Raw genomic sequence first — 144,179 nt, 5'->3', positions numbered from 1 at the left:
GCGTACTGCAGAAGTTGGATGGTGTATCAGTTAGTTTTTGCTGTGTAACAAACCACTTCAAAAACTAAGTGGCAAAACAACAGCTCTTTACTTAACTCACCGTTCTGTGGGTCAGCAATTTGGCCCGGGCTGTGCTGGGCAACTTTCTCGTGGCTGGGCTCCCTTGTACCTGTGCAGTCAGCTGCCAGGTTGAGTGGGACCTGGCATCAGTTGGCACAATCATCGCCGTTCCACGTGGTCTCTCCTCCTCCAGTGGTCAGCCCGATTGTTCACATGGTGACTGGGCGGAATTCCACGGAAGTGAGTGGAATTGAGCAAGGCCTCTTAAGACCTAGGCTCAGGACTCATGTACCATCACTTTTGCCACATTCTGTGACCCAAAGCAAGTGACAGGCCAACCCTGGTGGTTAATTTTAGATTAATTACCTAATTTTAGGTAATGCTGTCTCGATCTAGATCAACTTACCGATAGATTGATAGGGATTAGTTGATCTAGATCTAAGAACCCTAATACACCAGCCCAAATTCAAGGGATGAAGAAGAGATTCCTGATGGGAGAAGCTGCAAAGCCACATTGCAAAGGGTGAGGGCAGAAGGAGGGCAAGGGTACAGCCATCTTTGATAATCACTGGTCACAGGCTAGGTTTAGGAATAGAATGGGATTTCTTGGGGGTTCTGCTGGGCCACTTAGGTGGAGCTTCCAGTCACCCCTACCCCCTGCTGGGTATCAAAGACTTCAGGAACAAAACTATTTCTAAGCCTCCCTGAGCAAGGAATGACTCCACATCATGATTGGGAAGTTTGACTCCAGCTCAGACTAAGGGCTCCCTGAGGGCTGGGCTGTCTTCACCATCCAACTCAGGACTGGAGAATTCAGGTGAAAGAAAGCTCATCTACCCCCCTACAGGGTACAACAGGTTCTGAGCACAGCCAATAGCCATATTCCTCCATGTTTCCCCCCAGGGGCTGGCACGACTGGGATATACTGAGCCCCCATCAGTGATCCTTGAATGAACAGATGACCAAGTGGGTGACTCATGCTCAATTCTGAACACACACGGCCTTCAGTGCTGAGGCCTGGGATGTCTGCTGCCTGCTATGCAAAGGGTCGCAGGTCCCAAGTAACCAGGACAAGGCGTAGGAGGCTCAGACCTGCCCAACCCACCTCATAGTCCCCTTGAGAGCCCGCCACACTGACTCCATCCCATTCTGTCTCTGCCTCTGCTCAGCACACCCTGCCCCCACAGCTTGACCAGTTGGCCACCTCCCAGCTCCCCGCCCCACCCTGTCTTCTGCCTACCCTCCTCCTAGGCTCTGGAAGCGCTATATACAGGCACTTGGTAAGGAAGCCAATCTTGCCACATGTACATGTCCTACAACTCCCCCTTTCCCCTGATATGGCTCTGGGCTCTGGGTAGACTAAGGAAGTGGGGACTATTCAGGGGAGAGAATGTAGCAGGGCAGGTGGGGCAAATGGAGTCAGCCTATAAGACACTAAGGGCAGAGCCTTTCATGCCCAGAAGACCCACGATGGCAGGGCCCGGACCCACACGCTCTGAGCTCTGGTCCCCCAACCGTCGCAAAGCTGTGGGCTGTCACTCCGCTTCTCAGTTTCCCCATCTGTCAAAAACAGGATAATTATCGATAGTGTATTTCTATAGGCATCCTACTCACCTCCTTGGGGCCTTACCACTTCAGAAAGCTCAGCTATCTTCCTTCCGCATGTCTACACCGAGAGCTTTCTTTCCCGAGCTGCAGAAAGCCAGGTAGCAGACTGCAAGTGCCAGGGAATTGGCATGCCTTGGACGCTCTCCATCTGTCACTCACAGGAATTGACGGATAAATAGCCCAGCTGCCTCGCCCCTCAGGCAGGATAATTCTGGGGCACATATTCTACTCTGAGTCCAGAATTCTCCAGAAGGACTCAGTTCCAGCTGCCCACAGTGGAACTGCCTCCCTAATGTGCCCTGTATGGCCTGCTTCCCCCCTGTCTCTCTTCCCCACTCCCCCACGGTGCCGGTGCATTGAACCACTTGCACTCGAACCTTCATCTCTCCCTTCTGGGGACCCCAAACTAAGACATCATTCCAGCCCTGTCTGCGCCACAATTATCCTGTGAACAAGATCAGGACAGGGGCTACCAGCAGGTGTCTGGACCCACAGCTGGGCATTGGGCTTCCCAGCTCTACTCTGGACCCAAAGGCCACAGAGAGGTGTCGCCCATGGTCATCCTGGAATGGCCACCAAGCCCTGAAACTGAGGACTGCAGATGCTCGGGACCAATATCCTAGAATGAGCAGTCAGTGAGTCACCATCAGCTGGACAGCCCTGACTCCCGGCTTGCTAAGAGGCAGCACGACTCGCTCCTCCACCACCACCCTAAACAGAGGACGGGGAGGAGTTGGGGGGTGGGGTAGGGAAGCACACTGCCAGGATGACAGGTGTTCCTCCAGCTCCCTGAAGCTAGGGAGCCAGGAGTTCCAAGCTAAGCAATGTGTCGGTTTGCAAACCCCTCTAGGCCTGGCCCAGACCTTCATTCTATGTCCTGTCCATTCCGAAACTCTGCCTCGTCCCTTCTCACCACCATAATAGCCCCCAGTTGGGCTGCTACCGTCTCCTGCCTGGCATCTTCGGCCACCTCCTTCCCCACCTCTCTGTCTGCTCTCAGCCTCCTACCCACCCCCATCCATCCTTGGGAAGTAGATTTTTCTAAAACAGGCTAGCAAAACACCATGGGCCAAAAGCTGTCTGTGTCCTGTTTTGGTGTGGCCTGTGAGCTAAGAATGGTTTTTACGTTTTTACATTTTGTTTTTAAACAAAACAAAGAAAACTATGTGACAACGATGTTTGCCAAACCCTGTTCTAAATCATAAATCTCAGCCTGCTTGAGGGAGTGGCCTCCCTGCTGACCTGCTCCCACACACCCACCCCTACACGCCCTAGGCCTGCTCCCTGCGCCTGAAATACCCATCTTTCCTCCCTCCTGTACCTGGTCAACTACCTACATTTCAAGTCTCATTCTAAGTGTCCCTACCACCGGCCATTGGCCTGTTGGCCTCAGGCCATGCCTTGGCTTCCTCTGCTCAGCTCTGTATGATGGGGGCTGGCCCATGCGGGCTCCTGTATAGGTTGGATCACAGCTAGGTTTGGCCAATAGAGGGCAAGAAAAAGGAAGAAGCCAGAATATTCCAAGGTCTCCAACCACAGCTGGACCTCGTCTATGGTTCCTGCTCCCAGTGGGTATACCCATCATGGTTCCCACTGCCACTGGGTGATTCCAGCTCAGTAACACCACCGCCTCCCTCCTCCTCTTCCCCAGGGTGGTAGCAACTTCCTGCTGTTGCTAATCTCTGGGCTGCCCGTGGATGACTTCTCAGCTCTTCCATTACCTATGTAACCAATTCCCTGCATTTAATTACCTCTATTAAACCCTGGTTTCTGTTTTCCTGGTAGGACTGTGACTAATACGCCATTCCTCCAGGCACCGCTGACCCCTAGACAAGCTCAGCCCCTGCTACCACTCACATAGCACCCTTTACTCATCACTGCAACAAACAGGCCTTGGGTGCCTCTGATGTTCTAGGGCAAGGGGCAGCGAACCCTGGCCTGCTGGCCAAACCCGGCCCACTGCCTATTTTGTAAATAAATTTTTACTGGGACACAGCCACACCCACTCATTTACGGATTGTCCAAGGCTGCTTTCAAAGGCAAAGTTGAAGAACAGCAACAGACACCATGTGGCCCATGAGGCAGAGAAGATTGACTACCTTGTCCTTTACAGAAGTTGGCCAACTTTGTTTCAGGTAGGTCCTTGCTACTAAAACGCCACCTGGGGACCAATCACCCAGCTTCGCCTAGGAGATTGTTAGAACTCCAGAATCCTGGCAGCTTCACCCCAGACCCACCAAACGAGAATTTGCCTTTTAATAAAATCCTCAGGTTGATGCAACAACCACTGTTGAAGTTTGAGAAGCGCTGTCTGGGGAATTCACCCCCTTCTCACAGCACTCTCTGTGCTCCTCAGGAATTATTGACCGCCTATTTGTTTGTTTTCCTCCACCAGAGGAGAGCACGGGGATTAGTCTGGAGTTTTCTGCTGGGTCCCCAGCACCCGATTAGGTGGCTGGCCCAGAGACGATCAGTGCAGTGACTCACTGATAAATAAACAGTCGAAGAGAGCTGTGGAAGCTAAAGGAGTTTCTTTCTTTCTCGTTTTTTTTTTTTTAAGATTTTATTTATTTATTTATTTGACAGAGAGAGACAGCCAGCAAGAGAGGGAACACAAGCAGGGGGAGTGGGAGAGGAAGAAGCAGGCTCATAGCAGAGGAGCCTGATGTGGGGCTCGATCCCAGAACGCTGGGATCACACCCTGAGCCGAAGGCAGACGCTTAACGACTGCGCCACCTAGGCGCCCCTCTTTCTTTCTTTTTTTTTAATATTTTATTTTTTTAAGTTCTCTCTAAACCCAGCGTGGGGCTCCAATGCACAACCCTGGGATCAAGAGTCTAACGCTCCACCGACTGAACCAGCCAGGCGACCCCAGGAGGAGAGAGTTTCGAAAAGAACGGTTACCATGTTTTCCATCTCAAGTTGCCAAAGAGGAGGAATTGGTTCACACCCGGCGTTGGGAGAATAAGGGCAACAGGCCCTCTCTCACCTTGTTAGCACAGCCTCTGTGGGGAGGTCAGTTTGACAATATTCATCAAAATTACGAGAGCATGTAGACTTTGACCCTGCATTTCCACCTGCAGGCCTCTGTCTTCCTGAGAGACTCGCACCTGCAGGAAGTGACAGGATTCCAAGCGATCGACTGCACTGCTGTCCGCAAGGGCAGACGGCTGGAGCCTGCCGAGCGTCCACTGACAAGAGATTTGCTCAGCAAATATGGTACCTAACCAAAGTGTGCGACTTCAAAAGAGAAAGAAAGAACTGGAACCACCTCCAAGGCATGCGGTTAAGTGAGAAAAGCAAAATACAAAACAGCGCCATATCAGATAACACCCAGGACAGGGCAGGGAGAGAGAAGAGAATACACAGAGTTATTTGTATATTCGTAAAATATCTTGGAAGGGATGTATACAAAAGCCAACAGCACTGGTTGGCCACGGGAAGGGAGGCAGGGGGGCAGGGGTAGGAGATTTTTCACTGTCTTTGGTACTTTTTTTTTTTAAGATTTTATTTATTTATTTATTTATTTATTTATTTATTTATTTATTTATTTGACAGAGAGAGAGACAGCGAGAGAGGGAACACAAGCAGGGGGAGTGGGAGAGGAAGAAGCAGGCTCCCAGTGGAGAAGCCTGATGTGGGGCTCGATCCCAGAACGCTGGGATCACGTCCTGAGCCGAAGGCAGATGCTTAATGACTGAGCCACCCAGGCGCCCCTGTCTTTGGTACTTTTTTAATAAAAGGAAAGAAAGAAAGAAAGAAAGAAAGAAAGAAAGAAAGAAAGAAAGAAAGAAAGAAAGAAAGAAAGAAAGAAAGAAAGAAAAGAAAAGAAGGAGAGAAAGAAAGAAAAAAAGGAAATTGGGGAAAGCTTGCAGGGAAAAAAAAGAGAAGTGTCAAAAAGCATTGATATGTTTTAAACGTCCGGTCCAGTGCCTTGCTACTCAAAATGTGGCCCACAGACCAGCAAGCCTCAGAATCACCTGAGAGCGAGTTAGCAATTAGAGATCCCAGGCCCCATCCCAGATGCACTGAGTCAGAATCTGGATTTGAACTCGAGCCCTGGGGAATTCGCGGACTGCTCGCTTGGATACACGCGGGTCCGGGCAACGAGAGAACTCGCTCCCAGCCGCACCACCTGGTCTGCATGGCCTGCCACTAATAAAACAGCTGCCTTTCTCCCCTAACTGGGGCTCCGTCCCAGAGAGACACAAGGGGCCAGGCTGTTCCTATTAAGGGGGAGGTTTTCAGCAGCTTCTCTCAGGCCTTGGCTGGCCGGGAGCCCAGGGCCCTGGCAGGTCCCCAGACAAGGAGACAGCTCACTTCCTCCTCCTGGAGCCACTGGGACTGCTCAGAACGGAAATATCTGAGAGTTCTCCACTCCCCCAGCTCTAAGCTCTTTCCAGCATGAATAAAGATGCATCTGTCTGGCTCAGGTTTACTCGTCCCTGGTATTTATTTACCCATCCACCCGTGCCTCGAGGTCCCTGGTACCCTGACCCAGCGGCGAAAGGGAGGCAGGGGAGGCAGTGCACTGGGCAGGCCTCATTCTTTAGAGGAGGAGGGAGAAGGAAAAGCCAGGAGCTTGGTGGCTGCCTCGGCATCCCTGATCCGCCTGACCTGCTCCAAGCCACATCTGGAGGCCACATCTGGAAGCAGTGACGCCACTGGACTTTTCTGAACAGCAGGGAGGAGGACGGAGAGAGGAGTGGGGAGCTGTGTTGACGTAGGTCCAGACCACCCAGGAGTCTGCCATTGGAAGGCTAGGCAGGGAGACTAACCTCTCCCACCCCACTCCCCCCCACATGCCCCCCCCACCCCCGGACTCCAACTCTCTGAGCCCAACATCTGAGGGAGCACAGAGCTGCCGGGAGTGAATGCCAGGCACTGCGGCTGTCCTGAGCCTTCCCCTCCCCAAGCTGGGGGGGACTCTAGAAGGTCAAGCCTTCTCTCCTTCTGGATCCTTCTACTCCTCGCACCTCCTAGGCAGCCCTTCCCTTCAAACAGAACCCCAAGTCCTCATATTCTCCCTTCATGCGCCTTCCTAGGCCCTTTCTAGGTCCCTCATGACAGCCATCCCCAAGTGGCTCATGTCTCTCAAATGAAAAACAAAAGCAAGCCATAAAACCACTCAGAAGTGAGCAGCCCCGAAGAGTTTACAAAATGCTTCCACATACCGCACCTCCGGGTGTGTGGCACCAAGCCCAGGAAATGTCAGAGGCCTCGACAAGGTCTCCCAGCCTGGAGGGAGCAGGGACCATGGGGCTTGAGTGTGCACGCACGCCGCCCGCCATCTCCCACGGCCTCCAGGGCCTTCCCCTGCGGGGCTCCCAGCCACACAGGTCCTTCTCGGGAGGCGGCCACCTGCTGACACCCCAGCTCTGCGAAGGGCCATGCCGAATCTGGTGCTGAATTAGCAATGTCGGCCGTGGCTGGAAACAGAGCCCTGGGCCTGCAGTGGCACTCTCTCATCTTTCTCCTGCGTTCCTTTTTGAGGAACTAAGCAGGGAGGCCCCTCTTTGAGGAGGCTCAAGTGTGAGGAGGCTAGTGTGTGCACCCCCCCCACACACACACACATATGCCCCTTGGAGCTCCAACACACATTTCACGTCTTGGGTTTGGTCTCCTCTGGCTGAGGCCCAGGCTCTGTTTCACCCTGGGAGACATTCCCCAGGCAGAGACGGGGGCCCCTCCTTCCTTGAAAGCTGCTCCTGCCTCGTGTTCAGTCTAGATTATAAGGGTGGGTGAGGTCAGGCCCCTAAGTCCAGCGAGACTGGTAGGCCACAGTCCGCACTTACAGAGCTGAAACTAGACTCCCTGGCTGGGCCGGCTTGCCCTGCAGCTGCCCTCAGGAGCCCTCCCCACCCTTGCAGGGGGCTCTCCCTGCCCTCTGGCTTTCCCTCGTGAATTGGGCTGGTCATGGGATAAGCTCCCTCTGGCTGTCTGATCACCAGTGTGGCAGGACCTGATGAACGAGAGTGACTTCGGACACTATCCAGGTCTCTCTGACTCAGCTCTGGACTCTTTCCACACGGCATTTACCAGGCAGGGCGCTTGGTCTCAAACCACAAAAATGGCTCTGAGTGGCCTAAGCAGAAGAGAGATTTATTAGAAGATTACAGGGTGACTTATGGGATTGATCAGAAGGACTGACCACTGGAGGAATGTGGCCGGGTGCTGCCGCTGCTGGCACCTCTGACTGTGGCCGTGTTCTCGGCGCTCTCTGCTTTCTGTGGCCTCATCTCAGACTCGGTACTCTGGGAAGCCTTCCAGAGAGGCCGAGCTTGGTTCTGGACCTGCACCCCCGTCGCTGGAGAAAGCAAGCCCACAGTGTTGGCTGCCCCAAGTGTAAGGGGGGTGGGGGTTCCAATATTGCACAACCAAAGGAAGGTGATCAGTACCCCCACACCACTCCATCCTTTTAGGATCCATTATAAGGAGCTGGGTATTCCAAATAGACCCCAACTTCAAAGGTCATTTGCTTTTCATTGTGCCATTTTTTTAATTGAAGTTTAATTTACACATAGTAAAATGCATCCATCATAAGGATTCCACTCAATAAATTTTAAAAGGCTGTTTATATATTGTGAAACCACAACCCAGCTCAAAATACAGAGTATTTCCATCACCCCAGAGAGGTCCCGTGTGCCCCTCCTGGTCAATCCCACATCCTCCCCAGAGGGAACGACTGTTCTGATTTTAGCTTAGTGTAGCCTGTTCTTGAACTTCATATAAGAAGAATCATACAGGGGGCGCCTGGGTGGCACAGCGGTTAAGCGTCTGCCTTCGGCTCAGGGCGTGATCCCAGTGTTGTGGGATCAAGCCCCACATCAGGCTCCTCCGCTAGGAGCCTGCTTCTTCCTCTCCCGCTCCCCCTGCTTGTGTTCCCTCTCTCGCTGGCTGTCTCTATCTCTGTCGAATAAATAAATAAAAAATCTTAAAAAAAAAAAAGAAGAAGAATCATACAGGGGCGCCTGGGTGGTTCAGTCGGTTAAGCATCTGACTCTTGATTTTGGCTCAGGTCATGATCTCAGGGTCCTGGCATCGAGTCCCGAGTCACGCTCCCTGCTCAGCGGGGAGTCGGCTTGAGAATTCTCTCTCTCTTCCTCTGCCCCTCCTCCCACTCACGTGTGTTTCCAATCTCTCTCTCACTCTGTCAAATAAATAAATAAATAAATCTTAAAAAAAGAATCATACATCCTTCAACCAAGCCATCAGCTATCCCATCACACGTGCCTTTGAAACACCTGACTACTTCTCTCCTCCATGGCTACCAGTCGGGCTGGACCACCATCAGCAGTCACCTGGCTCTCTGCAGAAACCCTCTGCTCTGCTTCCTCCTTGTTTCTCTCTCCCACCCAGACCCCCCACCCCTGGGAGAGTCTCACCGCAGAGTAACCCTGCAGAGGCTAAGCAAGACCATGTTCTGCCTTCACTTGAAACCCTCCCATGGCTCCCACTCCACTCTAAACAAAAGCCACGGTCCTCATAATGTTTGCAAAGCCCTCCATGATCTCCCCTTGCTACTTCTCTCCTGTCATTCCCCCTTCCCTTTCTCTTCTTAGGTCACACCGTTCATCGTCCTTTAATACGCTAAGGATGCTCCTGCCTCTGGACTTTTGCACTGGCTGCTCCCCTGACTGCAAAGCTCTTCCTCTAGTGTCCACACGACTCCCTCCTTTACTTCCCTTGAGCCCTATCAACTTTACCAGCTCTGTTTTTCTCTAGAACACTTACCATCGTCTGACACAGCCTATTTACTGATTGACGTGTTTGTTGTCTGTCTGTCTGTCATCAGCATGTCAGCCCCACGAGGGTAGAGCTTTGTTAGTTTGCACATATCCCCAGTGCCCCACGGCATCGGCCTTGTCTTAGGCACCAAATAGGAGACACGGAAGGGCCTAGGGTGAGACGAGCACAGGGTGCGCTAAAGTGAGAATCGAGTCTGGCATCTTCTCCCTTGAGCTCATTATTTGGGTCTTGGATTCTGGAGGAGATTCCTAAGAGCATTGTCTGGGCTCCCTCTCCTCCCCACCCCAGAGATCTAGCTCACTGTGGCCCAAGCCCCCAGTCTCACAGCCCGTGCAAGCCCACTGAAGGCTCAGGGATGGACGAGGCTTTGGGAAATGAGGTGGCGCGCAGTCTGGGTGGGTAGGAGGAGTTTGGGCAGGCAGAGAGGACAGCATGGACTGTCATGGGGTAGTGCCATCTAAGTGAGATATAACTAGGGGGTTAGGATTTCAACAGATGAATTTTGGAGGAACACAACCATTCAGTCACAGGGTTGTCATGAAAATTGAATGACATCATTCTTAAAAAGCAATTACCAGAGCACCTGGTCTATAGTAAACACAAAATAAATATTTACTATTTTAATCATTAGGGTTCTGGTCATTCAGTCCAGGGACAATGCATTCTATGCCCCTAGGAGTGGAGAAGAATGGGGCAGGGTGAGGCTGACATTTTAAAGAGAACTACATGCTGGAAAAGGTTAGGCTGATCTGATTTTCAATGAACAAACTCGCTCGAGCTCCTCAGGACCTGGGGACCACGTTAATAGCAGATAACTGCTTTTGACTCTTACCACTTCTGGCTGCCAGTACCTATGTTTGGTTTGGTTTGGTTTTTTGGTTTTTTTTAAGATTTATTTATTTATTTATTTGACAGAGATAGAGACAGCCAGTGAAAGAGGGAACACAAGCAGGGGGAGTGGGAGAGGAAGAAGCAGGCTCATAGCGGAGGAGCCTGATGTGGGGCTCGATCCCATAACGCCGGGATCCCGCCCTGAGCCGAAGGCAGACGCCCAACCGCTGTGCCACCCAGGCGCCCCTGGTTTGGTTTTTTGCCTGAGAGCTTTCTGTGATTGCTTGACCCCATCTGTAACCAGGGAATTAATATCCTACCCCAGTGGCCCTCAACTAATGACTGGTGGGAGTTGGCAGATATCAATACCCCAGCTCCCTCACCCCTCGGATGCCATAACACAGATGTGTGCTCTGCACTGTCTCCTAGCCTTTCCTCAGCAGGATTAAGCTCTAGTCACCTACAATGACAACCTGCTTCAAAATCCACCTTGCACTGGCTTCCTTCTCCCCCTGTCGCACTTCCCGAACCTCCTGTGGGTGGTCCTGGGATCATTTTGCAAATAAGCTGCTTTCATTCTTGTACTATTTGCACAATCCTTGTCTCAGGGTCTACTACTGATGGTGGTGCAGCCTTAAAGTCCATCTTTGATGAGACCAGTCCTGCCAAGCTGGAAGGTCCACACCAAGCCTGACCTCTGCCTCGTAACTCAAGCTGCCTGAAAATAATAGACCTTTTGGGCTACTCGATCAGAACCATCTCCATCCCCAGGCATTCCAGCTAGAAGATAGCTTAAAGACAAATTTTCTCTCCTTTAAATTCCTTCTTCCATACTCATGGAGGGACTCCTACGTGATGGCTATCAAGCTATCTTGACTCTAGGGCGAGGATGACACATAGGTTCTATCTCAAGTGCCATCTCTGATCAAACAAGAGAAGCTACCTAGAGGCTCTTTCCAGGGTTACAGGTCACAGATATACTTAGTGATGTCTGCCTTGAGCATTGGAATGGGTGAGTGTTGGTCTTGTGTCTACCACCCTGGCTCTGGAAACAACTGATTCCTTCACAGTAAGGTTGGATGAATTTTTCCCTCCCATTCTTAGTCCACTGAGGCTATCTCTGCCTCTTGATGGTCTGCTTCCATTCTCTGACTTTCCCCATCCCAGAGAGCAAACCTGTCTGCTGATCATGGCCGCCCACTTACTGGATGAGGAAACTGAGGCTCTGAAACATTGAGTGACCCTCCCAGCATCACAGAATTCATAAGGATAGAACAGAGCTTTTAATTCGGGTCTACCTGACACCAAAGCCCCCACACTATAGTCTTTCATAGAGAAGGCAGTAATAAAGCTCTTTAACCAAAGAGAACAGCCCAACATGTCTCTTTTCATTAAGAGAAGCCTTCTGCCAGGGACGTCTGGGTGGCTCAGTCAGTTAAGCCGCGAAGGGTCCGACTCTTGATTTCGGCTCAGGTCATGATCTCAGGGTGGTGAGATCAAGCACTGCGTCGGGCTCTGCGATCAGTGAGGAGTCTGCTTGGGATTTTCTCTCTCCCTCTCTCTCTGCCCCTCCCCCACTCTCCATGGGCACACACACACTCTCTCTAAAAAAAAAAGAGAGAGAGAGAGAGAGAAGCCTTCAGACAATGGGTGCCCCATCCTTTGTAGTCTTCCCCAGCCAGGTGGAGTAGAAGGCTCTTTGGGGGCCAGCAAGGAGCCCTTCCCCCACCGTACAGCCCCCCTCAATCATTTCTGTGCCAGGCTCTGGCTCTATCTTCTCAGGTCCAGACTCTCCCATCTGCACCTGGGATAGCTTGTTCTCACCTATTTGCTATCCTTGAGCAGCTGACTCTCAGAGAAGGAAGAAGCCTCCTGGGAAATCTGAAGGCAACAGTCTGACTAGAGCAGGCATGACTGGAGCACTTCCAAACCTCTAAGTTATGGAAAAATCCAGCCGAGACCTTCCCAGGGTGGTGACTCAGCACTCCCACAGGCAGGGGGCTGCGAACGGGGCCTCGGACCACAGCCTAGACCCCGAGCCTGCTGACCAGGCAGCCTGCCCGCCCGGGTCTGGCTCACACCCTCTCCCAAGTTGCAGCTCAGGACTTCCAGAACGTTCCTGTTACTGCACATCTGGCCTCCTGCTATCAAAAGCTGTGACTCCCTGCTCCGAGAAGCCTTAGGCATGAGACTCAGGGACCATGGTCTCTCCACTTACAAGCCTAGCCTTCAGCTTGCCCCTCCCCCCGTTGTGAAGGTACCTAACTGGGCAGCTTGCTGCTCTTGCGGTACTTCGTGGAATGAGACAACAGCAAGGAACAAGAAAGCAAGGAAGGGAATGTAACACAGTCACCGAGACCTTCCTAAAGGCTAGGACTCTTCTCTTCTTATCAGCTGAGACCAGGGTCCCTCAAGGATGCATTTACACCTGCCAGTTTACCGCTCCCAGCTGTGGACAATGCAGGGCTTCAGTGGGCCAACTGTGAAGTCAACGACATCTGGCTTTAAATTCCTCATTAACAGGTGTCTTAGATCCCACTCTCAAGAATCAACACCTGAGATGGGGGGGGGGGAGATTCATGGTCACGTGATTTACTGAGGCCATAATCTCAAGAGAAAGGGAGGGAGGGAAGCAGGACAAGGTAGGAGAAGGAGAAGATACTCAGCAAGAATGGGGTCTCAGCTGGTGTCTAACCTCTGCCTGACCCCACAGGGAGCTCTAGGGAGTAAATGGTCCAGCACTGTCTCCCCTTGAGGAAAGCAGGCCACGCTTTTGTACCCCTGTGTCAATCAGTCATTGTCCATCCCTGGAGGATGGGGGCCGTAGCAATGGGATAGGAGGGTGGAAATTCCCAGAAAGTTCTGGAAAAAAGCAATCCCATCAGCCACAGGCCATCCTCCAGAGAGGGTCTCAGATGTAAGCTTTTAGCCACCTCCCTGGCAGCAGCTGGGGGGAAGGGTCATTGGTGGGAAAAAGAGATCCAAGTGGGTCATCAACATTGGCTCTAACACTGGGCAAGATTCAGTTGACAGTAAGTCTTGGGAAGTAAGCACCAGGCCCCCAGTACAAGGTAAGTCTTCAGTGACTAAAAGCTACCATTCCTATTTCTTGGTGAAGTCATTTTAGTAAGGAGGTTAATTTTATGTGTTAACTTGGCTTACCATGGGGCATCCAGATATTTGGCCAAACATTATTCTGGATATTTCTGGGCGAGTGCTTTTAGATGACATGAACATTCAAATCAGTGGGCTTTGAGTAAAATAGATTGCCTTCCATAATGTGGGTGGGCCTCATCCAATCAGTTGAAGGCCTGAATAGAGAAAATGTCTGACCTTCCCTGAACAAGAGGAAATTCTGCCAGCAGATGGCCTTTGTACTGGTACTGTAACATCATCTCTTCCCTGGGTCTCCAGCCTGGTGGCCCACCCTTCAGATTTTGGCCTTATCAGCCTCCATATTCACATAAACCAATCCCTGCCCCTCCCCCTGTTCCATTCCTTCTCTCTATGCATATTGGATTGGTCCATTTCTCTGGAGAACTTGGACTACTACATATAGAAAGGAGAGCAGGAAGTGGGCAGCTCAGGGCTCACCAGCATTGTCCAAGGGCATGGCCCTATATACCACCTAACCATGCTTGTAGGTAGCTTATGACCACTCCAAATCCCCACTTGTTCTGAGGCTTAACTCTTGGGAATCAAGACAGAGCCCCACTCTCCCAACCTGCCTAGCATCCACTGAGCCAGGGCCCCAAGCAGCCCCTTCAGGTAGGCACTGTGATCCTGAGGCACCTCCCATCGGTCCCCACCAGCCCTGCCTCCAGCTTCTCTGCACCCCATCCCTCCCTAGCTTAAGGTGGGAGAGACATGAGCAGAGGGGTGAATCCCCAGAACAGGGAGAAAGAGATCCAGAAGGGGTAGCACTTGCTGGAGGACACTGCCTCCACTCACTCCTGATGTTCTCACCAAGATGTTGAGGACTCAGTCCATCTCAAGCGGACAAGAGGGAATGTGAGGATGCCCAAATATCCTCCCCGATTAACTTAGGCTCTATAGTGTTCCTTCCTTTCTTCCTGCGGTGAGGGCTCCCATCCCTTCCATATATCATCAGGACTGGCAAACGCATCATGGTGCCTTGCCCCTGGCCTCCACAGAAAAGTTAGCACTTTGGACAAGGGAGCCATGGTGACCCCCACCCCCAATAGGAGGACATCCTGGAGCCTTGGAGCATGAACTTGCTGACATCTTGATTTTGGACTTCAACCTTCCAGAACTGTGAGAGAATAAATTTCTGTTGTTCCAAGCCACCCGGTTTATGGCACTTGGTTATGGCGGCCTGGGAACCTGATACAGTGAGTCCAGTTGTCAAAGGGCCAAGCTCTGAATTTCGGAGGGAAGTCTGAGGATTAGATTCCAGAAATTGGTGGCCACACCCAGGTACTGCAGTCCTTAGGGATCTATCAGAGCAGCCAACGGTGCTTGCTCAGCCTAATTTTCTACCTCAAAACCATCATCGCCCTGATGTAGAAATGAAGGCTCAGGGAGGGTTAGTTACTCGCCCAAGGTCACACAGCTGTCAAGAAGTGAGGCTAAGGCTTGAATTCAGACGGATTCTAAAGCCCAGGTTTCTGTGACATGAGCCCCAGAGATTATCCCCACCTGACACCATCCAGGCAGGCTCACCCTCAGAGCTCCATCCCTGCTGGCTCATCTCACACATGTTTCCTGCCATGAGTCAGAGCAGCTGGAGACTTTATGAGCCCTCTAATGGGCTAACTACCTGATAACTTGATTATGCAAAAAGCCACATGTGAAACTCCCGCCCTCATAACCACATCATTTATAAGGAAATGAGTCTACCTTCTCCTGAGGCCTTTGGCTGTCTGCCCTTTCTGATGGCTCCGTGGAGCTTTCCAGGCTAAAAGGAGCAACAAAGAGGGGCTCCATTCCACCTTCTGCTCTGCTCCCAGTCCCAGAGAGCCTCAACTGCCCCAGGCCTCCTTCCAGTCTGGGCCTATTTGCCGTGGGGACCAGAGGGGGGCAGGAGGCTGAAGAGGAGACATGCTGGGGGTGGTTGAGGGAAGCTAAAGGGAACAGGGAGAGAAGGGGGTGGCAGAGTAAAGAGATGGACTGACAGACAGAAGGAAATGGGGCCTTTCAGCTCCCGCTGCTCAGAAGCTGGGGCTGAGACAAAGCCTACTGTCCTCTCTGTCCAGGAACACGACACCCAGACAGCAAGGCCAGGTCCGGAGCGGGAAAGTGGCCAATGTGAGCTGCCCATCCCCCTCAACCATCTCCTCCTCCAGAGAGTTCAGGGACAGGGCTCCTCATTTTTCTCTGACTCTCTCTGACTTCTGCCTCCTTCACGGCTTCTTCCACCCCTCCCCATGCACCCTGGGAGTGTTTAGCATGGCCAGGCACGATGCCGGGACACTGAGGTGAGCAAGACCGCACAGCCCCTGCCTCTCGGAGTCCATAACTGAGTCTCCCGTCCTCCTCTTCTTCCTCCTTTTGTCCAGACCCCAGTGCTCCCTGAGGCAGCTCTCCCCCACCCACCCCCTTTCTCTCACTACAACTTCATCCCCTCCCTAGATGTCACATGCCCATCAGTGGGAATGTCTGCCCCTAACCAACACTGCCCTCTGGGACTGGCCCATACCCACCCAGCTCAAAAGCCATCTCCCGAAAACAAATATTTTTCCTTGTTCTCTTTTTGTTTATGATCTCAAAAAAAAAAAAAAAAGGAAAGGAAATTCAAGAGAGTTAAAGCCCCCTCTTCTCCCAGAGTTCATCATTCTCCTGATCATTAAGAATATACCACCTGCTACAAAAGTATAGTTAATAACTGATTTAGAAATATTGATAAAAATAGAAACACTAATAACTAGGACCCAATCTGTACCCTCTAAAATTTGTAGCACCAAAGAGCTCTCTCCCCTGTTGGCTATGTAAACAAGAACTAAAGATCCAAGGGTGCCTGGGTGGCTCAGTCAGTTGAGTGGGGAAAAAAAAAAAGAAAGAATATAGCACCTGCTATAAGCCAGGCCCTGCCCTAAGCCCCATACGTACATTAACTTGTTTAATCTTCCAAATAACCCCCAGGAAGTCATCACTATTGTGCTATTATTTGCTCATAGTTACTTCTCGCCCTGTCCTTGCTCCGGTTCTCTGAGTGGGACACGCTTCCTCTACTCCACTAATTTCATCCTGGTGACTTGCTTTGGCCAATGGAATGTGGATGGAAGCAGCATGCTGTTCTGAGCCAAAGATTTAGGAAGGCATCATGTGTTTCCGCTTCCCTCTCTTACCCTTGCGACCTTTGCCGTGAAAAGAACACACCCGGGATAGTTGCTGATACAGACACATGGAACAGACCTTAACCCAACCCACAGTCTGGAGCCAAGCCCCGCAGAACCACAGACAACTCATAGACACGAATGAAAAACAGATGCTTCTGGATGTAAGCCCCTGAGCTTCAGGGTTGTTTGTTACACAGTGTTAGTGCAGCAATTGCGGGCTAATATAATTGTCGTTTCCCATCTTACGTATAAGGAAAGTAAAGCCTGCAGAGGTTAACTAACCTTTCCGAGCTACATGACTAGTAAGAGATGGATCTATAGGGGCGCCTGGGTGGCACAGCGGTTAAGCGTCTGCCTTCGGCTCAGGGCATGATCCCGGCGTTATGGGATCGAGCCCCACATCAGGCTCCTCCGCTATGAGCCTGCTTCTTCCTCTCCCACTCCCCCTGCTTGTGTTCCCTCTCTCGCTGGCTATCTCTATCTCTGTCAAATAAATAAATTTAAAAATCTTAAAAAAAAAAAAAGAGATGGAACTAGAATGCAAATCCAAGCAATCAGGCTGCAAGTCCTACTACTCTGTATTGACTCTCACATGGAGCATTAGGGTTCCTGAGCACATTTACACAGATACACACACACACACACACACTACATTATATTATTCTGCATGTTTTTAAACTGTATAAATTGCAACATTATGCAAATTGTTACATAACATGCTTTTTTCACTCTGATGATACTTGTAACTCTTGTTCATTTTACCTGCTGGATTCCATTGTGTGAATGTATCCAATTTCATATGAGATGAACATTTTAGTTATTCCCAATTCTTGCTATTTCAGACTATGCAGCAACAAACATTCTTGCATTCATTTTCTCCTACATATGCAAACATTTCTCTAGGATATATGGCTAAGAGTGGAAATGCTGGGCCATAGGGCACGTGAGTCTTCTACTCTACGTTACCAAATGGCTCTCCAAAGTCCCATACCAATTTGCACTCCCTTGAGCACTCTGTGAGATCATCTGCTACTCCGCATCCTCATTTTCATGGATGCTGTTGGTGCCTCACACAGATCCGCTTTGCTGGCTGGTACACCGCTGGCCCAGCTGCTGTGCATGTTTCTGCTAATGGCTCCCAGATGCCTCCTTGCTGGAGACTTGCCCTTGGCCATGGGAGTCTCCCATCTTGTATATTCCATCTTGTATTTTTGTTTTTTGAATTGGGTCCAAAGAGTAGGAATTAAAAATGGAAGCAAGAGAAGGAAGCCACGGTCACTGTCCCTCCCAAGCTCTAGGACAAAGGAAGACACAGAGAGAGGAAGAGGAGGAAGAAAAGAGAGAAAGCTTTCAAGCAAGAAGAGAGTGGGGAACATATGCTTCAAAGCTGCCTCCCATTGTCAGGAGGGATGGTGGGTGGGAGCTGGACAAGCCTCCCTCCACAGGTGACAAGGATCCTGAAAACCACACCTCATCCCCTATTTGGCCTCTGTCACCCGCTCCCCACTCCCTCCTCCACACCCTTGTCTTTTTCTTTCACCCTGATTCCCTGGATCCATTCACCCCATTTGCTCACTGTATCCCCAGTGTAGCGAACATTGCCAGGTGCCTGGCTGTGGTTCCGTGTTTATTACATGAATTCACAGATGAATCTCATTTCATAGGCACAGAGGACTTTTAATAGGGGACAAAATGCTTTATACAAGTTGCAAATGTATCATTCTTCCCCAACCAGTCACCAAATTCTACCCTTAACACTCATCACACACAGGCGCTTCCGAATACGAAACCACAGTCCTATTTCCCATAACAAGCCTAGTTTCTCTTTCTTTTTCCCCTCCCTGGTCCGAGAGCCCTGCCTCCTCCCTCTCTGCAACGAGAAGGTTCCACCCACCCTCTGCTCAGCCTGGTGCTCCAGACCACACTCCCTTCCTCTGTTTTTACTCATGTGCACATTCTTGGCAGCCTTTAAAACTTCCTCTGTAAACTCCATGGGCTCCACCCTCCCCCTGTCTCTCTGCAGCCCCACCTAAGACAGAGCCACTTCCTCAGAAAGAGATCCACCCTACCTGTCTCGTCCTTAGTGTTCCTCCTGTTCCTTCCAGGCCCCTGTCACTGTTATGTTCATCTGGCTTCCTCCAGTTGCCTCCCGCCCCATCATATGTCCACATGCATGTGTATAAATATATATATATATTTATAAATATATACTGTCTATAAAGCCATTGAAATGTCTTCTTCGTATCTCTCCATTTTATGTAATAGCCTCTTTTGCTATCTTCCCCTCCCTCACAGGACTGACTTCCTCCGGGGAGGTATTGCCAACTCACGGCCCCTTTATTCTAGACCGTTGACCATGGGCACTGCGGTAGGTGAATAATGACCCTCCAAGATGTTCCTGTCCTAATCCTCAGAACCTGTGGATGGCAGGTTACCTTCTATGACATAAGGGTCTTTGTGGTGTAATTAAATTAAGGATGTTGAGATGGGGAGATTGTCCTGGATTATCCAGGTTGGTCCAATGTAAGCACAAGGGTCCTTATAAAGGAAAGAGGGAGACTGGAAAGCCAGAGATGTGATGATAGGAAGAGAGGAGAGGGGCACCTGGGTGGCTCAGTCGGCTGAGCATCCAACTCTTGGTTTCAGCTCAGGTAGTGATCTCAGAGTCATGAGATCGAGCCCGCATCAGGCTCCACGCTCAGTACAGAGTCTGCTTGAGATTCTCTCCCTTTCTCTCCCTCTCCATCCCCACCCCCATGCTCTCCCTCTCTCTCAAAATAAATAATCTTTAAAAAAGAAAAAAGAGAGGAGAGAAAGAGAAAGAAAGCTTAAGCTATACAGAGCTGACTTTGAAGACGGAGGAGGAGGGCCACCAGTCAAGGAATGCAGGAAGCCTCGAGAAGTTGAAAAAGGCAAGGAAACAGATCCATTCCTAGATAGAATCTCCAGAGGGAACACGGAGCTGCCCAAATCTCGATTGGGGTGCAGTGAAACCCATTTGGGACTTCAGACCTCCAGAACCGCAAGATAAACAAATGTGTGTCATTTTAAGCTACTTTGTTACACAGCGATAGGAAACTAACAGGCACCGATTTGTACAACTCTGGGTAGTTGTATAGTGCACTGCCCGAGCAGCTGTTCACAGTAGCCTTGTTCAGTGCTGCCCCTGCATGATGCCTTTGCTGGCTGCAGTCTCTATGTGACTGAGGGATAATGACACCCCTCAGCAGAGGCCTTCATGTAGGTTCCTCCAAAAGTGGATTCTCAGACAAGGAATTGGATGCAAGTAGTTTGAGAGGTGGTGCTAGGAAACATTGGTAGGGGAGTGGGGAAGTGAGACAGGAAGGCGAAGGCAGCCAGTAAAGGAACCTTATCAACAAGTTACCAGTCCAGACAACTAGAGTTCAATCCCATGGAGGAATTCTGGGAGCCAGTGGAGAACATGCCCCAGTGTTACCTCCCCGCCAACCCCAGAAGGAAAAGGGAGCTGGAGTGTTTGTGCACCCGCTCCCATCAGTCGCTGGTCCAGAGCTATGCAGGGATGGTGGGGAGTGTTTTAATCTCGGGGTGGCACACATGGAGCCACTTTCATGCTTTGAAGAAAGTGGTGCAGCAAAGAGATGTGGATTTTAGCCACAGAACACACTCAACTATTGAGTTCCTAGCTGTGAGGTGGGTAACCATCCAGCCAGCAGGGCATCCTCCCTCAGAAAGGAGACACCCCCATATCCTTGGCTTCCACATCTCTCTTGACTAAAATGGAATGAGTAGGAGCTCTGGTTTCTAATCCAGGGACCTCTGTGGGATTCTGTAGACTGTCTTTCACTTTGGGTTTGTCACGATTAGATTGAGGCAAGAAGCAATATTGTGCCCTTCCTAGCTCATCACGTCAAGGGTATGTAATGTCAATACGGCTATTACTAGTGAACCTAACCTTGATCCCTTGGTTATACTGGTGTCTGCAGGGTTTCTCCACTTCAATATGTTCCCTCTTAATTAATAGGTATGCTGAGGAGATACTTCAAGATTTTGTTTCTTATCAAATTTTCACCTACTAATTTTTGCAACCGTCACTGGATCTTGCCTGCAACTGTTATTACTGTAGGGTTTGCATTGAGTAGATTTTTTATTTCTGGCGTTTTTAGACCTAGTTTTAAATTCTTCTGTACATCAGTTTCCTCATCTGTAAATAGGGATTACACTTTTTCCTGCTAGAGACAAGGAGCAACATTGCATAAAATTAAAAAGATCCATCCACTAGGAAAGCACAAGGGTCCTAAATGTGTACATGCCAAAAAGAGCCTCAAATATACAATGCAAAAACTGATAGATGTGTAGGAAGAAATAGACAAATCCACAATGCCAAGCAGAGACTTCAACCCCATTCACAGCAAGTGATTAAAACTATTAGAAAATCACTAAAGATAGAGAAAAACTCAACATGACCCACGAGCAGGGTATCATTGGCATCTTAGGAATCCTGCACTCAGCAATAACAGAACGCACATTCTTTTCAAGAATTCGTAGGATATTCACCAAGATAAACCATATCCGGGACCATAAAACAAACCTCAACTAATTTAAAATAATTGAAAACATACATATAAAGTAGGATCTCTGACCATAACGGGATCGAAGGGGAAAAAAAATCAATAATGGAACGACAACATGAAAAGCTCCAAAATTTAGATGCTAAATACACATCTAAATAATCCCTGGGTCAAAGAGGTCTCAAGGGACATTGTTTTAAAAGCGGAACGAAATTGAAATGAAAATACAACGTATCAAAATTTGTGGGATGCAATTAAAGCAGTGCTGGATGGGACATTTAAAGCACTAAAGGCTTATATTAGAAAAGAGAAAAAGCTTCAAATCAATAACTTAAGCTGCTACCTTGAGAAATTAGAAAAGAGGACAGCAAAATAAACCCAAATCAGGCTGAATACATGAAATAATAAAGAGGAAAAATCATGAAACTGAAAACAAGAAAGCAATAGAGAAAATTACTGAAACAAGAAACAAGTTCTTTGAAAAATTCAATAAAATTTTAAACTTTAAGCAAAACTGATGAAGATAAAAAGAGAGAAGACAAGTATGACCAATATTAGGAAAAAAACAGGATATCACTTCATTTCTGAATCCATTAAGGGGATAATGAGGGGAATGCTGGTAAAAGATTTATGCTCACAAATTCAACAATTTAAAAGAAATAGACCAATTTCAACCTACCTAACTACCAAATTTCAACCAACATGAGGTAGAGAATCTGAGTAATCCCATAACCATTAAATAAATTGAATCTATCATCTAAAAACTCCTGCAAAAGAAATCTCCAGGTCTATACGGGAATTCCAACAAACATTTATTTTTTAAGATTTTATTTATTTATTCGACAGAGATAGAGACAGCCAGCGAGAGAGGGAACACAAGCAGGGGGAGTGGGAGAGGAAGAAGCAGGCTCACAGCGGAGGAGCCTGATGTGGGGCTCGATCCCATAACGCCGGGATCACGCCCTGAGCCGAAGGCAGATGCTTAACCGCTGTGCCACCCAGGCGCCCCGGGAATTCCAACAAACATTTAAACAAGAACTCACAGCAATTTATACAATCTCCTCCAGAAAACAGAAGTGGGAACATTTTCCAACTTGTTTCATGAGGCCAATGTTATTCTGATACCAAAACCAGACAAAGACTGGAAAGAGAAAAAGGAGAGGGCGAGGAGGAGAAGGAGGAGAAAAGGAGAGTTACTGGATGAATACGTTCTGGGGACCTGATGTACAGCACGGTGACTATAGTTAACAACACTCTATTGTATATTCAGAAATTCCTAAGACAGTGGATTTTGAAAGTTCTTACCACACATACAAAATATTATAGGGACACCTGAGTGGCTCAGTCGGTTAAGCTCCCAACTGTTGATTTCTGCTCAGGTCATGATATCAGGGTTGTGAGATTGAGCCCCATCTCAGGCTTGCAATCAGCGTGGAATCTGCTCAAGATTCTATCTCCCGGGGCGCCTGGGTGGCGCAGTTGTTAGGCATCTGCTCAGGGCGTGATCCCGGCGTTCTGGGATCGAGCCCCACATGAGGCTTCTCTGCTAGGAGCCTGCTTCTTCCTCTCCCACTCCCCCTGCTTGTGTTCCCTCTCTCGCTGGCTGTCTCTCTGTGTTAAATAAATAAAATCTTAAAAAAAAAAAAAAGATTCTATCTCCCTCTCCCTTTCCCTGCCAACCCTCCCCCCCACCGCCCCGCCCCTGCATGCACTCTCTCTCGCTCTCTAAAATAAATTTTAAAAATCTTTACAAAAAGTGTTACAACTATGTGAGGTTATGGGTGTGTTAACTAATCTTCCTGTGGTAATCATTTTGCAATATATACATATGTGAAATCACTATGTTTACACCTTAAACTTACACAGCGTTATATGTCCATTATATCTCAATGAACCTAGGCAAAATAAAATAAAATAAAATAAAATTTATATGGAAAGGCATAGGCCATAGAATAGATAAAACTAGTGCATAAAAGAAGAAAAATAAAGAGGAATCAGTCTACCCAATTTAGAGAGTTATTATATAGCTACAGTAATCAAGACTATTGGTATAGGGATAGACATATAGATCAATGGAACAGAATAGAGAACGCAGAAATAAATCCACACAAATACACCGCACTGATTTTTTTACAAAGGTACAAAAACAATTCAACAGAGGAAGGACAGCCTTTTCAACAAATGGTGCTGGAACAACTCGACATCCAAAGGCAAACAATAACAACAACAACAAAACCCCTCAATGTAAATATCGCACTTTATTCAAAAGTTAACTCCAAAGGAATCAAGGACTTAAATGTAAAATTTTAGAAAAACTTAGGAGAAAATCTTTAAGATTTTTTTTTAAGATTTTCAGGTAAAGAGTTGGGGTGCCTGGGTGGCTCAGTTGGATAAGCGTCGGCCTTCAGCTCGGGTCATGATCCCAGCGTCCTGGAATCCAGTCCTGCATCTGGCTGCCTGCTCTGCGGGGAGTCAGCTTCTCCCTCTGCCCCTTCTCCGCCATCCACCCCCAGCCCCGCCCTGCTCATGCGCTCTTTCTCTTTCTCTCTCTCTCTCAAAGAAATAAAATCTTTTTTAAAAATTAAAAAAAAAAATGTTTTTAAAGAGTTCATACCTTGACATGAGGAGCACAATCCATAAAAGGAATATTTGGTAAACTGGGCTTCATCAGAATTAAAAACTTTTGCTCTCTGAAGGACCTTTAAGAGGATGAAAATAAAAGCCACAGGCTGGGAGAAAATACTTTTAAATCACATATCCAATAAAACACTAGTGCCTAGAATATATAAAGAATTCTGAAAAGTCAACAGTAAAAAACCAAAATCAAACAAAAACCCCACAAATAATCCAGTTAGAAAATGAGCAAAAGATTGACCGAGCATTTTACCAAAGGGGTTCTACAGATGGTTAATAAGCGCATGGGAAAAAAAAAAAAAAGATGTTCAGCATCATTAGCCACTGGGGACATGAAAAAAAACAAAGTTCAACATCTCATTAGCCGCAATGAACTATCACTACATCTACCAGAATCGCTAGAATAAAGAGTCGTGACACCCGAAAGACTGGCGAGAAGGCAGAATTTGGATTACTTCTACATTGCCGGCGGCAATATCAAATGGTACAGCCACTCTAGAAACGATTTGGTAGTTTCTTATAAAATTAAACACAGTTCCATATGACTCAACAATAGCACTCCTGGGCACTTATCCCAGAGAAATTACGTTCATACAAACATCTGTACGTGAATGTTCATCACTATTGTATTGTCTTGACTGTCTGTAATAGTCCAAATTAGAAACAATCGAGACATCTTTCAATGGGTGAATGGTTAAATAAACTGTGGAATACTGCTCAGCAGTAAAAAAGAACGAGCTACTGATACACACAACAATTTGGATGAATCTTCAGGGAATTATGATGTGTAAATAAAACCAATCCCCAAAGGCTACGCAGTATATAATTTCATTTATGTAATATTCTTGAGATAACAAAATTATACAGACGGGGAATCTATTAGTAGTTGCCAGGATTTAGGAACAGCATGGGGTGGAGTGGGGTGGCAAGAATATGGGTATGACTTAAAAGGGATTCTTGTGGTGGTTAAACTGTTCGGTATCTCAACTACGGTGGTGATACATGAATCTACATTTGTGATAAATTTCTTAAAATGAAATACACACACACACACACACACACACACACACACACACACACACACACACACCTGTCTGTAGAACTTGAGAAAACTGAGTAAGATTGGTATATTGTATCAATGTCAATTTCCTGGCTCTGCTATTGTGCTATAGTGATACAAGATGTTACCATTGGAGGAAACTGAATGAGGGGTACAAGGATCTTTCTGTATTATCACTCACAATTTCATGTGAATCTACAATTATCTGCAAATAAAAAGTTAATTTAAAAGAGAGCCCACTAGAAACCTAGAGGAATGTATATGCAAACCGTATAACATGTTTGAGAAAACACATTTGATTTGAAAGAAAGTACATACCCCCACCCATATTAGAATAAATCCCAAACTGGGTGGTAAGGAGAATTACATGACAGTAGATACCTGAGAAAGGAAGCTCTACATCTTGCCTTTTTTTCCTCAATAAAACCCATATCAGTTTGGAAAATCCAAGTGCAGAGAGAACACTGGGTAGAGCTCAGGGTGGCAGTAAGGCCTCCCCAAAGACAGGACCGCGTGCATGCATTACATCAGGTAGAGCCAGAACTGTCAGGGCTCCCAAGAGTCAGGAAAATTAGAAATAACAGAATGAGTTGCGTACGTCTGTGAATAGCCCAGAAAATCTGGAGAGTCCTGGATAATCTACCAAGTCCCCTTGGCCCATCACGGAACTTTAGAATACCCCATGAATCAAGAAAGACCCAGGAATTGGCTGAGAGACAGCCAACCTTCAGGAATCAAGCAGTCAGGGGTGAGGGTGGAGCCAGCAAGGACTTGTGTGAACTGACCACCGAAGACAACATCGAAAGAGCACATCTCGTGTGATGCTGGTGTGGACCGTGATGGTGGAGACCAGATACCACCTGCCGATGCTTTGGATTTCTGAAAGCCTCCTGGAAATGGGCAACGACTGACTGAGATTAATGACACCAACACAGAATGAGGCTCACAATGGAAACGGAGTTCAGGGCACCTGGGTGGCTCAGTCTGTGAAGCATCTGCCTTCGGCTCAGGTCATGATCTCAGCATCCTGGGATCGAGCCCCGCATCGGGCTCCTTGCTCAGCGGGGAGCCTGCTTCTCCCTCTGCCTGCTGCTCCCCCTGCTTGTGCTCTCTCTCTCTCTCTCTGACAAATAAATAAAAATCTTAAAAGAATGAAAGAAATTGAGCCCAGTTTAGGTTGTGAAAATTGAAAGGTGTTCCTGACACATCTGCATTTTTCTGCTGAGAGGCACATCCATTAAATCAATAACTTGGTAAGAGAGCCAAGGGTTTTAAGTAAGTTATACAAGCCTGTTTTACCAACTGTGTAGAGGAAAAGCTCTCCTGTTTACATCAGGGGCTTGATTCTAACGGAGGAGGGGGAAGGTGCAAGGGTGGGATTCAGCACTGGGGGCGTAGACTTGTTTTGGGGTGGTCCTCAGGTAGGATAGTCTTACCTTTCAGAGATCCCCTCCTACTCTCAAAGTAAAATGTGCCCATCCTTAGAATTCTCCCACTGGGACCCTGGCTTCATTGTCCTGGCTGTCGTCTCAGGCCCTAACCACAGAAGCCCTCGAGGCTCCTCTCTGCAGCTGTTTGGTGGTATAGGAGGGTTTCGTCCTCTCACTTGGAGGGGCAGGGTGTAGCCGGTGCTGTCAATGCCTCACACGTCTCTCTTGGCATTCACCACTTGCACACCAAAAGCTGCTTACTTTGAACACCTGTAACTTTCTGCCTGAGGGCTTTTTTTTTTTTTTCCTGGTGGCAGGAACATGTTTGGTCCACATACCAGGCAAGCCAGAAGTGCTAGAGAGTTAAGTCCCCCAGAGGCAACCCTCAGCCAATAGTGAACGGGAAGTTGGTGGATAAATATCCCAGCTTCTTCACCCATTAGGCTGGACAGCTCTGAGGTGGGAGTTTTGCAGGGGATCCCAGAGTCCCCAGAGGGTGGAAATTTTTGCCCACAGTGATATCCTACTTGAAAAAAAACACACCCTATATTGGCTTCCTTCCCATCCCTGTCTCACTTCTTCATTCCCTTAACTAGCACTTCCTGGGATCACCTCCCACATCAACTACTTGCATTTGAATTCTTGCCTCAGAATCTGCTTTGGGGGAGAGCTGAAAACAAGATTAGTGGTAATTGATGGCTAGTGTATCAAAGAAATGCATTGTGTTCAATGAAAGAAGCCAGACTCAAAAGGCTTTATAATGTATGACTCCATGTATGTATTATAGCAAAGGTAAGGATGGAGAACAGATTGGTTGTTTCCAGGAGTTAAGGGGAGGAGAGACGGATTGACTACAAAGGAGTAGCATGAGAGCATTTTTTTTTTTTTTTAGGGTGATGGAACCGTTCTGTAGCGTGACTGCGGAGGTGGTTACATAACTATGCATTTTTCAAAACTCATAGAGCTGTAAATCATGAAGAATAAATTTCACAGAGGCACAGATAGCCTTAAAGACACATGGAATTCTTGTCCATTCAAGACACATGCCCATTCTTGACATTGATGGAGGACGATCTAGAAGTCCAGGAAGGGAAAGAGACTTTCCCAGCACAGCTACTTCAAAACAAAGCCAGGACTGAATAGCAAATCTCAACAGTATTAGGCAAGAGCTCTTTCCAACAATAAGTGGGGTCTCTGTCATTTAGCCAATTTACCTCTAAAGTCTGTACCTCGAAGAAAAACTGGTTATAAAGTGGTACAATGGCAGTGGTCATCTTGGTAATGACGATCCTTAACATATCTGTGTCTTGAGGCTCTCGGCTCCAATCCTCCTAGGTTCACGCTATATCAGCCTCACAGGGGTTCCCATACCTTCCCACTGTGTTGGCTCTCCTTCTTCCTGTATTCTGTGTCATTCTTTTTGGTTTGCTCCCTCATTTTGGTAAAGCACATCCTTCAGTTACTTCCAAGTAAAGGACACATGAGATTGTACATATCTGAAAGTCTTCATTCTACCTAGTTCTTGATTGATGGGTTGGCTGGGTATAGAATTCTAGATTGGAAACACATTTCCTTGCGAATTATAAGGATATTACTCCAGTATTCTATCTTTCAGTGTTTCTGGAACAGTTCCAGGGAAGAGAAGTCTGAGGCCATTCTGATTCTTGAGACTTGGTATATGACTCTTTTTTCTTTATGCAAGCTTGTGGAATCTTCTTTGTCCCCAGGGTTCTGAAATTTCACAAGTGTGTGGACTGGTTGGGCCATTTATACCCATTGACCTAGGCACATGATGAGCCCTTTCAACCTGGAAATTGGTTTTTTCAGTTTGGGAAATTTTTCTTCAATTATCTCATTAATGATTTCCTCCCCCTCTCTTTCTGGAATGACAGTTATTCAGATGTTAAACCTTCTGGACTATTCCTCCTGCATTCCTCTTTTCTTCCCTATTTTTCATTGTTTTGTCTTTTGGATCTATTTCTGGGAAATATTGAGTTTTTCATTTCTTCTAGCATGTCTGTTTGTTTTCAAAGCTTATTTTTGTTTCTTGTCTTCTAAAATAGCATCTTATTCTTCTTTCATGGGTGCGATATCATCTCTTATCCTTGAGAATAAGTCCTGGCTTCTCCCAAGTGGCTTTATTAAATGTTTATTTTGGTTATTAGTTTGCTTATTGGTTTTTATTATTATTTCTCCCTTCTCTTGCTGTTAGCAGTTTTCCTCAGATATCTGGTAACCTGTAGCAGATGTTATTGGTGTCCTACCCATACCTCAGCTGCTGTGAGTGTTGGTTATTCATGGATCAGAGCTGCCCCTTTCTCTAGAGAATTGACCGCAGTCAGGAGCTGCCTTGCCTGGGAGATGATGGCCTCCTCTCTGGCAGCCCACAATCAATGATTGATGAATGTGTGGGCACAAAACAGCCCCCTTGCTTCCAGGTGAAATCAATCCTGTGGTGCAATTCACACTCCAGGGCTCCCTGTGGGATGGGACTGAGACTAGACTCCAGCCAAGCTCCTTCCCCAGCTACTCCTAGAGGAGGTGAGACATGAGGCATGGGGAAGGCTTCCCCCGAGAGCCCACCCTCAATCAATCATGTGCACCTGAATCTTCATTTCAGCGCCTGTTTTTAGGGAACCTAAGACATGACATGATCTTTGGCTGTCTGCTCTTGATTAAGACTAAAAGCCTGAAACGCTTGTTGAAAGTGTGGGAGTCAGACTTGTCATCTCAGAGACTCACCGTAGGGAGACATGGGTTGTCATTAATTGGAAATTCTAATGTTAGTATCCTTAGTTCTTTCCTTTGGGGCTGGTCAGAATTCTAGAGACGAGGGGGTGGAGTGTGGCTGTCAGGGACCTGGTAAGGGAGCAGAAAAGAAAGCTAAGGATCTATGTGCAGTGAGTAAATATTCACTTGCTGCCCCTCTTCTTCACGTGAAACCTTTGTTCACAGCCGTCGCTGTTGCACTCAATTGAGAGACCTTCTGTCTTAGCCTCTTCTAGAAGCTACATCTCCAGCCATCTGCCTGTTGGGAGATGGGGCTGTGCAGCAAGGAGGGTGGTAGAACAGAGACTCTAACTGCTTCCCAGTCACCTTTCACCCAGTTCTCCTGATCGTGGCTTGCTCAGTTACAGAGGTTATCTGGGACTGCCAATCCCGTTTGTTTGTTTATTTGTTTGTTTTTTGGAAGTTTTGTTTTGTTTTGTTTTTAGGGTTTTGCCATGAAGAAAGGGCTGTTCTTAGCTTTTCCTCAGGTTTTCACTTTCTTGAGTCTGCTAAGTCCATCATCATTCATCCATCTGTTTCCCAGCTTACAAAATTCTTTCTGCCATTGTCTCCCTTTCTAGTCTCTCTGTCCTTGTGAGTTTGTCTTTTTTAAAAAACAATCCCTTTAGAATAGTTTTAATGAGTTTCAGGAAGGAGCCAAAGTAGATGTGTGGGTTCATTTCACCATTTTAACCTGGGGGGGGGGCGGGAGGGGAAGGAAACCTCTGATGGTATTAGAAACACATTGCCTCCCAGCGTTGCTCTCCTGGTGTGCTCCTTTGGATGACAGACAGGCAAGTGAGAACTCCGGGTAAGGGGGCCAGAGGCCTGTGACCCAAGTTCTGTCTCATGGTGGAGGGCACACTGCACTACGGAGTTCAAGGTTCTTCCCCCAGTCACGGTCTTTGCCTGGCTCAGAGCCTTCAGAGGGCACGAAGGACTGAGTCCCAAGTACAATCATGTGGGTTAGAAAGGCGGGAAGCCAACATAAACCAGGGAAGCCTGCTTAGAGGAGATGCTACAATAGCAGGAGAATCAAAAGATACTGAGCTCATCTTTCTAGAGAGTTCATTCCTTCCAGCTCTGCTTCTATGACTCTGTGATGCCTGAAGTCATTCCAGAAAGCTTGCCTGTTTTCTGGATCTCTCTCTCTCTCTCTCCTGTGCTTTCCTTTGGGACGAGGTGATGATGGTGGAGAGCTATTTCGGTAGATAGGATAGGTTCAAATGGGGGAGGAACCATTATAGTTCCTTTTTCTTAGAACGGTTTGTGGGCAAAGATATCACCCCCCTTCACTTCCTCTTACAAGCTCAGACATTAGAACAAAGAGAAAAGGTAGTGACACAATTGGGCGAGAGAACTCAAGAGGGACAGGAATTGTGGTGTGGTGGGGTTCTAATGGCGGCGGTAATGGTAGGGGGAGGAAGAGCTGAGCTAGGTAGCTCGCCTTGCCACATCATCATAACTTGAAAGTTCCCTGATGGTCATCTAGAAGCAACAGGGAGATGGAAGTCAGTAGGTAAATACCCCAGCCTCCTCATCATTTGGGAGGACAGTGTAGAGACTGTTCCATCAGGTTTCTCTGATCTGCTCATGGCAGTAACTGGCTCATCAACAGCCCCTTAGGATTGGCTTTTCTTCCTTCTCTATCCTGCTTTCCCACATCTTCACTCCCGTTTCCTGCAAATACCTCCTAAGTAAATTACCTGCATTCCAACCCTTGTCTTGGACCTCTTTTTGGGAGAATCCACACTAAGACAGGTGCACTCCAATGCAATAGTTAGTCTGAGCAGGCTCCCCACCCCTGGGAAATTGTGCCTCCACTCCTTCCATCTGCAGCTGGTCTCAGCTAACTCTCACGTGGGATCCTGAGCACATGTATATTTTCAGGCCTCTGAGTTCTGTTTGGGTGATTGGGCTTAGGGGTGCCAGAAAGGCAGCATGGATTGCCGGTGGCTGAGGATAGAATCCCTGACTTCCATTTCTGAGGGTGGACACAGTCTTACCCAAAGCTACCACGCAATAGAAGACTTCACTTCCTCCCACACTTGTACTGTTTCACAGTTGAGTACACACATCCTGCATCAAGGAGCAACTCAGGCCCCTATGCACAGGGTCATACCCCATCTAGAGGTCCACATGGGGTACTGGGGAGGGTTCTTGGAGGAGGAGGCCCAGCAGGAGACTGGAATTCTCAAATGAAGGGGTTCAGGGAACACAGGAGCACACTTCAAGCTCTCACAGAAATGGTGAAACTCCTCTGCTGACCCAGTCCAAAGGGTCAAAGCATTAGACTGGTAGACCCTTGAAAGGGTCATTCAGAGGGCTAGATAACTCAGCAGCCAAATCATTGACCAATAGGAGGAATGTTTAGCTGGGATAGTGCCCACCACTCAACAGATGGATAGTCCTCACCAGGGGAAGAGGATGGGCAGAGGGGTTTGATTTCTAGCTTCTCCTTGAAATGCTGATTTTTGCCTTTATTGGTCATACAGTCATTCAACAAACTTGTATTGAGCACCAGATCCCAGATGACTAAAAGCAGCCCTTGCTTCCACTACAGTTACCGTCCAGAAAGTTGTTGTTCTAAAATTGGTCACTAGCATTTGATTTAAAATTAGATGCCATCTATTTTCCAGAAGGTAGAAGGGTCTTGAAAGACTTCTGACCATGCAGGTAAGGGTTGGAGTGAGGAAAATGCTTTAAAAGAAGTATAATGTAGGAAGAGGATGAGAGAGGGCTGAGGGTAGAGGAAATAGAGAGAGGGACATCCTCTGAAGCCCAAAACAGTGAAGCTTTTCCCACTCCTCCATCACAAGGAACAAGAGCCCACATTAGCTGAGAGAGCCACTACTTCAAGTCTTGGATGCCTGCTGTTTGGGGGTACCCACCTAAACTGCCCAGATCTCTCTGAATGTACCCACACTCCACCCCCACATGCATTTTGCCTAGGTGGGGGTGGCTGGGTATAGTGAGAGGGAAGAAGAACCTCCGTATCATTAGACAGCTAGGATCATGGATCAGCTTGTGAACTCCAGCTGGAGACACCAGGAGACCAAAAAATCTGACTTCTCTCCCAAGAGGAACAAGGAACAATCTTCTCTCTCTCTCTCTCTCTCTCTCTCTCTCTCTCCTGAGTTTCACAAGGACAACGGATGTGAAGCTAAAGCCACTCCACCCTCAACCCTACAACCAGCTTGGACTAGAGAATTTCTAGCCAAGCTTTTTAAACAAACAAATAAAACAGGTTTCCTAACATACGGAGTGTAAAGGAAACCACAAGAAGGGAGGAGAAATAAAAGAGAGTTCTGTTTTTCTCACCCCTGTGGAACCTTCCTGGCCCACCAGGGAATAACACCTCTCCCAACAGCCATGGCTTCCTAATTGTTTTGCCAACCACTTGCTAGGTCTTGAGGAGACATTGTTCCCATTGTTGAAGGGCTCACATGCTGGTGGGGGAGGAAAAGAGGGGCTGAGAGGGACTTGGGTACAGGACCCTGGAAGATTCCAAAAGAAAGTCCGTCAACCAAGGTGGGGAAAGAAAGGAAGACTTCATTAAAAACGTGACTCTTGAGTGTTCCTAGATGAGTTTTGCTTTCCTAGTAGAGAGAACATCAAGAACATAGGAACTGAGGGTAAAACATTGTGGTGCTGCTCTGGAAATGACTGGAAAATAAGGGTCAAAGTACCAAGTGGGGCACTTTAGAAAAAGACAGTGACATGGGCAGATCTGCATATCCTGAGAATTTATTTGCCTAGGAATCAATAGGCCAGGAGAGGTATGAGGAGGCCTGGTTTAGACACAGTGACAGGTATCAGCAAACCAGAGTTGGGAAGGCCCTTCTGGTAACAACTCCCATTGAGAGCTAGAAGGGAAGAGAGGGAAGGAAAGGGCCCCTGAGGTTCTTGGCTTGAAGGGCAGGGGGAGGTGATGATAGGCAGCTTTAGAGGAAGAAATGGTCTCCCCCATCCTTCCTTTTGTCACACTCTACAGAGCACATGCCTCCAACCATCTCTCACCTTGGGGGACTGTAACTACAGGGTAACTTCTTGAGATGTTCACTGAAGTTTCTGCCTTTATTTCCCCCTTGCCTTGGAAGCTTATGGTTTGCAAAGCAGAAGGAATTTGTCTATAGGCACTTTCCATGATGACTTTTGCTTCTCAAAGTTAAGCCACTGAGTTGTTTGTGGTTTATGTGAGGGAAGCCTGGAAGATAGGAAAAAGAAGGAGAACCTCAGAAGGGAGCATGGCAGGGCGCCTCAGTGGCTCAGTGGTTAAATGTCTGCCTTTGGCTCAGGGTGTGATCCCAGAGTCCTGGGATCGAGTCCTGTGATCAAGCCCCGCATCGGGCTCCTCCACTTCTTCATCTCCCACTCCCCCTGTTTGTGTTCCCTCTCGCGCTGGCTGTCTCTCTCTGTCAAATAAATAAATTAAATCTTTAAAAAAAAAAAAACGAAGAAGAAGAAGAGAACATGGGGACTGAGCCGTACCCTCGCACTCAGCTGAGGAACCTCAGAGGGGAAAGCTGTGAGGCCTCCTGCAGGCTCCCAGCATCCCCAAAGATTTCTGTGGCATAGGAGTAGCAGAGCCAAGGGGCTAAGAACAGGAGGGTGTCTCCACAGATACACTGCCTACTAAGACGAGAGGCCTCCACAGATCCTTGGAGCTACAACACCCTACGCCTTGAATTTACAGAAAGGTCTGTGCCCTCTTCAAAGCCATGGTCAATTTCTTGCCTGCCCTGTGGAATGAGAGCTGGGGGCGGAGGGGGACAGGTCAATACAAATAAACAATGTAATGCACTCTTTCTTGCACACACTTCTCTCCACTATCTGGACAGATTCTGGGTCTCATCTACCACTGTGGTCCCAGCTATTCAGGGGAGAGGACCTGCGGCAGGAGAGACAAAGGGAAGAAGGAGGCGGGGTGTACTGTCTTTCCATCAAACTAATGGACATTCCTGTGCCCTCGGAGATTGGGAGGCTGGATGCTAGGAAGATGGTGGCGTCCCAAGCTTTCACCTTAAAAAATGTTTATAGAACACGCAAAAATACTAAACAGATGAGGGAGTCGGTCTACCTGCCGCAGTTCGCCCTTAGAACTGTCTCCCCCCGCCCACGGGGGCGGGGCGGAACCCGGCCACGCCAAGGAGCGCCGCGCCTGCGCACGGCAGACTCTGAAACCAAGACGCCCTCAGCGAGGTGGGCGGGAGCTGCCCGGGCATCCGGGTCCCTCACCCCGCCCCTGCTGCATGAATGAGAGGCGCGGCGCCCGCCCCTCCCCCGCCGGGCCCGCCCCTCGTCGGGGGCCGCCGCGCGCAGTCGGCCGCCGCCACCTCAGCCGCGCTCGGTCCCGACGGACGCTCGCAGCCCGCAGCCTGCCTCCTGCCGCCCGGCGCTGACGGTCCCGCACACTCGCTGCCGCAGCCGGCGCGCCCGAGTAAGTGAGGGAGTGAGGGAGTGACGGCAGGGCGCCGGGGGCCTTTGCCCCCTGGCTGGGGCTTAGGAGACCGGGCGGCTCCGGGCTTGGGATGCTGAAGAGTCCGCGGGCCGGCGCCAGCCTCCCCCATTCACACTCCCGGGCGTTTCGGCGGGGACGGAGAAGGGTGGGACAGCGGCCCAGGCCGGGAGGGACGCGGAGAGGGGAGTCCACCGGGGCGGGAGGCTGAGTCCCGCACAAAGGGCGGCGCGAGGCTGGCTGTCATCCGGAGGTCACAGAAGGAAGGTTCGCGGCGCCCCGCACGCCCCGCTAGCCCGTGCCCGGCGTCGGTTCCCTGGCTGGGGAGGCGGCTTGGATGAGCGGGGTGGCGAGGACGAGGATGGCGAGGACGGCTGCCTCCGCGCTGGCGATGGGAACGCGCCTTGGGGGGCGCGGCGTGGCAGTGTTTTCCTGGTCCCCACCTGCCCCTCCCCTTTCTTTGTGGCGTTTGTCTCGTGCCCGTTTGTCACTGTGTGCATGGCTGTGGGCTGGGGTGAGACCTCTCGCCTCAGCTTACTCATTAATTAAAGTCAGGTGGTGACCCCTATCAGTGGGTGGGGGCGTGTGTGCTTCCACAGGCCGGAGAATTAAGGACCCTCCTTTGTTTCCGGAGTGTGTGTGTGTGTGTGTGTGTGTGTGTGTGTGTGTGTGACCGTGTCCTCCGTGTCCCCTATGAAATGAGAGAATCAGATGAAAAAGGGTAAGAAGAAAAAGAGATATTACTTCAACAAACCTTCACCCAATTCTGTCTGCTAGTCTTTCAAACAATATTTTATGTTTCTTACTATAAAACCAGTGCGTTTTGCTAATTGAAAATGAATGTTTTTATAGGTTCATTGAAAATTAATATTCTCATGTATCTGTATACCTAGAACGCTTTGCTTTTTGGGTTTAGGTAATGGTAATATGCTCATATATATGTGTACGGGAATGCTCCAGAACATAGGAAACTGACTTCTGGGTTTAGTTCATTGGTAATATGTCTATTTACTCATATACACGTCTACAGAAATACTCCAATATATCTAGGACACTGTCTTCTTGGCTCCTCAGTAGAAGCAGATTTTGTTTCTCCCTGTCTCCCTGTATTAAGAAGGTGGTCCAGCAGGTTCTCTCCACCTCCTTGCTTTTTTCTTCTGAGTGCTTTGGCAACGGGTTTTATTGCATATTACCCTGGCATGCGTCCTTGCTTTGATCTGAATTTTCCTGTGCTCTGTTGTCTGGTTGTGTGGCCCAGCTCAATGGCTCCTCTTACAGGACTCCTGGAAAACAGAACACCTTTTATCCTTGTCCTCATCCCCAGAGAGAGAAGGAAGCTCTGCAGGTTCCCGCGGACTTTGGTTCCATGGGTTGGACTGCCTGACTTTGCTGTCTTGGTAAAGTTATGAAGAGTTACAGTTGGTGCAGACCAATTAAAATGAAGCATTTGTAATAGTACGAGTTATTCTTTGGTCTTTCATTTGGACCTTTTTCTCTTTTTATACCAGATTTTATAAGTTTTAGAATATTGTTGGTTGCATTTTCACTTTCTTTTTTACCCTTCTAATTTTGCAGAGTGATAGGAAATTAGCTAAACTTGTATATAAGAAACACATTTCCAAAATAGATTTTTATTATGATCTTTTGATTGAAAGTAGTGGTGGTAAAAAAATTAAGAGGATCTTATTGGGTGATAAGAATAATTGAGTTGGTTCAGCTTTAAGATTTCTTTAAGATTCTTTTTTAATCATGTGTATTTTAATTCCTGGTAGTTTTTAGTGCAAAATGAAATACAAACTAAGCAGTCTTCCACAGCATCTGTTTATGAATATTCCCTGTATTAAAAACATTTGATTTTAATTTGAAGGGGAAATTTTCCATTGGTTGGATAGGGATATATTATTCTTGGTGAAAGTCTTAACGTTAGCATTGTCAAATTCTTTTTTTGTAAAAGTTAAAATTAGTAAAGGTTGATTTCCAATTTGGAGAACTTTTGGTTTTATGATGCAGAATTTAAATAAAATTTTGATATCAATGAACTTAACTCAAAATAAGTTAACTTAAAAACAAGGGCTTCATTAACTTCATAAGCTAGTGTCACTAATATTGAAGCAAGCCCAATAATTTATAACTGCTTGCATGAGATCTTTTTTAGGAATTCCCTTAAAACAAACCATAAGGGGAAGTCTTAGATAAACAGAGTAGTATAACCGGAATTATCACTGAAACAGGCTTGCATCGTACCATAGTATTGTGGAACTTTATTTTGCAAGAGTGACTTAGCTATTGTTTGTATCAAGAAAGGAACTTAAAAACATCCTGGCCTTTTTATTCAGCATTCTGTTAATCAAAATCTTTACCAGCCCATAGTTTAGCATTTCTGTAGTATGATGTTTGAAGAAAAATTCTGAAGTAATTTCTCTATCATGAAAATAGATTAAATTATGCTAAATGCCATTTTAGTAGTAAATATATTCTTTATATTAGCAGCACTAATACTGTTATGTCAGTCATGGTGATAGCATGTATGGTAACACTTTGTTACCCCAAACTGTGATATATTATTCCCCCAACAATGTCAGATAACAAAAAGTAGAGCTTTTTTTTCTATTGAGCATTTTCTATCAGTAATTGTTTTCTGTCTCAAATGACAGCTTACTCTAAAATCAGTAGTAGGGCACCTGGGTGGCTCAGTCAGTTGAGCATCTGCCTTTGGCTCAGGTCATGATCCCAGGCCCCTGGGATGAGTCTGGTACTGGGCTCCCTGCTCAGCGGGGAGTCTGCTTCTTCCTCTGCCCCCTCCCCTGCTCCTGCTGACACACGCAGAAGCGCGCGCGCGCTCTCTCTTTCACGCGCGCACGCTCTCTTTCACGCGCGCAAAAATAAATAAATCTTTTAAAAAAATAAAACCAGTAATAAAGTAATGTTATGATGTATTAACTTATATGAAATTGCCATTTTTTAGATTGGTGAGTAGTAAAAAATCAGTTTCAGAATGTTGAACTACTTTCAACTCTTAGCAGTTCCTTCTGATATTTACCTTTATATTTACTTCGTTCTTAATGTTTAAACTTATTTCTTGATTTTCCATCTTTGGACATCATCTATGGACTTCTATTTTGGAAGTTGAGGACTTGGTTGTCTTACATAACTACAGTTCCCAGTTAAGTCAGTATTCAGTATTTATATAACTGTGACAATGTACCTGTTATTCACAGATGAGCCATGTAGCGTACTAGTATTACATTTTCTATCTTGTACTTTTGTTTCTCTAAACTAAATAATTGCCTCTTGTTTGTTTTTCATTTGCTTTGTTTTCTTTGTACCAGTCACTGACTCATCCTCAAATTCTGACAGAACTGATAATCTTTCAGCATTTTCAGGTAAAGTTTCATTTCTTTTTCCTACCTGTCATCTAGGACTTCCCTTTGTCATCATCTTGGGAATTCTTTTTGCCTTCCTCCTGTATTGGATCCTCTACTTCCTGAATCCTATGTCTTCCATTTTCTGTTGTATCTTCCGGAAACTGGGCACATACAAAGTGAAATTCTTCCTGATTTCAGAGGTTGCATATCTGGAAATGTCTTCACTTAACCCTCACACTTGAATAGTGGTTTAGCTGAATATTGAATTCTAGATTGAAAATTAGTGTCTCTCTTTTGAAGGCATTTTTCCATTAGCTTCTGGTGTTGCTATTAAGAGGTCCAATCCAAGTCTAATCCCCATTCCTATTTTTCTCCCACTCTGGAAGATTTTCAGATCTTCTGTTTTAGGATCTCAGTTACCACAGAGAAAGTTTCTTCAAGCAATGAAAGGCAATCACCTCTGAAATGTACAAGAAGATTATCAGGTGCATTTTTAAAAATCTGCCTTAGGAAGTAGCAGAAGCATTCATGACCAAAAAGAAATAATCTTTAAGCTTCATGATTAAATGTCATGACTAAATATGACAAATATATTATTTACAAGAATTTCTGTTGTGAGAAGGTGGAGACAAATGGAACTATGTAGACCACAGCTTGATTGGATATTGTTAGTGACTGTGACATGGATATATATGCTCTTGGATACATATTTTTTATTTTATTTTTTAGCCAGGAATTTTTTTTCTATTTATAGCTGTTTTATCTCTCATCTGGTTTTTCCATGAGTGCACATAAGTGGTTGAATATTAGAGAACCTTATTCATGACCAGAAATCTGCAGTGGACTCTCAGCACTGCCCAGGAAAGCGATCAGATTCCTAATATTTTTGCCTATGACTGTTTAATAATTTCTTCCCACTCTTTAAACTCATGAGCTGCCCACCCTTCCCCATGCAGATAAGCAGGCTTCATATTTCATTGAGGTTTAGAAGCTATAAGACAAATAGCACTCAACTTCTACTCACCAAATCTAGAAATCCACCTTCCTTAGGGCCCATGTTTTATGTTTTCTTCCTGAGAGGCCAGCTTCCCTCCCTTCCATATTCCCCCTCATACCTACTTAAGGACTTACTCCTGATTTTATGTCTCTCTTTTGAATCATCAGCAATTCCCCAAGGCACCATCTATGTCAGCATACACACATGCTCTGATATTGCCCATTTTTAAAAATAATTTTAAAATTATAACAAAATTAAAAACAACTTCCCCCTGCCTTCCTATCCATCTCTCTCATTTACCTTCATAGTTAAATGTCACAAAAGAGAAATATACATTTCCTTCCTACCTCCTCTGTAAAATGTATCACTTTGAAATTATGTTGTTAACTGATTTTTTTGTCTCTTAACCCTCACTAGGTCAGCTCCAGGAAGGCAAGGACTTCCATCTGTCCTGTTTACCACTCTGTCCTTTAGAGTAGCAACTGGAACAAGCACCTACTCAATACATGGGCAAAAAAAGGAAAAACAGACATCTTTAACCTAGTAGAATTTTCTCTTTAAAAATTTCTGACAAGAAAATTGGTATTTGTTAAATTTTTTTAATTGCCACTTTTTAGAAAAGATTTCTTTATTTTAGAGAGCATGAGCAAGCAAGAATGGGGGAGGGGCAGTGGGAAAGAAACTCAAGCGGACTCCCTGCTGAGCATGAAAACCCAGGCACTCAATCTCAGGACCCTGAGCTCATGACTTGGGCCGAAATCAAGAGTTGGGCACTTAACTGACTGAGCCACCCAAGTGCCCCTAATTACCACCTTTTGCTACACTTAGAGTTGAAAAAATTACGAAGACTATATTTATGATTGAATTTTTCCCTACATTTCATTCTTTCATAAGTATAACTTAACCCTGGCAGTTGTGCACCCAGATTCTTGGAGCAAGACTGCTTGGAGTTGAATTCCAGCTCGTGCAGTTTAGCCATGTGACTTTGGACAGGTTTCCTGATGACTCTATTTCTTCATCTGCAAGATGGAAATAATAGTACCTGCCTCATATGTTTGTTGTGTATATCAAACGAAATAGTATGTAAAATGCTAAAGTCAGTACTTGGCATGGGGTAAACACAATGAAAACTATAATTACAGTTATTATTTGTATAATCTTCTCCAGTTTCTAATATTTGATGTAATATTTTACTCAGAGTACTTCTATCTTACAAGGTATATTGGCTATAAATGCATCTCATCTGTTTTGGGGTTTTTTTTCTGATTGCTTGCCTCTCTATTCCCATATTAGTATAGATTAGTGATAGAATAGTAAAATGATCTACAATTGACAGATTAGTGATAGATGAGTTGAATGATCTATAATTGACAGATGAGTTCCCTTTTTTTTTTTTTTTTTTTTTTTTTTTTAAGAGAGGGAGGGAGGAGGGGCAGAGAGAGAGGAAGAAAGAGAATCCTAAGCAGGCTCCACGCCCAACTCAGGGCTCTATCTCACAACCCTGAGGTCACCTGAGCCAAAATCAAGAGTCCAGCGTTTGACCACCTGAGCTACCCAGGAGTCCTGACAGATGAGCACCCTATAGCACTTCCCAACAGTTTGGTCACTTGATAAGTCATTTCGACCACTTAATAAAATATTTTTATGTCAAACTAAGTCCTGTTCTTTGTTTGGCTTGCCTGGAGGAGAGGTCCTTCATTTTATTCCAGATTAAGTTTTCTTATTTCTAGAAATGGAACTTGTAAAACACCAATACATTATTAACAGTCTTTTTTTTTTAATTAGCGGTAAGAAAAAAAAAAAGCAGCTGGAAGACACTGTTGTTTTCACTTACTAGTTGGCTGGGAAGATAAGTATATGTAGCAATACAAAGTCTACATTGAGGGCCACATGAAGGATACAGAAAGGCTCTGGAGAAGTTCAGAGTAGTGAGTGTCATGTCCTACAAGCCTTACAACTTTCCTAATGTTAAATTGTCTGTTTAGCCTGTTTATTTTGAAAGTTTGCTTAATCATGGGAATGGTTTAGATTTTAAGGTACATAATACACAAGATAAAATTGAGAGCAACTTTTAACTTTAGAAATTATTTCTTGAAGTAATTGACTTAGCAGTTTTTCTGCCTCTTTCTTTTCTTATCTAGGTAGGCAGTGGGGATTCCTCCAATTATCTGAGCATTTCAGACATCAGAGTGTAGTGCTGGGTAAATTGAGGGTTCAAAAAGAATGCCAGATGGTTTGAAAGGAATTGTGATCACTCCAACTAGTGCAGCCCATCGAAAGCCAGCTGGCTGAGTTTCCTCTGCTCTGGAGGTAGGAACCAGACACTTTGTTCCATGCCAGCTGGCCCAGGAGTAGCTGGCCAGTGGCCTTACTTTGGGTTGGCCATTCCTGGGAAAACCAGCCTGGGCCCTCCATCTGCCCTGAGAACAGTCTGACACCAGAGAGTTGCTCTGTGCCTCCATGGTACTCCAGAGAGTTGGAGCAAGCCGGAGTGGCAAGGAAAGAAAGCCACTTTTTAGATACCATTACAAATGCACCTCACCTTAAGTTGTAAATTTGCTCTGAAAAAGTGAAATGCAATTTGAATTTTTATGCATTCAGTGCTGTCAGGTATACTAGAGTTGCTTACTACCAAAGTAACTGTAGTGAATGTTTTTATATTATAAATAACTTCCAGTTTACCAGCTTTCCAAGTTCCTTTTTTTGTTGACTTTTCTTAAAGTGAGGTTTGCCTGTTCTTTTCATTGTCATCTTCTAAAGTTTTGGTCATTCAGATTAGTGAATTTTCATCTTGTCATAAAATTTGCTTCTATATAAACTGTAGGCTTCTGTGGAAGGTTAATTATGTGTGTTGCCTTAAAAATCTGTGTCTCATTTTGTCTGTTACTTGTTTTCCCAACTAGGCAGATGTTTGTATCAGATACAGTTCTTCCATTAGCAAACTTAATGTGAGAATAATTTAACTGAGAACAAAAGAAGTACAAATATGGCGCTGCAAGTGTGAGCATTCAATTCATTTGATGACTGTGCTTATTTAAGAATTCTAAAAATTAATAATTTTGCCACAGTCTGTCAGTATGCTTTGTTACCTTCAAAATTTTTTTTCATTTGGAGATTGAAAGGTGCATTATCTGTTTGTTAAGTTCATCTCAGCAAACCAAAAAATTATGAACTTCTTATATCTCTTTATTGTTCTCTCCCAACTCTGAGCATGAGAAATTATGCTCAGTGATATAAACTTCAAATAGAATCTAGGTGTCCTATCCAAGTAGGCTCTTCATCTTGAACTGAAAGAAAAAATTTGGCAGATAATAAAACACCAAACTATGAGCTAATGTAGTTTATAGGAAGTGGGTGGGAAGGGAAATCAAAGGTGTAGGCTTTCATTCTTTTCCTTTAGCGCAAAAGAAATTGCAGAACTTCTTCGGAAACACGCTAGAAATCTCCTGCTTGACTATACTTAAAGTTTTTACTTAAACTTATTCTTCTTGAAAACAGGCCAGAATGAATTTTTGTGGGAGTGAGAATGATTTTTTTAAATCAAAGAACAGTATATCAAAAGCCAGGGACAATATTACACGCAGAAAATCATCCTTCACATTAGCTAACCTTTACTACATACCTTTTATGCCAGTAGCTTTACATGCATTGCTTATTTACTTCTTATAGCAACCCTCCACGAATTGTTCACGGGTAATAAAAGTTCAGAGAAGTAACCTGTTCAGGTTCACAAGGTCAGGAGCCACGTTTAGAACCCAGGCTTTCATCCTCCAACTCACCACATGTCACAGTTGGTGATGTCAGCTTTCACAGGAATATAGCTCTTTCCTATTCAAATGCTATCCTGCACTGGCACTTTCAGAAGACTATGGATAAAGGAAATTCAGAGACTGTTGCAGAAAATAGCAAGAGAATAAGGAGAGATTTGGGGAACCTTTACATTTTTTTTAAATGTCTTCTGATGCTCTTGATATAATTAACCATTGCAGAACTGCAATAAACAAAAAATACTCTGAAGTAAGTAAAAATGACTAGAAGGGGCTATATAGTTTCCTAGTGTCATCATGACAAATTATAGCAAAATTGTTGGCCTACAACAATAGAAATTTGTTCTCTCACAATTCTAGAGGCCAGAAGTCTGAAATCAAAGTGTCAGCAAGGCTGCTGCATTCCCTCTAAAGACTCTAGGAGAGAATCCTTCCTTGCTTCTTCCAGCTTTTGGTGGTACCACATAGTCTTTGGTTTGTGGTTACGTAATTCTAATCTCTGCTTCTCTCTTCACATGGCTTTCTCTTCTTTCTCTTGTAAAAACACTGTCATTGGAGTTGGGCACCTGGATAATCCAAAATGATCTCATCTCCAGATTCTTGATTACATCCGCAAAGACCCCCTTTTCCAAATACGGTCATGTTCACGGGTTCCTCAGGTTAAGATGTGGACATATCTTTTGGGGGGCCACCATTCAGCCCACTATAGGGAGTAAGAACTTCTTTGGTAATAATTTTCATTTCCACTGCTATATCATGCAGCATCCCAGATTAGACAAGTATTTGGTATAGACCATGATACAAAATGGGGAAAGGTGTTGGAAGTATAGGATAGAAGACAAGTTCAGAGGAAGGTTTAGGGAATCAAGGAAGATTTCATGGGGTTGTATTGCTTATGACAGATCACGAAGAATAGATGGTTGGGATAGCCTGGAATGTGCAGATAGTGGAAATACCCAGAACAAAGTTAGCGAGGCATATTCAGAGAACCATAACTAATGCATTTGAATAAAGTGTGGTGCTTAGAGAAATAGTGGCAAATGGGGTTGAAAAGTCTGAGCTAATCCATGGGAGGCCTTTAGTGTTGAGTTGATGAATTTGTACTTTGTTTAGAGTTGCTTATCCATGAGAACACTGTATTACAAAGGTTTCTAACGGGCCTTCTGAGCTATGATAAAACCTTTCAGAAAAAATCTACATTTTTCTTTCTATAAGAAGATTTTCAGAGGGATTCATAACCCTAAAAAAAGGTTAAGAATCACTGCTCTAGTAGAAATGAAATGTTTTATGCTTTGAAGATGTTTCTGGAAGATTATTGATTTTCCATTTGGTTTACTTTGAACTACTTTTTTTTTTTTTTAAAGATTTTATTTATTTATTCAACAGAGAGAGAGACAGCCAGCGAGAGAGGGAACACAAGCAGGGGGAGTGGGAGAGGAAAAAGCAGGCTCATGGCAGAGGAGCCCGATGTGGGGCTCGATCCCATAACGCCGGGATCACGCCCTGAGCCGAAGGCAGACGCCCAACCGCTGTGCCACCCAGGCGCCCCTACTTTGAACTACTTTGAAGATAAGAAAATGGAGCTCCAAAGAGCCTTCCTTAGTCAGCACTCTTCTGTGGAATACGTTATGAATGTTGCATACTTAAAGTTAAAATAGTATTTCAGGAGGGTTGTAAAGTAGGTCCAAGGTTCTTAGGAAAGTGATCAAATGATTACACAAAAAGAAAAATTCATAATATTCAGTTCAAAATGCAGCTGTGACTTCTGTTTTCTGTGTCTCAATTTTTTCTATTTCAATTCACTACCATTTAGAACTCCAAAATGATATAAAAGCATGACACAGTTCTGAGGAGAGGAAACCGACAGCTGCGTTCTTAAAAGATTTTTTTTTTTAATGTATTCTGTAAAACTGCTTGTTCTCTGCTGTGGGTTTTCAGTGGAATAAACTACTTCAGGAATAAAACAGTATATCACATAGCTGTTTGAATGTCTTTGTCCATTCAGTCTGCTATAACAAAATACCCTAGCCTGAGTGTCTTATAAACAACAGAAATTTCTCACAGTCTTGAATGCTGGAAAGTTCAAGATAAGGCACCAGCAGATTCAGTGTCCAGTGAGAACCCACTTCCTACTGCATAAATTGTACTTTTCATTGTGTCTTTTTGCTATGTCATCACGTGGTGGATAAGGGCAAGGGAGCTATCGGGGCTTCTTTTATAGGGGCACTAATCCCATTCATGAGGCCTTCATCCTCATAATCATCTCCAGATACCATCATTTTGGGGATTAGGTTTCAGTACATAAATTGGGGGTTGGGAGATACAAACGTTCAGTCTATAGCACTGACCATATGATATAAGGAGAAAATCAGTGCTTTTCCATATAACTCAATTTCTAAATAATCAACTGTCATTGATTTTTTTTTTTATTGGTCCATTTATTTTCTCCCTGAGATTAGTATTACTTAATAGGTTTACCTGTACTGTTGTTCAGGCTTCTCTGCTAGTGAGATTCTTCTTTTTCATTTTTTTTTATTATACAAAATTGTAAATACTCTCAAAAGTAGACAAATAGTACAATATACCTCCATATGCCCATCACTTAGCTATTCAGCTATTATCAAGGTTTTGCCTCATCTGTTTCATTTATCCTTTTTTTCTTTCACTTTCATTTGCTGAGGTATTTTAAAGCACATCTCCAGCATTTCAGTATATGTATCCTGACACATTTCTAAATGCATATCTTAAAAAAGTAAAGATGTTGTATTATAGAACCAAAATGCCATTCTCACACATAAAATTAACATTTACTCCCTGGTGTCGTCTAATAGACCGAATTCAGCTTTGCCTGATTGTCTCAAGAATATCTTTTTAGCGATGTCTTGTTCACACCAGTATTCAAAGTCCCAGGACCATAGTTGATCATTTTGTCTCTCGTGTCTAATTTGATCTAGGGCAGTTCCTCTGCCCACCCTCTCTCCCCACCTTTTTTGGTGTGTCATGGACCAGTTGTAGGAACTGGGTCATTTGTCCTGTGGAATTTTTTCACATTTGGGATTTGTCTGTTTCATCATGGGTCAATTTGTTGATCCTGTATGTCCTACAAATGGAAGTGACCTCTAGAGGCTTGACTAAAATCAGACCTCAGTGTTTTGGCAAGATTGTTTAGGAGGTTGCTAATATTACATCACATCCAGAGGCCTGCTATGTCTGGCAACCCCACTTGTAGTAATGCTGAAAGACCCCACTGATGGTCATGTCAGTATTAGATATTTCATCCATTGTGGTAGAATGGTGATTTTCTTATTTTGTTATCTCTTCCACATTTATTAACAGGAATTCTGTAAAGAAGACTACCTCATCAAGTAGGGCTGTTTGGGGTTACCCTGAAATATGCTTTGTATGAGAGACTGTCAGGTAGTTTTATAATATCGTGTTTTTGATAAAAATAATGAGTTTGAATCAGAATAAAAATAATTGAGTTAATCTTTTGTTTTAAGGAATTTTACAGTGAGATTCTGAGTACTATAGCAAAATGTGAATGAGTGCTTTTCTTTTACAATTGAGAATGTGGACTCCATTTGCTCTGAAAGTTAAAGGTTGTGTATGTGAAAGCCTGTTATAGACTAGAATCAAGCAGTGGAGAGGAAAGAGTATTAGATTAGGATTAAAAAATCAAGGGATTTCCAGAGTCAATTTGGCCCAGCCCCTGAATGTCTGATCCATTCATTCTTCTTAGGCTGAGCATTTTGTGTATGTGTCCCTAAAATATTGTCAGTGTTTTCATGAAATTGGCTGTAGACTAAAGAAATCAAAGTTGTATGTTATAGAATTAATGCTTAAATATCTTTAAAGACAGATAATTCTTCCTTGAATATCATTCTTTTTATTTAATTGTACTTTATGGGAGTCATTTGGTCACCATTTCTCATAATTCCTCATGTCTTCATGTTCTTATACAGTAAAACTACTGAATAAAGTCACGCTGAAAAAAGCCTTACTTATTTGTCCTGCTCCATTTTACCTTTAGTCAGATTATTTTCATTCAGCTTCTGAATTAGTTTGTTGTGGGGAAAGTAACATGGTATTAAATAAAAATTAAAGGGATGCCTGGATGTCTCAGTTGGTTAAGCATCTGACTTCGGCTCAGGTGATGATCTCAGGGTCCTGGGATCCAGCCGGGTGTCCAGCCCCACGTGAAGCCCTGCCTGGGGCTCCAGAGTCAGCGGGGAGTCTGCTTTTCCCTCCCTCTCTGCACTGCCTCTTTCCCCCACCCCTCCCTGAGTTCATGCGCTCTCACTCTCTCTCAAATAAATAAATAAATACAGAAAAAAAAAAAAAAAGACCAACGTTCTTAGCTTAGTGACCATATCTAGAGAGCCTCTAATGTTACTTGAGAAGGCCATTTAAAGTATGTGCTAGTATGATTTCTCACAGGCAAACTCTTGTATTATTATGCTGTTTATTTTTAAATAATAATACTGTGGGTCTTTTCAAAAAGACAGAGAATGCTATTATAAAGGGATACCTCAAAAGACCATAGATAAGATCAGTATACTTATTTTTAGTCAGTTGAGCTAAGCATCAAAGCTAAATTACTCCTCATCAGGTCTCTAAAATGGTTTTAGTATTGAAAATTACATTTTCCCTAGGTTTCAGCCCCAAGGGAAAAAAAAAAAAAATCCATTACATTTTCCTACCCATAGAACAGATGCTTGTGGGACACCTACTCTCTTTAAGTCATTGCACTTATTGAGTAGTACGGTTGATTTCACCATTTGGATGAAGATAGTACTTTTTTTTTTTTTAAGAGCCCTCTAGGAAATTGTGTTTCAGTGGTTGCCTCCTCACCCTCATGTAATGCAACCAGAAGCCCCTGGGCCTGGAACCCACCATGCAGCCTTTGTCCTATTCCCTTGTTTGTTAAGTGCTATGTGGGCTGGAAAGTGGTGGAGCGCTGGGATTAGTGGAATTGAAACTCTGTTCTTTGGAGGCCACAAAGCTTATACATTCTCCTTTCTATCCTCTGCCAGACACAAGGGTGGCTTTTGTCTTTTTAGGAATATTTCAATTATTTCAACCAGTATGCTGCTTGGATTTACCATCTTTATTCAGGTCAATAAATGCTTATTGAGTATCTTTTAAGTACCAGGTATTGTTCAGTCTGAATTTATAGAAATCTCACATCTTGTGGTAAGAAACTCTTGTTGAATAACTCCAGCACATTTAGTGAAGTTAAGGTATAGTTCAATTCTGAATTTATTTGATCTGAGGTTGTAATTCTAATATTCTTTTTCTGACATTTTAAATATGATCTGACTTAAAAGTTCCTATAAAGTGAATGAAAACTGGCTCCTTATAAGGAATTTCAGTACTTTCTACAGGCTAAGATAACTAAGCACAAATGCAGTGAAATCAGTGAAACCTGCATTTAGATTTTATTCAGACTAACTTTCCAACTTCGTACAGTTACAAGTTTATTTTCATAAAGGCAAAAAAGCCATGTGGTATTTAAGTTCTGGCCCTACTATTTGTTAACCGTGTGGCTTTGGTGAATTACTACCTCTCTTAGCCTCAGATGGAGGTAATTATAATGGAATGCTTCAGACTTATTGAATTTATAATTGAATTACTTCAGAGATATTGTGAGTATAGTCTATCTCCTTTGATAAAATGCCCTCCTCATGATTTTTGTCGTTAGGCAAGGGATGGGACATGGAAAGAGTGAACACAAGAACAAACAATCTTTGCTACATCTCAGTTCTCTCCTTTTCATATGGATGGAACCAGTTATGCTGCATTTTAGCCTGGCTACTGAGCTGTGGCTGGTTAGAAGTTCCATTCCAGTGGTGGTCAGATGATATTAAAAAAAATTGTTACTACTTAACTGCTCTACATACTTTCTTAACTTTTTAGGAGATTCTGGATGCATCATTTCTGGTGGTTGTCTTAAGTCTGCTTTCAACCTCCCCTTTATTTAAACAGCTTTTTTGAGACGTCATTTATAGCCCATATATTGAAAGTGTGTAATGCAGTGGCTTTTGGTATATTCAGAGTTAGGCATCCATTACTACAATCACTTTTAGAATATTTTCATTATCATTATCCCAGAAAGAAACCCTGGATCCTAGCCATCACTCCTCACTGCCCACCCCCACCCCCACTCTCCACCCTAGGCAATCACTAATCTATTCTTTCTGTCTCTCTAGGTTTGCCTATTCTGAGCTTTCATATGAAAAGAATCAGACAATATGCGGTCCTTTGTGATTGGCTTTGTTTTACCTAGCATGACATTTTCAAGGTCTATGTTCTCTTTTATAACAAAAAGGTATATTAAGGTTCCTAGAGACACACTGACCTATCCTGCGGGAAGAAAAAATGAAAGATTTTTTTTAAATAAAGTTAACTGGTATCCCAGGACTGCTTGTCAGTCACAAATGATGAGAAAAGCCCTATAAATAGTTACTGTAGCTGCAAACCAAAGAATGGTATTCTAACATTGAATGTGGAAAAGATTCATGTCTCAGCATTCTTTTTAGCTCCATTCGTTTATATGAATAATGTCATAATTATTGGTACATCATTCAGTATGGATAATAAGATATAACTCTATGGGACTAATGTAACTAAAACTGTTGCACCACTGTCGTTTTTCTTTGCTGTTTTCCTTTTGTAACTAATTTTCCTGCTGAATACTCTGCATAACTCAGACATATGATATAATGTCTGTGGTTACATGCTACATGTTACATGCTAATGTTTGTGGTTGCATATGGCATTTTTTATTTTTATGTGAGCCTGATGAGCTAAAGCTTAGGTATTTTATTTGAGGATAACCAATGATTATATATATTAGAATAAATGTTGGAAACAGGATGCACAGAAATAAAATCTTCAGAGCATAATCCCCCCAAATTTGTGGATGTAGTTAAAAAAGCTGGGGGGGAAGGGAAGCAGTCTTTTGACTTTGAAAAACCCAACTTCTCTGTGCCTCAGGTTCTTCCTCTATAAAGTGGAGCAATTGGACTATGATGATTAATGCTGATGGTCTTTAACTCTGTGGTTCTGTGAAGGTAATTGGTAAATATTACTGATGGTTCTAGATTACTTCCTACATTACATCAAGAAGTTAGCATTGTAATGTCAGATTTCCTGTGTTCTAATTACTTAACTAATGTGGTGTCATGACAGAAGGCTAATGATATGTCTTAGCAAAAATCATATTTTTCTGTACGAGAATTAGAAGCCATGGTCTGTTATTCCAAATGGTCTGTTAATACAAAATAATTTAAAATAATACTTACCTAGAACACCTACTTATTAAATAAATGGGTTCAGCTATGAGTGGAAAAAAACCCAAAACAACAAGTGGCTTAAAACAACATTAAATTTTATTTCTCACTCATGTCCAAGTTGACATAAGTCTGGTTTGGAAGTTCATGGCATCAGGGACCTCTTACCAATTGTCCCTTTTTCCTTTTGATACTCTACCCTTCCTCTTGGGTGTAAACCATATTCTTATTGAGCAAAATGGTGGCATCCACATTACTGGAAGCAGGATGGAGAAAGGGATGAAGCGGAAAATAGAAGTTACCTTCAGTGCCGTGTTAAGCATTTCCACGTGAATCCATGAGACATGTGGCCATGCGTAGCTGCAAGAGTAGCTGGGAAATATAGCCATGTGCCCCATTAAAAATTCTACCTATAGTGGAAGAAAGGAAGAAAAGATATTAGGAGGTGGGCAGTCTACTACAATCTGGTTAATGGTAAACAAAAGGGAAAACTAAAGAGCATTTGTCATTGTATCTCTTCCACCAAAGAAAGGAGCATTTTATATTTCTCTAGGTGATACTGGTTCTCAAAATGGAAATGTCATTTTACAGGTGAAGAGCTGACAATGTAATGGGAACATCTCAAGAATACGTGATTCACTTTTCTGTAACTGGGTTAATGCACAGGATCTTCCAAGAGAGAACTGCTAGATATATTTCCTGGTTTGAATTCATGAGTTGATATTATGTTTTATGAGCTAGCCTCTTGTGAGTTTAGTTAGTATGAATTTTTCCCACTGAGCCCAGTAGCCCCTAAGAAAACTGATCAAACAGACAACAGACCCAACCCTAGATGTACAGTGACGTTACTGGGAACATATGCCCTATAAGGCTTCATCTGACCTGAGACACCCATCTCTTATTCCTGATCTTGAAGGGAGAAAAAATTATACACTTGTAGATAGTCTTTACTATATCCATCTACAAAATCAAAATAATAGTGTTTCACATGATGAAGATTTGTAGTGGTCTTATAAAATGTTTTTATATAGGAAAGAGCTTCCAGGGCTAATGATATTGCAAGTCTTGACTCTTAAAAATCCGTTTAGAGAGAATGATTTACTGTTCTGGAATGATAGTGACCTTTTCAGAATTTATGAAAATACGAAATCAGCAGAAACAGACTCACCCCCAGAATATTGAAATAACATGTTCCATCTGTGCTATTATCTCAGCTGTTCCATAGTCTGCCTAAAATCATCTTAAGGATGAAGTCTTCCCTTATCTTTCTTAAAAGAACAAAGTGATCCCAGTAGACAAAGGAGAGACTTTGAGGCCGTGCATAGGACTATAATATCTAGAAACTTAAGGTAATTATCACCAGTGTCAAAGTACCAAGCAGCCTGAATGCTTTGCTGGTTTCATAACTATTTGAGGTTTGCTGAGTTAGTTGTGAGCATCTTAGAATTCTCCTACAAAATTAAGATCTAAAAACTGATAGGCTTTTGATTTACACAATTTAACCATCTAGAAACTGTTGTTGAAGAAATGTAGCTAACTAATCCCTGTTTCCCAGAATTCCGTACTCCAAGTCACTTCCAAAGGCAGTCCACTGATAGCCCAGGCTCGAAGATTTGGATTGGAACAGGGTGGCCCAGGAAAATATGGCCTAGGTTCAAATTATCCCTGACTCAAAATTCAGACACCCAACTCAATGCTAACCTCACACCAAAGAACCAGAAAAGACCTTGATAATGTTGATGAACACTCAACTATATACCAGGTACACTCTCCAGAGACAGATGTAACTTACCACATGAGGAAATTGAGACTTGCCTGCAGTCCTAGTGAGGGGAGTGGCTAAGGTTGAGTCTGCACTTAATGCCTCTGCTGTGGCATCTTCCATAGAGCTCAATTATTGTGGTGGAGCCCTCTGATTTACCCTCATTTCCTGGCTGATGAATTTCTAAACAACAGATATATTGTTTTCTCTCATTTTTAAGGCTGTACAATAACAGAATCTTGCAATCAACAGAATCTTTTTCATTTGTTAGCTTGTTCTTGCTTTACCACTCTAGAAGTACTTGCGGCTTATTTAACTCTCTTGTTTAGGTTTTAGTACATATAATTTATGCCTCGTAATCTTTCTTCTTCAGGGATTCTTAGCTCATGTAAGAATTCTGAAAAACCATTACCTTTTCTGGTAATTAAGAATTCACCAATAAAGTTCTGGAATTAATGTGCTCAACCCAGAACTCTCAAGAATAGGAGGTAACCTATAAAGGTTTATAGAGGACCTTCTAGCCACTTCTCCCAAAGTAACTTGGATAGGGTCTAGAGACTGTGTACTTTCCCTGTGGTTCAGGATTTGAATTAGAGTCACCCACAGCTCAGCTACTTTTATGCTACAATTTACAAAAGGGGGTCCATATGTAAAGGAAATGTAGTGCCTTCTAATAACCTTTTGTGTACTTGAATGTAATTATTAACTTACCTTGCCTATAGACTGAACAAACTCAAGTCCTTTAATTTAAAAACGAATTAATCTTTCCTGACTGCTTCACTAAACAGAGTTGTATTGATTTCTGTCTGATACTGTTTTTCCAGGGAGTTATAACTGGATTGTTGATATATTTTCTGTGAACAGATGTCTTAAATACAATTGACTTCTCCAGATTGTCACAGCCAATATTCCCCTTTACTTAAAGAATGGCTCTTTTTCTGTCTTTAGGGCCACTCTGGCTCTTTATTTCAGGGTGTTTTCTTGGTTATTGCATACACGCAGCAATGCCCAAGACAGGTTTTCAATATTCAGTGCTGTTTCCAGAAATGCCGTGACATTTTCAGAATAAAATAAACTTTGATTAATTTTAATTTAAAAGACACAGTTCTTTGTCACAGATTGGAGAAGACTAAAGAGACACAACTAAATGTGATGTGAGATCTTGGATTGGATCCTAGAAAAGCAAAAGAACAACAGTAGAAAAACTAGTGAAATTTGAATGAAGTCTGCAGTTTAGTTACTAGTATTCTACCAGTGTTGATTTCTTGTCCTTATACCATGGTTGTGTAAGATTTTAACATTAGGGGAAGCTAAGTGAAGGTTTTGTGGTAACTTGTGCAACTTTTCTGTAAATCTAAAATAGTTTCAAAATTTAAAGTTTATATATTTAATATATATATATTTATATATTTAATACACATATTAAATTATATATATTTATATATATTATATATATTATATATTTAATATTATATATTTAATAAATATATTATATTTATTATATATTATAAATATATATTATATATATATATATAATTTTTTTTCACAGTTCCAAATTGTTTGGTATTATGGTGTTCACCTTTCTTGAGTCTGTCTCTAAGGCATTGACAACAACCCAGGATCCATCAGTATACTCACTACCCACAGGAACTAGTTATAGAAATCATTTGATTTGTGTATCCATTCAGACACTAACAGTCTTAGTAAGGTCCATGGAAGACAGCAGGATCTCATGGGAAGAGTAAAAGGTTTGGATTCAGATGTGGGTTTCAGTCCCTCTTCCGCCACTCAGTGGTTTCAGTTGGGCAGCTAACTGGACCTTTCTCTCTCTATTCCATCATCTGAATACAGAGTGTAATACCCACCCCACAGTGATTTTAAGGATTAAATGAAATGTATGTATGTGAATGCTAGTCATAAACTCTTAAACACTATGCAAAATGTTCATTTCTGTTCATATCCTAAAGAATTGTTTGAAGAAAAAGATTCTCCAGTTTCAGCAATTTTGAGGTGATTTTTCCCCTAGATTAATTGTATTGCAGCATTGAGTGCAATCAAAATCCATAGGTGATATATTTATAATTGTGCGTACAATATTTTGAATCTTTTATCATTAACAATCAGTTTGAACTTGAGCCAATATGACCAAGAAACACAAAGCAGTAAGCTAAATGTTATATATATAGTCTATTTAACATAGAGATTTTACATGCACATTATTTTTACTTATTTGAGCCAATGTCTAGCCTTTTCGCTTTAGAAGTCATAACACTAAGAAGAGAATTTCAAATATGAAAGCTCCAAATTTGTTCTCCTGATATTTAAAGCGAAAGCCATCAATGGAATCTATGGAGCTATTTTCAAGACCCTACCAATCATATGAGACTTTTAATCGTGTAGTTTGTGTAGTTTGTTTCCAAAAGTTATTCTATAACAAATAGAAAAAAAGGGAGCTCAGTCAAATATTTAAGTAGTGCTGCCAACTGTGGTGAAATTTTATTTTTTTTTTTAATTTTATATCTGAGGGATGTAAAGTTGATTCAAAGTCCATGTTTCAGATGGTTAAATGCTCTGATTCAGAGCCTGGTGAAGGGCTGCTTTGTGGCTTCAATCATACGTTAATTCTTCTTGCTGTGTCTGTCTACTGAGTTAGCTGCGTCACTAGGGCAGCCTCACGTAGATCAATCAGGTTCTTTTTCGAAAAATTCCAATCTACAGCCAAGACCAAAAGATCAAAGAAATAGAAGATCTTCTAGTGAAGTCAAGAGCTTCTCATCAGTAGTCCTCAAGTGCTTACCTTTGAATAAGAGAAATATTAAAAAATTGTTACTGAGTTGGTAAAATGAAGTAGTAAAATCCACAAGGAATGCATTTTCCAATTCGGTAAAAAGTTTATTGGGAATAGATGGAGCCCTCCTTAATATATGGTGTGTATATGTGTGTGTGTCTGTGTCATGCTCTGCACATCCTATTTACTGATGAAACAGCAATCTCATAAGATTACGAGTAAGACAATATCCATTGTATTTTTAACATTGTTCTAGAAATATTAGACAACTCAGAGAAGAAATTACTTATATTTAGTTGTAAAGGAGAAATTAAGATCATCATTAAATAATTAAGCAAATGTTGATTTAAGATGGATAGCTATAGGGTATTTATTTTTTATTTATTTATTTTTTAAAGATATTATTTATTTATCTGACAGAGAGAGAGACAGCCAGCGAGAGAGGGAACAGAGGCAGTGGGAGTGGGAGAGGAAGAAGCAGGCTCCCAGCAGAGGAGCCTGATGTGGGGCTTGAGGCCTAGGACTCTGAGATCACGCCCTGAGCCAAAGGCAGACGCTTAACGACTGAGCCACCCAGGCGCCCCAACTATAGGGTATTTATGAAATAGCTAATAAACCTTGTGGAAAATTTTCCTCACCAAATCTATCCAGAAAAAGTCAAGGTTTTCAACCAAGTCTTTAAAATAATAATCAAATTTGAAAAATCCTTACAAATCTTTACAAACAACACAGGGAACCTTTTTCTATTTCCATTTATAAATAATTTTCTATACTCTTTAATAAGTAATATGTGCACATATTATAAAATACAAAAGGTATTTTAAACAAGTATTCAGTGAAAAGTCAGTCTTCTTCCAGCCCTGTCAGAGACAGTTATTGGTACCAGTTTTTTTTTTTTTTGGGGGGGGGGGGGGGGAATATCCTTCCAGAGATGTGTTTGGCATGTACAAAGTTAGTTTCTCTCTTGATCTTTTTACATTTATGGTAATGTGCCACATACACATTTTTGTACCTTGTTTTTATTTTGTTTACTTAGTAATATTATCATGAAACTGTGCCACATCACAACCTACATTTTTAAACTTTTTTTTAATCATCCAGTGCTCATCATGACAAGTGCACTCTTTAATCCCCATCACTTATTTCACCCATGCCCCCACCCACCTCTCCTCTGGTAGTCATCAGTTTGTTCTCTGTAGTTCAGAGTCTGTTTCTTAGTTTGTCTCTTTTTTTCCCCTTTGTTTATTTGTTTCTTAAATACCACATATGAGTGAAATCATATGGTATTTGTCTTTCTCTGACTTACTTTGCTTAGCATTATATTCTTAGTTCTATCCATGTTGTTGTAAATGGCAAGATTTCATTCTTTTTATGACTAATATTCCATTGTATATTTATACGTCTTCTTTATCCATTTGTCAGTCAATGGACCCTTGGGCTGCTTCCATATTTTGGCTCTTGTAAATAACACTGCAATAAACATAGGGGTGCACGTCTCCCTTTGAATTAGTGTTTTTATATTCTTTGGGTGAATACCCAGTAGTGTGATTGCTGGATTGTAGGGTAGTTCTATTTTTAACTTTTTGAGGAAACTCCATACAGCTTTCCAGAGTGGCTGCCCCAGTTTGTATTCCCACCAACAGCGCAATAGGGTTCCTTTTTCTCCACATCCTCCCCAACACCTGTTGTTTCCTGTGTTGTTGATGTTAGCCATTCTGACAGGTATGAGGTATATCTCATTGTAGTTTTGATTTGCATTTCCCTAATGATAAGTGACGGTGAGCATCTTTTCATGTGTCTATTGGCCATCTGTATGACTTCTTTAAAGAAATACCTGTCCATGTTTTCTGCCCATTTTTTAATTGAATTATTTGTTTTTTGGGTGTTGAGTTTTATAAGTTCTTTATGTATTTTAGATACCCTTTATTGGATATGTCATTTGCAAATACCTTCTCCCATTCCAGAGGTTGCCTTTTAGTTTTGTTGATTGTTTCCTTCACTGTGCAGAAGCTTTTTATTTTGATGTAGTCCCAGTAGTTTATTTTTGCTTTTGTTTTCCTTGGCTCAGGAGACATATCTAGAAAAAAGTTGCTATGGCTGATGTCAAAGAAGTTACTGCCTGTGTTCACTTCTAGGATTTTTATGGTTTCAGGTCTCACATTTAGGTATTTAATCCATTTTGAATGTATTTTTGTGTATGGTATAAGAAATTGGTCCAGTTTTATTTTTTTACATGTTGCTGTCCAGTGTTCCCAACACCATTTGTTGAAGAGACTTTTTCCCATTGGATGTTCTTTCCTGCTTTGCCAAAGATTAATTTTTTTTTAATTCAGTTATTGGTTTTACTAGTTTTTGTAGAATCTTTTGGATTTTCTACATATACAATAATGTTGCCCATAAATAATGACAAATTAATTTCTATTTTTAAATTTTCTTAATTTAAATTCAATTTAAATTCAATTAATTAACATATATTGTATTATTGGTTTCAGAGGTAGCAGTCAATGATTCATTAGTCTTATATAATACCTAGTGCTCATTACATCATGTGCCCTCCTTAATGTCTCTCACCCAGTTACCCCATCCCCCACCTCCTTCAGCTCCAGCAACCCTCAGTTTGTTTCCTATGATTAAGAGTCACTTATGGTTTGTCTCCCTCTCTCGTTTCATCTTTTTTCCCCCCTCTCTTCCCCTATGATCCTCTGTTTTGTTTCTTAAATTCCACCTATCAGTGAGATCATATGATAATTGTATTTCTCTGATTGACTTATTTCGCTTAGCATACTACCTCTGGTTCCATCCACATATTTGCAAATGTCAAGATTTCAGTTTTTTTGATGGCTGAGTAATATTCCATCGTATATATATTCACCACATCTTCTTTATCCATTCATCTGTCGATGGACATCTGGGCTCTTTCCATAGTTTGGCTATGCTGCTATTAACACTGGGGTTCAGGTGCCACTTTGGATCACTACATTTGTATCTGTGGGGTAAATACTCAGTAGTACAGTTGCTGGGTCATAGAGTAGCTCTATTTTCAACGTTTTGAGGAAGCTCCATACTGTTTTCCAAAATGGCTGCACCGGCTTGCGTTCCCGCCGACAGTGTAAGAGGGTTCCCCTTTCTCCGCATCCTCACCAGCATCTGTTGTTTCCTGACTTGTTAATTTTAGCCATTCCTTTTTTTTTTTTTTTTAAGATTTTATTTATTTATTTGACAGAGAGAGAGCCAGCGAGAGAGGGAACAGAAGCAGGGGGAGTGGGAGAGGAAGAAGCAGGCTCCCAGCCGAGGAGCCTGATGTGGGGCTCGATCCCAGGCCGCTGGGATCACGCCCTGAGCCAAAGGCAGACGCCTAATGACTGAGCCACCCAAGCGCCTCAATTTTAGCCATTCTGACTGGTGTGAGGTGGTATCTCATTGTGGTTTTGATTTGTGTTTCCCCGATGCCGAGTGATGTTGAGCATTTTTTCATGTGTCTGTTGGCCATTTGTATGTCTTCTTTGGAGAAATGTCTGTTCATGCCTTCTGCCCATTTCTTGATTAGATTATTTGTTCTTTGGATGTTGAGTTTGGTAAGTTCTTTATAGATTTTGGATACTAGCCCTTTCTGTGATATGTCATTTGCAAATATCTTCTCCCATTCTTTCAGTTGTCTTTTGGTTTTGTCAACTGTTTCCTTTGCTGTGCAGAAGTTTTTATCTTGATGAAGTCCTAATAGTTCATTTTTGCCTACGTTTCCCTTGCCTTTGGAGACGTGTTTAGCAAAAAGTTGCTGCCACTGAGGTCGAAGAAGTTGCTGCCTGTGTTCTCCTCTAGGATTTTGATGGGTTCCTGTCTCACATTTAGGTCTTTCACCATTTTGAGTCTATTTTTGTGTATGATGTAAAGAAATGGTACAGTTTCAATCTTCTGCATGTGGCTGTCCAGTTTTCCCAACACCATTTGTTGAAAAGACTGTCTTTTTTCCATTGGACATTCTTTCCTGCTTTTTCGAAGATTAGTTGACCATAGAATTGAGGGTCCATTTCTGGGTTCTCTGTTCTGTTCCACTGATTTATGTCTGTTTTTATGCCAGTACCATACTGTCTTGATGATTACAGCTTTGTAGTACAACTTGAAGTCCAAAATTATGATACCACCAGTTTTGGTTTTCTTTTTCAACTTTCCTTTAGCTATTCAGGGTCTCTTCTGGTTCCATACAAATTTTAGGATTATTTGTTCCAGCTCCGTGAAAAAAGTTGATGGTATTTTGATAGGGATTACACTGAATGTGTAGCTTGCTCTAGGTAACATAGACATTTTAACAATATTTGTTCTTCCAATCCACGAGCATGAAATATTTTTCCATTTCTTTGTCTCCTCCACAATTTCTTTCATGAGTGTTCTATAGTTTTCTGAGTACAGATCCTTTACCTCTTTGGTTAGGTTTATTCTAGGTATCTTATGGTTTGGGGGGAAGGTGTAAATGGGATCAACTCCTTAATTTCTCTCTCTTCTGTCTTATTGTTGTGTATAGAAATGCAACGGATTTCTGTGCATTGGTTTTATATCCTGCCACTTTGCTGAATTCCTGTTATGAGTTCTAGCAATTTTGGGGTGGAGTCTTTTGGGTTTTCCACAGAGTATCATGTCATCTGCAAAGAGTGAGAGTTTAACTTCTTTGCCAATTCAGATGCCATTTATTTTTGTTGTCTGATTGCTGAAGCTAGGACATCTAGTACTATGTTGAACAATAGTGGTGATAGTGGACATCCCTGCTGTGTTCCTAACCTTAGGGGAAATGCTCTCAATTTTTTCCCATTGAGAATGATATTCACTGGCCTTCATGATATTGAGTATGTTCCCTCTATTTCTACACTGTGGACAGTTTTAATCAAGAAAGGATGCTGTACTTTGCCAAATGCTTTTTCTGTATCTATTGAGAGTATCATATGGTTCTTGTCCTTTCTTTTATTTATGTAGAGTATCACATTGATTGATTTGTGGATGTTGAACCACCCTTGCAGCCCAGGAATAAACCCCACTTGGTCATGGTGAATAATCCTTTTAATGTACCGTTGGATCCTACTGGCTAGTATTTTGGTGAGAATTTTTGCATCTGTGTTCATCAGGGATATTGGCCTGTAATTCTCAGTGGGGTCTTTGTTTGGTTTTGGGACCAAGGTAATGCTGGCCTCACAGAAAGAGTTTGGAAGTTTTCCTTCCATTTCTATCTTTTGAAATAGCTTCAGAAGAACAGGTATTAATTCCTTAAATGTTTGGTAAAATTTCCCTGGGAAGCCATCCAGCCCTGAGCTCTTGTTTGTTAGGAGATTTTTGATTACTGCTTCAATTTCCTTGCCGGTTATGGGTCTCTTCAGGTTTTCTATTTCTTCCTGTTTAGTTTATACATCTCTAGGAATGCATCCATTTCTTTCAGATTGCCTAATTTGTTGGCATATAGTTGTTCATAATATGTTCTTTTAATTCTTTGTGTTTCTTCATTGTTGGTTGTGATCTCTCCTCTTTCACTCATGATTTTATTTATTTGGGTCCTTTCTCTTTTTGATAAGTTTGGCCAGGAGTTTATCAATCTTATTAATTCTTTCAAATAATCAGCTCTAGTTTCATTGATCTGTTCTTTTCGTTTCTATTTCATTGATTTCTGCTCTAATCTTTATTATTTCTCTTCTCCTGCTGGGTTTAGGCTTTATTTGCTGTTCTTTCTCCAGCTCCTTTAGGTGTAAGATTAGGTTGTGTCTTTGAGACCTTTCTTGTTTCTTGAGAAGGGCTTCTGTTGCTTCCCTCTTAGGACCACCTTTGCTGCATCCCAAAGATTGTGAACAATTGTGTTTCCATGAATAAAAAAATTCTTTAATTTTGTGGTTGACGCATTCATTCTTTAGTAGGATGCTCTTTAGCCTCCATGTATTTGAGTTCTTTCCTCTTGTGATTGAGTTCCAATTTCAAAGCACTGTGGTCTGAAAATAGGCAGGGAAAGATCCCAGTCTTTTGGTACCAGTTGAGACCTGATTTGTGACCCAGTGTATGATCTATTCTGGAGAATGTTCTATGTGCACTTGAGAAAAATGTGTATTCTGTTGCTTTAGGATGGAATGTTCTGAATATATCTGTGAGTTCCATCTGGTCCAGTGTGTCAATCAAAGCCCTTGTTTCCTTGTTGATCTTCTGCTTAGATGATCTGTCCATTGCAGTGAGTGGGGTGTTAAAGTCCCCTAGTATTATTGTACTATTATCAATGTGTTTCTTTAATTTTGTTATTAATTGGCTTATATAATTGGCTGTTCCCATGTTAGGGGCATAAATATTTACAATTGTTAGATCTTCTTGTTGGATAGACCCTCTAATTATGATATAGTGTCCTCCTTTATCTCTTATTTCAGTCTTTGGTTTAAAATATAATTTGTCTGAGATAAGGATTGCCACCCCAGCTTTCTTTTGTTGTCCATTAGCATAATAAATGGTTTTCCATCCCCTCACTTTAAATCTGGAGGTGTCTTTGGGTCTAAAATGAGTCTCTTGCAGACAGCATATCAATGGTCTTGCTTTTTTATCCAATCTGATACCCTATGTCTTTTGATCGGGGCATTTAGCCCATTTACATTCAGGGTAACAATTGAAAGATATGAATTAAGTGTCATTATATTACCTGTAAAGTCACTGTTCCTGTATATTGTCTCTGTTCCTTTCTGGTCTATGTTACTTTTGGGCTCTCTCTTTGCTTAAAGGATCCCTTTTAATATTTCTTGGAGGGCTAGTTTGGTGATCACAAATTCTTTTCATTTCTGTTTGTCCTGGAAGCTTTTTATCACTTCTGTTTTGAATGACAGCCTTGCTAGATAACGTATTCTTGGCTGCAGATTTTTCCCATTTAGCACATTGAATATATCATGCCAGTCCTTTCTGGTCTGCCAGGTCTCTATGGATAGGTCTGGTGCCAGTCTAATGTTTCTACCCTTGTAGGTTATGGACCTCTTGTCCTGAGCTGCTTTCCAGATTTTCTCTTTGTCTCTGAGATTTGCAGGTTTCACTATTGTATTTTGGGGTGTCAGCCTCTTTTTTTGATTTTTGAGGGGGGTTCCCTGTGCCTCCTGGACTTAGATGCCTGTTTCCTTTCCAAGTTAGGGAAGTTCTCTGCTATAATTTGCTCCAATATACCTTCTGTCCCTCCCTCTCTTTCCTCTTCTTCTGGGATCCCCATTATTCTAATATTGTTTTGCTTTATGGTATCACTTATCTCTTGAATTCCCCCCTCATGATCCAGTAGTTGTTTATCTCTCTCTTCCTCAGCTGCTTTATTCCCCATCATTTTGCCTTCTATATCACTAACTGTCTCTTCTGCCTCATTTATCCTAGCAGTTAGAGCCTCCATTTTTTATTGCATTTCATTAATAGTCTTTTTGGTTTCGACTTGGTTAGATTTTAGTTCTTTTATTTCTCCAGAAAGGGATTCTTTAGTGTCTAATGTGCTTTTTTTCAAGCCCAGCTAGTATCTTTATAGTCGTTATTCTGAACTCTAGTTCTGAAATCTTACTTATGTCCATACTGATTAGGTCCTTGGCAGTTAGTACTGCCTCTTGTTCTGTTTTTTGAGGTGAGTTTTTCCATCTTGTCATTCTGTCCAGAGAAGAATAGATGAATGAGAGAACAAAATACTAAAATGGTAACAATAACCCCAGAGAAATATACACTAAACAAATCAGAAGAGACCTGAAACCAAAAAAATAAAATAAAATAATAATAATTATTTAAAAAGAAGAAAAGAGAATATAATCAGACAGGTGAACAGAATAGAGCCATACACTGGATCATGTGTGTGTGTTGGTCTGTTTGAAAACTAGATTCCAAAATTGTAAAGAAAGAAAAACTTACATACGTACAAAAAGAAAATTAAGTACACTGAAAGGATAGAATGTAACTGTAAAAATGAATATTAAAAGACAAGGAAAAACAAAAGACAAAAGAAAACAGCAACAACCAAAAAGGAAGGGATATAAACAGGTGAACAGAAGAGAGCTATACACTAAATCCTGAGTATATTTTGGTTGGTTTGTTAGAAGAAATTACATCTCAAAATTGTAAAGAAAGAAAAACTTGTATGTATGCAAAAATAAAACTAAATGCATTGAAAGGATAGGATGTAACTGTAAAAATGAAAATTTAAAAAGACTTTAACAAAACAAAAAAAGGGAAGAAGAAGAAAAAAGAGAGAATATGATTAGATAAGTGAATAGTACAGAGCCATACACTAGATTTTGGGTGTATTTTGGTCTGTTAGAAGAAATTGCATCCCAAAATTGTAAAGAAAGAAAAACTTACATATATACAAAAATAAAATTAAATACAATGAAGGAATAAAATGTAACTGTAAAAATGAAAATTAAAAAAGATTTACAAGAAGAGTTAATAAAATAAAAATTGGTTGAAAAAAGAAAGAGAACAAAATTTTAAAAATTAAAATTGAAATACTTAAGAATCATGGGGGAAAAGGCCATGACTTCTATGTGCTGTATCCCCCTGGTGCTGGAATTTTGCAGTTCTCATTGGTTGGTAAGCTTAGTCTGGCCAGATGTTCTTGCTGATCTACTGGGGGAGGGGCCTGTTGCATTGGTTCTCAAGTGTCTTTGCCCCAGGTAGAATTGTACCGCCCTTGCCAGGGAGCCAGGCTAAGTAATCTGCTCTGGTTTGCTCTTTGTAGCTTTTGTTCCCTGAAGGCTTTATGCACAGCTTTAGCAGATAAAAATGAAAATGGCCTCCCACTTTGTAGCCCCAGAGCTGAAAGCTTGGGACCCCACTCCTCAGTGCACCCTCAGAGAAAAGCAGTGAATAACTCCTATCTCCCTGGTTTCCAACCACACTCTGTGCTCACCCAGCCTGTGACGGAGTGTTTCTCTCTCAGGCCCATCATCCTGTTTGAGTCTCCAAACCCTGCAGACTCCTGTGACTCGCTCCCACGCTACTCCTCCCCGGGGAGGCGGGGGGGGTCTCGCTGGTTCTGCCGCTTGCTGGGCCTCTGCTCCGGGAACGGTCACCCACCTGTGCCAGATTCGGGATTTATGGCAATCCCGAGCTGAGAGCCCACTCCTGGGCTCACCAATTGTAGCTGGCTTCCCCTCTCCTATGCCTGGGAGCTCTGTCGCACTCAGGCACCCCTGGTCTTCCTGTGACCCTGGGGATCCTGAGACCACACTGATCCACCTAGCCCCCCCCCGCCCCCCCGCCGCTTAACCACCTCAGGGCCTTTCAGTCTGGACATCCCTCACCAGAGCATATTTCTAAAAGTTCTGATTTTGCCCTCTGCTGCTATATAACTTTCCAGTAGCCGGCTTTCGGAGTCTCCGTCCCCATGTGGTCTATCTTCCCATATATCTCATTGGATTCACTTCTCTGCACCTCCTACCTTGCAGAAAGTGGTCGCCTTTCTATTGGATGGAGTTGCAGCTATTCTTTCTTTAGATACCTGGTTGAGTTTGCAGGTGGTCAGAATGATTTGGTGGCTATCTAGCTGAATTCCTGGGGCTAGATGAAACTAAGGTCACCTACTCCTCTGCTGTCTTGGACTTCTCTCCACCAAAGATTAATTGACCAAATAATTGTGGCTGTATTTCTGGGTTTTCCATTCTATTACATTGATCTATGTGTCTGTTTTTGTGCCAGTTTTGATTACTATAGCTTTGTAATATACTATTTTGATTACTGTAGTTTTGTAATGTAACTTGAAGTCTGGAATTGTGATGTCTCCAGCTTTGCTTTTCTTTTTCAGGGTTGCTTTGGCTATTCGTGGTCTTTCGTGGTTCCATACAAATTTTAGGATTGTTCTAGTTCTATGAAAAATGCTGTTGGTATTTTGATAGGGGTTGCATTAAATATGTAGATTACTTCGGGTAGTATAGACGTTTTAACAATATTTTTTCTCCTAATCCATGAGCATGAATGTCTTATCACTTCTTTATGTCATCTTCAGTTGCTTTCATCAGTGTTTTATAGTTTTCAGAGTATAGGTCTTTCACCTCTTTGGTTAGGTTTATTCCTAGGTATCTTATTTACATCATTTTTTTAACAACTGCAGAATTAGCCTATGGTGATAAACTGTAACCAATTACATACTTAGGTTGCTTCCAGCCTTTTGCTATTATAAGCAGGGCTGCAGAGAAGAGTCTGGTACATATATATGTGTTTTTGAGTACATGTAAGCACATTTGAAAGTTAAATTAGTAGGGTGCATGGGTGGCTCAGTAATTAAGTGTCTGACTTCGGCTCAGGTCATGATCTTGGGGTCCTGGGATGGAGCCCCAAGAGTCTGCTTGTCGCTCTGCCTCTGTCCTCCCCCCCCCACTCGTGTGTGTGTGTGTGTGTGTGTGTGTGTGTGTGTGTGTATGCATGAGCTCCCTCTCTCTCAAATAAAATCTTTATTAAAAAAAAGTTGAATTACTAAATGTGGAATTGCTGGGTCAGTGGGTAAATTCATGTATAATTTTGCTAAGTTGTTTTAATGGAGGCTGACAGTTTTACTAATTGACATTTTCACTAATGTGTGAGAGCGCTCGCTATTGGGTAAGATCAGCTACTGGGTAATCATCAACTTTATAATATATTAGATTCCTTTATCAATTTGGACTGCTCTTCAGCTTTCTTGTATCTACCAGGGTACCCTAGATTATACCATAGAAACAACCTCAAAATCTTAGTGGCTTGTAACAAGAAATGTCTTTCCTTTTGGTACATGGCCATCAAGGGTTGCTGGAGGCTCTGTGCCATGACTTTCACTCAAAAACTTAGGCTAACAGGGTTGCTGTCATCTTGAACATTGCTGGTTGTCCTGGCTAGAGGAAAGAGGGCCCTGGAGAGTCTCACACCGTCAGTACAGTCATACATGTGCCCAGAAGATGAGACACTGAAGATAATTGGCAAACAGCAGCTATGACTATCATATCTCTATTCTGTCCTGTTAATCTGTTGATTTATGTGGTTGAAACACAAGATTTTCTTTTTTGGAATGTGTCTGGCTGTTCTCTCATTTTCATTTGTCCTGTTAACTAGAATTAGCTTCTGTAACCACCCTCTGCTCTCCAGAAAAAGCCAGATTCTGTCAGTATTTTTTATTTTGTCTGCATTAAATTTATAGATTTAAAGAAAATTGACATCTTTATTACATGGAGTTTCCACAACCGAGAAGCAGATATATATATTCAGTTATTCACCTCTTCTTTTGTATCTTTCATATTTTCTTAATATAGATTATATTTATTAGTAAGTATTCTTTTTCATTTTATTATCACCTATAAATAATAATCATTTTAATCCCTTCTTTATAATTAGGCTGGTTTTCTTGAAGGAATATAAAAGATATAACCATTTCTCAAATAATATATCCATTACAAAATCAAAAATTTTTTCAAAAAAGTTCATACAGAAGATTTTTCTTTTCAAGATCCATCTTTGTATTAACTCTAGTAAATAAGTAGATTACTCTTACCATTACCCCAACAATAATATATTTACTCTAGCAACTGGAAGCACTTACCAAATTTTTAAGAATTATATTTGTTTTCTGCTCTGCAGGTGTCTATTATGCCCACCTGTACAGGAACCCAGGAGATGATGAGCCATTAATGTAGAATAAGATCTGACTCTAAAGAAAGAGGCTCACTGGCCCTTTCATCATATTTGAGAGACGTTGAAAATCAGACATCCCAGGGTAATTAGAGTGTGGTTTTGAGTGACATAGGCATTGCTCTCCTATTGCATTTTGAATTCTTTTGTTGTGAGAAAAAAACATGTTGTTTTCTTGGGGAAGAAAAAATCCGCTTATTTTAAAAGTAAGCAGGTATTGTATTACACCTAGGGTTTGTTCCGTGCTGAGAATGAGAAATTCTCATTGCATCTTATTTCTTTTCACTGCCTTTGTAATTAGGTTGTGAAGTTCAATCTGAGAGATTTTCCTTCCTTACAACTTGTTTCTCATTTCATACTCTTATCTTAGCATTACTCTGCTCTTTTTCCTATAATCCATACGCTTAAGAGTTCCATCCTTAGTTAATCACAAGACTGTGAATTAAATAGAAGTTGGTCATTAAGTGCTGATAAGCAGATTATTTGTGAAATTATAATGCATGTATGGTTGTGCGTGGGATAGAGGTCAGAGAGGAATACAAGACATCAAATTTGAATACCTCACCATCATCAAAGTGAAGTCTCATAAAAGTCTGATGGAATGGGACGCCTGGGTGGCTCAATTAGTTAAGTGTATGCCTTTGGCTCAGGTCACAATCTCGGAGTCCTGGGATTGAGCCCCGTGGTGGGCTACCTACTCAGCAGGGAGTCTGCTTCTCCTTCTCCCTCTCCCTCTGCCCTTCCTCCACTTGCACACACGTGCACTCTCTCTCTCAAATAAATAAAAATCATTTTTTAAAAATCTGATGGAATGAGTTAAACTGAAAATAGAGACTTATCATTACACAAAAATGAAGAAAAAGTCTTTATGGAGCCAACACAGAATAAGTACTGGGAATATGGCAGAGTAAAAAGAGACCCACCAAAATAACAAACATCTGAAACATAAAATGTTTAACAAGACAGGCTTTAGTTGTGGTAAGCAAAGATAGCACCACAGCCTTGATGTTAGAACTTGGGCAATATCAACAAAGAGAAAAGCTGTGTACAAACCCAGAGAAAACAATGGTAATGGAAAAATAGGAGGGGAAAAAAAAACCTAAAATGCAGAAGGAATGGAATTGTTGGGGTACCTGGGTGGCTCAGTCATTAAGTGTCTGCCTTTGGCTCAGGGCGTGATCCCGGAGTCCTGGGATCGAGCTCTGCGGCGGGCTCCCTGCTCTGCTGGGAGCCTGCTTCTTCCTCTCCCACTCCCCCTGCTTGTATTGTCTCTCTCGCTGGCTGTCTCTCTGTCAAATAAATAAATAAAATCTAAAAAAAAAAAAAAAAGAAGGAATGGAATTGTCAATAATAAGGCTGAAAAGGATAAAAGACACAGAGACTGTTAAAAAGAACTAGTTAGAATTTAAAAAAAAACACACACCCGGAAGCACAGTGATAAAAGTATAAAGCAATTTGCATCCCTTAAGGGAAAAAAATGTCATGAGAATAGTGGGGTGGTCAATAAAATCGAGGCTAAATGGAAAGATCCAGATTAAAATACAGATGGAATAGACAAATAGGTTATAATAAATCCTAGATACCTGGTTTTTTGCTCCTGCAACTCTCCCCTAAATAATGGCAGGAGATGGGGGGCATTGCAAATAGGAAGAAACTGCAGTAAAGGAAAAATTGAAGTTATTGTAAAGAAAAACAGACCTTTGTCTCACAGATTGAGAGTTTGGCATGTACTTATTTTCCAGATTTGACACTTAAAGACAGTATACTCACATACCTACTTACCAGTTTCTTAACACTGGAAAGAACTGTCCTCTGGAGAATAAAAGATAAGAATGGCCTTAGACTTTGTAACTCAAATAACACAAGATGCATTTAGAGAAATATTTACAGAATACCAGCCAATTATATTGCCTAGTTGTCTGCCTTTTGAAGATAAAGGATTTTTGTGCCTGATATCTTAGAATCTCCAATAGCCAAGAACCAGAGAAAATTATAGAAGACTGGAATGCAGAGGAAACTTCTGAAAGTGGTGGAGACTGGAGCACTTTGAAGGAAGTGAGGTGGCAACTTAGGTACTCAGGCACAAAGCATCTCAGTGCAGGATCTCCGCCTGAAGTTCTGCATCCTGGGGTCTGGGCCTCTATACATATGGAAATGAAACCTTACCTATACTCAAGGATAACCAGAGCCTAGGAAAATCTTGCTGACCAAAGTGCAGAAGATTGCCAGTTTACAGATTTATCATGAGAAATAGAATTTTCAGGTGAACTTGAGTGTTAACTAGGCTTGAGTAAAATTTTTGTGCTCTTTCCTTTAAGTCACATGGTGAAAACAATTAAAACCACCACATAACTTTGGTGAATTAGAATAGATTTAGAATAAAAGAATATAAGTGGTTTAAAGTGTTTTTCTGCTAAACTTGAAGTATTCTTCCCTGATATAGGCATGCTTTCTGGGGGACCTAAATGTTTGACATTCACTGATGATCTCTGGATACGGCAGGAAATGTATGCTTAATTCTATATATATAATCTGTGCTTCTATACAGATGGACTTCCACTGACACTTTCTCCGTTTAAATCCTTTAATACCATTGGCTTTACCAGCTTTTATGTACAGACAAAGACAAATATTGGTGAAATGCATCACTGATTTTTTTTTTAATTTTAAATTCAAAAGATGCAAAAGGATTCTATATGAAATGCAAAGACTCTGGCTTCCTTAGATTCCTCATCCCCTAACCAAAAACAGCTATATTGTCAATTTCTTAGACATCCTTCCAAAGATATGCATATTCAAGCAAATTCCTATATTCTTTAGTAGTGAAATACACCAAATCCAACTCGTAATGGATGTGTTGTGGTTTTGTTGGCCTCTGACATGGTAGAGCTATGGACTGAGCTGCAGAGGCTCCACATCTGCCCCTGACTATTAATAAAGACATAGAACCTGCCGTCTAATTCTCTCAGGCTCAGGTTATTGCAGTAGGGCCAGGTCTTGGCTAACCTAGTAAGGCCACAGTGTGGCTCATCAGCTGAATTCAGTGAACTCTTCTGCAATTGTTTCCTATGCTCTAGCTAAATAAGACAGGGATGTATCTTGGTTTTCCTGTATTTATAATTCATTCCTGAGACCACCTTTGGTTATGTTAGAAAACAAAAAGATTGCACCTTATCTAAAGCACAGACTGGGCGCTGTCCCATTTGGGCAGGGTCTTGAGAGACAACTTGCGGGTTTGCTATTTTGTTGTCAGAAAGATGAGCTAGAGATCAGCTAGTCCAAAACAAAGTTATATTTGGTGATATTTATTTTTAATAATTATTTTAGGTGATATATAAGTAAAAAGCCCATTTGAAAGTTACTGTGTTCATTTGCCTTAGTGTATATTTTGCAACTAGTTGTTCTTGGAGTGCTCACTGCTTGGAGCTGTGAGTGCTTCTTCATTAAGATTTATTTTTTATGCAGGCAGTTAGTCACACCTACCCTAAAAAATGTTTCCATGTTAGACTCCAAAATAAATATACAAAAAGCAGTAGCTCTTCTCTCTGCCAGGAATAACTAGCTTAGAAAATATAATGGAAGAAAAGATCCCATTCATAATAACAGCAAAAATACATATAATAACTAGGAATAAACTAAAGGAAAGTATAAAGCCTATACGAATAAAGCTATACAAATCTAAGAGGCATAAAATAAAACTAGAATAAATGAAAAGCTCCCTAAGTAAGCTATAAATATAATTTCAGTCAACTTCCCAACAGGATATATTTTTAATTTTTTATTTAAATTCAATTTAATTAACATATAGTGTATTATTAGTTTCAGAGGTAGAATTTAGTGATTCATCAGTTGCATATAACACCCAGTGCTGATTTGCCTTCCTTAATGCCCATTACCCAGTTACCCCATTCCCATACCCACCTCCCCTCCAGCAACCCTCATTTTGTTTCGTATATTTAAGAGTCTCTTATGGTTTGTCTCCCAATGGGATATTTTTTAAATTGCTTCTCTGAAAAAAAAATGGCATAAAAATAGCCTTGAAAATACTAAAAAAGTAATAATGGAAATATTGCCCTATTGTGTATGAATTATTGGTATGCTAAAGCTATATTAAAACATTGAGAGATGATGCAGGCCATCATCATAGACCTAAAAAAAGGGAAGGGACTACAAAATCCAGGAACAGACCCAGGCATATGTAAAAAGTGACTCCGTGAAGAAGATAGAATTTTAAGACCGAGGAGAAAGAACTTTATAAATGCTATTGGAACAAATGACTAACCATTGGGGAAACCAATTCTAGGGTTTTTTTTTCCATGCAATAGTTTCAAGATGGATTAAACATTTAAATTTAAGATGCAAAACCACATAGGTGTTATAAAGAATATAGGTGAGAATTTCTAATCTGATGTGGGGAAATCAAAGATAGAAACCATAAGAGAGGGGCACAAATGAGAGCATACTGACCTAGGCCCAGGAGTGCACTCACTCTAGTATGTAAGAATGTCTCCTCCTCTCCTCCCATTCGTGCAAGAACACGGCAGCTTGGAGACCCCAAGGACACCGAGCAATTGCTGCTGTACAAGATGATGCCCAGAATCATCAGGTCTTCTGATCTTTTTCCATGTAAAGCTAGGCATTGCAAATTCTATATTAAATCTCCCAAATGTAAACTGTTATCTCGAGGTGCCTATGTGGCTCAGTCCATTAAGCACCTGCCTTCGGCTCCAGTCATGATCCTAGGGTCCTGAGATCAAGCCCCACATCGGGCATATCAGGCTCCCTGATCAGGGAGGAGTCTGCTTGTCCCTCTCCCTCTGCCCCTTCCCCCCTGCTTGTCCTCTCTCTCTCTCACTCTCTCTCTCTGAAATAAATAAAATATTTTAATAAATAAACAAACTGTTATCTCAATTTTTAAAAGTTTGTATAGGCCAAGCAAAACATATTCACAAGGCCAGACTCAGCATATAAACCTCAAGTTTGTGAACTCCACTATATAGTTTTGGTTTTGGCTTCATGATTATGCTTACCTCTTTAAAAGAGTTGGGATGCTTTCTCTCTTTCTCTCTCTGTCTCTCTAGATCAGTTTATCTGGCAGAGGAATTACCTATATAAGTTTAGATGGAGTTCCACCTCCATTCCCATCTTGGTCTGGGCCTCTTTTATGAAGACAGAGTTATATATTTTCAGGATTCCTTCTTGAGCCAGTTTTGATTATTCATATCCCTATAAAATGGTACATTTAATCTAGGTTTAAATGAATTCTCTTACAGATTTTTTTTTAAATGTCGGCAGATCAGTAGTGTTTATCTCTTTCACATTCTTAATAGTTTATTAGTTGGTTGATTTCAGTTCCCCTATGAATTTTTTTGTTTTAATTCATCTATTTTTGTTTGACCTTTATTAATGCCTTCTTCTGGTTTATTTTGATTTGTTCTTTTTTAGCTTCTATAGTGAATTCTTTTGCTCATTTATTTTCATAATTATTTTTAGATTGATAATACAAGATTGAAGATTATGAACTTTTCTCTTAGTACAGAGCTTTTTTCTCCTACGTGATTAATTTCTAAATGATCTGTAATTTGTTTTGATTACCTCTTGGACCCAAGTCACTTCAAATATTATTTTTTGAATTTCCAAGTAGTTAGTTTTCTTTTGTTTATCTTTTGTTGAGTTAATTTTATTTTACAGAATGTGGTCTGTTTCTATCCTTTTGTATGTTCCTTATGACATAATAAACAGTTTAAACGTAGATGTTCTGGAGTATTTGAGAAGAATGTGTTTTCTCTGTAAGAGACAGAGTTCTAAATTTATATTTATTATTTGTTACTGATATTGTTTATATTCTGTCTTTTAGGCCCCCATGTTTTTACCAAATTCATAGTGTATTCCTAATAACTTTTGCTTCTGTATTTTGATGCTATGTTAAGTAAAGGTTTGTGTCTGTTACATCTTTTTTTTTTTTTTTTAAGATTTTATTTATTCATTTGATAGAGAGAGAGACAGCCAGTGAGAAAGGGAACACAAGCAGGGGGAGTGGGAGAGGAAGAAGCACGCTCATAGCGGAGGAGCCTGATGAGTGGCTTGATCCCAGAACTCTGGGATCACGCCCTGAGCCGAAGGCAGACGCCCAATGACTGAGCTACCCAGGAGCTCCAGTTATATCTTTTTTTTAAAGATTTGTTTATTTATTTGAAAGAGAGAGAGAGTATACAAGTGTGGGGAAGAACAGAGGGAGAGAATATTCAAGCAGACTCCCTGCTGAGTGCAGAGCGCAACTCAGGGCTTGATCTCACCACCCATGACATAAAGACCTGAACCAAAACCAAGAGTCAAACACTCAACCAGCTGAGCCACCCAGGTGCCCCATGTCTTATATATCTTATTTGGTTATATATAGCTCTAATTTTTTTATTTTTTATTTTTTTTAAAGATTTTATTTATTTATTTGACAGAGAGACAGCCAGCGAGAGAGAGAACACAAGCAGGGGGAGTGGGAGAGGAAGAAGCAGACTGCCAGCGGAGGAGCCTGATGTGGGGCTCGATCCCAGAACGCAGGGATCACGCCCTGAGCCGAAGGCAGATGCTTAACGACTGCGCCACCTAGGCGCCCCTAATTTTTTAATCACTGTAAAACATCATTGTTCCATGTAACCTTTTCCTGCCTTCATTTTTACTTGTTTGAAATTGGCACTCCCACAATATTTACCTGCAGTATTTGTACTCATTTTCTTATTGCCAGCCTCAGTTAGAAAATTCTTAGAATTACTTTAAATGTTTTCTTATAAACAGCATATAGCTGATTGTTGTTTTTGTGTAGTCTTAGAGTCTTTTAATAAGGGGATTTAGACCATTTATTATCCTCATAATTAACTTTAGATCTTATTCCTACCATTTTATTTTCTTTCATTTGCTTTCTTATGACTATTCCCTCCCCTTTTTTATCCATTTTAGATTTTACTAAAATGATCTAGTTTTCTTTGCTTCATTTTTCTCCCTCTTAGTCATGAAAGTTATACATCCCATTTGTGGCTCCCTACATTTTACAAACTTATTTGTTATGTTGTTTAATTTTTGCTTGTTTTTTGTAAATGCTTTTTATCAAGTTGAGGAAGTTCCCTTCTATTCCTATATATCTGGGAGTTTTTATATTGAGTGGATGTTGAATTTTGTCAAATGCTTTCTTTTGCATCAATTATTATGGTCTCATGTGATTTTTTTCATTCTTTAGCTATTTAATACGGTGATTACATTGCCTTTTTTAAAAAAAATATTAAGCCAACTGGGGCAGCTGGGTGGCTCAGTCAGTTAAGTGTCTGCCTTCAGCTGAGGTCATGATCCCAGAATCCTGGGATCAAGCCCCACATCGGGCTCCCTCCTCAGGGGTAGCCTGCTTCTTCCTCTCCCTCTGCAGCTCCCCCTGCTTACGTGCTCTCTTGCTCTCTCTCTCTCAAATAAATAAGTAAAATCTTTAAAATATACATATGTATAAAGTCAGCTTTACATCCACAGAATAAGCTCCACTTGGTTCTAGTGTAAAATTCTTTTTATAAATTGCTGAATTCTACTTGCTAAATTTTGTTGAGAATTTTTGTGTTTATATTCATGAGACACTATCCTTATCTGCTTTGGCATCCAGAATAATACTAGCTTTAAAAAATGAATTTGGAAGTGTTCCCTCCTATTTTCTGCAAGAGATTGTCAATAGTTGATGTTAATTCTTCTTTAAATACTTGGTAGAATCCTCTGGTAAAATCATATGGGCCTGGAGCTTTCTTTTTTGTGTATTTTTAAAATGACACATTTTATTTCTTTCATAGTTACAAAGCTATTCAAATTATTTTATATTGGAGTTGTGGTAGTTTGTGGTTTTTGAGGAATTGGTCTTTTTTATTTAGGTTGTTAAGTTTATGTGTGTATGTCCTAATCCTGTTGATGGCTGCAGGATCTGTAGTGATACCTCCTATTTAATTTTTGATATGGGTAATTTCTGTCATCTCTTTTTTTTTTTTTCCAATCATTTTTGCTACAGGTTTGTCAATTCTATTGATCTTTTAAAAGAACAAGCTTAGCTTTTTTTTTTTTCCATTGGTTTTCTCTATCATTTTCCTGTTTTTCATTTCATTGATTTCTGCTCTTTATTATTTCCTTATTTCCACTTAACGGGTTTATTTTGCTCATTTTCTAGAGTCTTGATGTGGAGCTTAGATTATTGAATTGAGGTCCTCCTCTTCTAATGTGTGTATTTTTAGTGCTAAAAATTTCCCTCTGGGTACTGCTTTACCTGTGTCCCACAAATGTTGATGTACTGTATTTCCATTTTCAATCAACTTACTGTATTAAAAAAAAAATAACCCTTGAGACCTCTTTTTGACCCATGGGTTATTTAGAAGTGTGTCGTACCCAAATGTTCATAGCAGCTTTTTTTTTTGTAATAGCCAAAACTGGAAACAACCCTGATGTCCTTCAGCAGATGAATGGTTAAACTGTGGTATATATATAACCATGGAATAAAAAGGAACAAACTATTGATACAAGAAACAACCTGGATGAATCACCAGGGATTTATGCTGAGTGCAAAAAAATGCAAAAAGTTCCATACTATGATTCCATTTATATATCATTTTTGAAATGACAACCTTTTAGACTTGGAGGACATATTGATCATTGCCAGAGGTTAGGTACTGAAAGTGAAGCGCAGAAGTATGTTGTCATAAAAGGATCCTCCTGGTGTTGAAACTGTTCAGTATCTTCTCTGTGGTGGTAGACACACACACATGCATGCATACACAAACAAGCATAAGGAAAACTGGGGAAATTTGAATAAGATTGATTATATCAGTGTCCATTCCCTGTATGTGATGTTATAGTTTAAAAAAATCACAACTATGTATTAGTTATATTTATAAGATTTCATTTATTTTATTAGAGAGCATGAGCAGGGAGAAGGGGCAGGGGGAGAGGGAGAAGCAGACTCCCTGCTAAGCAGGGAGCCCGACACAGGACTTAATCCCAGGACCCTGAGATCATGACCTGAGCCAAAGGCAGACACTTAACCAACTCAGCCACCCAGGTGCCCCAATACAGTTGTGATTTTATATGGTGAAATGTTAGCACTGTGGGAAACTTGACAAAATATACAAAGGATCTATTATTTCTTACAACTGCCTATGAATCTACAATCATGTCAATAAAATATCAATTAGGGGAAAATGTTTTAAAATTCAAAAAAGGGAGTGAGAACAAATCTGCAAGTCTACAAAAGTAAAATTATGGAAGGTAGGAGCTGCGGGTCGTTGATTTGAGGGAGATAAGTACTGCAGGTGCTGTGGAGAGGAGGGAGCCCTGCTATGGAGACTACCACAAGGTATTAGAAGCAGTGGAGTGCAAAATCTGAAGTTTTAGAAGTCCATTGCCACCGGGGTCATGCCTGGCTTAAAGGTGCTCCAGTGGGGAAGGAGGGTGGAGATGCGGGAACGGACAGGATGGACTGAGGATACCGTGGGTTGCAAGAAGGAGTGATGCCAATGTGCTGCACTGTTCCCGGGCATAAGAGCAGGGTTGCTGGCTGAGGGCAGTGAGCCTGGGTGCTGGCTTTTTAGCTCTGCTTTTCCATAAACTCTAAACCAATACACATGGTTGTGCAAGTGCTTTACCAGGACTGGCCAGCAAATGGCAAAAGCATGGCAAGACCCTCCCCCAGAGGATCAGTGTGGGTCCACACCTACAGGAGTCCCTAAAATTTGAAGTTTTGAAACCCAGCTGCGCACCTGAGATAAAACACAGAAGCATGGTACCACCTGGCAGGCAGACCACTCTGACACAGGGTGAAAGCAAGGATCTGACAGAAGCCGGGGACACAAGAAGGGCAATTATTTGTGACCGATTCCTGAAGAGTGGCAAGCACAAACTCTCATCTCTGGGATGAGAGAGCGGGGTGACAGCGTTTTGCCCCCCCCCAACCCACCCATCAGCAGGGACTAACCTCAGTGAGCTAAACAGCACCAAGTGGAGACCAGCACTGCTTACACCAAGCCCCCCACCCCCACACCCCATAGGTGCATCTCCAATAGGGCAAGTCCACCTGAGAATCAACGCAAACCAAAATAATGGGATGATTACCCAAAGCAATCTATAGAGTCAGTGTAATCTCTATCAAAATTTCCTTTTTTTTTTTTTTTTTTTTTTTTTTTGCAGAAATAGAAAAGCCAATCCTCAAATTCTTATGGAATTGTAAGGGGCCCCAAAAAGCCAAAACAGTTTTGAAAAAGAACAGAGTTGGAAGACCTACACTTCCCAGTTCAAAACTTACTACAAAGCTATAGTAATCAAAACAATGTACTGGCACAGACCATTGGAATAAATTTGGGAGTCCACAAATAAACCCCAACCATCTATGGCCAATTGATTTTTGACAAGAGTGTGAAGATCATTCAATGGGGAAAGAATAGTCTAACAAATGATGCTAGGACAACTGGATAGTCACATGCAAAAGAATAAAGTTGGACCCTTTCACATATCCTACACAAAAATTTAACTCAAAATGGACCAATGACCTAAAATTAAAAACTGAAACTAGAAAACTCTTAGAAGAAAACATAGAGGTAAATCTACATGAACTTGGATTTAGCAATAGATTCCAAGGTATGACTCCAAAAGCATGAGCCACAAAAGAAAAAAAGCATAAAAGATAAATTTGACTTCATCAAAATTTAAATTTTTTGTACATTGAAGGACATTATCAAGACAGTAAAAGAAAACACAGTGGGAGGAAATAATTGTAAATCATGTGTCTAATAAGGGTTTAGTATCTAGAATACAGAAAGAACTCTTATAACTTAGCAATAAAAACACAGCCCAGTTTAAAAAATAGGGTAGGGACTTAAACATACGTTCTCCAAAGAAGACAGACAAATGAAATAAGCACACAAAATGACGTTCGACATCAGTAGTCATTAGGGAAATGCAAGTCAAAACCTCAGTGAAATACCACTTTATGCCTGTGAGAATAGGTATTTTAAAAAATAAAGATTACAGAAAATAATAAATGTTGGTGAGAACGTGAAGAAAGTTGAATCTTTGTACATTGCTGGTGGGGATGTAAAATGGCATAGCCACTGTGGAAAACAGTTTGGCGGTTCCTCAAAAGGTTAAATATAGAAATATATATGACCCACTAATTCTACTTTTAGGAGTATACCCAAAAGAACTGAAAACAGATACTTGTATACAAGTATACAAATGCTCATAGCACTATTAACAGTAGCCAAAAGATGGAAAGAACCCAAATATCCATCAATGGATGAATGGATAAACAAACTGATATTTACATGCAGTGGAATATTATTTAGCCATAAAAAGGAATGAAGTACTGACACATGCTACAACATGGATAAAAACCTCACAAACATGCTAAAAAGAAATCAGATACACAGGTCATATATCATATGAATCTATGTATATGAAATATCCAGAAGAGTTGAATCTACAGAAAGAGAAAATAGTTTGATGGCTCCCGGGGGCTGGGAGGAGGGAAGGTATAGGGAATGATTGTTTCATGAATACAGGATATCTTTAAATTTAGAATGATGAGATGTTTTAGACTTAGATAGAGGTGATGGTTGCACAACATTGTGAAGGCACTAAGTACCAATGAAATTGCTTACTTTAAGATGGTTAATTTTGTTATGTGAATTTCACGTCAAAAATGTTTAAGCATATGCATGGTATGTACTCTTAAGTTGTGACAGACTAAAATTTTGAAAGTTATATTCAAAGATATCACTTTTGTAATAATCATTTGCTACTTGACTTTTTATAAATTGTATAAATTACTTTTATCAAATTATTGCTCAAAAAGTTAGATCTTTGATGATTATAAACATCATTGTAAACATCATTGTAAACAACCTCTGTAAACAGAGGTTAGAGGGGGAATTTATAGCTGTAAATGCCTGTATTAGAAAAGCATAAAGAATTCAAACCAATGACCTAAGCTTCCACTATAAGAAACTAGAAAAAGAACAAACCAACCCCAAAACAAGTGGAAGGCAGGATGTAATAAAGATCAGACTAGAACTCCATGAAACACAAAACAGAAACATCATGGAGGAAAATCAGCAAAATTAAAAGTTGGTTCTTTGAAATGATCAACAAAATTGAGAACTTTACCTAGACCAAGAGTTGGTAAATTTTTTTCTATAAAGGGTCAGATAGTAAATATTTGGGGCTTTGAGGGCACATATGGTCTTTGTCATATATTCTTGTTTGTTTGCTTTTTTAGCACACCTTTTAAAATGTGAAAAATATTCCTTGCTTGTAGACTATGTGAAAATAAGCCGTGGGTCTGAGTTTAACAACCTCTGACCTAAACTGATCCAGGAAAAAGAAAGATACAAATTACTAAAATCCAGAATAAAAGAGGACATACACTACCGGTCTTATAAAAAAAAATTAAAAGAATTATAAAGGGATACTATGAACAACTTTATATCAGTAAATTTTTAAATGTAAATGAAATGGGCATATTCTTAGAAATATCCAAATTACTGAACTGACTCAAGAAATAAAAATTCTGAATAGACCTATAACAGGTAAACAAATCGAAAACCTTACCAAGTCTTCCCACAAAGAAAAGCAGAAGCCCAGATGGCCTTACTGAATTTTATTGAACATTTAAAGGAGAAATAATACCAATTTTTCACAAACTCTTTCAGAACATAGAGGAAGAAGGTCACTTCACAACTCATTCTGTGAGAACAATATGTTTTCTAACATGATACCCTGGTATCCTGGTATTAGCATGATACCAAAGCCAAACAAAACATCACAAGAAAAGAAAACACAAACCAATATCTTTTATGACTATAGCTGCAAAAGTCCTCCACAAAATATTACCAAGCTGATTCCAGAAACATATAAAAATGATTGTGACTGAGATTAACACCAGAAATGCAAGGTTAACTTAACATCAGAAAACAATTAACATAATAGACTGTTATGAGTAAATACTCTCAACAAATTAGGAATAGAAGAAACTTGTACATAAAATTTCTACATAAAATCCTATAGCTAACATCATAATTAATGGTGAAAGACTTAATGTTTTTCCTCTAAGATTGGGAACAAGGAAAGGATGTCTGCATTCATAGCTTCTTTTCAACATTGTACTGGAGATTCTAGTCCAGTCAGGAAAGAAAAATAAAATGCATTTAAATTAGAAAAGAAGATGTAAAGCTGCCTTATTCACAAAGTGATCCTAGATACAGGGAATGCCAAGGATTCCAAAAGAAAAAAAAAAAAACCCTAATAAATGAGTTCAGTAAGGTCACGGGATATAAGATCATTATACAGAAAATCAGTGTATTTCTGTATATGAAGATTGGACTATCCACAACATATTAAAAAGAACAATTCCAATCACAATGGCATTAAAAAGAATAAAATACTTGGGAATAAATTTAACAAAAGGAGTGCAAGATTCATACACTGAAAATTACAAAACATGGCTTAAAAAATAAAAAATCTAAATGTAGAGAAATTCTATATTCATGCATTTGAGGGCATTATTGGCATGGCAATTCTTCCCAAATTTATAGATTTAAAGCAGTTTCCTTCAAAATCCCAACTGGCTTTTTGCAGAAATCCACAAGCTGATTATAACTGTGAAATAACAAAGAACCAAAATAGTCAAAACAATACTGAAAAAGAACAGAGTCAGTTGTGCCTGGGTGGCTCAGTCTGTTAAGCGTCTGCCTTTGGCTCAGGTCATGATCCCAAGGTCCTGGGATCAAGTCCCACTTTGGGCTCCCTGCTCAGCGGAGAGCCTGCTTCTCCCTCTCCCTCTGCCTGCTGCTCCCCCTACTTGTGTGCGCACTCTCGCTCTCTGTCAAATAAATAAATAAATAATATTTAATTTAAAAAAAAAGTTGGAGGACTTCACTTTTTGATTCCAAAACTTACCACAAAATTATAGTAATCAAGACTGTGTGATACTGGAATAAAGTTAGACATATAGCTCAATAAACTAATTCAGAGTCCAGAAGTAAATCCTTACATTTATAGTCAACTGATATTCTGTTAAGCTCCCAAGGCAATTCAATGGGGCAAGAGCTGTCTTTTCAACAAATAGTGCTGGGACAATTAGGTATCCAACTAAGACATGTAAAATGTCTTTAGACCTTTGCCTTGCACCATATACAAAAGGAATTCAAAATAGATCATAGAGCTAAAAGATTATATAGCTAAAACTATATTACACTCATAAAAGAAAACAGACGCTGAATCAAAGATTTCTTAGAACACCAGAAGTATAAACAATAAAAGTCAAAATTGATAAACATCAAAATTAAAAACTTTTACGCTTCAGAAGACACCATTAAAGTGAAAAGGCAAGCCCATATCTGGGAGACAAGTTTGGCAGACCATATATCTGATAAAGCACTTGTATCCAGAATATGTAAAGAACTCTTACAACTGAATAATAATAAAAAAATAACCCACTATAAAGTTGGGCAAAGGATTTGAATAGGTATTTCACAAAAGATGATATACAATGGCCAAATGCACCTAAAAAGAAGCTCAGCATCACTAATCATTAAGGAAATGCAAAGTAAAACCATAATGAGATATCACTTCACATCCCCTAGGATGGCTAAAAGCAAAAAAGCTTGGGGAGGTTGTGAAGAAATTTGAACCCTCATACATTGCTACTACGATTGTAAAATGGTGCAGCCACTTTAGAAAACAGTCTGGCAGCTCCTTCAAAGGTTAAACATAAAGCTATCATATTACCCAGCATTACACCCCAGGTATATACCCAAGAAAAGTGAAAATATATGTCCACACAAAATTTTCACATGGATGTTCATAGCAGCATTATTCATAATAGCTAGAAAGTAGAAACACTCCAAATGCCTATCAACTGGTAAGAGAATAAAGAAAATGTAGTTTATCCATAAAATGGAATGCTATTTGTCAATAAAAATTAGGAACAAAGTACTAATATGGGCTATACTTTGAAGACATTAATAAAAGAAGCCAGACACAAATTGTATGATTTCACTTACATAAAATGTCCAGAAAAGGCAAATCTCTAGAGACAAAGTGGATTAGTAGTTCCCTCAGGGGGCGGGAATAGGGGATGACAGCTAATGGGTGCGTTTTCCTTTGGGGATGATAAAACTAATCTGAAATCAGACTATCATGTTGATTGCACAACTCTAAATTTACTAAAAATTATTGAATTGTACACTTAAAATAAGGTACATTTACATTGCATAGTACATAAATTCTATCTCAAAGCTAATAAAGAGAAAAAGAAATTGGGAACTGAATATTTTGGGAACTGAAACGTTTAGATTATCGCAAGAAGGCTTCTGTGGAAGCTGAAAATGGCATTTGAGACAATATGTAGGCTTTGAAATGTGTTTCTCCCATTCTGTAGCCTGCCTTTTAGTTCTGTTGATGGTTTCCGTCACTCTGCTTTTTATCTTGATGAAGTCCCAATAGTTCATGTTTGCTTTTGTTTCCCTTCTATTGGGAGATGTGTCTAGTAAGAAGTTGCTATGGCCAAGGTCAAAGAGGTTGCTCCCTGTTTTCTCTTCTAGGATTTTGATGGTTTCCTGTCTTACATTCAAAATCTATTTTGAATTTATTTTTGTGTCTGGTATAAGAAACTGGTCCAGTTTCATTCTTCTGCATGTCGCTGTACAGTTTTCCCACCATCATTTGTTGAAGAGACTGTCTTTTTTCCATTAGCTTTTTTTTCCTGCTTTGTCAAAGATTAGTTGAACATATAATTGTGGGTCCATTTCTGGGTTCTCTGTTCTGTTCCATTGATCTACGCGTCAGTTTTTGTGCCAGTACCAAACCATTTTGATGACTACAGCTTCGTAATACAACTTGAAATCGGGAATCATGATGCCTTCAGCTTTGGTTTTCTTTTTCAGGATTGCTTTGGCCATTCAGTCTTTTGTGATTCCATACAAATTTAGGATTGTTTGTTCTAGCTCTGTGAAAAATGCTGGTGGTATTTTGATAGGGATTGCATTGAATATGTAGATTGCTTTGGGTAGTATGGACATTTTAGCATTGTTTGTTTTTCCAATCCATGAACATGGCATGTTTTTCTATTTCTGCCCTCTTTGATTTCTTTCATAAGTGTTCTATAGTTTTCAGAGTACAGATCTTTTATCTCTTTGTTAGGTTTAGTCCTAGATATCATATGGGTTTTGGTGCAATTGTAAATGGGTTTGATTCCTTGATTTCTTTTTCTGCTACTTCATGAATGGTGTATAGAAATGCAACAGATGTCTGTATGTTGATTTTATATCCTGTGTCTTTGCTGAATTCATGTATCAGTTCTAGGAAATTTTTGGTGGAGTCTTTTGGGTTTTCTTCTTTTTTTTAGATTTTATTTATCTGAGAGAGAGCATGAGCTGAGGGAGAGATAGATGGTGAGGGAGAAGCAGATGGAGAGGGAGAGGGAGAGGCAGACTCCCCGCTGAGCAAGAAGCCTAACATGTGGCTCAATCCCAGGACCCTGGGAGCATGACCCGAGCCAAAGGCAGACGCTTAACTGACTGAGCCACCCAGGTACCCCTTTTGGGTTTTCTACATAGAGTATCATGTCATCTGCAAATAGTGAAAGTTTGACTCTTCCTTGCCAATTTGGATGCCTTTTCTTTCTTTTTGTTGTCTGATTGCTGAGACCAAGACTTTCAGTACTGTGTTAAATAATAATGGTGAGAGGGAACATCCTTGTGTTGTTCCTGACCATAGAGGAAAAGCTCTGTTTTTCCCAGTTGATGATGATATTAGCCGTGGGTCTTTCATATATGGCCTTTATGATGTTAAGGTATGTTCCATCTATCCCTACTTTCTTGAGGGTTTTTATCAAGAATGGATGCTGTATTTTGTCAAATGGTTTTTCTGCATCTATTGAGACAATCATATGGTTCTTATCCTTTCTTTTATTAATGTGATGTATCACGATGATTGATTTGTGAATATTGAACCACCCCTGCAGCCCAGGAATAAATCCTACTGGATCATGGTGATTAATTCTTTTAATGTACTGTTGGATTTGATTTACTAGTGTCTTGTTGAGAATTTTTGCATCCATGTTCATCAGGGATATTGGCCTGTAATTCTCCTTTTCGGTGGGGTCTTTGTCTGGTTTTGGAATCAAGGTAACGCTGGCCTCATAGAATGAGTTTGGAAGTTTTCCTTCTATTTCTATTTTTCAGAACAATTTGAGAAGGACAGGTATTAACTCTTCTTTAAATGGCTGGCAGAATTCCCCTGGGAAGCCACCTGACGCTGGACTGTTGTTTGTTGGGAGATTTTTGATTACTGACTCAATTTCTTTGCTCATTACAGGTCTGTTCATATTTTCTATTTCTTCCTGTTTCAGTTTTGGTGGTTTGTATGTTTCTAGGAATTTGTCCATTTCTTCCAGATTGCCCAATTTGTTGGCATATAATCGCTCATACTATTCTCTTATGATTATTTGTATTTCTGTGGTGTTGGTTGTGATCTCTTCTCTTTCGTTCGTGATTTTATTTATTTGGGACCTTTTTCTTTTTGATATGTCTGGCTGGGGGTTTATCAATGTTATTAATTCTTTCAAAATAACCAGCTCAGTTTCACTGATCTATTTTACTGGTTTTTTGTTTGTTTGTTTCTATATCGTTTATTTCTGCTCTAATCTTTATTATTTCCCTTCTTCTGCTGGCTATAAGCTTTATTTGCTGTTCCTTTTCTAGCTCCTTTAGGTATAAGGTTCAGTTGTGTATTTAAGACTTTTCTTGCTTCTTGGTGAAGGCTTGTATTACTATATACTTACCTCTTATGACCGCCTTTGCTGCATCCCAAAGGCCTTGCACTGTTGTGTTTTCATTTTCATTTGCTTCCATGTACTTTTTTATTTCTTCTTTAATTTCCTGGTTAACCCATTCATTCTTTAGTAGGATGTTCTTTGAGCTCTATGTTTGTGGTCTTTCTAAATTTTTTCTTGTGGTTGATTTCAGGTTTCATAGTGCTGTGGTCTGAAAATATGCTTGGTATGATCTTGATCTTTCTGTTCTTGTTGAGGGCTGATTTGTGATGATCCGCAGTTTGGCTATTGTGCACATTGCTGTTGTGAACATTGAGGTGCAGGTGCCCCTTCAGATCACTACCTTTGAATCTTTGGGGTAAATATGTAACAGTGTGATTGCTGGGTCATAGGATAGCTCTGTTTTTAACTTCTTGAGGAACCTCCATACCGTTTTTTTCTGAGCATATTTAAAGCAAAAGTAGAGTGCTAACGACCGGAAGATGATGTGGTATTGTCCAGGGAACAGGAACTGGCCTAGGAAGAATGTGTCTACCAAACACACTTCAAGAAACACTGCTGTAGCCTTTCTGGCTGTGGTGCATTGTGTTAAACCCAGGTCCTCTCTGCAGCCAAATCTCATACTCTGTCCCTTTTGTATATTGATGAAAAATCTCACTGCCCATAAAATACTCAGATCTTCCCACCTCTTTCTTTTCCTTCCTTTTTTAATTTTTAATTTTATTTTTAAATATTTTATTTATTTGACAGAGCGCACTGGCAGGAGGAGCAGGACAGGGAGAAGCAGACTCCCTGCTGAGCAGGGAGTCGAATGCCGGCTCGATCCCAGGACCCTGATGTCATGATCTGAGCTGAAGGCAGACACACTTAACAGACTGAGCCACCCAGGCGCCCCTCTTATCTTTTCTTAAATAACCTGATTAGATGACTTAAAATTTAGACTGAGACTAGAGATATCAGGAGCTACAAATTTCATAAGGAGGGAAAAGGTTTTCATGTGAATGAAATCAGAAATGCCAAGATCCAGCAGTACACTGTCTGTTCTATTTATCCTCTTCACTCCCACGAGGAGCAGTTCCTAAATAATTTTTACATTTGTAATACCTAAATAACAAAGTATGCTTATTACTAGGATGATAATAGTGGCTCTTTTTTTTTTTTTAAGATTTATTCATTTATTTTAGAGAGTGGGGGGGAGGGGCAGAGGGAGCAGGAGAGAATCTTAAGCAGACTCCCTGCTGCACGCAGAGCCAGACATGAGGCTTGATCTCCCCAACCCTGAGATCATGACCTGAGCCAAAATCAAGAGTCAGCTGCTTAACTGACTGAGTCACCCCAGGCACCCCAATAGTGGCTCTCTTTTTAAAAATGACCTTATTTTAAAAGATTAATACTCATGCTGAAAAGATATCATGATGAAAATATTATATAAAAAAAGTGTCTACTGGACTAGGATTAACATCTTGGGATAATACACCATCTGTTTAGATTACTGGGCCAACATTTCAATTGTAGCCAAGCAATTAAATTATCAAAAAAATGGGAGAAAATTCCTAAAATGTATTCTGCATCAGCTATCCTCTGCCAACCCCACCCCTCTGGTAATAGGTTGTAAGGCCCTGCCAAGGAGGGAGAACTCATAGAAAAATCTCAGCAGCCAAGTTTCAGGAGCACTGAGGTAGATGTCTTCACTCTAATGACAGTGCTACCTCTAATACTCTGCATGTCTGTGTACCTCTTCAGAATTCCTCAAGTTTGTCCTTGAGTTTGCTGCCCAGTGCAAGGACTCCCGCAGGGCAACATTCCCACATCACTGACATACTCTCTGCTGGCCTATATTGATGGCTGCCTTTAGCCGAAATAAGTTTCCAGTTCCTGCCTCTGGGGACCAGGTCGGCAGCATGTGCAGAGGAGCTCCCTGAGAAAGAAGCACTTGGTTTGGTGAAATCCTTTCCAGAGACTTGATCTTTGTCAGGGCTTCTTTTACGTTCTTTTACTTAATGTCACCCTCCTCCTTGTCCCTGCCAAAATGTGCACGCGTGTGTGCGTGCGCACACACACACACACAGATGCACTAAAACCTTAGTATTTTGTCCTCTTAGAGTTTTCAGACACTTCAGTATCTGTGGTCTTATTTTATCCTTCCAGGAATCCCTTAAAGATGATAGAATAGGCATTGTTCCACTTGAAAGATGAGAAAATTAAGGTATAGATGGACCAATTACTGACATCTAGCTAGTGATATCCTGGGAACAGTATCCAGAGTTGCTGACTGCAAACCTGTCCCTTTTTCTACACTACCACTTTCTGTTTGCCTGTTTCCTAATTGCCCTTCCAGCCTGGATGTTTAATCTCTTATTTCCTAAGGTGAGAGTTCTTTTACCAAGCCTAGTTTGTCTGGTGAGGGATATTTCTAAGGGATCGAAGGGCAGCCATCTAATTCTTAACTGTAGCAAGGGGTATCAAGTGAGGCCCTCTCATCGATGTGGAGATTAAGAGTTAAGTTTAGTGCAGCTATAATTTTCTTACAGCTCTCTAATGTATGTGTTAGATATATTCAATAAAGTACTCCTTAACTCCCTCCTCCCCTCCAAGATGATTGAGTGTAAGAAAAAGGAAATTATGTATCTGAGTGAAAAAGCACTTGCAGAAAATGGCTAAAGGTTCACAACTAAATATTACCCATTATTTATGTTTGGAAGTTCTCAGAGAAGAGTTTCCATGGGATAAAGTTGCCCTTTGCGGCTGTTGACTTCCTGGTATAAGTTATTGGAAGCTGGAAATTAATAAGTAAAAGTAATAAGTCGTGGGCCACAGGGTGACTCAATCAGTTAAGCGCCGACTCTTGATTTCAGCTCAGGTCATGATCTCAGGGTCGTGGGATGGAGCCTTGGGTCGGGCTCCATGCTCAGTGAGGAACTCCCTCTCCTTCTGCCCCTCCCCACGCTTGTGTGTGTACACACTCTCTCAAATAATTTTTTTTAAGTAATAACTCATTAGATTTCAGATACAGCCAGTAAGCATCTCAGTAGTGTCTATAAGTATACTCTTCTGGGAACCAACAAAGACATTAAAAATCTGTAAACACTTTTTAAATTTACATTATATACATATAGGTAGAAGTGTTGGTAGGTTTTTGTTTTGTTTTGCTTTGATTTTGGCAGTAGTCATTGTTATAATTCAGTTATCAATATGTGGTCTTGATAATCAGGCCTGGCAGTTGCTCTTTCTTTTGTAATGAATCACAATGACAAGAAAAGTTCTAGTGGAAAGGTGTGATGAGCCATTTTATCACTAAAGCTCATCATCTAATGGAGAGGGCAACCTCTATTCATGGAATTTGAACTCTGTGGTGATTGGTATTACCAAACAAATTGACAGAAATAGCCTCTTTTTTAATGTTTAAGCAGTATTTGCTGTTTTCTGATTAGAAAAACAATGCAAGAGAAAGACCATAGAGCATATAGGCTGTGGGTGCATTGGCTTTGGAGTTGGAGAAGGCTTGGCTCCCATACATACTTGGTCAGCCATGACTATGTAACCAAAACTCTCTAAGCTTTGGTGACCTTATCTGTAAAATGGGAGATATTATGGTACCTACCTATAGAGGTATTATGTGAAGATAAAATAAAGCCAGTAAAATGCTTACAACGGGGCCTACCTTAATAAAGGGAGTTAAAAAAAAAAATCAAAAGTATAGTAAACCATAAGCCACTGTTTAACATTTTGACATGTTGGCTCTCAGGCTTTTTTCTGCCATACACACACATACACCAGTATGTACACCTTTTTTTCAACCTTTTCCAAAATTGGGATATTTTATATACAGTCTGCTTAATTTTCATATATATATATATATTTTAGATTTATTTATTTAGGGACGCCTGGGTGACTCAGTCAGTTCTCAGCTCAGGTCATGATCCCAGGGTCCTGGGATCGAGTCCCACATCAGGCTCCTTGCTCAGCGAGGAGCCTGCTTCCTCCTCTGCCTACTGCTTCCCCTGCTTGTGCTCTCTCTCTCTCTCTCTCTGACAAATAAATAAATAAAATCTTTTAAAAATACATCTATTTATTTATTTGAGAGAGAGAGAGTACATGTGACCGGAAGGGGCAGAGGGAGAGGGAGAGAATCTCCAGCAGACTACCCCGCCCCCTGATTGTGGAGCCTGTCGCAGGGCTCAATCCCGTGACCCCATGATTACAACCTGAGCTGAAATCAAGAGCCAGGCACTTAACCCACTGAACCACTCAGGCGCTCCTCCCATATAGCTTTATATTGCCCTTGACATTAAAATTTACTGAAACAGATTTTCATGACCTCATAATACTGTAACATGATTCAAGTAATTATTTAATCATTACCTTCTTGTGAGATGTGTTATTTCCAGTATTTTACCATTATTAATCTATTTTTTTAGAGATTTTATTTATTTATTTGAGAGAGAGCACAGAGGGAGAGTGAGAGGGAGAAGCAGACTTCAAGCTGAGTGGAGAGCCTGAGCAGTTTGAAGTTGAACTTTTTCATATGTTTATTGATTCCTGGCATTATTTCAGTGAAATACCTTTTTTTTTTTTAAATTTTATTTTTTTATTTGTCAGAGAGAGAGCACAAGAAGGGTGAGTGGCAGGCAGAGGGAGAAGCAGGCTCCTCACTGAGCAAGGTGCCCAAAGTGGGACTCCATCCCAAGACTCTGGGATCATGACCTGAGCCAAAGTCAGACACTTACTGGACTGAGCCACCCAGGCGTCCCAGTGAAATACATTTTTATGAATGAATGTAACTTGTAAAAGTTTTTTAGGTAGGATCTCAAGCTTCTAGAATAGTGCCAGGTACATAGTAAGTACTCAGTAAATATTTGTGGCATGATAAGTGGGTGAATGGCAAGAATATTAACTCTTTGTTTATCATACTTGTTTCAGACATGGTCAGGTCTTAATAAAATTGTTGCCTTGTATACATACAAAGATAGTGCTATCTTGGTTCTTAGTCTTTATAAACTAATTTTTTCCCATTCTTTTCTTCCCCCACAGTTCATCCATGAGCTCGGATTTCCCACATTACAACTTCAGGATGCCTAATATTGGATTCCAGAATCTGCCTCTCAACATATATATTGTGGTTTTTGGCACTGCTATATTTGTCTTCATCCTTAGTTTACTCTTCTGTTGCTACTTGATTAGGTAATCAGTTTTCATTCTATGTTACTTCAGAATATGTTAATCAATTATAAATCAGCTTCCTGCCCTTATGTTAAAAAATTGTATGTGTGATAATTAGCAAATTTTCTTTTTTTTTAAAGTGTACTTATTTATTTAACCAATCTCTACACCCAGTGTGGGACTCAAACTCATGACCTCAAGATCAAAAGCTGCACACCCCTCTGACTGAGCCAGCCCGGCACCCCAATAATTAGCAAATTTTCTAAAATTAAGGTTGCTTAACATTTTAACCTTCTGTGAGTTAGTTACTAATCAGTAAAACACCTTTATAAAGTCTTCAATCTACCTACTGATGAAATGTTTTATTCTATAGAAGAAAATTGTCCTCATTTATTTTTCTGACATATTCGCACCTGGTCCAGGCACACTTATGTCATTGTCTATTCCCAAGATTTAATCTACATTCACAGATTTCAGGATATCTTTTCAAGGAGGGTGTTGCATCATTCTTAGCTAAAGTTATTAGGGATCAGAAAACAATGTCCAAGACAAGATCTGAGCCTTTAAACAGGTTCTGTGGTCTCTTAAGATTTTAAGCTCCTTTGGTCAGGTGTTTATCTACATAAAACACTCAATATTCAGGGCACCTGGGTGGCTCAGTCGGTTGGGTGTCTGTCTTTGGCTCAGGTCATGATCCCAGGGTCCTGGATCGAGTCCCACATCAGGCTTCTTGCCCAGCAGGGAGCCTGCTTCTCCCTCTCTGCCTGCCACTCCTCCTCCTTGTGCACGCTCTCTCTCTCTGACAAATAAAATCTTAAAAAAAAACAACTAATGTGGTAATGACACCAGGTGCATTCAATTCCCAGGGCTGCTATAACAAACCAAGTGGCTTAAAAATAACAGAACTCTAATCTCACAGTTCTGGAGGTTAGAAGTTTGAAATCAAGGTGTCAGCAGGTCCATGCTCCCTCTGAAGGCTCTAGGGGAGAATCCTTCCTTGCCTCTTCCTTAGTTCCTGGTAGTTACCAGAAATCTTTGATGTTCTTTGGCTTGTACCTGCATGATTTCAGTCTGTTTCGGTCTTCACCTGGTCTTCTTCCCTGTGTCTGTATGTTCTCTCCTCTACTTCTACACCAGTCGTATTGAATTTAATGTGACCTCATTTTAACTAAATAATCTACAAAGACTCTATTTCCATGTAGGGTTGCATTCTGAGGTTCCAGCAGACATGAATTTTTGACACTATTCATCCCAGTTTATACAGGAATAGGCAAATAGACCAATGGAATAGAACTCTGGAAACAGACCCATATATTGGATCTGACTTACAACATATGCCACTGATATGCAATAGGGAAAATAGGGTCTTTTAAATAAATGAATCAAATGAAAATCTGCATGTGGAGGAAAAGAATCTTGACCCTTTCCTCACATCATAAAGACAGACTAATTTCAGATGGATCATAAGTAATTTTGGATGGATACCTAAATGTGACAGGTAAACTAACAAATTGTTTTCATAATATACACAAGAGAATATCTTCCTGATCTGGGGGTAGGCAAAGATTTCTTTAACTGGGTGCAAAAAGAACTGATATTATTGGGAAGAGTTTATAAATTGGGACTTAATTTAAATTAAAATCTGTTCATCAAAAGATACCATCAGGGGCACCTGGGTGGCACAGTCAGTTGGGCATCTGCCTTCAGCTCAAGTCATGATCCCAGGGTGCTGGAATCGAGCCCCACATCGGGCTTCCTGCTCGGCAGGGAGCCTACTTCTCCCTCTCCCTCTGCCTGCTGCTCCCCCTTGTTTGTGTGCTCTCTCTCGCTCTGTCAAGTAAATAAATAAAATCTTTAAAAAATATATATATACCATCAAGAGAATGAAAATGCAAGCCACAAAGTAGGAGATGATTGCAGTACATAGACCCAAGAGAGGACTTGCATCTGAAACATATAAAGAACTCCTACAAATCAATAAGAAAAAGGCAACTCATTTTTTAAAGACTCAAACAGGCATTTTATAAAGGAAGTTTTCCAAATGGAAAATAAGCTTTATAAAAGGGTTCTGAACATCATTTGGGAAATGCAAATTAAAGCTGAAATGAGATACCACTGAATACCTACCAGACTGGCTAACATTTTTTTAACTGATCCTACCAAGTGGTGGCAAAGATGTGAAACAGCTAGAGCTCTAGTGCATCCCTTCTAGGAAAAGAAATCAGTACAAGCGCTTTGACCAGCAATTCTACTTCTAGGCATACACTCAACAGAACTGAGTCCATGTGTCCACTGAAAGATATGCAGAATTTATGTAGCAGCTTTATTCCTAATAGCCCCAAACTGGAAGTAACCTAAATATGCATCAACAGTGTAATGGATAGTCTTATATTCATACAGTGGAACACCATATGTCAGTCAAAAAACTGCAACCACATGGATGAATTTCACAAGTAATTGTTAGCTGACAGAAGCCAACACAAAAAGTACATATCAAATATCAAAACAAGCACAGTGTATCTATAATGACAGGAATCGGGATAGTGGGTACCTCTTAGGGGTAGATACTGACTGGGAGCAGTCATTTCAGGGGTCCTGGAAACGTTCTATATCTTGATCTGGGCGATAGTTACACTGGTGTGTGTGTGTGTGTGTGTGTGTGTGTGGACACGCACATAGATATGTTTTTAACATTTAGCTGTATTTTTATTTATTTATTTTAGATTTTAAAAATTTATCTCTTAGAGAAAGTGAGAGCCAGTGAGAGAGAGAGAGAGCCAGTGAGAGAAAGAGCACGAACAGGGGAACGGGGAGAGGGGCAGAAGGAGAGGGAGAAGCAGACTCCCCACTGAGCAGGGAGACCGATGCGGGGCTTGATCCCAGCACTCTGGGATCATGACCTGAGCCAAAAGCAGACGCTTAACCGACTGAGCCACCCAGGTGCCCCACATTTAGCTGTATTCTTAAGGTTTTTGTATATTAGTAGTTGGATGTTACACTTAAATTTTTTAAATTAAGAAAAAAATGTAATATACTAAATATTATTTTTTTTAAAGATTTTATTTATTTATTCGACAGGATAGAGACAGCCAGCTAGAGAGGGAACACAAGCAGGGGGAGTGGGAGAGGAAGAAGCAGGCTCCCAGCGGAGGAGCCTGATGTGGGGCTCGATCCCAGAACGCCGGGATCACGCCCTGAGCCGAAGGCAGACGCTTAACCGCTGTGCCACCCAGGCGCCCCTATACTAAATATTATTAAAACAAGTGGACTGTCACCAATATAAATAGAACTGAGGTTTCTTCATTAAAATATTTGTTGTATTAAGATTTTGTTTTAATGAGATTTCACTTGAACTTAACATTTGGATAACATTTTGTGGTTCTTTGACTACTTTCTCATAACAGGGTAACAGATATGCCATTTGGGTGTTTTTCAGAATAAAGGTTTTGGATTTTAAACCATAAATGATATAACTAATATCAGTTAATATAAATTAATATCAAAAATCTGTTTAAGATGTTTATCAACTTGTTATATTGGAGACCTCAATATTGCGTTGATCATTTCTGTCTTTTAGGCTAAGACATCAAGCACACAAAGAATTCTATGCCTACAAACAGGTAAGATATTTACTTCAGATTGGCTTTGATTTTTTTGTTGTTGTTGTTTTTACCAAAAAATGAGAACTTGGATTTCCACTCACATGTTAAACTGGGACTGGATTTACTTGTGCTCATTTTAGCATTTCACTTCCAGTTTGCAGAACAAAATAGATCAACTTCACTTTAAGTATTTTTTTCCTATTATTCGAAGTTCAGATACTATAATAATATAACAGGGAACTTTAGCCAACACTGCTAAAGAGAGATGCTGTGCTTTATAATCCTCAAAGTTACTGTTAATCTAGTGGAGTTAAGAGATTCTATTAAATGAATTGTTTACCTCTTCCGTCAGAAGACATACCAGTTCCTCAGGGGTGAACCGTTGCATTATAGTGACCTCATCTCCTCCTCCTTCCTCACGTCACAGCACCAGAAGTCTAAATACTTGGGCCATTGCTCTTAATCCCTACCCTTTGTACTGTCATTCCTTTACTGATTTGTTCTTTAAGGGAATAAACAGCTTTTCTTGACGGCCAAGTAAAATTTGTTTTTTCTTCCATGTGTCATCCATTAACAATTTACCACTAACCAAACAGTGGGCCTAGGTGTTCCTTAATTTTCTTTTGGCCCAAAGTATGAAATTATTTTTAATGATTTTTTTGTCCCTAGTTTTTTTTTTCCTTTCTGGTTTTGGGATTTTGTTTTTGTTTGGTTTGGTTTTTGTTTCTTTTTGTGGAGTTGTGAGGTAAGTTTTAGTTTATTTGGGTCTTTAACCCTGCTGACAGTGATGCTGCAGGACCATGTCACCATTTTAGGATTACCTATTTCTTTGTCCATCTTTTGTTTATGTCTCTTTGAAATCTGAGCTCATTGTCGAGTTCCTTAGATGTCCACACTGATGTTCATAGGTAACCCCATGCTCTTCCCCATAAGTCTCATGTGAGATTCATAGAGTTGAATGTTTTAGTTTTCTAAATTAATGAATCCCTTTGTCTCAGTATTATCATAAAACTGACAACCTATATTTGTATATAAGCTAACTAGAAAGTAAAATTGGCCTTGATGGTCATTTAACAAGTGAAATTGAGTGATAGAATTAATAGAGTAACAAGATAGACAGTAACGTGGTCTTTAAAATATACTGAATTGGAAATTTAGTACATCCCTGCATAGCTGGATGGTAGCTTTTGAAGATTTTATTTATTTATTTATTTATTTATTTATTTATTTATTTATTTATTTGACAGAGAGAGCGAGAGAGAGAGACAGCAAGAGAGAGAACACAAGCAGGGGGAGTGGGAGAGGGAGAGAAGCAGGCTTACCACTGAGCAGGGAGCCTGCTGTGGGGCTCGATCCCAGGACCCTGGGATCATGACCTGAGCCGAAGGCAGACGCTTAACGACTGAGCCACCCAGATGCCCCTGGATGGTAGCTTTTGGTTGTGATTTCTGAAAATGTGACTTACCCTGAAAACCATTTTTGGTTCAACAGTGTAAGCTATTCAAAACTGGGAGATTTTCCCCCAAATTTCACTTGCCTACTTTTTCACTTTAAGATGGCATATAATTCTAATAAGCTTTTATTCTCCAAAATTTTATTTATTTTTACTTTTATTTTATTTTTTAAGGATTTTATTTTTTTAAGTAATCACTACACCCAGCGTGGGGCTTGAATTCACAACCCCCAAGATCAAGAGTCACATGCTCTACCAACTGAGCCAGCCAGACGCCCCTGGAAATTTTCTTTTTAGATAGTAATCTGCTGCCCTCTTATCACTTGTCATTTTTTTAACTGGTATCCAGTCACCACAAAATCAGGTTAGGGATAGCACCTGGGTGAATTTTAAGTTCATTTACATGACTTTGGGTAGAGCTAAAATTTTCTGACAATAATGATTTATAAAAATAAGTAAAACTTGCAAAATTAAGCTTGACCTTATTGTTTTAATCTTTTGTAAATTAATAGTTCCCATCAGCTAATACTGTAGTTTAGTGAATCATGAGAGTCAACCTCATTTATTTTCCTCCTAAGTTAGCACTTAGTCCAGATGAGCATGTATTTATGTCTTTTCCTGAAATTTAATCTATACTCAAAGGGATTTTAAAATTGCTTTTCAGGAGAATATCGCATCACTGCTCAAGTTAAAAAAATGTTGCTAAAAAAATATGCTAAAATGTTCTGTCTCAATATAAAAGAGATTTTCTCCAATATTGAATAGGAGAAATGAGCTACATATACAAAAGAAAAATATGTTTGAGTATAATGAGAAATTTTTTAATTACAGATTTAAATGGATATAACATTTTTTTGTCTCACAGGTTATATTAAAAGAGAAAGTAAAAGAACTGAATTTACATGAGGTAAGTTGCCTATAAGTATTTTAATCTTCTCTTGAGCTATTAGCTAATAGAAGTAGTATGCTGTGGTATGCTTAACCTTCTTTATTTCCAGAAGTTAAAAAAAGTTAGGCTTATTTTGATCTGCCTAATAGAATATTTGAGGGTGAGGTCACATAAAAATCAATTATGAGATGACTTGAAGACAGAAGATTAATTGTGAGAAGATTTTTAATAGAGATGGTGGTGATGTAAGATTTCATAGCAGTAGGGATGCTGTGTGCTATCCCTGACGTGAGGGGATAGATAAAAATTAGTTTTTCTACTCAAGATGAACTTGCACTGATTTCATTCTTGAAAATGTTCCTAGTAATCCTCTCATATAAATGGCACAAAAGCGTGATTACTTCGTGGGGGTTTGGGGAGGTGAGGCAAGAAGATACAATAGAGAAGAATGTAAGGGGAGATATGATTCCTTGGCAGTTGTCTAGTGATGAAGTTGCATGGTTGGTTCCCAGGTGTTCCTTGTTACCATGCTTTGTAACATGAATACAAAAGTGTGTGTGATCTTGCTGTGCACCTTCAGACACATTGCCTGTAAGAATTCTTATTCATTTTACTCCTTGTGTCATCTCTGACTACAGTTGTTCAGAATTTTTAATTTTAGGGCCCTTTTCTTCCTTCTTCTCCAAGTGTTTGAATTGGTTTGTAAAACAAGGACTTGGAAAGCTGCACATCATAATATCTGTCTTATATAATTTAATTATGGAGCAGCTTCATTGCTAGTCTCTTCAAAGCGTTAATTTGTGAAAGTATTTGAATAATAATAAAATAATGATTTAGGGGTGCCTGGATGGCTCAGTCGGTTAAGTGTCTGCCTTCGGCTCAGGTCATGATCTCAAGGTCCTGAGATCAAGCCCCGTTATTGGGCTTCCTGCTCAGCAGGGAGCCTGCTTCTCCACTCCCTCTGCTTGCCACTCCCCTGCTTGTGCTCTATCAAATAAATAAATAAAATCTTGAAAAAAATGGAAAAGAATGATTTATATTATTGCCAAATGCTTTGAAAATGTCTACTGCTCCCTTGCTCTTTCTGCATATTTTTTTATCAAAGAGTTGCTATGTTACAGCATTTTAGACCTACCCTTGGATTAAACCCAAAGCATCAGTTACTGTTTGATTTTTATTTATTTATTTATTTACTGTTTGATTTTTAAATTTTCCCAAAATTAACATGAAGTTAATTAGAGGATGATCTCTTTTCTATTTGGGGTCTCTTTGAGGACCATAAATGTAAAGATTATATTCTGACACATGTTACCAATATTAAGCACCCAGATTCCTCAGGAGCAGAAATCTTCCTCATAGGTCTGACCCACTAGTTTAAAATGGATCTTTATCTTGAATGAGCATGTTGTGTTGCATCATTATATATCAGAGTTAGTATCCCATTTGCACCTACCCATTCCAGTTTCCCTGAGTCTGACCAGCTACTGATCCCCTCTCCCCGTTAGTTGAAACTGGTAGCTAGGATAACCTTACCTTGCTCCTCAGCTTTTTTCTAGAGGAAATCAGGTATTTTTTGCAATTCATTTGGTCCTTTCTAGTTGCATTTCTTGGTGATGAAACTATTTTGTCAGACTTTTGTGTGTATGTGTGCATTCCTGTAGCCTAATTATACAGTAGTAACATAGCTTGGTCCTGTGTAAGCATGTGGAATTTCAATATGGATACTGTCATTAGTGAATAATTACAATAGTGAAAAATCAAAGACAAGCAAAATGTCCATCAGTGGTGAGTGAATAAATACAACATGAAATACTGGAAGATTATCCACCAAGAGAGGGAGGGAAGGAAGGAAACCTGATACAGTACAATGAGGTACTATAATGTAGGCAAAATTAAGGACTGAGCTCTATCAAGGTATCAATTGGGGTAGATCTCTAGTGGGATCCAAAAACAAGCAAGTCACAAAGTGATATAAATGTTTATATGACACATGTAAACTAAACTAAACACCATATTGTTCATGGATTTATATGCATGCTACAAGGTGTTTTACTGCGTTTGAGAAGGACACATAGTTGTTACATGGAGGAAGAGAAGAGAAAAAAGATTAGGGGAAGTTGTTCAAAGAGATGTTAGTTTTATATGTAATGGCTTCTTAAAGAAGGAAAGTAAGTTAATATATTACTTTTAAAATAATTTTAGAGTTGGAGCACGTAGGTGGCTCAGTTGGTTGGGTGTCCAACTTGATTTCGGCTCAGGTCATAATATTAGGCTTGTGAGATCAATCCCCGCGTCAGGCTCCGCACTGGGTGTGAAGCATCCTTGGGATTCTCTCTTTCCCTCTCCCTCTGTCCCTCCCCCCTCCCTCTCTAAAATAATAGTAGTAATAATTTTAGAATTATTGGATACATAAAACGTGTCAGGCACTATACTAAACTACAGAGACACAAAGAAGCATAAAATACTAATTTCTGCACTTAAGCAGTTAACAGTCTGGTAGACGGGACTATAAATGAGAAAGTCACACTGGAGTGTGCAGAGGGGTGCTGTGTGTTATCTGGGGTATATGCTGAGAAATTCTTGGGGGTTCTGGTATTGCATAATCACACAGCTGCTTCTTGGCTTTTGCTCCCCTAAGAGAGCCTTCCTGGGACCTTGCAGACTCAGATGCCCAGACACCACCACCCCCACCCCAGCTCTTTAGACAGTTGGCTCTATAGCTGTGACTATATCATTTTTGCTTAATTTTTTCTACCAGTACAGGAGTCAGACAACACTTACACTAAGTGAAGCTAAGGAGATACTATATACATAATCAAAACACAAGAATATATTGTCCTTCTATGAAGAAAAATGTCCTCTCAAGACCCATAGTTTTCCCCATTTTTGTTTATTTCTCCATCTTTTCATAGAGGCGCAGATATAGAGAAGGAGATCTCTAAGAGAAACAACAGAACAATCATACAAGTGGGTTCATAAATGGCATCTAATGAAGTCTTGGTGTCAAAAGCAGAAGAGTGCTGTGGAAGCTGTGACACAGCGGGCCATGCAGGTCCTGTTAAAGGAGTTGCCAGCACTCAGCTCTAGCCGATTGTTGCCATGGGGCAATACAGGCCAGTTGTTGCCAGATCTGGGTTTCTTCAAGAGAAGCCCGAGAGTCTTGGCATTAGTTTATGATCTACTCCCTGTTTGCATTTAGTCTTTGATTTGTTCACCATAGTGTCCCCAGCTCTAGTTTTGGTGAGTGGTAGCTTTCTCCATTAAATTTCCTTCGTCAGAAATCAAATGGCCATATTTTGTGACTCTATTTCTGGATTCTCTATTCTGTTCCATTGATTTATACACTCATCCCTTCACCAATACCACAGTCTAAATGTAGCTTTACTAATAAAACTTACTGTAGCTTTGTAAGTCTTAAAATCAGGCAGTATGATCCTCCAACTTTATTCTTTTCCAAAACTGTTTTAGCTAGTCTAGTTCCTGCTCTTCCATATAATTTGTAGCATTAGGGGCGCCTGGGTGGCACAGCGGTTAAAGCGTCCGCCTTCGGCTCAGGGCGTGATCGAGCCCCACATCGGGCTCCTCTGCTGTGAGCCTGCTTCTTCCTTTCCCACTCCCCCTGCTTGTGTTCCCTCTCTCGCTGGCTGTCTCTATCTCTGTCGAATAAATAAATAAAATCTTTAAAAAAAAAAATTGTAGCATCAGCTAGTCTATATCAACAAGAAAGAGGAAATCCTGCTGGGATTTTGATTAGTATTGCATTAAATCTATAAATCAGGGGAAAATTGGCATCTTTACCATGTTGAGTCTTCTAATCTATAAACACATTGTGTCTTTCCATTTATTTATTTACTCATTTGTATAAGGCTCTGTTGTTAGCTGAATACACATTTAGGATTTTTAGGATTATATCTTCTTGGTGAATTGACCCTTTTATTGAAAATTTAATATCGCTCTTCATCTCTGACAGTTTTCTTTGTTTTGAAATCTTTGCCCGATAGTAATGTAGCACCTCCAGCTGGGGCGCCAGCGGCTCAGTCGGTGCAGGAGCCGACTCTTGCTTTCAGCTCAGGCCGTGATCTCATGGGTGGTGAGATCAAGCCCCACGTCAGGCCCCCCTTTCAGTGGGAAGTCTGCTTGAAGATTCTCTCCCTCTGCTCCTCCCCCATTCATGCTCACAAGCTCTTTCTCTCTCTCTCTCTCTCAAACAAAAAGAATTAACTCCTTTTTAAAAAAAAAAGTAAATAGCACCTCTAGCTTTCTTTTGATTAATTTTGCATGGCATGTCTTTTTCCATCTTTTTATTTTCAGTCTACCTATATAATTATATTTGAAGTGAGTTTTCTTATAGATAGCATAAGGTTGGGTTATGGTGGGTTCTTTTCCTTTAACCCACTCTGCCAGTCTTTAATTGGTGTGTTTAGACCACTTACGTTTGAGGCAATTATTGATGTTTGGAATTAGATCTACCATTGTATTATTTGTCTTCTGCTTTTCCCTCTCTTTGTCATTCTCTTTCCCTATTCCTGCCTTCTTTGGGTTATTTGAACATTTTTAGTAATCCATTTTTATTTTTTAAAGATTTGTTCACTTATTCATTTAAGAGAGCACAAGAGAGCATGAGTGGGAGTAGGGGGTGGGCAGAGGGAGAGGGAGAAGCAGGCTCCCCACTGAGCAGAAACTCGATCCCAGGACCCTGGGATCATGACCTGAGCCAAAGGCGGACGCTCAACTGACGGAGCCACCCAGGCGCCCCTCAATTACTTGTTTAGAGCAACATTATTCCCAATAGCCAAAAGGTAGAAACAATCCAAGTACCATCAACATATGAATGGGTAAACAAATATGGTATATCCGTAATACTGTTTAGCCATAAAAATGAATAAACATGGATGAACGTTGAAGGCATCGTGCTAAGTAAAAGAAGGCAGACAAAAAGACCACATATTGTAAGACACCATTTCATGATTTCATTTCACTCTGGAAATGACCAGAATAGACAAATCCATCAAGACAGAAAATTGATTAGTGGTTGCCAGGGACTGGGAAGAAGGGAGAATGGGGAGTGACTGCTTGTGGGTGTGGGCTTTGGGGTTAGGGAATGAAATGTCCTGGAATTAGATAGTGGTGATGGTTGCACAATCCTGTGAATATACTAAAAACTGAATTGTATACTTTAAAGGGGTGAATATTATGTGAATTACATCTCCATTTTTAAAAAGGTACGGGAGGTTATACTGGAGAAGCAATCTTGTTGAAATACTGGAAGTAAAACTGATTTGCAAAATAACATCTGTAAAGTTGTAAAATTAGCTTGACCCTTCATGGAACTTCCGAGAAGTCAGATCTGAGGCTTTTCTCTTTGTGACTGCCCTTGGCTTCTGGTCACCTTTGGCACTTAATATGTCAGAATTTATCTTTTTTTTGTTTTCAGGTGGCTATGGTTTTAGAATTTGATTAAGAACATAATAGCATATTATAACCATTAATCATAACTCCATTTTGAAAAGGCTACAAATCTAACCTTAGATCCTAGAAAAATAAGCAAATTAAAATGAGTGGCTTGACCAACTTCTTGCCCTTTGGTAGGATCGGCACTGAATCTCCAGAAACAGAGCCGGCAGTCCTGACCCTCTTTCCTTCCCTGTGCTGGGAGGGAAGCTTGGTGGTTGAGGCCAGAGGGGCCTATTCATATAGTCTGCGAGGTGGGAACATCATCCCCCTTTACAGATGGGAAGCTAAGGCCCAAAAAGACCACCCTCATGGCTGGAACTGCTGGTTCCTCATCTGTACCCACAGCTTGTTCTCAGCCTTCCTCCAGAAGTCAAAAATGGGCTTAAAAATAGTGCTCCCATCATGAAATTTAAATGTAAATAAAAACAACTAGCATTGGTAGACTGCCTTACCGCCTCCTCAGCCCTGCCCCTAGTCTGAACTGATGACGGTGGGGCAGGTAGTGTCCCCGCTTTACAGACGAAGAAACAGAGCTAGAGAGGCATCATATGGCAGAGGTCCCACAGCTAGTGGGTGTCTGAGCCAAGGCTAACTGTCCTGCCTTCTCCCCTGCTGTCTCCACAGTAATGCTGAGCCTAAGACAGTTACCCCTTTTCCTCCTCCTGTGAAGATCCTATCTGCTGTATACACGAGCCCCTGGAGAGCTCCCCAGAGAAGGGTGTAGGAAAACCAACATTCACAGCACTGGCCATGGGGCACCAAGAGCCACGTGTCCTGTCACATAACCTAAGACTGGGTTACATATTACAGGTTAAGATACAGGCAACAGGAAAGTCATGTCGACAGGATGGACAAGAAATGGTGATGGCTGAACCAGGATCCCTGGAGACGGACAGGGAAGCAAGCAGGGGGGAGTTCAACCTTTGGGCAGCAGACAAGTAGTGCAGCAGCCATCAGTGCAACGGACCTGGGTCCCCAGCCAGGCCCGGCTACTCACCAAGGTGGTTATGGCTCTGAGCCTCTGTTTTCTCATCTGTAAAGTGGGCATATGCAATGATACTTGATGTCCCTGGGCACTAGTATGTGGTCGGAAGCCAGCATCTGGCTGTGACAGAGAAGGCCTCTTTCCAGGCAGTGGAGCTAGCCACCTGTCAGAGAGTGATGCTAGCCCCATCTGTATATTTTCATAAGTTTAACTTCAGTGACTCTTCAGTAACTCTGTATATGATAGAAACACTGGTAGGACAGTGCCAAAGCAAGGGGCCCCGGAAACTATAAAAAGCATGTTACCACAGGCTGTGCCATGGTTCAGTTTCTACGTTATGAGAAAACCAAAGGAGAGCCCCCCTTAGGGGCTGTGCTGCCAAGCAGGCGTTCCCTGGGAAAATGAGCCCCTCACCCACCACAGGGAAATCGCAGTATACCCAGCCTGTCTACGGAGAGTAACCTCACTGAGACCCTCCTGATGCTCCGAAGTAAAGGAAGCTGCCTTTCGCTGTCTCTTCCTGTCTGTCCTCCTTCTTGAAGACGTGTGACAGGAAAAGCAGGAGACTCTTCTTCAGAAGACCTGGTCCATTCCAGTCTGTTTCTTTCACTTAAGGAGTCATGGGACCTTGTAAGTCCCTTCAAATGGCTGGCTTCAGGGGTCTGCACTTTACTTTGGGGCCTGCGAGAGTGCTTAGCAGACACTTTGCCTCATCTGTGAATTTGTCTTTCAGCTCTGCGCAGTTTGTCTAGAAGATTTCAAGCCTCGAGATGAGTTGGGCATTTGTCCATGTAAGCATGCCTTCCACAGAAAGTGAGTATTATTGGTATGGAATTATTTAAAGGGACCTGAGTTTGAGGCATATCGGCCAACTTATGGGCTTGGGGCAGTGCCAGACAAGCTTGACAGCTTTGATTGGTCTGTAAAGCAGAAAGTGGAATGTACCCTACAGGGTGAGGTGTGTGTCTGTGTCTATGTGTGTGAACGTGACATTGGGAGGGATCAGGACCAGGTGGAACGTGACCACCAGGCAGGACTTTGGGCAGAGAGCCAGAGAGGCCCACACCTCCTTAGAGCCCGGGCTATAAACAGCTACTTAACTGAAACTTTCCAACAAGGGCTTCTATTCCTAAAAACTTACTTTAATCAAAACCATCATTATTTTAAATCAAAATAAAGTTTGAATGTAAATGGTAGAGTCCATCTCCCATGCAGACATATTAATATTCCCCCTTCTTTCACAATTTTGTTTTTTATTTCTATTAAAAACTTTTATTTCTACTCCCCACGACCATCCTCTGTACTTCATTAACAAGTCATGGATAATTCAAGAATATAGCATGCTGACTGTGGTTTCTTAGTATCACCTTTTGGAAGACTAACGGCTGTGGTCCGCCTGCTGGTGGAGCTGCTTGGGACCTGAGTGTTCACACTGGCCCCTGGCTACGAGGGACAGAGGTGTTCAACCCATGAGGCATGTGGGCAGCAGGGGCCACGAGCATGGGACTGACCTCTTCCTGCTGTGTTGTCTCGCTTTGCAGGTGCCTTATTAAGTGGCTGGAGGTTCGGAAGGTGTGTCCACTGTGCAACATGCCAGTTCTGCAGCTGGCCCAGCTGCACAGTAAGCAGGACCGTGGACCCCCACAGGGACCCCTGCCCGGGGCAGAGAACATTGTATAGCTCCCCCAAGAATCAAACTGCTGCGGGATCCGATGCCCATGTGGAGCCAGGAGGAACACAAGCGGTCTCTGTGTCGGCTGCTCTACCTGGGGCACCAGCTGCCACTTCTTTGCCTCATGAAGATCTCGGGCCAGCACGGCTGGAAACGCAGACTTCTGGGTCTTGTGACAACCAAAGCACGCTGACACTACCCCATGCCAAGAGGAGTGGATGATGGATGAGCCTTCCGGTTATGTTCAAGAAATTTCATGAGGGTCTCTTGCTGACGCCATTACTCTGTCTCCCAGATACTTATCTCCATGTCAAGGTGAATCTTTATCAAGCAGAAGGGAAGATACACAGAACTGTTAGAGAAGGGAACTGAGGGCAGGTCTTTAAAGCCACTCCCCCACCCCCTGTGGACAGACGAGCTTCTATGCAGACCGTGCATGCCTTTGCAGCAGCAAACCCTCCCGGCAGCCCCTGAGCCAAGTAAAACCAGCGGTTACCTCAGCTGAAGCACGACTGGTTGCCAGTGATTGGTGAGGCAGTGCCAACAAGGCTTTTCACATTATGTTCCTTTGATAAGGTCATCTTGGAACCCAAGGGCTTTGGTTACCACAGAGCAGCGGTGCCCCTCGCCACCCCTTCTCCCTCAAGTTCACGACACTTGCTATCAAATCATCTAAAAACATTAGATGTGCTTGGGAAGGCCTGGTCAGAAGCCATTTCCTCTCATTTACCCCCTGACTTCCTAGTGAGCCCATGCTGTCCCTGTGTGACCCAGGGGGTCTCAGGGTGCTGCCCACGCAGTGTGGTTCCAGCACAGCTGCTAGTCTCAGCCCACTGCCTTGGTAAGGGGAACTCCTTCCTGAGAATGGCCAGTCCTCCCGGCCCTGCTGAGATGAGAGGATGCTGACCCCCTTGCCTCCCCCCTCCTTCCCTCTGTTCTCTTCCCTCTTACCCTGTTTCTACTTAAGAGAAAATGCCTGTCATTGACCTTTTAACAATTTAAAGCATCCCAAATAAGATCCTTATGTAATTCTGAAGCCGGGGATCCACTTGAGATTGTAAATAGTGTCAGGAAGCTCCCGCAGGCTGTTCACCCGCCGGTGTGTGCCGCACTATTCAGACTTGAGATGAGTAATTCAAAGTGTCTTTATAGGAGAGAAATGCATGCTGCTCTTCAGTTTTCTGCCCAACTTTTCTAGAAATGACTCCCATCTATTCAGATTCATGAATACTGTACAAATTAGCTATCTGAAGTGGCTTTGGGTCAGATAGAAAGTTCTTTTCCACAGCCCTCCTTTCCACCTCCTTCTGTCATAGGGTGGACTTCTCATCAACAGCTTTGCCTCTGCTCCATTCCGCAGGTGTGAATGGGACAGTTTCTCATTGGAAATGTGGTCTGCGTGGTATGGAGAGCCGATGGAGGAAGCTTTGCTACTCTGTTCACGGCATGTCTCCAGGGATTTTTTCTGGAATCCAGCCTCTACCGTCTTAGAATGGGAGAGGGAACCTGTCCTTGGCTCAGGTGGCTGGGGCCAGAGGAGGAGGAAAATTCCCACTAGCCTAGGAAAGTGCTGGGCAGAATCCAGCTTGGAAAATTACAAATCCAGTTGGTCAGAATTGGCTGTTTCCTCTGTGTGACCTATTCATGGCACGCCAACTGGCTGCTGCTGAAACAGGGCAAGGAAGTGTGGGATATTTTTATATGAAAGCCTTAGCCTGTTGGGCATTCTTGAAAAGAACTTTTCGTGCGTTCCTACTTTCATGGTTTCTGCGTTCTGTGTTGGTAGCACAACGGAGTTGAATACTGCAAGCACCCAGTTTACAGTGAAAGGTTTCCAGTGACCAATGTCAGAAGTAAGCCTGCTTCTGGACTAGCCTCATTAGTGGCCAGCACCCACCATTTCCCATGGAATGGCTTTGGGACAGATCTCACCTTGTCGTTACGGGGTTCAAACAGGAAAGAAAATTTTTCCCCTCAGAGGAAGATTTCTCATGCTCTAAACTGCAAATGATTTCAGTTCACAGCTTCCGCAGGATTGTAACTGGTCTGTTGCAGCCTTTTTCTGTCCCTGTGCGTCAGTATGAGGAGACCGCCCACGAGTCCGTGTGTGTAGGGAGGTAGAGGAGTTCATTTCCTGTATCGCAGGAAGCGCGAGCTGACCTGGTTGGCGCGTCACTCCGGCCGGTAGAGGATAGCTCAGGAATGCCGCGCGCTCCGCCGGGCACCAGCCCCCACGAGGTACCACCTCCGTGACCTCGGCACCTTGTGAATGCAGAGGGCTTTTTCAATGCAGTTCTTCCGCCAGGATGGGGCTGGGCGTGGAGTGGCGAATATTCCCTCTGCTCGCTCTCATCTCCTTTCTTGGCTCTGTTGTCTCACTGCAGCACGGCCAGCACCACGCACAGCAGCGGCCGCGACTCTTGGCAACACGGCCTGAATGCACTTGCTCCCCACATCTGGGTCCCCCTCCAGGGCTCTCTGCCGCACTGCCAAAACCGCAAGGCCAGGCCTTCACTTACGTCTTCCTTTAATTCTGATTAAAACACAGTCTTCTGTGGACAAGGTTAAATCTCCATCTCGACATTTTTTTAAAGAACGAGTTAAGGACACCCTAATATTCTTGGCACAGGCTTACACTTTAGAGTGAGGCTACTCTAGCCACATCTGTCTTTCGTTGGTGAGTTGTTGGTGACCTTTTGTTAAATCTAGACACGTGGGGTCTTTGGTCTGTCTGCTCTTGGGCCACTGGCTGGTGACACGGAGGTTTTTTACTTTCTCTTAATGTGTCTTAAGCAGCTCAAAGATTGGATGTTACTTGTATGCTGTGGGTTAAAAGAAAATAACCGGGAACTCCATGGGCGGCTGCATCATTCTCTAGTTACTGCTAGGGGAGCAGCTGAATCCAGCTGGCTTTAGCAACAGGGAACAAAACCAGCCTGACTTGTTTCCTAAAGAGTAGGCATAAGGTATTGTCCTCTGTCACTTCTTTGCCACAGTGTGATTTGGTTGGGCCTGTCCCTAGCAGATAAGGTCCTCGTAGTCTGCACCCACCAAGGCAGGGAGCAGGACAAGACAGAAATGGCCAGGTGGGAGCAGATGGCCCACGGGAGGTCTGGGGTGAGGAATACAGGGAACATACCATCATTGCCAGATAGCTTGTTCTTGATAGGTCTTGACAAATGAAGATCCTTTTCCCCAGTGCCACGTCCCTTGGGCCCATCAGAATGATTTGCCCCTTTCCACAGCCCCACTTCAAAGCCTGTCACCTCCATGACCCGGTCCTGCTCTGCTAAGCTATTCTGAACAACTCTAATTCTCTGAAAGGCTGAGAATTACAAAATTAACAAGGGAAGCATCCCTAGAGCTCTGGACAGAAAAAGTGCTCAGTGATTCAAAATCACCCCTTGCCATTCACCAGCCGTGTGTCCTTATGCAAGTTAGCCTCTCAAAGCGGGTTTTCTTATCCACCACCTAGGAATTGTAGTAACATCTTTGCTGGTTCTTGTGAGGACCAGCCACGTCCAAAGCCTGGTGGGCAGTAGGCCTGGGGCCGTGGCAGCTTCTGATTATAGGCATCATCCTGATGCAGGTCACGTGGGGCTCCTCTGTAGTCCAGGTAGCAACAGAACCTCAGCAGGAACTTTCTGAGGGACAGGGCTCCCCTGGGGTCTGGGTCCGCCCGGGTCCCTTCCTTTGCCTCTCCTGATCTTCCCCAGTCACCTCCGTGTACCTTTCCCGCAGTGCTCCCCGAGCGCCATCGCGTAAGCTTCTGAGTAGGTAACCCCCTCACATAGCTCACAAATCATTGTCTTCCTTGCATCGTTGACCTGGCAAGCCCAACTTTATTAGCCCTTGAATGCCCACTTTTAGTTTGTTCCATGTAGATCCTTCCAGTGACCATTTACACATATGCAGGTGAATACACACATGTGTATGTATACACGTGTGCTTGTGTGTGTACATAATTTTTCTTTCTTTTTTTTTTTTTTTTTTACTTTGTGATACCAGACAAGTATATCCAAGGAGCATTCCTATTCATGGGGGAAGAGCCATCCCAGAAGGCAGAGTATCTATAAAAGGTGAGCCCATAATTGGGGGATGTCTTTGCAATCACATTCCTTTTTGAATAAGGCACTATTTTTTATTGATTGCAGCAAACTGAACTTCTGGTTTTCCATACAAAGCAGAAACAGCAGTCCCTCCGTGGCCCTTACCACACAGGTGCTCAGATAATATGTGAGCACAACCGATTTCCAGACTCCTTCTGGTCTGTGACAGGACGCTCGAGAACAGGTCCTGCTCTGTTACTGACGGCAGCAGTGCAGGCCCCCGGTCCAGGTCCAGCAGCCTTTGCAGGGCCTGGACGAGCTACCCCCACCCCCACCCAACCCCATCTGATGGGGTGATGTCTGGCTACCACCGCCATGATTTCTTAGGCGAGCTCCTGTGTTTCTGAGGCAGGGGTTTGAGAAGCAGCAACAACTGAAGCCTGAGGCAGCCTCTGGTTTGGGGGACAGGGCGGGGGGCGATGTCTCAGCTGATGCTAAGCAGGTAGGTAGGCAGGCTCCTCCAGGTGAACCGCAGATACACACACTTCAGTGTCCATGTTCAAGGCCATGCGCTCTGCTCCCTTTCCCGCCCCACTCTTTAGGCACACATTAAAAAGAAAATGCTTCCCACAGGATTTTCTCCTTTCGACCACAGAAATTACTCCACTAGTCATCTTTTCTTTAAAGAAAGAAAAAATGTCTTAAGTCCATTTTTGCCCCTGCAGGAGTTTATAAAGCTGCTTCCTCCAGGCAGCTCTGCGGGGAGGGGCATGGACTCCTGCCTCTTGGTCCTCGCCAGCCCCCCTGGCATCCTGCCTTCCCTTGGATTAAAAGTGCAGCTTGGGCCCCTAACCTAAAGCTTGACAGGAACTGTATGTGAAGCGCCACCTTTCTGTTACTTGAGTATCTCGTCCTGGGTTAGAATGTCTCCCGCATTAGCTATTATGAATTTTAAGTAAAAGAGATGAACGTGCCTCACTCTGCACTTGAAAACTGGAGTGGTTCTTTAGTGGAGATGAACGGAAGATCCCACGTGCCACGGAATGTGCTTCCATTTGAGTGAGATTATCAGGAGAAAAATGGGACTTGCTCAGTGTGTTCCCCTTTAGAGCCCAACTTGTTGCAAGATGCAAACAGTTTCATCCCACTTTTAGACCAAGCACCATACCCATCGCTTACCAATCCAGCACTCACTTTTGTGGCTCTCGTCAGGGAGAACACCTACCCTGCTCCAGGGACATGGACCTCGAAGGTGGTCCCCCCCAGTGTCAAGGGACCTGTTGTAGCTTGATGGAGCTCCTCTCTGCTCCCTGTGCCAGCACGAGCCTGGCGGACCTGCGTATAGGGCCAGCTGCACACTGTCCTTCCACGCACCCCTTCCCTTGCAGGCCCTGCCAGAGCGGGCGCGGCCGGGGTTAGGAAAGTCCCTCCTGACGAGGGCCCGGTCTTCCAAGAGCGTTCCTGATACTGTCGTCTCTGTGTTTCTTGACATCATTGCCCAGAAGGGGGTAGTTTAAGTCCTGTCGTTTATTTAGCCCACTGGGTTTTATTCACCAGATCTCAGATAACTCCCTCAAAAAAAAAGGTTTATGAAATGCTGAGCTTCAGGTTTCATAGACGTGTTTGTACACTAAGAATTCTGCAGCAGAATATTTTTAAACATTCGCAGTTTTTTGTAAGCTATATTTTTGTATATTTAATTGCTATTTTAAAATTTTAATGCATTTTTGGCTAATTACTCCTGTTTTAAAAACAAAACATGCATGTAATTGACTTAAATGTAAATAAAAAGCAGGTTTTGAAAATACTTTGTGTTGAGTATGTACCCTGCAACTCGGAGGGCCTGAGGTCACCTACACCCCACCTCAGCCTGTGTGGCGCGGGTTGGAGAGTCAAGGTGAGTGGCTGTGATCAAAGTGAGCTGGTCACCAGCAACGCGGGACTGTGACGAAGGGAGCTTCCGGCCTGCACCCTCCCACGGGCTGGGGCGTGGGGTCAAGGATGAGGACCGGAGCACCGGGTCCCAGTGAGGGAGAAAGAGGCCCAGGCCCCACCTGCCACCCTGGCCTCGGCACTGCGGATCCGGCTGGACACACCAGCGGGCTCGCCGACGTGGACACCGGCGCTCGGGGGTTGAGGTGGTGGGGCTGGCTCACGCCGCACGCCTCTAGCTGCATCGCAGGCTGGGCAATACCAACTATATTACATTAAGAGAAAAAAACATCTCTTGCTCCAAAGTCGTCCGGTGGTGACTGCCATTTCTCCTCACTGGGACCCCCCACAGGTCAGCTTTGGCCCCACAGTTTGGGGGGGAAAAGGGCTTCCCTCAAGGCCATTCATGACCCTGCCACAAATCTGGACCATTTCTTGAACCTCCTCTGAACGCAGGTGCCCGGGGAGCTCCTCCTCCTCAGCGGCCTGGGCAGCGGCCCCCACCAGCCCCGTACGGGACCACTGTCTTTGCAGCCTGTTCCTTCTCTGCGCATCCTGTGACTGTTCTTCTCCCTCTGCCTTCCCGTCCACCAAACTCCCACCTAGATACACATCATTCTCAGGTCTGAGGTCTCCAGTTAAACACATCCAGCTGCCCTCTGGCGTCAAGACCACACAGTCCGAAACCAAGCCTCCCCAACAAGCCTGGGTACCCCCCGGAGACTCCCTCCCCCCTTGCCAGTCACCGCATCCCAGCACTCAGCCTGAGCCTTCATCTCCAATCTTGGTTTAGCCCCCCCCAACACACACACCGTCTCCGGCAGCGGGGGGAGCCTCGGCTTCCTCATGACGGGCAGCCGGGGAGGGACGCCGCCGAGAGACGGCAGACGTGCCCATGGATGGGAGTTTATTTACATGCGCCTCACGCGCCAGAGGCAGTGCAGTGGCAGTAAACTGGGGTCAGGCTCAGGGAAGAGAATGTGTAGCGACGGCCTTAGGGACACTCAGGGGTGAGAGGGGAAGGCGGTCACTGCCTTGGGGCTACAGCTCGGACACGAGGGCTGGGAGGGGCACCACCTTAGAAACCCGCATCCAGGGCTGATGGCTGCTTAGGGAGGTGGGACCGCACCTGCATCCTGAGCAGCGGCAGCTGGCCACGCACAAGCGGCCTGGGAGGCAGCAGGAAAAGCAAGAGGGGCCTGCTGTGGCAGAACTGAAGAGGCCAGAAACGTCCGCTAGCCTTAGAAACAACGCACTGGTGACGGATCAGGCACCCTCCCAGCTAGTGACAGTGTGAGCTGAGCACAAAGCGCAGAGAAGTCACGGAGACAGCTGCTCGAGGACAGGAAGTGCTGCGTTCATAGAAGCGCGAGGTCAGTGCGACGCAGGAGAGGGGGCTCTGGCCCGCTCTAGCCGTGCAACCTCAGGCAGGCTTGTTCCTGCTGAACTGCACGGTGAACAGAGCTGCAGTGAGGCCAGCTGCGTCAAGCACTGGTCACAGCCTCGTGAGCACCGTCTAGGCAGGGGGAGAGCAGGGCACCCCCGGCACAGGGGCCCGGATCTCCTCCGAAGCGGGCTCCCTCCCTCCCTCCACTACCTTCTCTGGAGGGGAGCAAGCGGAGCAGGCCTGGGGCACAAGGGCTCCAGAAGCACAACTGTGTATCAGCGAGTGGGTAGTGACCCTGTCTCTGAAGGCCGTGGGGGCCATGGGGGCCGTGGGGCCACCAAGCACATGTCTCAGGGCTGAGGGCTGAGGGCTGAGATCAGAGGTGGCTGGGGCTGAGCGCCCCAAGCGCCACGAGCGGTGGCAGCAGCAGAGAAGCCGATCACCACCCAGGGGCCACAGGTCTCATCTCCACAGCATCCCCCCAGCTCTGCTGCCTGCGCCAGGCTGGCAGCACCCAAAACCCACAGGCGCCCAGCTGCCTGAAGGGGTGGCCCCTGAGAAAGTGCTGCCACGTGCCTCTGCTGCCGCCACGCGGCCAACACAAGAGGTGCCAAGGGACCCGACCCTCCTCCCTTGGCGACCCAAGGGGCCCCGGGCCCTTCCGACCCTTGGAACCTTCCGGCCAGGTCCCCCTGCCCAGGCGCCAAGGAGGCTGCAGAGTCTTGGAGTTTCCTTCTGGTTCAAAGGCTGCTTTATACAGACCCTTCATCGCCTTCAACAGCGATGTGGGCACAAAAATACACAAAATAAAACGGTGCTCTATCTCCAAGGGGAAGGGTTTTTTAAGTTATTCTGTACAGCAGAAAGAAAACCTTCTAAGTCAATCTACCAAGACTCCATCTTCGAACCTCTCATCACGCTACCTTTGGAGCCTGCACATGCAGCCCTCACGCAGTCCTACCGGCCAGCCTGCCTGGCAATTTCTGGCAAGTAAAGACCCCAAGTGGGAGGGGAAGGCGGAAGTACCCCGCCCTGCTCCCCATGAGTTAATCAATGGACTTCAATTCCTCACTTTCTACCAGCCCAAAAAACCGAACTCTCCAATTCCATGAAAAGATGTCGATTCAAGAGGCCCCTTTGGTCTGGGTTTAGTCTTCCAGGTGGCATTTTTTCTGCTAGCTTAAATCACTTCAACAAAATTACCTCCCGCCCCCCAGGATATTCTGCCCAGGGTAGACTAAGCCCCATCTTTCCAAACAGACCTTCCCAGGACTGTTTGGTGTAGAGTAACCTGGAACTGCCCTTCCAAAAGTTGCTTAATTGCCAAGTTACAAATACAGAATTACTCTGCCCAATCAAGTTTGCAGATCCTTGAAATAAAACATGTTTTTCAGTATGTTCACACAAAAGGCTAAACTCACACCAGAGTTAATGCACAGGTGATGATCTCCAAGGCCATCTTGACAACATTGTGATTAGATTACAACATACAGTGCTTGCCTTACATCTAGCAAGTTCAACAGGACAGAAAACCACAGTCAGCTGAACACAGAACAGCTCTCCCCTGAAGTGGCTCCAGCAAGCGACACTGAATTTCAAAAATACATGGCAGGTGTGACAAAGCTGCACTGAGAGCAACCGCAACACAGCAGATCCAAACTGCCGCGGGCATGGTCCACTTTTTTATACATGTATCTTTCCTTACCGGTTACTAGTTTAGACTGAATTTTTTAGGATTTATCTTGAGGACTTAGAAAAATACACTTGTCCTTTCTTGCTTTGATTCGGGTAGTACACAATCATAAAACTGAATAAGTCTCTTAAAAAACAAAAGTTCACAGATCCCATTGTGGAATGTTCCAGGAACCCCTCCCCAGGTAACGATCAGGGGATCTTCAACAGCTCAAGGAGTGCTCCAACGGCTCCAAAATAACCCTGAAAAAAAAGTACACCAAAAATGAGAGCAATTTTCCTTAGACTTATTTAAATTACCATAAATATGATTACTACTATTAAAGCCAACAGCGCCCGTAATTCCTGACACCCATTCCTTGAGCACCCATTTTGCTGAGCCCAAGACCAGCGTGGGGGCAGAGAAGCTCTGAGGAGCTCCCAGGCTGGGGAGGAGGGTCGGATGTCCAAGACAGCCCGGCAGGTCAGCATGTGAGACCAAAGCCCGAGCTGAGGGCTGCAGGAGCTGGGGCCCACGGCGGCGCAGTGACGTCTGTAAGAGACCATAGCGGGGCTGTCTCCGGCAGGAAGGGGAAGCAGCAGAGGCCCGGAGCCTCTCCAGACAACTAAGGAATGAAGGGAGGATGGGACATAAGTGCAACGGAGCAGGAAGAGCTCGGACTGGGGGGCTGGTCGCACAGGGTGAGGGCCTAACTGGGCTGGCGATGGAAGGGAGGAGGAGAAGAGGGTGGGATGGACTCAGACCTGCCGAAGAAGGGGAAGAGGCCAGCAGGGAGGTTTAGGTCCTTCCCTCGCATCCGGTGACAGCGCCCCTGAGGACAGGGACACAGGAGCAAGAGATGTGGTGAGCAAGGAGGGCTTCCATTCGGCCCGTGTGAGGCTGAGGGGCCCCTAGCAGCCAAGCAGCCACACCAGGACGTAACTGGCTGCCTGGATCTGGAACAAGGCAGCCGTCAGGGCGGCACTGGCGGAGGCGGGCGGCAGAGGAGTGGACGAGAGGGTGCTAATGCGAGGGGAAGTGGGGGGCACGGTGGAAAAGCGCCACCTGCAGAACAGAGAGCCCGCAGACGGGGCAGAGGCATGAGGCAGACAAGCGGCAGCTGAAGGAGGACAATGCTGGGCCAACTCCAGAGGGAAGTAGTCGAAGTCAAATACAACCAAGAACCAAGACAGTAAATCCCAAAAACAGAAAGAAAAAAGGGCTGCATGTAACAGAAAATGAGAAAAACCCGCGCTGGTAGAAAAGAGCGCACCAGCGGGCATCAGAGCAGAGGGCAATCCTCCAGCGGTCGAGACCCCGTCACGGTCTCCCAAGGGTAATCCGTCAAGCACTTTCAAAAAGACAGAAATGACTGAAAAAGGAAAGTGGGAAGATCCTGAAAGACCTGCCCCCGACTGAGAAGGATGTGCTAGCAGTGTCTATCGTAAGTCACGAAGGTCCAGTCGGGCGCCCAAGGAAAACTACTCCAAGAAAAGTGGCCACACCCGAGAGAAGCTGAAGCCTCTCCTCTCACTCGGTTTCCTGGCCTTAAAAACAGGCAGCCGCACGATGTGGGTGATGAGAGGTCGCCAGCAACCGCAGGGGCCACCCGGCTGAACAGGAGGAGGGGACGCTGAGGGACCCCGCCACCAGACGCCAGAGGACTGACTCCCGGGGGTTCAGCTGGCTATCCGCTTTGTTTTCCGTGGCGTTCTGAACAGCAAAAGAAGAGATGAAGTTAACCATTCAATGAGCTCCCCTGAAGATCCAGAACCCACCAGCAAGTAGAAGATGCCAACTGTCACAAGCTACCAGAGGCTACGACGAGAACAGTAAACAAAGCTGACAGGAACGCACACAAAGCTTTCACGGTAGTTAAAGTGACTTCAGGGTGAGAGCGCGAGGGGATTTCAAGACGCAGGGAGCCCAAGCTGTCCAAGTTCCACGAGCGCAGCGGTGACGCTCGAGTCGGAGGCCGGACGCAACGGCAAGAGGAAGCAGGGCCAGCGGTCAGAGCCGGCGGAAAATGAGGTCAGGCGGCAGGAAGGATGACAGGTTGTCCAACCAAGACTCCATAAAGCGTTCAAACCGTAACTGTTACGGTGTGAAGATTTAAAAAAAGCTAACCTAAGAAATGAGTCTCCACGTTCCACCTAGAAAAGGGTTTCAAGAGGTAGAAACGGAGCAGGAGGAAAGTTATACTACGATGTGACACGAAAGAGGGTTTCTTTTTATTCTAACATAAAGCAAAATAAAACTGGGCAAAGATCACAAAAAGTAAGATATAGATAAAAGGTATAAGAAACTTAACGATAATTTGGTACCGATTTATTGATAACGTGAAAAGTAAGAAAAGCCTTAAGGGTACAGCCGTACAAAGGGGCAGGCGAGAGGCCAGAGCGCGCTGAAGGCCAGCACACAGAGCCGTAGCGCCCCCCGGCGGCCGGAAGCGCGGCCGAGGAACACGAAGTCTAGCAGCGGCCCACGCTGTGCGCCTTACCCTTACACAAGGGCACGCGGCCCATTTACTCAACTAAAAACTTAATAAGATAAACTTAAAATATTAGATGACCAAATTTTAAGCTTTTTCAAAAGGGGAATTTGTGCACTTTGAATTTTAACTATGAACTTAAGCCACTTAGAAAGGAAAAAGAGCAACTTTGAGGGAAAAAGCCACCTGTGTAGCGCTTCGAATCGTATTCTGTCAATTCCTATAAATACCCTTAAAGTAAACGTGCACAAACAATTCTGAAAAATGTTCATGATAACACTATTTAAAATCCAGCAACACTAAAAATAGTTCAACTACCCCACAACCAAGGGGACAGAAGAGAGGTCCCCCTCCACAGCTATGGTTCTATTTTTTCCCCAAGCTGGAAAAACAGTAAAGCACTTTACCATATAGGATATCAGGCTCAGCAATTCAAAGAGTCTCTTCCGTTTTGTCCTTTCTAGCCTGTCTAGGTGTTAAGTTCTTATAACAGTGTGGCTCTAATCTTAATACGTTTTTGTTGGTTTTAGAACACACATCTTAAATAAGCGGCACGTGAACTGGAGCAATACATAAAAACTGACATCAAAAGGAAAAAAGCAGAACCCAGAGTAAATGCATTTACAAAATGAGCGTAATGGGGAAAATAAAAAGGATGGTTTGGAAAAGCACATAACCTTAGAAATAGAGGTGTTCACCAAGATTTCTTAAAAATTGCTGAATCTCACAATTAAATTAACCAGAAATTTCCCTTGCATTAAATCAGGTCCAAATAGCTTTTGAACATTACAATCAAAGTTAAACCCGCTGTCATTCTTTCACCAAAAAAATAGGAACTGCAGCCCACTTCAACGTGTACTTCAAGTTCCAATGCAGTGGGGACTGCACGCCCTTTACGTTCGTAACACTATCGCAAGAAGTCAGTCCGCTTACCTCGTGTTCCGAAAAAAGTGCTTTCAACTGCCCCTTGGACCAATAATCCAAAGCATATGCCAAAAGTCGCATGGCGATCGTATTAATTCTCAAGAAATTTCCAACAAATACCACCTGGTTAATGTTCTGAGCACATCAAAAAAAGGCAATTAGTTTTCATCTTAACTTCTGTCCTCTCGTAAAAGCTACCCCAAACAGAGCACCATGTGCAACTTGACTGCTGAGCAAAAAATAAAATAAACTATTTACATTTAATTGAGTTGGCCAAGGCCACTTAAATTTGAACCCAGAAAACTCTGGACTGACCCGCTTCAAACCATGCCGGAAAATGTCACAAGAGAAAACAAATTAGGAAAACCATTTGTATTAAATATGACAAACAATAACTGTTATTAAAGTAGAAGTTTTATACAGAAAAGTTAAAAAAAAAGTAAGACCCCAATTCAAAGAAGGAAAGTGACACTTATTTGTAAATTATACAAGAAATATAACAGGAAAAAATTCAACCCCACCAGCAAAGAAAGCATTTAAACCTATTAAAAGTTAGCAGAACTGAAATCCCACCCGCAGCAACGAGCCAAGTTATGGTAACACTGACCCACTCACTCAACGCTAGAGATCTGCGCCAGGACAGCCCTTGTGAAAGCGCCTTGGCAATAATACCCACCAAACTCCTAAGCACGGTCGTATTCTCCAGAGGAGAAACCTCACTCCAGAGTAAGTCCCTTCTCAGGAATAAAATTCAACCAAAGAAAAGCTTCACACTTAAAAACGCCTCCCCGCAGAGCGATCCGTGGCAAGCTACCAGATGCCCAGCTCCAGGCGATTTATGATCCAAAACCAAATCAAACATACAGCGGTGCCGTTCGAAGTATCGAAATAAAAACTCTGACATGGTATACACACGCACACCAACTAACAGATCTTAAAGTAAGGACAGGAAAAGGAGCATGCGATAAAGGAAACAGTAACTTTAACATATTCGAATGAAGCATGTTTTTAATTACTTGATGCTGATACAGTATCTTTTTAGTTAAAAACGAGACAATCTTTTGGTACCTTTCAAAGTCTCCTTTTTAAGCCACATGCCTACAGCACCTCTCCCACAGAGGACTGTAAACAGCACCGCGTGAGTAGGCACGCGCGGCAGAGCTGCACCCCGGCCCCGGGAAGGCCGTTCTCGGCTCTTTCATAGCCCTGTACAATGCTGCTTGACCCGAATGCTACAAGGCAGCACTGTAAAGAAGCTGAAAGCACAGAGACAGCTGGGCGGCGGGGAGGGCGGGCGCTCCTGGGCCGCCCCGTCTTCTCCGGCGGCAGCGGCTTCCTCCACAGGCCTTCCCGGGGCCGCAGGGCTCCGCGGGGCGCACGGGGCCTCGTCCGGCTGCTCTCCATCACCGCCGCCCACAGCGCCCGCCACCGAGCTCTGCCTGCCTTCCGGCCTCCCCCCGTCTCCCCGAAAGATGCACTTTTACTTCTAGAGAGTGGCAATACTTATCTTCACTGAGAAAACAAAGAACAGAAACCCTCAGTGAAGAGGAGGCTCCGCGTGCAGAGCTCCCCCTTCCCGGGGCAGCGCCTGCAGCCCGCACAGCCACGCCGACGCACCGTCCGGACCAGACGGACGTCGCACAGCAGCGGAGGCCCCCTGGTACGTTCCGTACTCTCCTCAGAGCATCTAAAGAACTCCGCGTGCCCTTACTTCATTGAGGGCGCACATTCTTGCTATCGAGCCGATGTTGTTGGTGATGGTGATGAGGGTGGCTCTGGCCAGGTCCTCCTTACTGACCGCCTCTCGCTTCTCCTTGCTCATCATGTTCCCAAAGCTGGAAGGGAAAGAAAACGCCCAGATGCTGAACCAAAGGCGACACAGACAACAGAACTTACACGTTCCTCTACTAACGTAAATGTGACTCTTAGGGCTACATTGTTCAAATCTTCAAACTTTCTATTCCAAAATAACAGAGCGGCTGCTCAAAGAGAAACAGACCCCGAAGCAAGCCCGCAGCCTTCTCGGTAAGCCGGTGCCTCTCCCCGCGGCTTCCGCTGAAACCTAGCCTCGATGACGGACCTTCACACGTCCGCTCAGGATCTCATCGGACCCGCTCTAAGGCACCACCACGCCTTCTGCAGCCAGGGCCAGTTCCAGAAAGGCAGCTCTACGAGCAACTCCTTCCCAAGGGCACCGCCATCCCGCTCGGCTGCGTGGTCACGCTCTGTCTGGGAAACTGCTTCATCGGAGCAAAGCAAAAGCGCAGACGTGCAGTCCCAGAGTAAACTGCTTAAGAGTTTCAGATTTCCCTAGAAGATAGAGTACTTCAAAGTACCTGACCAGCAGAACCGCTACGTTAATAACTGTGAGCGGAACACACGTCCGATCAGACACGGAAGTGATCAATCATGTGCAAGTGCCGCAAACTCAGAATGGACACACACAGCATTACGAAGTCCCCGAAACTAGTCCACAAGCATGCACACGTGTAGTCCTTTCCCTGTGAGGAAAAATCACGTGTCCCAATACACAGAAAACAATTCTTTTTTCTAAACAATCCGGAAATGAAAGTTAAAAAACAATCCCAGGGGCGCCTGGGTGGCTCAGTCGATTGAGCATCTGCCTTCGGCTCAGGTCACGATCCCAGGGTCCTGGGACGGCTGTGTCGGGCTCCCTGCTCAGGGGGAGTCTGCTTCTCCCTCACTTCTGTGCCGCCGCCCCCCGCCCCCCGCTCGTGCTCTCTCTCAAATGAATAAAATCTTAAAAATAAAAAATAAAAAACTTCCTTTACAACAGCATCAAAGAGAATAAAATACTTAGAAATATATTTAACAAAAGTAGTATAACAACTGTACACTGAAAACTACCATAAAACATCGGTGAAAGAAAAGCAAAACTCTCAATAAATGGAAAGACATTCTATCTTAGATCAGAAGACTTGATAATGTTAAGATGGCAACACTTCCCAACATGAGCTACAAATTCAACACAATCCCGACCAAAATCCCAGCTGCCTTTTTTGCAGCCGCTGACAAGGTGATCCTAACAGTCACCAGCAGATTCAAAGTGCTGACTCCTGCTGCCGCACGGATGCACCTTAAAAACATGCTGAGTGGAAAGCAGCCAGTCACCAAAATCTCATACTGCAGGACCCCATACATATGAAGTGTCCAGAACAGGCAAATCTATAGACAGAAAATATATTCGTGTTGACCAAGGACTGAGGTGGGGGGTGAGGAATCACAGCTAACGGACGGAAGGTTTCTTTCCGGGGTAATGAAAACGTACTGAAATTAGATTATGGTGATGACTCTGCAATTTGGTAAATACATATACTAAAAACCACTAAATTTTACTTTAAACAGGTGACTTTATAGTATGTAAATTATAGAGCAATAAAAGCTGTTTAAAAGGAAAAAGATACACCCAATATTTAATATCTTATTCCTGACTTTCAGAGAACACACACCCCCCTTACCTTGATGCCACGGCCCAGCCCGGCAGTCCAAACCTCTCATAGTCCCCTCCATAAATGTCTCGAACTAGTTTATCCACTTTGGTGCTATCTCCACGAGATGCCATTTCAAGAGCTTCTTCAAAAGTGGTACAGCCAGTAAGAAGACAGCAGAGACCAAAAAAAGTTCCTCCTCCAAGACTGATTAAAAACAAACAACACAGTATTAACAACATTTTAAAACTAAGAACAGGAAGGTAATATTTATGAACCCAAAAGCACATTCATACAACAACCCACTCCCCCAACCCAATCATGCAGACGCCACTGGCAGGCAAGTCTGTGGAAAGATAAAAAACAAGATGCCTGATATATACCTTGATACGTATTCACGTGAGCCAACGAGCAAAATGGCAAAACCCAGGGCCGGCGACCCCAGCGCAGCCTGAGCGCGAGGACCTTGAGGCGCAGACCCACCCGCCACACCCGGGCCACACTAGCACCTCCCTTCCTTTGTCTCTCCAAACCCCTGCTCACCCTGCTTCAGCAGCGCCACCCCACGAAGAACTCGTTCATTAAACGTGTTTCTCTCCCAAAATTACTCACCTCATTTTTTGATTCACACCTGTTTAAACAAACTTGTCTACCCCAGTCCCCAGCTCCTTGTTTTGCCTCAAGTGACCCCTAACCCTTAAACCACAACATACTCCTTCTCGCCTGCCGCCTCTCCTCCCTTCTCAGCCTGCCCTCCCTCAATCATCTGCCTGCTGCTCAGTACCTCACCTTCTAGATCTCAGACCACCCCGCGGGTGGGTGCGCGCCTGGTATGCATAAAATCTACGCCGGGGCGCCTGGGTGGCTCAGTCCGTTAAGTGTCTGCCTTTAGCTCAGGTCATGATCTCAGGGTCCTGGGACTGAGCCCCCTATCGGGCTCCCTGCTCAGCAGGGAGTCTGCTTCTCTCTCTCTCCCTCTGGCCCTCCCCACCGCTCGTTCTCTCTCAAATAAATAAAATCTCTTAAAAAAAAAAATCTAGGCCAGTTTCAAAGCTGGGATCTCGCCTTGCCTTGTCCTTACAGACGTCACCGGCAGCTTTGGTGACCTAAGTACGCGCACGCCATATACTACCTGACGGCAGGGACTGGGCTCAACGAGTCTGCCAATGAGACAGTTTATGGAACTATGATAATGAAATCCTGAGCAATACAGGTTAAAGAAAAGTAGGTCACGATACCAGAATGTTCAAAGAGAAACTATTTGTTTGCCTAATCCCAGAAAGAAATGTTTTTCACATAATTTAAACAGATCCTTAAAAGTGTACTTATATGCAATACCTGAAAACTCACTTTTAACCCATCATGATATCAAGAATAAACAAAAACTTTTATATAAAAGACCTACCTGGTACCCGTGACCCGCTTGTAATTATCTTTGGAATATACTGCTAAAATGCTAACCCCAGAGCCAATGTTCACCAGAAGCAGAGGGTATGGATTTTTCAAATCAAACGGTAACTTCTGACATTTTTCAGCATCAGCAGGATTTTCAAAGTAATAGCACTGTGACCGTCCATTGAATCCAACTGAGTCAATGTATAAAATTCCTTTTACTAAACAATCTAGTTCATCAAGTTTGCAAAGCTGAAGGTCACCTATCTGTAATGAAATAAAAATGTATTCAGACTTTTTAACAGACCAAACAAATAAAAACTCCACTTAATAAGGCACCCCTCTCCATTAAACAAAGCACAGAAGTGCTCACAGAAGTGGATTATTCATGCATGATTCACAGAACAGACCTGCAGACAACACACATCGGGACAGACCAACGAGACAGACCCACCCCCACCCCACTTACAAACGGCCTTCACCACCGGAGCCTGACGCCCAGACCCAAGCAAAGGACGAGAGGTCTACGCACAGGGAGCACAGGGACCGGGAGCTGGAGGACAGGAGCGATCACAGCCTGATCTGAAAGCCAACTCCAAGAAATTCAAGTGACTCACACACCTGGGGACACATGGCAGGAGCCACAAGGACTCCAACGTGTCCCCTCCAGAAGACCCTCTACGGGGCTCCGGAGCAGTACCAAAGCGGCCACACTTTATTATCAACGAACAGGCATCAGAGGGCCGCAAGTGTCCAAGCAGAAGGCAAGATTTTTCACTGAACTGATGACGGCCCCTGGAGGCTGGGAAGGTTTTAGCAGTATCAAGATTTACAACGGTGTTGTCAATTTCATCCATTTAAATAATAAAGGAATGCTTATTCATATTAGGGAGCGCTGTGCAGCAATTAAGAGTGAAGAGGACCTTCAATTAAGAACTGAAGTGGAAAGAACTCCGGGACATGTTATCAGTCACAAAAGCAAGTAGAAAAACATTTCATAAAGACCCTACCTGCCTGCCTCTGGAGACAAGTTTATAGGCACATGTACGGGTCATACACAGTCGCGCACAGAGAACTAGGAAGATACGTCAGCTTCTAACAGTGGTGACTGGAGAGATGGCAGAAAGAAACCCCCACTTCACTCCCTGGACTTCTAACCCACGTGAACGTTTACCAGCGCGGACCCTCCGGATATGTGCAAAGGGAAAACTGCCTCAACCCGCTTAAAGCACCGATTTCTACTTAAACCCAGATCTAGCCCTGCAAGTTCTCCCCCTTCAATTCTACTCTCACTTGATTACATTTACCCTCAGTTTATTCAGATCCACAGCAGAGAGGGGAGTTAATAGGTACCTTCATCTTAACCCTTAATGAATCACTAAGTAAGAATATGAAATTATTCCTCTGACCGAACGCAAGCTCCTGCAGGATTCATCACTGTCCCTACTGTACCCGCTCGTGCCCTCCCTGCGATCATGAATTCAAAACCGACTTTCCACTTCGAGCTTTTCATCACTTTCCACTGTGGTCTACTGGAGCCCAAGCACTTGGTCTCCTTTTTTTTCCTATAATTTTTTCCTTTTCTTTCCTATAACTCCTGTCATCCTGAAGTGTCCTGCTAATTCCTAATGAATCCCCGCCTCTAAATGAAAGATGACTGAAGGCACAGCTAACTTCACAGCAGTGTATGTGCTGGGCCAACAAGCAAACCCAGGACGTTCGGAAATCTGAGTTGCATTAAAAAACCAACAGGGTGAACTCAGTATTTAAAAAAATATTTCACTGTGGCTTATAAAATACTAGTTACTCCAAATGCAGAAACAGCATTGACAGTAATCTCATTTTCCTACAATTTCCAAGGACAGCACTGGTGCACACACTGAGAAACCCCGACAGCCTAAGAACCAATTCCCGAAGTCTAAAATCCACTTTGCACCCTCCCCTTGAATTACCACACAATGCTAAACCTCTGACAATCACCGCAATGATTTTCGAATATGTTCCAAAGGGCATCTCTACAGGGTCCTGGAAAAAAGATTTTCTCCGTTACCTATCACTTATGATCCAGAGTCCACTATGAAGCTTCCACAAAGGAGGGGACCATCTCTCCTCCAGCTACACTTCCCCTTTACTCACGGGTGGAAGGGAAGCCACTGAAAACCAACAACCAAAAGAAATTCAAGCAAAGGGGGCGCCTGGGTGGCTCAGGTGTTGAGCGTCTGCCTTCGGCTCAGGGCGTGATCCCAGGGTCCCGGGATCGAGCCCCACATCAGGCTCCTCCACTGGGAGCCTGCTTCTTCCTCTCCCATCCCCCTGCCTGTGTTCCCTCTCCTGCTGGCTGTCTCTTGTCTCTCTCTGTCAAATAAATAAATAAAATCTTTAAAAAAAAAAAAAAAAGAAATTCAAGCAAATAGACACTTGTTTAAAAAAATTCATGTCAATTCTATTTCATGATTATGGTCAGTGATCAGAGAAAGGAGACAGAAGACAAAGAAAGAGGATAAGGTCACCAACCATACAATGACACATGGAGAAAAAAAAGGCAGAGTGACAAAGGCAGAGGCAGAATCTCTAGAACAACACTCTCACTCGTGCATTAAAAACATGGTCACTGAAGATATTTTCAGTCTACACTGCACGCTGAACGGTCCAGGTCTTGGCCAACTCACTTGTCCACTCTCCCACCTACCCCACCCCCAGCCCACCTCAACGGACCTAGCCTCGGTGTTCACTAAATGAAAACAAAAGTAGGTACCCCCTGGCACTCCCCAGTGTCCACACGTGACTCAGACACTCCTACAACGAGCACAGGACATATCAGAAGGCGTCTGGGGAGAGGAGGCTCCACTGTTAACCATTTCCAACTGGTCCTGAGACTGAAAAGCCACTGCTTTGGACCAGAGTTCCTTGTTTTTTTTAAATAGTAAACTTGCCAAGAAACAACTGAGGGGGACAGGAGAAATTATGTGGTAGATGAAACAGGAAACGATTTTACAACATGAAATGACATTTTTAAAAATTATTTTTCTTAAATTTATTTGTTTTTTTTTTAAAGGCATTATTTTTATTTATCTGAGAGAGAGAGAGAGAGAGAGAACACGAGTGGGGGCAGGGAGAGGGAGAAGCAGACTTCCCGCTGAGCAAGGAGCCCGACTCGGGGCTCAATCCCAGCACCCCAGAATCATGACGTGAGCCAAAGGCAGATGCTTAACCAAATGAGCCACCCAAGCACCCTATTTTACTTTTTTTTTAAGTAGGCTCCACGCCCAGCATGGGGTTTGAATTCACCACCCTGAGATCCAAGAGTCGCATATTCCACCAACTAAGCCAGCCAAGCGCCCCCAAATTATTTTTCAATCTCATTGTTCAAGAGGGTTTTTTTTATAGTAATCTCTACACCCAACATGGGGCTCAAACTCACAACCCCAAGAACAAGAGTTGCGTGCTCTTCCAGCTGAGCCAGCCAGAAGCCCCTCACTGTTTAAGGTTCAACGACGCGCTCCTCATAGGCAGCCCCTCAGTCCGCTTATCACGGCTTCGCTATTGTTCCCACACGAGAAGAACAAAACGCTACGCTTTCAGGGGCTGAGCCTCATCAACTTACCTGAACTGGGCAAAAAGTAAACTCTACAACAACCTCTAGACCGCTAACTCCTGACCACCCCTCACTTACATCTACCTAAGCTTCATCAGACTCAAGAAAATTCAAGTTCCATTAGAAACAGAAATGAGCCCACCACTTCCTACTGGTATTATCTTTAACAATCAGATGACCAGCGTGCCTGGGTGCCTCAGCTGACTGAGTGCCCAACTCCTGGCTCCTGCTCACGTCGTGATCTCACGGGTCACAGGTCGTGGGATCAAGAGCCCCATGTCAGGCTCTGTGCTCAGCGGGGAATCTGCCTGAAGATTCTCTCCCCCTCTCCGTCTGCCCCTACTCCACGCACGCTCACACACCCACTTGCTCCTCTCTCTCAAATAAATAAATCTTTAAAAAAGAATCAGATTACCACATGTTGTATATAAGCTAAAAAATACATACTGTGAGAAAATCCTGCTCAAATTTGTACGCTCCACCCCCAGTGGCACAAAAGACAGTGTGGAGACTCGAGAAGTTCTTATCTCTGCCCATCTGAATGAAAGCAGGCATGTCATGAGTGGGAAAGCGGATGAAGTGCAGATTGCCCTTGCGTCCACACAGCGTCAGGTCCTTCAGCTCCAGGTGCACGTCCCGAATACCTGTGGACCCATAAGCCACGTTGGAGGTCAGGTACTTCCGAATGCTTTTAAGACTTTCCACCTCTTCCTCTTCTTCTTCAGCAGTGATGTCTTTGGGTTCAAAATAAACCAGCTTGACCAGGGTTCCACCAATATCCAAGCCAAACCACGGAAAAACTAAATGGAAAGAAAAAAAAAAGTCAGAACAACTTTTTTCTGAAAACTAAACACGTACGTATTGGTTTAGAAACCTAGCCATACCTTGAGGTTTCCAAGGACTATAAATACAAAAAGGGATTTGGGAAAAGAAATAGGATTCTGATTTGGAAACACATCTTTAAAAAAAAAAAATCAGAATACAACCCAACTCAACCCTCTTATACAGATAAGCCCAAACTACACTATGAAATATTAAAAAACAACAAACTGACTACCCATGAACCTCAACTCTGGGCTGGGGGGGGGGGGAGATTGAGAATGAAAATCTACATCCTTCCCCTTGGCTTAAAGAAGAAACGTTGAGGGGCGCCTGGGCGGCTCAGTCAGTTAAGCATCTGCCTTTGGCTCAGGTCATGATCTCAGAGTCCTGGGATCAAGTCCCGCATCGGGCTCCCTGCTCAACGGGGAGCCTGCTTCTCCCGCTCCCTCTGTTTGTTCCCTCTCTCTCTCTGATAAATAAAATCGAAAGAAAGAAAGAAAGAAAGAAAGAAAGAAAGAAAGAAAGAAAGAAAGAAAGAAAGAAAGAAAGGAAGAAAGAGAGAGAGAGAGAAAGAAAGAAAGAAAGAAAGAAAGAAAGAAAGAAAGAAAGAAAGAAAGAAAGAAAGAAAGAAGGAAGGAAGGAAGGAAGGAAGGAAGGAAGGAAGGGAGAAAGAAAGAAGAAATGTTGAAACTTTTCAGAGCTCCAGTTTAGTACGCAAACTAGGGGTAGAGGAAATTCCCAACCCATGAAACATGTAAGCTCCAGTGGTCAATTTGTCCCTCAAAACCTGAGGTCCCCAAAACAAAAGGTTTCAAAGGACTTTAATGGATAGGCATTTCAGAGTTATATCTGTTCCCAAAATATCCTTCCAAAAAAACGGCCTCAGGTGATCGGATGAAGACGGACTGCACAGACGGGCAGGCCTTGCCCTCCCAGCTTAGATCACAGAAATGACTAAAGATAGAGATGTACTGATATATTATTTTTCAAAATGGTTCTGGGAAACAAGAAATGATATGATCAGCAGAACTAGGTTGACAGAGGCAGTAACTGTCCAAAAACCTCAAAAGAAGAATGCTATAAAAACTGGGAGTAGCTATGAACACTGAGAGCGCACAGGGGAGCTCCAGCAAGCTGTAGAGAGGGCAGCTGCCCCGGGGCTACAGGAGCAGGCTCCGGGGGTCATGGGTGACCGGGCAGGGAATGCATCTGGCGCAACTGCACAGACCAACCACCTTCCCACCTCCACCCTCCCCGCTCCATCCCCGCTGAGGCCAAGTCTTCAACTAAACACAGGCGCGTAAGCCAAAGAGTCAGGATGGCACCCAAGCATCTACTATCTACCATCACTCAGAAGAAATGAGGAGCCCCCACACCTGGCCATATATCCCTACAATCCATCCTGAAAGGTTGGTAAAGAGACACTGCATCCACTGACAGAACAGCAATCCTCAACATAGAGATGATCACTTTACAAATTAGAATCACCAAAAGGGAAATCTATGCCACAAAAATGAGAAAATAAACATCTGAAGAAAGAGTTGCAGGAACAAACAGGAGACTTAAAAATAATCAAAAATATCCTCAGAGGTAAAATGAGATCTCATCCGTGGAAAATGAGTAAGCTACCACAAGGACAAATCCGAAATTAAGAAATGACTGCCACCTGTGGTTGTGACTGCAAGAATCTACATGTGACAATTACACAGAACTAAATATGCATACACAAAAGGGTTTATGGAAAACTGGTGAAATCTAAGTCAAGTCTGTGAATTTTATCAATGTTAATTTCTTAGGGGGGGTGGGGGTGTGAAGCTTTCAAAACCAAAAAAAAGGGGGAAGGGACAAACTATTATATGCTTAACAGATGAATCTCAAAAACAGGCTGAGCAAAAGAAGCCTCGAACAAAAGGCTGCATACTCTGATTCCAGTTATATGAAACTCCAGGAGATGGAAAGCAATCATGTCTGCATCTGACAGGAAGCGTATCATAGGCTGGGGGAGGAAAGGAGGGAAGGACTGTCCAGGGGCAGGAGAACACTTTCTGTAGTACCCCAAATCTTGACTGCTGGAGGTGAGGGGAAAGCTCTGTGGGTGTATATATCTGTCAAAATGCATGGAACTGTACACTTTACACGGGTGCAGTTGCTTGTGTGTAAATTATATCTCAATAAAGAATTTTCTAAAAGAAAAAAAGAAACAAATCTATTTCCAAAATAAAGCTTGACAGCTTTATTTAACAGCAAAATGGGCACAAAAAAATTAATGGAAAAAAGAAAGATTCTCCCAAAATGCCTGTCAAGTATGAAGGAAAGGTAGATATACATACAGAAATACAGAACCAGGAAGTTCAATATCTACCTTCTCTGAGTCCCAGAAATTTCCTGGAGGAGGAAAGGGAAGAAAGACATAAATCATCAGGTTCACTAAGTGTTAAGCGGAACACTGAAGTTAACACTTAACAGTTAAGTGGAGAAAGGGCAGAGTTAGACACATGCTATTGAAATGTCAAGAAATCCAAGGCACCTGGGTGGCTCAGTCGGTTAAGTGGCTGCCTACCGCTCAGGTCATGATGGAGGGGGGGGCCTGGAACTTAGCCCTGTGTCGGGCTCCCCACTCAGCGCAGAGTCTACTTGTCCCTCTCCCTCTGCCCCTCCCCCGCTCATTCTCTTGCTCTCTCTCAAAAAATTCAATAAAATCTTTAAAAAAATTTTTTTTAAATCAATGGCAAGAAATCCTAAAAACTTCCAAAAAAAAAAAAAAAGAAATCCTAAAAACTTCCAAAGACTGCATCGACATGGATGGAACTGGAGGGGATTATGCTAAGTGAAATGAGTCAAGCAGAGAAAGACAGTTATCAGATGGTCTCACTCATATGTGGAACACAAGGAATAGCACGGAGGACCACAGGGGAAGGGAGGGAAAACTGAACGGGAAGAAATCAGAGAGGGAGACAAACCATAAGACTCTGGACTCTGGCCAAACTGAGGGTTACAGAAAGGAGGGGGTGGGGAGATGGGGTGACCCAGTGATGGGTATTAAGGAGGGCACATGTGATGAGCACTGGGTGTCATATGCAACTAATGAATCGTTGAACTCTGCATCAAAAACTAATGATGTAATAAATGCTGGCTAATTGAACATAAAAAAAAAAAAAACTTCCAAAGGGAAAAAACTGAATTCCTACAAAGATACATAAATCACATAAAGGTGGAATGAGAGTTTTCATCAGCGACACAGATGCCAGAAGACAACGAAGCACTGGCTTCAAAGTTATAAGGAAACGATTTTGAAACATATCCAGCCAACTCTTAGCTTTCAAGGAGGAATGCAAAAGAAATTTTCGCACATGAAAGAACTCAATGCTTACTACTCAAAAACCTTCTCTGAAACAATTAGTAAATGCATTCCAATAAGAAGCATCCAAGAAGGTATGAGTTTTAAGAAACAATGATAAGCAAAGGAAGCAGCAATACATACGACTTTCAAAAAATCAGCAATCTGGAACTACGATACATGATTTCAACACAGGAAGTGAAGAGGGAAGAGAAAGGAGAGGGAAGTGAAGCAAACTGCATTTCTGTCTTGATGGGGGAAAGAAGATACAGATTCTGATTAATTCTAAATAAGAATGAAGTGATGGTTTAAACGCATCAAAATTTACAGGTAAGTAAAGAAGAAAAAAGAATGAACATATGACCTTCAAACAACTATGGAAAAAAATCAGTTCAAAAACAAAGAAAAAAAAATATGGCAAGTACAAAACAAAAAAATGATAGGAATGGAGGGCCTAGGTGGCTCAGGTCATATCTCTGGGTCCTAGGATCGAGCCCCACATCGGGCTCCTGGCTCAGCATCCTCCCAGCCCAGCATTGGGCTCCTGGCTCAGGAGGGAGTCTGCTTCTCCCTCTGCGGGGGGGGGGGGGGGGGGGGGCGCACACTCTCTCTCTCTCTCAAATGAATAAAATCTAAAAAAAAAAAAATGAACATAAACGTATCGGTAATCACAAATCAGTCAAATTTCCCTTCTAAAGAGGAAATTCAATTATATGCTTACATAAAAAGATACATTTAAGGTAACAAGTAGACTGAAGGTAAATAAATGGCAAAACACCCACAACAGAGTCCCATCATGCTTTAAGATGAAAACAGGGTTCAGTCAGAAGTGCTGATATCAAAATCTTAAGCACCTCACTGGTGACTGATGTAACACCAGGTGACTTACATTGAGGAACCACGATATGGTTAAAGTCAAACCTTATGTTTCAAGACCAGCATTGCATTTAACGCTCACATGAGATGTGCCCCTCCAAAGGGCAATCTACCAAGAAAATAGGATTCACAAGTCCCATCCTATACTCACTTGCAATTATATATGCACTGACCAATTTGTTGTGTAGAATCACTGGCACCATTTATTCAACTGACTTCTAACATTTATACACTTGAATTTGGGTAAGCAAAATGAATGCCTGAACAATGCTACTCCACTGTATTAAGCAAATGTTAACAGAAAGTAAATACAATACTAGCAGACTAAACAAAATTCAAGCAAACAAAAAGCCTTAAAAGAGAACAGAAAGAAATTATATCATGAGCATAAAAGAAGTAGAATTGACAGGATCCTAACAAATGCTTCAAAAATATGTAAAACAAGGAGAAATTGATAAATCTACACAATAACTTGAGATGACACAAAAATGTGTACACACACACACACAAACTAAAGGTATATGGAGGATCTGACTATCAAACTAATAAGGTGGGTCTATGAAGCACAAGTAACTTTGTATCCAAAAAAATACCTTCCTTTCCAAATACTCATGAACCATAAAAAAATTAACGGTACAAGCTTAAAGGACCTCAAATTCCAAAGAACATTCGCTTTCCACAATACCTCAACATTATAAATTAATCCAACAAACACAAAGAAGTAAATCTCTCCACCTGGGAACTTTTAAAACCACTTATTTTAACTCTGAAATTAAAGAAGAAATCAAAACAAAAATTTTAAATGAATGACAATAAGAACAGTACGTATCAAAATCAATAGGCTATATACCCAAGGTGGTATCCAAAGGGAAATTTCTAGCCTTAAATGTTTATCAAATGGATTAAAAAAAGAAGAAACCCAAATAAAAGGGAAGGTCACATACAGTGAAATGCTAGAAAAAGAATAAAATAGACCCAAAATAAGCAAAAGGGAATTATTTTTTTTTAAGATTTATTCATTTATTTGAGAGAGCAAGAGAGAGCGAGCACACACCTGAGCAGGAGGGGCAAAGGGGGAGGGAAAGAGACTCTCGAGCAGACTCCATGCTGAGCACGGAGCCCCACACAGGGCTGGACCTCATGACCCTGAGATCACAACCTGAGCTGAAACCAAGAGTCAGGCACTCAACCGAATGCGCCACCCAAGTACCCCAAGCAGAAAGGCAAATAAAACCAAGATGTAAATGAAATCAGAAAAACATCATCATGAGCAAAGCCACAGTAGAGCTGATGGATAAAATGAAGCTTTGAGAAAGTCATTAAAACAGACAAATGTCTGATACGTATATTCAAGAAAAAGAAGATGAAAATTTTCTTTAAAAGGAAGGCAGGCAGGAAGACATAAAAGAGTATATGCCATGGGGCACCTGGGTGGCTCAGTCAGTTAAGCGACCGACTCCTGATTTCGGCTCAGGTCATGATTTCAGCGTCATGAGACTGAGCCCCCTGCTGGCTCCACACTCAGTGGGGAGTCTGCTTCTCTCCCTGTCTCTCCCCCTCTCCTTCTGCCCCTGCCCCCTTAAGCCCCCCACTCACAGGGCTCACTCAGGCCTCTTTCTCGCAAATAAATAAATCTTTTTTTAAGTATATAACCAGAGACTGTGCAAGTATACAATTTTGTACAAATGGACAATATACAATTTTAATGTTTAAAATGTACACTAAATTGGGGCGCCTGGGTGGCACAGCGGTTGGGCGTCTGCCTTCGGCTCAGGGCGTGATCCCGGCGATCTGGGATCGAGCCCCACATCGGGCTCTTCTGCTGGGAGCCTGCTTCTTCCTCTCCCACTCGCCCTGGTTGTGTTCCCTCTCGCTGGCTGTCTCTATCCTGTCAAATAAATAAAATCTTTAAAAAAAAGTAAAATAAAATAAAATGTACACTAAACAGGGGCACCTGGGTGGCTCAGTCAGTTAAGTGTCTGCCTTCAGCTCAGGTCATGATCTCAGGGCCCTGGAACCAAGCCCTGCACCAGGCTTCCTGCTCAATGGGGAGTCTGCTTCTCCCTCTCTCTCTGTCCCTCCCCCCAATTTGTGCTTTCCCTCTCTCTCTCTCAAATAAATAAAAACTTTTTAAAAAGTACACTAAAGAGAAAACTAGCGAGAAAAAACAGAGTACAAAAAATGCTCAAAATAAGATCAAAATCACAAATCAAAAGCACTGAAAAATTTTTTAAATGTATCAAAGATCTACCACTCAAACAAGAACAAAAAAGCACCAGGCCCTAATGGTTTCCAGGCAAACCTTTAAGAGCCTCCAGAGTACAGAAAACCCTAAAAAGATTCGCAAGTCATTCTAACCTCATATCAAAACTGGAAAAGAAATATCTCACAAAAAATGCATTAAATTATTAAACAGAAACCAGTTATGCAGTAAGAGTAATACACCATGGTCAATAGAGATTCTTCTCAGGAATGCAAAAGATGGTTTTCACATTAGAAATTACCTCAATAGATTCCAAAAAAAAATAAAAAGAGACTCAATTAAAAAAACGAAACCAAAAAATTTTAAGTATATGGATAAAAACAACATACAAATATCAATACCTTTTCCTATATAATAAGGAAAACCCAACAAGAAAATGACATGGAAAATGTCACGTATAACAATACTTTGAAACAAATCTTAACACTAAATATGTACAATCACTATTAAAATAGTATCCTGAAAATCACAGCAGTGGAAAGATGTATCCTATTCCAGGAGAAAACACTGAATATTGTAAAATGTCAACTCCCCCCAAGATAATCTAACAATGTCAATGCAATTCTAAAGAGAACGCTGTGGTTGACTCCCCAGCAGCCATTCCCTTGGTCCCAGGGATAGTTCTCTACTTTTTTTACACCTACAAAAATTCCGTTGCCAGTGACAGGCCTAACACAACCTGGCACAAGTCATGAAAAGTCTGTCCCTGGCATCTACAGGAAAAGTTTCTTCGCTCCAGCACAACAGCACAACAGCACTGGATATGATGGAAGCCAGGAGATTTGATTCCTACTTTCCTACCTGCAGCACCACTCCTTTAACCATCGCTGCCAACCTTGAGTTTAGCAGAACACGGCACTCCACCAACAAACGTATCACATCGACAGGACTGGAATCTGAAGGTTTGGACATATCTAAGACCAATGGAAGACTGGTCCTTAAATTAAGCTTTAAATTAAGCTTTACTCCCATTTCCTTAGATTAAAAAACCTAAACATTAATGTATGGCTATTATATTTTAAATGATCATCTATGAACAGCCAAGCACTATTAGGCACTTGACGGTATAAGCTTATTTAAAGCTTGCAACAACCATATAAGGCAACTACTATAACCATCCCACTTCACAGATTAAGAAATGAAAGTGCAGGTAGGGGTGCCTGGGTGGCTCAGTCGGTTAAGCGACCAACTCCTGACTTCGGCTCAGGTCATGACCTCAGGGTCCTGGGACTGAGCCCCATGTCCAGCTCTGCACAGAGTGTAGAGCCTGCTTAAAATTTTCTCTCTTCCTCTGCCCCTCCTCACCACCCTCTCAAAAACATCAAGAAAACAGAAATGCAAAAGGGCCCAAGGTTCCAGTCAAGGAAAGGCAGAGGTGGGACTCAAATCCAGACTTCCGAAAACCCTCAACAAGCCTCTTTCCACAAGTATCTATACAAACCTAAGAGCACAGAACACATATTCTTGAGTTAACATGAAAATAAAATTAAAAAGCAGTTTTAAAAAATAGTACTTTAAATAATCAGTAAGAGGGTGCCTGCGTGGCTCAGTAGGCTAAGTGTCTGCCTTCCCCTCGGGTCATGATCTCCGGGTCCTCGGATCCAGCTGGGAGAGGGCCCGTATCGGGCTCCCTGCTCAGCAGGGAATCTGTTTCTCCCCCACCCACTGCCTCTCTCGCCTGCCCATGCTCTCTCTGTCACACATGAATAAAAATAAAAAATAAGTAATCAGGAAGATCAACAATATATAAAGAAAAATAAGGAGTCTTGGGGCGCCTGGGTGGCTCAGTCGTTAAGCGTCTGCCTTCGGCTCAGGGCGTGATCCCGGCGTTCTGGGATCGAGCCCCGCATCGGGCTCCTCCGCTATGAGCCTGCTTCTTCCTCTCCCACTCCCCCTGCTTGTGTTCCCTCTCTCGCTGGCTGTCTCTATCTCTGTCAAATGAATAAATAAAATCTTAAAAAAAAAAAAAAAAAGGAGTCTTAAGCAAAGCTAAGTTCATATGTTTATTATAGCCTTTAACGGCTTCAGGATTTTTCTGTGTACTACTCATCAAACCATTTACATATGCAAGAACTAAGAAACACTGAGAAGCATGGAAGGTCCATTAGACACATGTTCTCTGATAATGGCTGAGAGAATTCTGTCAGGCCATAGAATTCTGTTATTTCTAAACATTCAGCCTCTCACTGACTGCAAAACTGCCCCAGATACCATAATATAATGAATACTGGAATAAGCTTTCCAATCCTTGTTCAAAACACTGTGCTTCTGCTGGGAAAAGTCAAGGACAAACGAACTTCCAACTATACCATCAGTCTTCATATCTCACCAACAGAACACTTACTTATCACTTCTAATTTGTGAGTCATTCCATTAATTTTCAGCTATTTCAGTCAGTTTGCAACCCTTAGCCTATTTCCTGATATTAAGGCCTCAAGGTACTCAGTCTAGACAATTCATACATGACCCAGGACACATTTCTAGAACGAACTGAAACTCTCCCGCACAGGTTATTTATGTAAAACCACCTGCAGCACCACGTCCATCTCATAATGGATCTCAACAATTGAAATGCTTCCCCACAGGAAATAAATGGTCTACAGAAGTGTGCTCAATTTCCCAACATCACAAACTACATCTTTACCAGACCACATCTGGTTAAGCATTGCAAACCCAAACCTCTAGGCTGGTCTAGGCAGCAATCCTCGGCCTCACCTTACAAGTCGTACTTTAATAATAATTATTCTTATTTAAAATAATTTTAACTTGGGGACTAAGTTAAAGGCTGCCTAAAGAACAGCCTTCCCTAATTCCTATAAAATAATATATATTATCAAACCAGCAGACTCCATAATAAATTCTACATTCAGGAAATATAAACACACGAAACCTAATAAGCTACTAAAAACTAAAGATGGCTCCCACCTTTAGAAAGCAAACTTTAAGCCATTATTTAGAAAAGGGGTTTTCACATGATGGTCAGTCTTGCTGACATAAACTGAGAAACAACACAATAAACTGAGAAAGAACAGTGCCTGAAGTTAAAGATACCCCAAAGATACGAACCTGAAAAATGCTCCCTAGGTTATAAATTTAAGCCCAACAAACATCACTGGTCTTTTAAATGACAATTCAAAGTAACTATTCTTTTCTGCTGATAAGGTCCTAACGGTCTACAAGACTACTGTATTCCTCCTCTCTCCTTTTAACATGTGTTGAAGCAAAAGATTTTTAATAGCGTACATCACTCCTTGCCTAGAAAAAAAGAGGGCGGGGATGCCAACACTGAACAATCATATTACCTAAGTGCACCATTCACACATATAGCTTCCAAAATAACATACTGTACCATTTTACACAGCTACGTAATTGGATTATTTTTAGGCCCTTCTTAATGCTTCACATTTGTTACACATCCACAATGAAGAGCCATGTCTACTTTGATTTCATTTAGCTTTAAAGTTGATAGAGGTTAAAAAGCATCCTCTCCCATCCTCTCCCTCTCTCAAAAGTAGAATACAAAGCAACAGAAATCCTCACAGGTAGGAGCTCCTTCCCTAATTCCCCAGCTGAAGATGAAACACTGCACATAATAAGGGACAGTCTCCCAGGGCCCCAGCACCAATTCTACCCTGCCAATACTGACGCTCCCCAAAAGCCAAGGAAAAGCAATCCATTTGCCACGCTAGTATTGTCAAGCTATAAACAAAAGCTTTATTTTCTAAATCCATGGCAGTGAGGGATACTGCATGACTGGGATGAGTCCAAAAGAAGTGTGTCCCAAAGATTTCCCTGGCGTGCTACACCACGCTTGAGTCACGTGCAAAGATCCAGCTCGTCCCCCCACCCATGGGGCACTCTCATCCCAGGTTCCCACACCTCCTACACATCTGCTGCACATCTGGGACCATGATTAAAATGCATGTTCTCTTGTTACATGCCTGCATACTTCTGTCAAAACTGTACATTTTGCTGTATGTAACTATGCCTCAATGAAATTTTAAAAATTAAACAGATGCATTTCTTAGACCCTTTTGCAGAGACCTGAAGGGTTTTTTTAAGCTTCTGAGTGATTCCATGTGAGAACCGCTCTGGGTTACACTGCACATACCTTCCCTCACTCAAAAATGGGGAAAGTCAAGAACACTGGGTCTGAAGTCAGACATCTACAATCAAAAGACAGCTCCGTTATTAACTTGCTATACACCCTTGAACAAAGGACAAATTTCACTGACAGTTTCCTCATCTGGAAACTGGGGGTTAGGAAAAAAAAAAACCACAACCTGCCACACAGGATAGTTGTGAGACTTAAGTGATAGTTTATAAAATATTTGGCACAATGTCTAACACAAAGAAGTGAGCACTATATAACCATCGTTAGCATCTTTGTTTCCATCATTTTAAATCAACCTTTACTTGGTATTTCTCTCAGTCCTGTGAGACATACTCCACCTAATCTAAACCTTGTGAAGAACTTCTTAGACACAGACATGCCCAGCCTCATCCCTAATGCCTGTATAAGTCTGGGATGAGACCAGGTTTGAGAATCACACCGCTCTAGGGAACATGTGTAGCAGAATAGGATTATAATCAGGGCCACAAGAATTCCTAAAATAAACTGAGTAGCTCCTTCTAGTTTCAAATGATGACTAGACTCCTCCCTTTCGACAAGTAGTATAAGGACATCAGAACGAGGCTTGCTAACCTCAAAAGAAAGGTGGTACCACCCTATACCCAACTTCCCCAAAGATAAATACAGAGATTTTGTCTTTATTGAATTCTCTCAAAGTTAACACCATTCTTAAGGGTTCAGCAATCAACGGGCTGTCTCTTCACCCAACTGGTGCACCCTGGGCAGCAAAAGAAAAAATTAATGGAAGAATGAACAATACCTTGTTTATTTCTTTGGCGGGTCTCATTACCTGAGATGGCTTTCATAATTTATCAGAGAAAGCAGTAAAGGGGACCACGACAAGCATCAAACATAAAAACAAAAAAATAAGCCCTCCAACATGAATATCTGTCTTAGTTCCTTAAAAGTCATCTCAAAACCACCTTACATATCACCCCTCCCCCATTACAGTTTAAACCAGAGTTTTCCAGAACTGTCTCTGAGCCACCTGTACCTAAATGATATGAGGAGTTTTAAAATGCAACTTCTTAGAACCCTCTCCAGATTCTGATTCAAAAAAATAAGAGTTGGACCCCAGGAATCTGCATTTTTAACTCCCAAGGTCATTTTTATGCTCAAAATTTGGAAGTACTTTCACAGTAGCTAGAAATTTTCACCTCAGGGGCGCCTGGGTAGCGCAGTCGTTAAAGCGTCTGCCTTCGACTCGGGGCGTGATCCCGGCGTTCCGGGATCGAGTCCCACATCGGGCTCCTCTGCTGGGAGCCTGCTTCTTCCTCTCTCACTCGCTTGCTGTGTTCCCTCTCTCGCTGGCTGTCTCTCTGTCACATAAATAAATAAAATCTTTAAAAAAAAAAAAAAAAGAAATTTTCACCTCAAGTAAGCCTTGAACACAAAAGATGGAGATTATGCTTAGACTTAGAGCAATGAAAAAACAGCTAACCAAATATAAACAATTCAATAAACACAGTGGTTAAGAGGATGTTTGAAGCTGGACTTCCTGAATTTACATTTCTATTCTACAACTCACAAGCCATTTTACACGTAGCAAATGTGCCCCAGTTTTCCCATCTGTAAAATGGAATACTACCACCTACCTCAGAGTTATGAGTACTAATGAGTTATTAAAGCTCTCAGAAGAATGCCTAAAAATTTTAAGAGTGCCTGACCCCTGCAAACAGCCAAAATACAATATTTATTTAGAATCCTTACGGCCAACGGCCAAAAACCGTTGGCTACATGGCTGGGATTCTTATTTGCTGAATCTCTGGAATTTACATCCTTCTCCAATGATGTAGTACAAAACCATTAAGGCACAAATATTGTGCACCGCTTAAAAATCAGATGCTTCTCAAATAAAACACAAACTAGGTAACTGGCTCTAGAAATGGTGTAAGTTGAGAGCAGTTAATCTGTTTTTCAAATTTCTTTCAATAAGACCTAAAAAGACAAAATAACTGAAACTCCCAAACTTTTCATAGCAAAGGAGGGCTACATTTAACATTTAATCATCCAAATCACAGAAGATAAAAGTAAAGCAACCAGGTGGCTGGGCTAAGGTACAAGACTATCCAATAAAGACCTTACACTCATCCTGCCACTGTCCCTCACTCTCATAATCTGCATTTAAAACAAGGGGACTTCCTGAAAGAGAAATTGGAAACGACAAGGAAAAAAAGATCTAACCATATGTAAAATGTCACTATATGATAAAGCTCATATTAGAGTATTAAGACAGTGGATACTTTCAACAGTAGCAATGGCTGCCAAACAGAGAACCTGAACTGAAGACCTGTAAGGGGGGAAGGGCGGGGGGGGGGACTATTTGTACTAGGTCACAACGCAGAAAAAGAAGTCTGATAATAAAATGGAGAAAGCAATTCTCAGGGAAGAGCATGTGCAACTGCCAAGGCGAGATTCCCTCAAAAGAAAAAGCCTCCATGCCCAGAATGCTACAGTCCTGAATCGTGAGTATCAGCAAACAGATGCAAAGAAAACAGAGGAGATATCTGGGTGAGAGATGACCCGAATTCTCACGGGAAGAAAAGCAGCCAAAGCTTAAGTGCACGGAACACGGAATCCAGTTTTAGGCCTGCAGCAACTCAAGGGTCGGCTAACCATTTTCCAGGAAGCCCGAAATCTCCAGATTAAGGGGATTTAACGGCTTGGACAGCTCTCTGGAAACCCACAGAAGACAGGCATTGGCGAGTCAAAGGATTTAGGGGGAGGGGAAGCGGTGGAAAAGAGTCAAAAGAAGCCTTCTTGAGGACAAAATCACGTGACTCGCGGGAAAAGAATACCCAAGGAGCTAGAGGGAGAAAGAGTCCCTGGGTAAAGACCCTCCACTCCCACAACCGAGAAGCGCGCACCAATGCGCGCGAGGGCTGGGCGGGGGCCGAACCCCGATCCGCCGAGCTTGGACCCGAGGCCTCCAGTCGGCTGTCAGCCCATGCACCAACCTGGGACCACCGTGCGGGGGCACTGTCCCCGCGCGGGCGCGCGGGAAAAACGGCAGCCGGGCCGGAAGGGGGCAGGGCGAGCCGCGAGGACGACCCGCCGGGCACTTACGCTGCCGCTTCTTCCTAAGGCTTTCGACGCGCTGGCGGGAGGCCGAGGGGGCGCCGCTGTAGGAGCCGGGCCGGCTTCGTCTAACGCCCTCCGCCGAAGCCGAAGCCGAGGCCCCGACTGGGGGCTCCGACGCGCTGCTCGCCCGGCGCCGCAGCAGCTCCCGCCGCCGCCCATCAGCCCCTTCGGGCGCCGGCTCCCCCGCCGACGAGGCGGAGGTGTCGGCCGCTCTTCCGTGGCGTTCCATGGGCACGCCGAGCCGGCCCGCTCCCATCCGCAGCAGCCACTGCTGCCGCCCGAGCCAGCCCCCCAGCGCCGGATCCCTTGTCGCCTTCTCCGCGGCAGTACAGCCCAAGCAGAAGCGCACCCTCCGCCGGCCGCCTCTTCCGTTGCGCCAATGCTCAGCAAGCCAATCCAAATAGGCTGAGGGCGGCCCGAAGGCCTCGCGTCCAATCGTCTCCCTCACTCGAGGCGGATCGACCGCGCCTCCGTCCAATGAAAGGCTCCCAGGACGGGGCGGGGCGGAGAGTGGCGGGGGAGGGGATCGGGCTTGGCCGCGGAGAAGGCGGTGTTGCTGAAGGGAGAGTGATGGCGGCACCGCCCAATGGACGTGTGGGTGGAGGGGTCGGCGCACCCGCCCGCACAGGTGGATGGGTCAGCTCCCCGGGCCCCAGCGTCCCGCCCCGCTGCTGCGTCCCGTCTCTCCCGGCCCGCACCCTCCTCCAGCCCAGCAGTGTGCTGTCCATCGTCTGGCCGCCAGTCTTTGGCAAAGAGAAGGTCTTGAACCGCGGCTGACCTTAGTCTTTGTCCCTCGGCCCCGTTCCGCTGCTGGCGTCGAGGCCGCCAGTCCCTCAGCGCTATATTTTTTTTACCACCACTCTCTCCCCCAGCACTGCCACGGGCGTGTTTGGGCTAAGCCCCCTCCATTCCGTCTGCGTTGGAGAAATGTTCCTGGTACCAGAAGGAATGAAAGGACTGGGACTGGTCTCCATGGCAACTGGAAGAAAGAGGTGGGTTATAAATCCTCCGCCACCCTCCTGTGCTGAAGGAGGGGGTGCGGGAGCCGGGGAGTAGGGTTGGCTTTTTGAAGGACAGTCTGGACTCCTTTTCTGTGCAGCGCACTGGGGGAATATAGAAGGATTTGGTGGCTGCCTTGGAGCCTGTGTTGTTAGGGGTGTATGCGTGTGTGCGCGTTAATCATTATCGTCCCTTTGGCGGGGGCGGGGGCGGGGAGCGAGAACATAGTCACCTCCAACCCTGAGATGCTGACCACTCACACCTACCAAAGGCGCTTCCAACCACCCTTCTCCAAAGGTTACCCCAGCCTGAAATGATCGTGCCTTGTTCTGTACCTTCAAGGCAATCCCTCACTCCATGAAGTTTAATGGGACTGTGGGGTTTTCTTGCTTGCTAATTATTCATAAGTGCCTCCCCCAGGACACTGTAATGTCCCTTGGGTGATAGCCCTCATTTTCTTCACCTTTCCGGTAATGACTGCTAGTAGCCGGCGGAACAAGAAAGATGAGCTTCTCCTTTGCTTGTTGAACAAAATTAACTATGCTCACTCCAGACTAGCTCCCCTGACGAGGAATAACTTTGGAGTTATCCAAACTCTGGAAATTCCAGCTCCTGCAAGAAGCCATCCCAGATGGATCCTACAAGAACTAAGAATACCTGTAACTAGTCTTCTAAATCTCAGCACCCAGTGTGGCCTTTCTTTCTACCCCCCACCAATCTGGTCCTCCTTGACCTGAGAGAGCTTTCATCCAAGTCTGTGAGTCCTAATAGATCATCCTGAAGAATCAGAAATCACCATCATCACCATCATCACCATCACCATCATCATCATCATCCAGGGCTGCCAAGATGAAGCCCCAATAGCAAAACAACACCTGAAATACGTATGTAGTTTGTTTGTTTACAGTGTACAGAGTACCTTTACATGTCCTTTAATCCTCCCAGCAACACGGATGATGAGGCAACTTAACCAGAGGCACACAGCTTAAAAAATGACAGAACCTGGATTCCTGAGAAGTTCAGCCACTCTCTGCCTCACAGTAACCAAAAGGCACAAATTCAGTAAAATTCCAATAAGTTACTAGAAGGCTTTTTGTCTTCTTAAATAAATACATGTGTCTTCACTCTTTGGTGTGATCTTAATAACCGTTTGTGGCTATCATTAAAGTTTATCCAAAATAATGGATGACGCATACACTAATGGCAGTTAGGCAAGATGTTTATGATCCTAAATGAAAAATGCAAATAAACTGAGCAAGAGAAACCATACATGAAAGAATACATACCATATGATTTATATGAAGTTCAATGTTCATAAATGATGTTAGCAGTCAGGATGGTGGTGTTTTGTGGGGGAAGGGAGTCGTGATGACAGGCAACAGATAGACTTCTGCAGGGCTGGGAGTGTTCAGTTTCTCCGGTCTGGGTGGTGGCTGCGTGGGTGTGTTCACTTTGCAATATGTCATCAAGAGGTTCACTTGTTTTGTGCACTTTTCTGTATGTGTGTTTTACTTAAATAAAACATTTATTTAAAAAAAAAAAACTGAAGATTTGTCCTGGAGCAAGTTTTTTTGTTGTTTTGTTTTTCAAAAAAGTCAAATGAAAGGAGTGATTAAGAGGTTTTCTTTCTCTCTGGTTATTAAAACAGTTTATAGGGAGAGTATCAATAAGTTTTTTGTGTTTTTTTGTTTTTTTATCAGTTCTCTCAGTTACTTACCCTTGGGGAGAAACCAGTTTTCTGGTATACAGACCAGAATAAGCAGCACAGAGGTCATGGTAAGCATAATGTTTTGGAGGAACTAATCAAATTCTAAAGTAATAATTTGCAAATCTAGAGCCATTTCAGGGACAAAACATCACACAGAATACACATCTACCATAGTAGTTGCCTTTTACTCGGTCAGAAATAACCCCAAAACTTAGTGGCTGAGTAATAAATATTATCTCAGTTTCTGTGGGTCAAGAATTTGGGAGTAATTTAGCTGGGTGGTTCTGGCTCAGGGTCTTTCATGAAGTTGCAGTCATTTGAGGGCATATGGGCTAGAGGATCCACTTCCAAGATGGCTTATTCACATGACTGGCAAACTGATACTAGCTTTTGGCAGGAGGCCTCAGCTCCCACAACATGGATGGGCCTCTTCATAGGGTTGCTTGAGGGTCCTCACAATATAACAGCTGGCTTCTCCCAAAGCTAGTGATTCAAGGAAAAACATGCAGAAATCACAATATCTTCTCATTTCTGCAATATCCTATTGCTGTATCGAATATCCTATGATTCCACAGATCAGCCTTCTTCAAAGTGGGTTGATATTACCCAAGAATGTGAATACCAGGAAGGAGAGCATCACTGGAGGCATGTTAGGGCCCACAGTCTGCCCTCTGGCCCCCAGAGGGTGTGAGAAGATTCACTTCCTCGTCTCTTACTACTTCCTAACAGCCAGGGGACAGACCCTCTCTTAAGTTTCTATTGAATTTTCTCGCAGCTAAAGTAGAGCACCACTCGGGAGTAAATAATTAAAAGTAGGATCACAAGAGTGCCAAGCCGCAGAGGTTTACAGATGAACTTCTTTCTCCTTCCACTGGGCCGCGTTGGTGCCAAGGAAATGAAAAGCATAGAATCCGTTCCCTTTCAAGCACAAGGTCTTTTTTTCCAGAGTATAATGGTGTGGAGAATTGGGGCGAACCTTGCCTATTATCCCTCCCAAGGACAAAGATATGAAAATCGTGAAATTATTAAGCCCCTAGACATTCTTCCAATGTCTGCGCTACCAGGCGCCCTTAAGTGCATCTTCTTACAGCTTTGAATACACTGAAGGGCATGATGAATCTCCAAGAGGAGGCTGAAGTATGTATGTATCTGTCTTCCAAATGTAATTGACCATGGAATCCTTTTCTCATGAAATCTTTTCCTTAGACACACTTTGGGAAATTCACCTCTGGATATAAAATATAAAAATGAGTCACATCTCTGTTATATTAAAGGCAATGAAGATCTAGTTCTTTCCATTTTAAAAGCCTGATGGCTTTTTTATTTATGTTTAGAGAGGGGGAGGGGCAGAGGGAGAGAGAGAATCTTAAGCAGGCTCTACGTCCAGTGCAGAGCCCAACACGGGTCTCCATCTCACGACCCTGACATCATGACCTGAGCCGAAATCAAGAGTCAGACGCTCAACAAACGGAACTACCCAGGTGCTCCATCTTGATGGCTATTATTAACTTCATCCCCAAATAATCCAACAGTAGTCCCCTCCGTATCTGAAGCTTCACTCTCCCAGGCTTCAGTTACCCACGGTCAATCACGGTCTTGAAGTAGATGATCCTTCTGAAATACTGTCAGAAGGTTGCTAGTAGCCAATGGCTACATCACAACACCTACCTTGTTCCCCTCACTTCATCTTATCACGTTGGTATTTTATTATCTCACATCATCACAAGAAGGGTGAGTACAGGCCAGTAAGAGGACACATTGATACAACTTATTACAATAGACTATTATAATTGTTCTATTTTGTTCTATATTGTGGTTAATCTCTTACTGTGCCTAAATTATAAATTAAACTTTATCGTAGGTGTGTATTGACGGAAAAAACATGTATATATAGGGTTTGGTACTATCTGTGATTTCAGCCACCTACTGGGGGTTTTGGAACGTATCTCTTGCAGGTAAGGGGGAACTATTTTTGTAAAAGCATCTGCTTTTGGAAAACAAGTTTGTCCTCTTTCCTCTTAAACAGCTCCCCTTTCCTCTTTCTCTTAATGGCACTGCCATTTCTGTTCCTCTGGGCAATATAATTCTTCCCTCTCATGCTGTTTCCTTGAGTCTGACACTGTTCAATAGAAATATAATGCAGGGGCGTCTGCCTTCGGCTCAGGGCGTGATCCCGGTGTTCTGGGATCGAGCCCCACATCAGGCTCCTCTGTTGGGAGCCTGCTTCTTCCTCTCCCACTCCCCCTGCTTGTGTTCCCTCTCTCGCTGGCTGTCTCTCTCTCTGTCAAATAAATAAATAAAATCTTTTTAAAAAAATGCAAATCACATGTGTAATTTAAATTTTCTAATAGCCACATTTTTAAAAGCAAAAAGAAATGGGTGAAATTAATTTTATTAGTATATTTCACCCAATATATCCAACACATCATTATTTCAACATGTGGCACTAGTCACATTAAAAGTGGTCAATAGGGGCGCCTGGCTGGCTCAGTCTGAAAAGCATGCAACTCTTGACCTCTGGGTTGTGAGTCTGAGTCCCAGATTGGGTATAGAGATTACTAAAAATAAATAAAGAGGGGCGCCTGGGTGGCGCAGTCGTTAATCGTCTGCCTTCGGCTCAGGGCGTGATCCCAGCGTTCTGGGATCGAGCCCCACATCAGGCTTGCCGGCTGGGAGTCTGCTTCTTCCTCTCCCACTCCCCCTGCTTGTGTTCCCTCTCTCGCTGGCTGTCTCTCTCTCTCTCAAATAAATAAAATCTTTAAAAAAAATAAAAATAAAGAAAGAAACTTAAAAAAACGTGATCCGTAGCCGCAAGTGTCTGGTGGCTATCAAATTAGACCAAAAAAGCCCTCTCAGCACCTTATTTCAGTTGCCTCCTAAATGTTTGTTCTGGTTTACTTTCCAGGCCCACTGCTCCCAGATTAATCTTACTATACCACCGTTCTGGTATAATCTCTCCTCTGTTTAAAAGGTCTTGATGA

At 42.9% G+C, this 144,179-nt stretch overlaps 2 protein-coding genes and 1 long non-coding RNA gene across 8 annotated transcripts; 2 read left to right on the top strand and 1 right to left on the bottom strand.

Annotated features, from left to right (window-relative positions):
- The first annotated feature begins 34,273 nt into the window (after positions 1-34,273).
- On the top strand, positions 34,274-103,595 carry RNF24 (ring finger protein 24). Its single transcript, XM_045808519.2, has 6 exons — positions 34,274-34,430; positions 88,906-89,055; positions 92,612-92,654; positions 94,955-94,996; positions 102,151-102,230; positions 102,959-103,595. Exons 2-6 carry the CDS (start codon positions 88,913-88,915, stop codon positions 103,095-103,097), a joined length of 447 nt encoding a protein of 148 aa, XP_045664475.1. The 5' UTR covers positions 34,274-34,430; positions 88,906-88,912; the 3' UTR covers positions 103,098-103,595.
- Positions 103,270-138,851, bottom strand: PANK2 (pantothenate kinase 2). 4 transcript variants are annotated; one of them, XR_015720937.1, is made up of 8 exons: positions 138,477-138,847; positions 124,428-124,780; positions 120,399-120,652; positions 119,024-119,200; positions 117,256-117,379; positions 115,554-115,679; positions 112,163-112,392; positions 103,270-103,410 (listed from the first exon to the last, which is right to left on the bottom strand). XR_015720937.1 is itself a non-coding variant. In XM_087853730.1 (7 exons), exons 1-7 carry the CDS (start codon positions 138,745-138,747, stop codon positions 112,342-112,344), a joined length of 1,356 nt encoding a protein of 451 aa, XP_087709856.1. In that variant the 5' UTR covers positions 138,748-138,847; the 3' UTR covers positions 107,055-112,341. The 4 variants fall into 4 exon arrangements, 2 of the variants coding, with proteins under 2 accessions (XP_087709856.1, XP_045664436.1); XM_087853730.1 differs by lacking the exon at positions 103,270-103,410 and having other exon boundaries at positions 107,055-112,392; XM_045808480.2 differs by lacking the exons at positions 103,270-103,410; positions 115,554-115,679 and having other exon boundaries at positions 107,055-112,392; positions 138,477-138,849.
- Positions 138,852-139,010: 159 nt separating this feature from the next.
- LOC148108053 (uncharacterized) lies at positions 139,011-140,614 on the top strand. 3 transcript variants are annotated; one of them, XR_015720939.1, is made up of 2 exons: positions 139,011-139,483; positions 139,978-140,614. It is a non-coding gene; the product is annotated as an uncharacterized LOC148108053 (long non-coding RNA). The 3 variants fall into 3 exon arrangements; XR_015720941.1 differs by having other exon boundaries at positions 139,975-140,614; XR_015720940.1 differs by having other exon boundaries at positions 139,911-140,614.
- Positions 140,615-144,179: the final 3,565 nt, after the last annotated feature.

The sequence above is a fragment of the Ursus americanus genome, chromosome 22, assembly GCF_024610735.1.
Source record: "Ursus americanus isolate L20-20 chromosome 22, mUrsAme1.1.p, whole genome shotgun sequence".
NCBI classification, from domain to species: Eukaryota; Metazoa; Chordata; class Mammalia; order Carnivora; family Ursidae; genus Ursus; species Ursus americanus.
The sequence above is the reverse complement of the archived record's forward strand: the minus strand, read 5'-3'. Positions and strand labels throughout refer to the sequence as shown.

Excerpts from the sequence above, each read along its gene's own strand:
- RNF24 (XM_045808519.2), top strand. The coding sequence starts at position 88,913 with ATGAGCTCGGATTTCCCACATTACAACTTCAGGATGCCTAATATTGGA. Across the intron at positions 89,056-92,611 it reads TTCTGTTGCTACTTGATTAG|GCTAAGACATCAAGCACACA; the intron begins GTAATCAGTTTT and ends TCTGTCTTTTAG. Across the intron at positions 102,231-102,958 it reads AAGCATGCCTTCCACAGAAA|GTGCCTTATTAAGTGGCTGG; the intron begins GTGAGTATTATT and ends CTCGCTTTGCAG.
- PANK2 (XM_087853730.1), bottom strand. The coding sequence starts at position 138,747 with ATGGGAGCGGGCCGGCTCGGCGTGCCCATGGAACGCCACGGAAGAGCG. Across the intron at positions 124,781-138,476 it reads CCTTAGGAAGAAGCGGCAGC|TTTTTCCGTGGTTTGGCTTG; the intron begins GTAAGTGCCCGG and ends CTTTCCATTTAG. Across the intron at positions 119,201-120,398 it reads AAGCGGGTCACGGGTACCAG|TCTTGGAGGAGGAACTTTTT; the intron begins GTAGGTCTTTTA and ends GTTTTTAATCAG.